This window comes from Mauremys mutica, chromosome 18 (assembly GCF_020497125.1).
Source record: "Mauremys mutica isolate MM-2020 ecotype Southern chromosome 18, ASM2049712v1, whole genome shotgun sequence".
NCBI lineage: Eukaryota > Metazoa > Chordata > Testudines > Geoemydidae > Mauremys > Mauremys mutica.
Genome location: NC_059089.1, coordinates 12,365,330 through 12,509,508, shown reverse-complemented (window position 1 = coordinate 12,509,508; position 144,179 = coordinate 12,365,330). Strand labels below are relative to the sequence as shown.

Below are 144,179 nucleotides of genomic sequence, written 5' to 3'. Positions count from 1 at the left end.
CTGTGAGAGCCTCAGGCCACGGATGATATTAAAGCACTTGTATTAAAGCACTTTCCACCTGTTAATTCTCTCTTAGCAATTCAAGTAGCTGCCCCCAACACATCCATCCTCTTCCACGCCCCTCTCTCTCCTAGGCCAGTTCTAACATTATCACTGTTTTACTGACGGGTGTTGGGTTTTTTTGTGTTTTTTATTTTTTTACTGACATTTATACTGGAAAAAGCCTTAGTGTGAACACAGTTATACAGTCAAAACGTGCCTTATACCCCTATAATTATTCCCCTTCTGATGTGAGAGTAGCTGTAGCAATATACCAATATCATTAATAGCATGACCATAATGCTTAGGAGCTGCAGTCATGGAAAAGCATCCCGCTGTGTTAGGTGCTGTACACAGACCAAAAGGACAGTCCCTGTGCCAAAGAGCTTACAATCTGAATTGAACTGTGCCCATATTAGGGGATTGTGCCCCTTACCTACCCGACTATAGTTAATGTGGCACAACTTTGTAACGTAGGCAAAGCCTAATATCACCTCTTCTCAAATGCATCCATCCTCTACTAGGTTTTCCAGACCTCTTAGAGGATCAGTCTGGGGGATGGAACGCTGCTTCAAAGCTGCAGATCTGGCTATTGGATCCTGCAAAACATGTCCTTGCAGCCAGCTGTATTAAGCTCTTCAGCTGTCCTCTGGCCCTCCAGTCTGACCCCTGGAGTGATACTCGAGAAAGAGTGAGTCCCTCTTCCTGCCCCCCAATATGTGCCGCCAGCATCTTCCTTAGCAACGTGTGATTCCTTGAAGTCGTCAGTTATGCCTGAAGGGAGCTGAACTAATCCTGGCCTGTGGAAGTCAGGGGTAAACATTCTCCGCGATGACTTACTGTCTGTCACAACATTGTGCAAATCTATTTGTAACTGGGATTCTTGCAGGGTGAGATCAGTCCCCCCCACATGGCAGTTAGATCCAAGAGGAAGTGAGAGTGTGCATTGGGTTACATGATGATATCACCTTGCTCACTGCAGCCATATGCCTGTGGGTCTGTTCCCATATGAGAACCTCTGGGAGATTTATGAGACTGATTCAGAAGGCTCAAAGGTCCTCCTTTCTCCCATCCCCAAGGAGCCATGTTTAAAGATGATTCAAAAGTGTCTGCAGCCCCCCGTCCAGCACATGCTGTTCAGACTGGGTGGATGGGGGCCAAACCGATGATTATTAAATACAGTTGAGATTGGCCGGCTTGTGAGAGGCTCATTAAAAAGACAGCCTTGGCCGCTCCGGCGTGATTGCAGTGTCCCCGTTATCACTTGTTCCAAGTCTGAAGAGCGAGTGCACTGAAAATAGCAGGGTGGCTTCGGCACCCTAGGGGGTGACTTGGCCAAACCACCCCAGGTATAAGCCTGCCCAGCCCCACGGGGCACATATTCAGGTGGCTGTCCCAAGCTGGGCCCATGCCATCGCATCCACACTGCTATTTTTAGCATGTCAAACGGAGCTAGTACATGTCTATTTACCTGGCATAGGCACCGACTCTGGGGGTGCTCCGGGGCTGGAGCACCCAGGGGGAAAAAATGGTGGGTGCTCAGCATCCACCAGCAGCCCTGTGGATCAGCTCCTCCCCCTCCCTCCCAGAGCCTCCTGTCAACCATGATTAGCTATTCACCGGCATGTAGGAGGTGCTGGGGGAGAGGGGGAGGAGCAGGGGCAGAAAGAGGTGGGGGGGATGGGGTAGAACGGGGTGGGCGAGGGTGGGTGGGGGAAGAAGAAGGGCAGGGGTGAGGGCTTGGGGGAAGAGGTGGAGGGGGGGTGGGGCTGGGGCAGAGCAGGGCTCGAGCACCCCCAGGGAACTGGGGAAGTCAGTGCCTCTGCTACCTGGGCTGGGAACCTTTTTCCTAGCTGCTGTGTAGACATACGCGTAGCCCTACTTTCCTCCCTAGATGGCGTCACAGACCAGAGTGCTCTTTTCTGTCCCCTAGCACTCGGCTCAATGAACAGTGTCATGTCCAAGCACAGGTCAAAGAACTTCATCAAGCTGGAGATAAGTTTGAAATACATATCAGTGTCTGCAGTGCCAGAGACCTTGAAAGAACTTTGTAGCTAACCAAGCGCAAAAATCCCAAATTCCAGCTCTATGGCGGCGTGCAACGGAGCTGCACTGGGACTTCTCCTCGTCCACTTGCAAGGGTCCAAGAACTGTACCCATATACCCAGCTTTTAAAATCTTGGCAGGCAGCCCCCCACTCCATGTAATGCTCCTTTCCTTTGCTTTTGGAATGTACTTGAATGTATATTCAGCAGCTCAGGGGAAATCACTGCAGCCAGTTAGGAATGATAATGTGGAACGGAAAAATCCCACTTTGCCCTATAGAGGAAACAGACAAGGCTGTGTAATCAGGGAAGTGCCGTGCTGGTCTGTATATGTAGGGAAAAATGCAACACTGTAATATCTGGCTCAGGTGCAGTCCAAAACCCAGCAAGCTGGGAAATCGCAGGCCAAAAGCCCCTCCATAAGACATTTAAAAAAAAATTAGTTTCTGGTACTTTCCAATATTCTTTTCCTTTTGTTTTCACTTTCCTAGGCAGGCCAGCTCTCTTTCCTGGACATCCTGTCCAAACAAATCCCCGCCAGCCTACCCCCACCAACCGCTGTGGAAAGCAACGAAATATTTTGTAAGCTCAATTTAGACTTTTTAGCAACTTGAAAAGAATTGTTTCCTGCCCACGCACCAGCATTATCATTGCTATCAAATATCCTGCTTTTTCATTTCATTAGTCAAAACTTTATTTTTTTTAAATTAATACAAAAATTTGCTCAGGCGGTAGGAAGAAGAGCTTAGCAGCTATAGCAGTGGACTGGGACTTTGGAGTTCAGTTCCTGGCTCAGCCCCTGCCGTCCTTTGTACTGATGACCGAGTTGTGGGTGTAGAGCCCTGCGCAGATACAAAATTGATATCCGCAGATATTCGCAGAGTTGCAGGGCTCTACCAGGAACCACAACGGCAAAATCAGCAGCATGTCAGGCCACTGCTCGCAGGAGCCAGCGCCCAGCCCAGGTTGCTCCTCCGGTGCGGCTGTACCACCCTGAGCCCAGCCCCTTGGTGCAGGTACCAGGCTCAACAGCAGCTGTCCGGGGTTATGCTATGGTGTGCAAGTGGCTCGCATGCTCCCAGACAGGGGACGCAGACAGCTGTGTGGAAGGAACTCCTGTCTGGGAACATGCGAGCTGCTTGCACACACTAGCACAGGGATCGGCAACCTTTCAAAAGTGCTGTGCCGAGTCTTCATTTATTCACTCTAATTTAAGGTTTCGCATGCCAGTAATGGATTTTAATGTTTTTAGAAGGTCTCTTTCTATAGGTCTATAATATATAACTAAACTATTGTTGTATGTAAAGTAAATAAGGCTTTTAAAATGTTTAAGGAGCTTCATTTAAGATTTAAATGAAAATACGGAGCCCCCCAGACCGGTGGCCAGGACCCGGGCAGTGTGAGTGCCACTGAAAATCAGCTTGCGTGCCATAGGTTGCCTACCCCTGCACTGTCATGATCAACATTTCAATTAAAAGCACCCTACAGTCTTTAAATTCCACGCAGAGCTGCCAGGACCTCATTTTTGAAAGTCTCAGCTGAAAAGCCAGAACAAACAGCAAACCACAGTTTCTCTCTCTCTTAAGGATGAAGGGTTACATCAGGTGAGATATTGCCTGTTGTTTCAGAGGAGACAATCTGAAGTGGCTGCAGCTGGGTGCAAGAGTCAGCTGTGGTCAATGGATAGTTTATGGAGCAAGAGGAAGCCTCTTCTCCAGCTGTGTTTCTGAGCCTTCAATCAGAGCTTGAATCCATTCTGAATGTGGGGCTAAATGGATAGCTGTCCAAGCACGGGTGGAAGCCCAGAAGATACAGGGAGTGACTTTCCTGCCTTGCATCACATGGGTATCTGCACTCCATGAGCATGAGGGTGGAAGGATGCTAGTGTTGCCAGCGATACTGCGTGACCCAGATGTGTCTGCAAGGATGGGACTTGGCCAGGATTCTACTGCCCTGCAACTTTCCCACACAACGGGCAGCATCTGGTGCCCAGATTGGGATGGGCGTGTGACTTGCAAAAGGGACTGTTGATGAATGCGCTCCCCCAGGACAAGTGGAAGCATCATTCCTCTTGGCCTCCAGCTGTATACTATCTTGTTATGTTGAGAGGTACTGGTGGCTGCATCAATCAGAAACCTCTAAGACTGGGTGGGGAAGCATCTTTTAATTAACATAACTGTCATGAGATGTTAATCAGAGGCCTCTCCCCTCCACCTAAGACTCTAGGGGATTGTGAAGCTGCCCAGGGGTTTGGACTGAGTGGGAGGAGGGCTTTTGCTAAATAGTGAGAGAGAGGGAGAGAGAGGTGGGGTGGGGGGCAGAACACACAGAACAGAGAAAGAAGCAGAGGCAAAAAGCAAGAAACCCAAGCAGTAGCTGATGAACACAGTGTGATCCTGGGGAAAGCTAGAGGGAGCATTTGGGTCGATTGGCTAAAGAGACTTGGGGCTGTAAGCTAAGAAACTGCTCTTGTTCTTGGTTCCTGCTGCATTTGGAGAAGCAGGACTTTTTACTTTCTTTATAAGTAAACAAAACTGCATCAGAGAAATATCCGACTCTCACCAATTTCTTCGTCCAACTGGAACATCCTAAGGGGCCCAGACTTTCACTAGCCACTCAGGTCAAAAAGGGGCAACACCTCTTTGGGCCATCATTCGAGGGTGTGTGCCTCCACGCCCGGCCTGCGCAAACTAGTGCAGAGGTTTGTGAGGGAGAAGCATCTTTGCTTCTCAAGGAAATGGCTTGTCCTGGGCTGTGTTTATTTCTGCCCTCCTCAAAGAGACCACTGATCGTTTCAAGAGATGGCATCGTGCGATTGGCCAGGACTAGAAACACGTGCTAAGCACCATATTTTTTCTAATTTGATGGTGCATGAGGTAAAAAAAAAATCTGACTCATTATTCAGATACTATTGCATGGCCACCGAGTCCTGTGTTTGAAGAATAGAATCCTGCCTGTATGACCCTGGTATCAGTATCAGAGGGGGGAGCCGTGTTAGTCTGGTTCTGTAGAAGCAGCAAAGAATCCTGTGGCACCTTATAGACTAACAGATGTTTTGCAGCATGAGCTTTCGTGGGTGAATACCCACTTCGTCGGATGCAAGTGGTGGAAATTTCCAGGGGCAGGTATATATAAGCAAGCAAGAAGCAAGCTAGAGATAACGAGGTTAGATCAATCAGGGTCGATGAGGCCCTGTTCTAGCAGTTGAGGTGTGAAAACCAAGGGAGGAGAAACTGGTTCTGTAGTTGGCAAGCCATTCACAGTCTTTGTTTAGTCCTGAGCTGATGGTGTCAAATTTGCAGATGAACTGGAGCTCAGCAGTTTCTCTTTGAAGTCTGGTCCTAAAGTTTTTTTGCTGTAGGATGGCCACCTTAAGATCTGCTATTGTGTGGCCAGGGAGGTTGAATGGCTTGCCAATTACAGAACCAGTTTCTCCTCCCTTGGTTTTCACAACGGGTAGTGATCAATGGTTCCATGTCTAGATGGCAGCCGGTATCAAGTGGAGTGCCCCAAGGGTCGGTGCTGGGGCCGGTTTTGTTCAATATCTTCATTAACGATCTGGAGGATGGTGTGGACTGCACCCTTAGCAAATTTGCAGATGACACTAAACTGGGAGGAGTGGTTGATACGCTGGAGGGTAGGGATAGGATACAGAGGGACCTAGACAAATTAGAGGATTGGGCCAAAAGAAATATGATGAGGTTCAACAAGGACAAGTGCAGAGTCCTGCACTTAGGACGGAAGAATCCCATGCACTGCTACAGACTAGGGACCAAATGGCTGGGTAGCAGTTCTGCAGAAAAGGACCTAGGGGTTACGGTGGACGAAAAGCTGAATATGAGTCAACAGTGTGCCCTTGTTGCCAAGAAGGCTAATGGCATTTTGGGTTGTATAAGTAGGGGCATTTCCAGCAGATCAAGGGATGTGATCATCCCCCTCTACTCAGCACTGGTGAGGCCTCATTTGGAGTACTGTGTCCAGTTTTGGGCCCCACACTACAAGAAGGATGTGGATAAATTGGAGAGAGTCCAGCGGAGGGCAACAAAAATGATTAGGGGGCTGGAGCACATGACTTATGAGGAGAGGCTGAGGGAACTGGGATTGTTTAGCCTGCAGAAGAGAAAAATGAGGGGGGATTTGATAGCTGCTTTCAACTACCTGAAAGGGGGTTCCAAAGAGGATGGATCTAGACTGTTCTCAGTGGTAGAAGATGACAGAACAAGGAGTAATGGTCTCAAGTTGCAGAGGGGGAGGTCTAGGTTGGATATTAGGAAAAACTTTTTCACTAGTAGGGTGGTGAAGAACTGGAATGGGTTACCTAGGGAGGTAGTGGAATCTCCTTCCTTAGAGGTTTTTAAGGTCAGGCTTGACAAAGCCCTGGCTGGGATGATTTAGTTGGGTTTGGTCCTGCTTTGAGCAGGGGGTTGGACTAGATGACCTCCTGAGGTCCCTTCCAACCCTGAGATTCTATGATTCTATGATTCTATGAATTTAGCCAGGAAAGGAAGCAACTCAAACTTGATGCAGGAAAGCTCTGGAAAGCTCTGAGCTCTGAGGTAAGCCAGATCTCATGCAATTTTTAGCTTGATTTCCACGATGATGAGGACTGGGGTAAATTTGGTAAAGCTTAGGAAAAGCATCCTGATTGTTCAGGTTTTCTCCTAGTAGACCTAGTCTCTTGCTGTCTTTTGCCCATTCGCAATTAGAGATACTCCCTAAACCCCAGTCTCTGAGCCAGTGATTCAATGATCAGGTTATTTGTGGTCTTAAGGAAAAAATAATATTCCATTGGCGTGTTACGTCTCGCCTCATATTTCCTAGTAATATGTCAGGAGACTGCACCTATACGTTTCTGATGTCAAACTCAGCCACATGTAGAATCCCTCTTCCCCCAGGTGGAATATAGTCTGTTGACACAGTTGGCTTTAATGTTAACCACTTCCTTTCGTAGGGTCTGGAATACCAACCTTTTGACCTGACAGCGGGCCAGGTCCTGATCCCATTTGCGGCAGTCTAAATCTGCACAACTCCATTGATGTCAATAAAGCTGTTCTGGATTTACATTGGCATAATCAAGATCGGACTCTGGCCCTCAGTCAGGGCCGGTGCAAGGATATTTTGCGCCCTAGGTGAAACTTTCACCTTGCGCCCCTCTTTCCTTCCCCCCAGAGCATCGCTTATTATAAACTTTAAAAAATGAATATTGCAGAATGTGATATTGTTCATTAGAATTAATACACCTTTGGCTTGAAAATGTATTAATTTCATTATTTAGTCTATATATTTCATGAAAATAAATGGCCTTGGGTCTCCTGCATGTGGCTAGAGTCCCTCCTGTCCCCGCCCCCTCTCCCCCCATGGATCTGGAAAGGGCTGTTTTGGGGATCAGAGCTGGGAGTCGGGATCTGGCTTCTATTCTCTACCCTGGCACCAACTCATTGGATGACTTCAGGCAACTTACTGCCCCGTTCTGGGCTTCAGCTCCCCCCAGAGCTAAGGTGTGAAATGCTTCCTTGCTCCTGGACTGGAGGGTGTCTGAAGGCCTGTCTTCCCCACAGCTGTGAGGCGAGGACAGAGTTCCAGCCTCCGTCATGACCGTCCTGGTTGCTTTACTCAGCTCCATGCCAATCACTGCTGAAGCCCCTTACTCAGAGAGCTCTGGCCCAGGGCAGAGGCGTCAGTGTCATTCTGGGCCTGATTTTCAGAGCTGCTGAGCACCTGCAGTTCCCCCAATGTCGGTGGGAACTCCAGAGTTCTCAATACTTCTGAAACTCCGGGCAGTTTATTTCGAATGCTGGGCCAGGACTGAGCCTGCAAAGGCAGGTCCATATGCACCCCTCAGTCCACAGCAGATCTCCCATCAGTAACAATACAAGCAATCAGGAGAATGCTGGGAGTGGGGCAGATATGGCCCTAATGTGGTCACTAAACTTCTACCTAGTAAAGTTACTGGTGCATCTGCTGTCATTCAGTGGAAGAACAAAAATCTCTTGGGTGCTGCAGCCTGCCCAGGGTTCAGCTGCACTTAACCTGAGTTGCTCGCACATTTGCAGTGCTTGTGCAGCAGGCAACTGGTCATCCATGTTACTTGAAAATCTGGCTCTGATGGTGTCGTAATTAGACTTAACAGTTAGTGCCACGTTTCCTAGAGCTGTTGTCCCAGGCTGGCTGCAGACTCAGGCAGAGAGAACTGTGTCAGCTAGACGCCCATCACCTTTGGAAGATTTTCCCTGTAGCCATAAGGTCTCGAGACAGCCGTGTTTCTTCGCTGAAAACTTGCAGTGTGCTGCCCCTGAATCCCAGATTAACACCTTGTGTGGGCAGGTGCAGTGCTCAGGGCTTGAAGGCCTCTGCTCTAATGGTCTGAGCCAGCACAGAACTAGGAGTCTTGATCTCCTGTGTTCAAAGCCGGACTCTGACAATGACTCCCCGGGTGACCTTGGGCAAGTCACATCCCTGTTCCCATGCCTCCGTTTCCCCAAAATGGGGCTCTATTTACCTGCTCCACAGGGCTGCACGGGTGGATGGGGATGAAGCCTTGGAAGGTGACACGTGCTAAGGACAGTTACACTTTTGCAGCTCGTTAACCCTGTGTCCTCTGGCAAGGCCATGATCCACCCCCGCAAGTGGACCAGTGGCCACGGTTGGTCTCCTCTTCCTTTCCCCCGCCCCCGCTCCCGCCGCTGCATTGCTGTCAATAGTAGGGTGACCAGACAGCAAGTGTGAAAAATCGGGACGGAGGGTGGGGGGGTAATAGGAGCCTATATAAGAAAAAGCCCCAAATATTGGATCTATCTCTATAAAATCGGGACATCTGGTCACCCTAGTCAATAGCCGGGCTGATGTCACCCGCTCCGATCTGCAGACGGCAGCCCTTGGGCAGCAGCTGCTGCTGCGGCAGGGGCCTGGGATTGCAAGAGCCGGAGGGAGCAGGCTAGGGAGCGATGCAGGGGCTTGAGGAGGAGGTGGCTCCGGGCTGGCAGGGAGGGTGCGGGTGGGCAGTGATGCAGGGTGCGGCAGAGGGAGGCGGTGGGGCCCGCGGTTGCAGAGGAAAGGAGGGTTTAATACATCGGGCTACATTCAGAAGTGGGTAATTCTACACCTGCTGCTGCTCTTAGCATGGATGTTATACCAGCTAGACTCCCTCTGATCACTCTTAGACTCACACCTGCTTGCCACTGTGTAACTTACCCCTTTGCCCTCTGGCTTACCTCTGAATTTGACCCACCAAGTGTAAGGGAGTCAAACCCAGACCACCTTACCCTACTCATTACCCCGTAGTTTTGTAACCTGACCCTGTCCCTTTAAACAAGCAATTCTGAACAGGAGCGACACCTTGCCGGAGTCCTCCTTGCTTCTTAGGTCAAGTGCCATCAGCTTTAACATGCTTCCCTAGCAGTCAGGAGCTTGTTACTCAGAAAACGACTTGCTGCTACAGGACTGTGTCTCCCCTCTTAAGCAAGACAGGGGGTCATTTAAACCAGCGCCTACTCCCAGAAATGCCCATTGGGTCACATAAAAGCTAGTAGTGAAATGAATTGTGCTGCAATCACATTATCAGTATAAGCAACTTGTCCCAATGAGAACACAATGTCAATATGGTAAGTGTTAAAATCCATCCCACGGTACCCAGCCTGAGTAGCTGGGATCTGGGGGAATGTGGCAGGAGCTGGAGCAGAGAGGGAGGAAGCCTGCTAGCTGAGGTGTCATCCTGAACGAAACCCCTGTGTCCACATCACCTAAAGGAACCCTGGTCATTTTGTTTTCCCAGGCACTCAATGTCATTCAATGGAATTCACCCCGCAGGGCAGGAGGGGGCCTATCGTTAGCATCCCACACTGTAGGCTGCACAGTGCCACTCACAAAGCATTGGGGTCCCCCCACCCTTCGTCACTACCCCATTTATGACTGAGGAGTCTCACTTCTCCAACTACTGAGCCGAGTCCTTTGAGCAAAGGAGGGATTATCCAGCAGAGCGTATCAACTGCTATTGCCAAACGCTTTCCCTCTGGGCTGCTAATTCCCAGCCTGGGGCAGGGAATCACGCACAGCTAATTAGAAACAGGTACCGTCTGCAGGTGACGTTGCCAGACAGAAGCCCATTCGCATCTGACACAATCTGCACAGTCTCCAGTGTCTGAACAAGCCCCCGGGGGAAGTGATGAATTTGTCACACCTGTTTCTCCAAATGTAATAATAATAAAATAATTCCAATCAAGCCCAGGGAAGGCAGCATTCCAGTAACAGTTTGCTTTTACTGACTGAAATTTCCCGTAAGACGGGCCTCTGGCTATCGAGTGGAAAATCTGTCCTCGCTCACTTCCCCCTGCAGCCCCGGAGCAGACGTACAGAGTCTGCCTGACTTTTTAGTCCTGCCAGGGCTGCAGCAGTAGCTGTGGAACGTGGTGTGCTTGCTTATCCCGGGTGTCGAGTCAGAGCCACGTCTAAGGAGGCGGAGGAGCTGGCAGCTGTGTTCCAGGGGGCGCTCCTAGGTCCTGGCTCACTTTGTTACGCAGCAAACTAGGAACAGATACTTGTAAAACGGACCCTAAAAGGGAAAAAAAACCGACGTGATTTCAATGATAACATCAAAGGAATGTGTGTAAAGGCCATAAATGTCCCGTGCCATATGGACGATCACCAAAGGTTGCTTGACGCATCGGACCATATGTTTTCCCCTAAGCAGCGATTTCCATTGTACTTTAATGATAGGACAATGAGAGGCGGAGCATTCCTGAGTGGTTAGTGCTGCATGCAGGTGATGTAATAACTGTGGCATGAGGCCAACAGCTGCATGCGTTCAACTCGCCAAGCAATACAATGGCCTTTCTCAAGGCAAAGCATGGGGGGTATCTTGATGGCATTACGAAATGGAATTGCTATAGACCTGATCAGTTATGGAGCATTGAGGATATACCTGTTACATCACTGAGAGCCAGTGAGGATGCTCCCAGGGCTAGACGCACAAGGGGGACTTGGGTGTTATAATACTTAGACGAGGAACACAGGAACATAAGAACAGTCATACTGGGTCAGACCAAAGGTCCATCTAGCCTCGTATCCTGGCTTCGGAGAGTGGCCAATACCAGGTGCCCCAAAGGGAAAGAACAGAGCAGGTAATCAAGTGATCCATCCCCTGTCGCCCATTCCAAGCTTCTGGCAAACAGAGGCTAGGGACACCATCCCTACTCATCCTGGCTAATAGCCATTCGTGGGCCTATCCTCCCTGAATTTATCTAGTTCTTTTTTGATTCCTGTTGTAGTCTTGGTCTTCACAACATCCTCTGGCAAAGAGTTCCACAGGTTGACAGGGTCGGCTCTACCATTTTTGCCTCCCGAAGGAAAAAATAAAACACACAAACTGCCGAAGCAAAGAAAAAGCCGCTCGGACTGTGCTGCCCCAAGAATGGATGGAATGCTGCCCCTTAGCATGTGCCGCTCCAGGCACGTGCTTCCTCCACTGGTGCCTGGAACCGACCCTGCAGGTTGACTGCGCGCTGTGTGAAGAAATACTTCCTTTTGGTTTGTTTTAAACCTGCTGCCTATTAATTTCATTTGGTGACCCCTAGTTCTTGTGAAAGAGGTGGTGACCCTCTCTCCTTTGTATCCAACAGCCTAGTAGTTAGGGAACTCCTATACAATGTAGGAGACCCTTGTTCAAATCCCACCCTGCCTGATGTGGAGCAGGGATGTGAACTTGGGTGTCTGCTATCCCGTTATGGGACTACGCGGGTGCTTTAAGTTAGGCCCCTGCTTAAGTATCTTGCAAAGCCTTAGATACTCCCATGCATATCTCACTTGAGACAATGAAATCTGACCCGGTGTAACCAAGAGGAGGAACTGGCCTTGGCCTTGCTGGTAAGCCTGCTCTAATGTATTCTATCCATTTTGGGGACGTCAAATCTTGTATTTCATATCGATGCTGAAGGCCAAGGAAAACAGGCTCATTTCAGTTACTATTGTTTGATATCAAGTGTTTTCCTGTGCAATGAAAGAGGTCCCCAGCTGAAGTTCTGTAAAGGAAGTTCAGGGCAAATGTTTGTACACAAATTGGTTGGAGGAGGGATGATTTTTATGTATAAAAAGTAGAAATAGGTGAGCGTGACTGATTCCCATTGTGCTATGATATACTTATTTTACCCTTACCCCATCCTCCACCACAACCTCAGTTATGTGGCCATTACTTCTCCTAGTCTAGTTCTGTTGATAGCTTTTGCGGGCAGGGACGGGTTTTTAACAGTGCCTAGGATAATGAGGCCATGAGCCCTGCACAGGGCCCTTCGGTGCTTCTGTAATGCAAATAGCATATACAATAGTAGCAATACTTGTAAATTGATATCCGTGAAAGCATCTTGGCCTTTGTGGAGACCTCCCATCTTACCAGGACCAGGAATGTGCGTAGTACAGCCGAAAGTTCTCCACACTATCCCATTTTATTAACCTGGTGTTAGTAAACCTAAATAAATAAATATTTAAAGGAGCCATCTTCTCCTGCACGAAAAGTGAGTTTCTATGTTCATTTGATGAGTGTCTGCTTCTGCCACAGTGTCCCATTTGTTGACACGCCACCCCAGCTCACCTCACAGGCCTTCTTGCCTTGAGAGGACAACCGTCCACTCGGCAATGGGGAAAACTCAGTTTCCATGTTCCCTGAAACCCAGGCTTCCCCTGCTCCACCACGCAAACAGATGTCAAACAACCTAACCTCAAGCTGGAGGGACACACGTTACCATGGCCTGGTCTACACCTAAAATGTAGGTTGACCTAGCTGTGTGACTTAAAGGTTTGCATTCATACCCCTGAGTGATGTAGTAAAGCTGACCTAAGCCCTGGTATAGACTCTAGGCTGAAAGAAGAATTCTTTCATCAACCTAGTCACCGCTTCTTGAAGGAGTGGATTACCTACAGTGATGGAAAAATCCCTTCTGCTGCTGTAGCAACTGTCTACACTATGGTGCTACTGCAGCACAGTTGCAGCACTGTAGTTGTGCCACTGTAGCATCTGTAGTGTAGACATAGCCCCTGGGGTAACGAGGATTCAATTCTCATCTGTAACAAGCTATCTGTGATTGCCTTCCCTATTAGTAGGTGGTGATCCTTCTGGGAAAGGGCTAAGAGGGTTATGCTGGACATAAAGGAGGGGAAAGTGGCTCTTGAGAGAGAGAAGATCTAGAATGTGGGCTGAGCAATCCTGAGGAAGGAACCGTATGATCAGATAAGCCAAGGAAGAAGGCTTACACTGAATGTGTTCTGTTGTTATTAATCTCTGTTAACCGAACCAAAACTCAGTAATGAGCGCAGGGCCGAGTTTGTAGTTGATATAACATGGGAAAGGCACCTGTTTGCACCATGTTTACTCGGTTCTCGGCTTCTGTACTCCTCTATCTACCTACCCACCTGCCTTGGTATTTATACCTGCTCATTACTATGCTTTATTATGGTCTCTAGCTTAAGCCTAGAGTGGACCGTACTTTTCTGAGCAAAGGGGAGAGAAGAGGTAGGTGGGAGCTGGCGGTCAGGACTTAATTACGGGCTGTTGCATTACAATCTATTGGATTTATGACTATGTTAGACACTGGTGACAGATGCCAAACTCCTTCTCTGTGTGGTTTAAGATTATTGCTGATATTAGGTCTCTAAGAACACAACGGCAAAACAAGAACAGAGCTAACCCATTCGAAGGAGTCTGGGATTACAGCTGTCTTTAATGAAATCCAAGTTAGCCACAGAGAACATACGTAAGTTAAATCTCATCTGCTTTGAGGTTTCCCTTTGGTCTCAGAAGAAGCCAAAGGCAGGATATGAGGAGAGGTGTATGGGCTTTTTCCGGAAGCACCGAGAGAAAGGCAAGGAAAAATGCCTCCCCGTGCTCCTTTTGTCTGCTTTTATGATGTGACCTCATCACGAACAACCTCATCTAGTGATGCAGGCTACAGTGCAACACATTGCATAGCAAAGCAATGAACGAAGAGAGAGCAGACTAGTGATTGTACCCTCTTCTCCACCCCCCGGCAAATTGGATTAAAACTTCTGGAAAGAGCCAGACTGGAGAAAGGCAGCAGGAAGAGAATCCCCTTCCTGCACATCCCCACTTTCATCCTCCCCATAACCTTACTGCACAGTCCATAGGCCTAGCAGGGAAAAGCAGTGGGAGCAAGGAGCATGGAGTGGTGCCTACACAACACATTCCCTCTGCTACGTGGCAGGATACAAATTGGGGATTAATTGGTCACAGCAATAAATATTCCCGAGAGCTGTCATGGAGAGCAGTCACACCGCACCAGGGGTTTCTTGCCAGCCCTTGGAAACGTGATTGTACTGACATGGCTGGCAGGAGAGGCAGCTCTGAAAGGAGAGCGCCCGTAAAGGACTTAGTGCTTCTGGCTGGAGATCCACACAGTTGGCGCCTGGGTGTCTGGTGGATTCTCCGCCACAACAGCTTTTCCTTGACCCCGCTTCCTGTTTCATTAGCAATAAGTAATGCAGCCAGGAGGCAAGCAAGTGGAGCCATGAGAAACAGCTTTACCAATAATGCTGAGAGGCCAGTGTTACATGCTGAGGATCGGTTTGTCTCCCTGTGCACAGGTTTATGTTTGTGAATTTCAGGTTCCTCACCTAACTAGATCCCTCTTTGAAAAGGGAGACTTTTTCCCCGGGTCTACTCAGACTACGCCACCAGTGTGCCCTGGAAGAGGCCAGAACAATGGCCATGCAGGTGAGCTGCAATGGCCATGCAGGTGAGCCGCTTCTGTTGCCCAACGTGTCTGTGTGTTTATAGCTACAGTGTACGGTTCACAGGTTGGGCTGGTACTAGGAGGGAGAATTATGAACTAAAATTATCTGTCCTCCATCAGATAAAATTATCTGCCCTTCAGTAATGGCCTTTCCTGCCACGTATCCCCCCAAAAACCCCAAACACTCTGCAGAGTTGCTAAAAAATCTGCAGCTCAGTGATTTATGATTAAACTGTGATTTATGATCAAAGCATGGCAACAGCTTAGCTTTAAAATGCAGCAGCCACGTGGGTGTCATGGACCAGCTAAGGCAGTGAATTGTGTGTCCTGGCCAGGATAGCAACAGGAAACGCTGAACTAGAGAAGGCAAGATTCTGCCAAAAAATGGAGATCTTCATAGCCCTTCCATACCTTGGTCCCTTCCTAGAGCTCAGCCCAAACCAACATTTTGGAATAGGTTTAAAATGCTCCATTGACTTTATTTTTCTCATTATTTGTTCATTTTCATGTACTCTGTACTTTCTCCAGTACTCAGATGATGATGACTGTGAGATAGATAGATAGAGAGAGGGGGTGTCTGGAGATAGATAGATAGATTAGATGGATGATAGAACAGACTTGATTTTTCTCTGACACCCAGGTAAATCAGGAATAGTTACACTCTGGTATAAATCAGAATAACTCCATCACCATCAAGGGAGTTACACCAATTTATGCCAGCTGAAGATCTGGCCCCATACTCTCCTATATACACAGCAGTATGAGCCCCAAACACCCCTGTTTTATTCATAGAATCATAGAATCTCAGGGTTGGAAGGGACCTCAGGAGGTCATCTAGTCCAACCCCCATGCTCAAAGCAGGATCAAACCCAACTAAATCATCCCAGCCAGGGCTTTGTCAAGCCTGACCTTAAAAACCTCTAAGGAAGGAGATTCCTCCCACCTCCCATTCCAGTGCTTCACCACCCGACTAGTGAAAAAGTTTTTCCTAATGTCCAACCTAAACCTCCCCCTCTGCAACTTGAGACCATTACTCCTTGTTCTGTCATCTTCTACCACTGAGAACAGTCTAGATCCATCCTCTTTGGAACCCCCTTTCAGGTAGTTGAAAGCAGCTATCAAATCCCCCTTCATTCTTCTCTTCTGCAAGCTAAACAATCCCTGTTCCCTCAGCCTCTCCTCGTAAGTCTTGTGCTCCAGCTCCCTAATCATTTTTGATGCCCTCCGCTGGACTCTCTCCAATTTATCCACATCCTTCTTGTAGTGTGGGGCCCAAAACTGGACACAGTACTCCAAATGAGGCCTCACCAGTGCTGAATAGAGGGGAATGATCACATCCCTCGATCTGCTGGAAATGCCCCTACTTATACAACCCAAAATGCCATTAGCCTTCTTGGCAACAAGGGCACACTGTTGACTCATATTACTGTGAGGAATAGAGTTTTGAACTGTTATTGCAAAACTTTTTTGAAAGGGGAAGTATTTATTCTCAGCTTCACCTGAGAGTGTGTGTCATTCTGGGGTTTGTAAAGTAGAGGGTTATTTTAAAATGTGAGAGTCAAATTATCAGATGGTGCAAATCCATTCACTTTGCTGGAACTATATTACTTTATACCAGCTGAGGATTTGGCTTTAAATGTACATCAGAGTTGTCAACAAACTTTGGTAAGGCCATAGCTCCTTACTGCATCAATGGTTTGTTCTAGCCCCGTGTGCTACCCTTCTCATGGCAATATTAGTCCCCAGTTAATAGTTCCCAGGTAATATTGCATGTCCGCGTAAGTATCTGTCTGTGGCAAGTATCTTAACTGCCACAAAGCACTTCCATCTGCAACTTGTGAAGGGAGCTGACTTTTTTTTTTAGGGTTGCTTTGTGTTTCACTACTGGGCTTATTATGTCCCCTGCTAATGAATCCATGAATGAGATCACAGAATAAAATGGAAACCAAGAGCTTGTTAATTGTTAACAGAGGCACAAAGGGGACAGGTAGTCTGGTATCTGTCTGCTTCTTGCAGACATTTACCTTTTAGTTACATTTTACAGTCTCTTTTCCACTGAAGTACGTGCAGAAGTCTGAGCTCTGTAAGATCCAGGCAGACGCAGTGAAATATTCCCATATTCCATAGGTATGAACCCAGGGAGATTCCAGTGAGACTTTTTCCATCACCGCCTGAGCTCTCATAAACTCAGCAGTGAGACTTTTTCCATCACCGCCTGAGATTTCTGACAGACATTGTTCTACCCCTTGAAAACTGTTCATGACTTTAAGGACAGATCCTCTTCTTGGAGTGTTTCCTATGAAGGGGAATCGCGTAGGGTCTGACTTTTCTTTAATACCAGTGTAAATCAAGACTAACGCCACGCAAGTCAATGCAGTTATGCCGGTCTGAGAGAAGAATCAAGACTATGGAGTGTAAGGGCTGGTCTACACTAGAAAGTTGGGTCAACTCAGCTACGTTGCTCCAAGGTGTGAAAAATTCACACTCCTGAATGACCTAGTTAAGGAGACCTAAGTCTCTGTGTAGTCAGCTGTAGGTCAATGGAGGAATTCTGCTGCTGCTGTAGTAAATGTCTACACTGAAGTGCGACAGTGCTGCAGCTGTGCTGCTGTAGCATTTCCAGTGTGCACATAGCTAAGTCAACAGCCTTCCACAAATGACTGCTGTGGTCTTTCCTGCATCCTGGGGCAAGATTCCCCTGATAGGAAGGATGCCCTTGTGGGTTAAGGTACTGGACTAGGATTCAGGAGATCTGCATTCAATACCCAGCCCCACCACTGACTCTCTGTGTTGCCTTGGGAAAGTGACTTAATTGCTCAGTGCCTCAGTTTTCCCACCTGTAAAATGGAGATAAAAGCACTTCCTTTCTTCTAACCTTTGTCTGTCTTGTATATTTAGATTGTATGTTCTTTGGAGCAGAGACTGTGGTGTCTTCACATTGCCAAGCACAATCGGAGCTTGAGCTGAGTCAATGCATCTTGGAGCTACTGTAATACATATAATTAATAACCATATAATTAATAACCTTGGTACCTGGTCTCTTCCATCACAATGGATGCTGTAAGATTCCCCTATCCCATTTCTCCTGTCCATTCTCCCCTTTGGCATTCGGACGGCCATCCTGACCATCCTTCCAGGTTGGATGTGGTTCTCTCTACAGTCGGTCAGTGTTGAGCCTTACATTAGCAAAAAGAAATAACTGGAGAGTAACGCTGTCCTATCCACTTCCCGCCACCCTAATTACAATGGGCCCACGGGGCCAGAATGCTTCCATACAACTGCTGTTTTATTTGGATCTTCCTATACCTGTAGGATTGGTGAATGCTACCTGCTAAACCCGTAACCTTTCTAACCAAGTCACTTGCAGCTTGAAGGTGAGTAGACACAGTTCCCTGGGGTACGAGTCATCCAACTGAGTTGTAATTACTGCTCGTTAGGCTGGAATTCCGCACTCACGTTTTCTTCAGGAAGAAGCCTTGTGTGACACGGAGGCCCATTGGTGGTTCACTACTCTGTGTCAGCAACTCCTATCAGGCCCGACAAACTCACTCCATCTAATACATTGCAGTCATAGTATTACTTTGTAAAGAATGTTGTGTATGGTGTCAAATGAAAGCTTATGTCGTACTGATCATCAAAAGCATTATGAGACGTATGTACAGGAGCTATTCAAGAAGTTGTCTGTATGTACTAAAAATAAGTTTATAAACCATGTAACCAGGGAGGGTTGATAAACAAATCTGTCCCAAACAAAGGCAGATTGATTTACCTGTTTACCTAGTCTCTGATGTGAAGGAAGCATTAAAAAAGCCAAAACACAGTGGGACCTGCATTTGCTGGTAATTCAATAGGAAATGCCAGTTTGATGAGGGGATGTCAGATCAGCCTAGGAAGACACTGGAGACTCAAACCACAGGGGGATTGTCTTATCTCTGGGATCAGAACAGTGAGTTTGGGGAAAATATAAGGTGAGGCAAAAAGACATCTGGTGATTCATCAAGGGTGCAAAAAGGACAGCACTTTTTGTATCCATGAAAGCTGGATTCTGGCCCTGGGAGCTGGTGATGCTGAGTGGTTGCTTTATGTGAGACGCTTACCTTTGACAATGATTGTAGCCTGCTAAAGTGATGGTTAGTCTCTTAGAAGCATTAATGCTTTTCTTTTCTTTGTAACCATATGTCTTCATTACACTTTCTTTATATCACTTAAATCTCTGTTTGTTAATAACCTTCTCCTTGTTTGTCATAAGTACATCACAGTGCTGTAAGATTAAGCAAAGTGTGAATTCTTAATTGAATCAAACAAGCTGGGGTGTGCACTGGAGCTAGCAAACTTGGTAATTTCTGTAAGGATCCAGTAACAGGGGTGGATACTCCAGCAGAATGCTCCTCCAGGGGGCTTGGGAAGTGGGGTGCACCAAGTGTTAGCTGCAAGGCAAATTAAAGGCAGGCAGAGCTTTGGGGGAGATTGTTTGGGTGGGTAACGATCAGGGACTCAGTAAGTCCCTCTTTTCCCTAAGGCAGAGGGGTAACAAGGTGATTCACAGTTCTGGGTGCCTAGAGAAAGTGTCACACCTTCACCTTAAAGTACGAGATGTGGCAGAGCCAGGAGGCTCAATGCACTGTACCTCAAGCAGGGTAGCTGGCAGGTGAGAAATCCAGCAGGCAGACCACTGCAGGACGAGAGAAGTGGGTCTAGTTGAAAGAGCAAAGTATCTGGGAGCCAGGACTGCTGGGTTCCATTTCTGGCTCACCGACTGGCTATCTTTTAAACTTTGGGCAAGTCACCTCCGTGTGGCCCAGTTTCCCCCCAGCAAAATGGGGATTATAATCCTTGGAGGGATATTTGGTTAATGATCATTTGCAAAGTGCTTTGAGAAGGTTGGGTAAAGGGTGCTTACTAAACACAGGATACCGTTGTGCTGTAAAAAATGAAAGGTTTCCTCTTTGCATTGCTTAACTGGGAAACCAATGTTTCCGTTCCCCTTTGATCAGACAATAAGGTAGCTAACCCAAATCAGAAGCATTAGTAGAAATAATAATAGTGAATTGTAATACTTAGCTGTAAGGCTCAGAAAGCTTCATTTTCCTCTGTCCTGGGAGATCAGTGTTTAGTGTCAGTAATGGCAAATGAGGTGGTAAGTCCCTGGGCAACAGGTATTATGTCTTTGCAGACTCATATTCTCAAACTGGCACTTCCTGGGAGGTCCATTTGTTGTAACCACTCGGCATCTTTCTCTATGAATGAATGTACTTTCTAAGCACAGCGTCTGTTAGCTCAGCAAGTACTTACTTCAGGCATATTTTAACACACAGCTCTGCCGGGGTGTTGCTTATCCCAGGGTACCAGGAGAAGCTATGCAGTGTCTATGCCATTTTTAGTTGGAAAAAAAAGATGTAGAGGGTTAATCCTATGCTGAATGACTAGCCCTGAGACTGCCTAAAGCAGTGTCAGTAGAAGCGCTTCAGACATGCCTCATCAAACTCAGACCTAGGAGAAGAGGGTTTCCTAGCTAGCCATCTGGACTAGACGCGTAGAGTAAACGTAGCACATTTTCACCGCACTCCATGGAGAGTTACGCAGTAATCAGTAAAGCATGGAGCTCTTCCCTTCCCATGGCGAAAGTGTCTCCTTTCCTCAGTGCCATCGACTCCGTTTTACGACTCCTCCTCTGCTAGATGGGATGCTCAGGATCAACAGCGCCAGCCACCTGTGGAACTTACATGACCTTCCTGGAATGGGTGACATATTGGATTGAAATCATGTCACATTCAGTTACAGAAGGCAAGTGTGTGTGTGTATATACACAAAGCAATGCTCATCCTAAGTTATACAAGAGCTTATTAATAATCTTGGGGTTTTATACTTAAGACCCACCCCCATAGTAGCTGAGCGAACTTCCACATAAAATAGGTAGCAATGGTGAAGTCCCTAGCAGATGTTAGTTTATTTATTATTATTTTTTATTATTACTTTATTTTATTATGTATTTGTTATTAACATCCCAATTTAAGAAACTACACATCTTCAGCACTCATGTAAGCACATGGTTAACATGCATAACTTTAACAGGACAGTCAATGGGACCGTGACAGGCTGGCTGGCCGGCCTTTTAAGACAAGCCAGGCTCAGCCTTGCCTGTGACCTAGCAGCTAGCGCTCGGCTGACAATGGTGATATGGCAACTTAATGATACCTAGTGACCCCAGCGGCAGGGAATCAGGAGGAACTACTTAAACAGACCTGGGAAGGTAGGTTAGTGGGAAAAGCTGCAGGGAAGACCCAGGAAATAGTTGAGTTCTTGGGAAGAGCTTGGTAAAAGCAGGAATCTCCTGCAGGTAGGCGAACCGGTGGGGAGCAGGTCCAGGCTCCTGTGAATAGGAATGCGGAGATAGGGCTTAAACAGGCAGGAGGACCCACAGGCAGCAGCTTGGCTGTAGGGCTGACAAAAAAAGCAGGGAGGTCCCTTTGGGGAAGCTGCCAGAGTCCCTGGGGAAGGGAGGCAGTGAGGGGAAAACCTGCTAAGAGAAGCAGCAGCCAAGGAAGAACTTTGCAGGAGCAGGTTAGGCTCTGTGTGGGAAGCCCTGAAGCAGGGTCAGTAACCACACTCCTGTGGCGCATCTGTGTAAGATTGATCAGTTCAGCAGAGAAGAGAGAAGCCCCAGGCCTGAGAGCCCAGGGGAGGCTGCTGTGTTAAGCCCAGGGAAGCAGCACAAGGAGGGGAGTATGGGAGGGGAGTATGTTATGTTACAGGGACTAAAACCCATAATTCAAGTTAAGCACTTGCTTATGTGCTTTCCGTAGTGGCTGCAAGGTGGTGGGGTGTGGTATAAACGCCTTGCTGGCATTCATTTGCCAAAAGCAATGCAACCGTGCTGACAAAAGCTTTCTGCCGCACCACGTCGTCATTTATACAACCACTTGGGATATGCTCTGTCGTCTCTCTAGCTAACTAGAGACCTCAAGCTGTATTTAGTCTCCTCAGCTTCCAGGGGAGCCTGCCACAAATATAAGAAATGATAAAAGTGGGTCTGAATCTTGCTCTTAACTCTGATACCGTCACTGGGATGGAAGGAAGTTGATGCGTTTTAATTGTCACCAGTTCTTGATTCTCACATTCCTCTTTGCACCAGAGCATTGGTTCAATGTGGTGAACATAAAGGGTGTTCCATGTTCTGTCCTTATAAGAGCTTGTTATTACTGTCTATAGATCTCAAAGTTCTCTACAAAGGTCACTATATGTATTCCTGTTTCTCACATGGGGAAAATGAGGAACAGAGGTGCAGTGACTTGCCCAAGGCCACCCAGCAGGTCAGTGACAGAGCCAGGGATAGACCCCCATTTATCCTGAGTCCCAGTCCACTGCTCTAGCCACTGCCTTTCCTGATATGTGGACTTGAAATTACTTTGATTTTAAAACTGCAGCTTCCTCGATGATCTTCTCCTGCTTTGGGGTTGAAGTCTTCCCATGTCAAGTGGAGGCTGTTCAGACAGCCTCCAAAGGAAGAGTTAAAGAAGGGGATACAGGAAGACATCCTTGCAACCTGCTTCCTGTGCAGACATATTGCACAAGCCCAATGGTTTTACTCTCAAACAGCTGCAGCCCACTTCTTCTCGGGGCATAAACACAACACTTGAGAAACATCCTGCCGATAGACACATTCTAAACAAGGAGGGACTTTCTGTTCTCCTGGGGAAGCACTTCACAGAAAAAAAGTGTGGGTCATTCAAGTGTATTTGTACTGGAATTACTGGCCAGCTATGTTTAATTAAAGATTATTGGGGTACACTTCTCCTCCTTATGGTGTGATCAATTCCTCTGAAATCCATAGGACTGTTCATCTGAGCAGAGATTGCAGGATCAGGTCCTTCTCTCCTGGGTTGGGAGACTGGCTGCTGCGGACTGTGTAGATATGCCACAAGCGTTATGGTTATAGCGCTCTGTCCTGAAGTCCTTGCTCACGTTGTGCTCCCATTGATACTAAAAATGGGCCTTTCAGTTCTCTGGCCTCTGATTAATGGATCATAACAGCCCCTTTGTGCTGCTGCTGTTAGGATGTAGCCAAATCTAACAGCAGGAACTTCATCAATAAGGTGGGAGCCCAGAACACAACAGTTGCCATCCATAAAAGTTAAGAATCCTTTGGGAAAGTGTCTCCCAAATCCCTATTTGCACTCCATTAACCACTAAAATAGGTATTCGTTCAAGCATTCATACTGGAACCATCCAGGCAGCTGTCCTGAGGGCTCTTGATTGGTTTGGGAGTAATCAAAGCAGGGAGGAAAATTAACTGCTAAACAGGCTACAGGAACAGCAAGTTTACAAATACCAAATACTCCAAGCAACGGAGCCAGGATACTTTATGGGTCACTGGTAAACTGTAAGTGGAACTATGTTCACATAAACCACTTGCTGGAAAACTTCAAATGAACAAATTCATAAAAATCAACTCTGTGTCAATCATTTGCCGACAGAAGAAAATACTGACTGCATTGAACAAACGGCTTCTTGCAAAAAGTGGAACTTTCAATATTCTCATTTGATTTCTTCCTCGAGAAAGAGAAGATGAGAGCGAGGTTACAAGAATAACACAGTCAGATTGAACATGAGCCAGCCACAGATTAGAGGCATGTGGACGTCAAGACTTTCATGTTTTAGAAGCCCAAGACTTTCAGGATACGGAGCGAGGGAAGACACAAAGAGCTAAACGCTAGCCTGATGAAATCATTTTATTCTGCTAAGCTTTTCTGAGCACTGGCTCAAAGATGAGAAAATATAACAAAAGGGGATTAAATGGGCTAAGATCACAAATGTCCCTGTGTGATTACTTGTCCTAAAATCATCAGTGAGGGGACTGGGCTCTGGCAGGGACCTTTCAGATCTAGTGTCCATTTAGTGAAGTAGAAAGAACCAACGCAATTATATACTAATTTTTCCATGAACCTTTCATAAACACAAAGACCTATTCCCCTGATTTATCCACCTTTAAAAAGCTTTCTCCCACCACGGTCCATGATCTAAATATTATTTTTAGCCCGTTATTCCTTGTTCTAACCTTTGTGCCCAATGTGAATAGTTCATTTTCCTCTTTACTGTATGGCTTTTGTAAAATCTCAATCTTTGATCTGGATTCACATCAGAACATTACAGCTGAGATACATTTCTAATTTGTCTGGAGTTCTAAAAAAAATATACTGCACCTTCCATCTGAGAATTTCACAGTATTGTCATCCCTATATTATGAGTGCAGAAAATGATTTGAAGTAGTAATACAGAAAGCAGGGCGGTCAGGATTCCTAATGTCCTTCTCTGACCAGTAGAAAACACTGTTACAGCCCGCCAAGCTGTCCGGCGGTGTCTCAAGGACAGACCGTTAAGAAGCAGGGCACAAATTGCAAATTGGTTATGAGTTCTATACTTAGATGTCATCAACGAATTATCAAGTGTCAACTCCTCAAGCCCTAAAACAGCCTAAACATGGAGTCACAGACAGTCCCCCTTGGGCACTTTCTATCTTGCCATCCAGGTAAACTTGTAGATAGATGATTCATTACAGCAATAGTCATTTTACTCCAGGTCCCAAAGAACCAGTCACTTGCCTCAGGTCAGTTGCACCTTAGATCTCATACTAGACAATACTCGTGGCCAATCCTGTAATAAACTATCTAAAGATTTTATTAACTAGGAAAAAGGAATCAGAATTATTTACCAGGTTCAAGCAGGTAAACATACAAGCACAAATAAGTTCCAATCTTAAGCTTAAGACAAATGGCCCATCTAGCCCAGTATCCTTTCTTCCAGCAGTGTCCCCAGTCAGGTGCTTCCGAGAGAATGAACAGAACAGGGCAACTATCTAGTGATCCATCGTCCACTCTCCGCTTCTGGCAGCCAGAGGCAAGGGACACCCAGAACAGTGGTTGCATCCCTGACCATAGCCATTGATGGGCCTATCTTCCATGAACTTATCTAATTCTTTTTTGAGTGCAGTTATAGTTTTGGCCTTCACAACATCCTTTGGCAACGAGTTCCACAGATCGACTGTGTGTTATGTGAAGCTACCTTTAGTTTGTTTTAAACCACCTGCCTATTAATTCCATTGGGTGACCCCAGGTTCTTGTTATGTAAAGGAGTAAATAACACTTTTTTGTTCACTTTTTCCACGCCAGTCATGATTTTATAGACCTCTATCATATCCCGCCTTAGTCATCTCTTTTCCAAACTGAAAACTCCTAGTCTTCTTAACCTCCTCTCGTATGGAAGTTGCTCCATACCCCTAATCCATCTGTACATATGATCTATAGTTCTGGTTTTGTTCTACCTCCCAACTTTGAATTACTTGCAACTGTTATCACTGTCTCATTTCTTCATTGGTCTCTAACTGGAAACACATTTCCTCCCAAATGCCTGTGCTTGAATATTTCCTGGGGCCTAAAACCATTCAATCCAGGTATCTATTCCACTGAATAAAAGCACGATCACCTGATCATTCATGTTTAATGAGGCAGATTCATTTGAGTTGCTGCTTTCCCATCTGTATGATGCTACCTGGGGTTGTGTACACTATCAGTGACACATCAGGATCCACCAAGAACACATGAATCCTCAATGCTACAGGCAAGCTGCATTCAAATCCTATTGTCAATATTGCTCTGTTCTAGGCTAAATTATTCTAGCATAGGATAGTGAAGTTTATGTCAGAAATCCTAACCACCACTGACTACCAGTAATCCAGTAATCAATTTTCGCAGAATATGATGTGATTCAATGTACATCTGGCCAGTGTTTTCCAGAATCCCAATCCCTAAAGATGAGAAGCTTGAGCTGTGGTGTCCTGCCATTAGAATCCAGTCATCCTATGGCCCATCTATCCATTATGTCCTTCTCTACATATGTCTTGATGGTCTATAAGTCTAGGGTGAGCAGATAGCAAGTATGAAAAATCAGGACGGGGGTAGGGGGTAACAGGAGCCTATATAAGTAAAAGACCCAACAATCGGGACTGTCTCTATAGAATCGGGACATCTGGTCACCCTATAGAAGTCTTATGAATGCTAAAAATCAGCCTTCTCTAGTCTAATGTTCTTTCACTTTCACATAGGATGAAATTCCATCCCTCCCTCCTCTCTCTCAAACAAATCTTGCCATCAAAGTTTATTTCTCAAGAGAGGATGCTGCAGGCAGTAAGACCTGGGCTCCTATCCTGCTTGGTATGGACCAGTGCTTAAAGGTGTATCTCGGATCCAGAATTCTTTAAAAGAGAATCCCCCCCCCCCACACACACACACCCATTGATTCAGTTTTTGTTTTGTTTCTGATTCAGGGAATCACTTCATGCTGATACATAAATTAAATTAGGGAGGGGTGAGTAGATAGGATGAAACAAGAACAGGCCTGGGGTGAGCCAGATAAGAAGAAACAAGAACAGGTCTGAACTTTTGCCTGAAATGTTAATCTCATAGGGAACCTGGTTTGAAATTTGCGTAGAGTAGTGGGTGGAGAAAACAAAGAGGAAAATTATGGTGAACAGGTTTTAACAAGTGAAGGCAAAAGGCTGGTGTTAACAGTTACTGAGACAAATACAGCAAAGGACTTTAAACAATCCAACATTTTTAGCTTTCTATGACACTCATGGATTTGGACAATGAAATAAAATGTTTTCCAAGCATATGCTAGAGTTAGAGACTGGAAGGGATAACTCTGAATGCATTGTAAATATAAGAACCATAGGATCAGAGGATTTCTTCTGTCAGATCAGAGCATTGGTACATCAAGTCCAGGACCTTGCTTTAAGCAGTAGTCAATAGCTGAAATTTACCTGAGCAATGGGAGGCTCTGTGGCCTAGGTTAGATAGGAGGTCAGACTAAATTATCATAATGGTCCCTTCTGGTCTTAATTTATGACCCTATGACATTGTGAATTTCCATAATACTCCTAGCCAACTAGGCAATGATTATATTTGGGGGGGAACCTTGCCTGAGCCCCCATCACACTTAACTGCCAAATAGATCCCATTGCACCCAGTATTTACGAGAGCCAGCAGTGGTGGGAGATCTTAGTAGAGTAGCTGTGCTCAGAACAGTGGGGATGTGGTATTTTTAGAAGACAGTGGACCACTCTCAGCTTCTCTCTCAGGTCCTATTGGTGATTCATTCATAGATTGCGAGGCCAGAAGGGACCACTGTGATCAGCTAGCCAGCCCTCCTGTATCACACAGGTCCCAGAACTTCTCCAAAATCTTTTAGCTCATCCTAGCAGACCTTTTAGAAGAGCATCCAATCGTGATTTTAAAAACTGTCAGTGATGGAAAATTCACCATGATCCTGGGAATTTTTTTTTCCAATGGTTAATTACTCTGACTGTTAAAAATGTGTGTCTTATTTCCAGTCTGAATTTGTCTAGCTTCAACTGCCAGGACGGGGGACACAACTTCTTGGAAACAGAACTGGCTGCAAACAATTAGAACATAGGATTTGTCACAAATTGCAATGTGGGGAGGGAGGGAGAAATCCTTCTCCCCATCCTCTTGACAAGCTCTATAGCTAATTGAAAACCAGGACAAACTTTTTGTTCCCCCCTTTCCTAAAAAAATTGTGAAAAAAATCATCCTGCTTTTTCACAGAAAATCAAAATTTGGATGCTTCACCAGTTTTATTTAATGTGGCTGCTGGTCCTAAGCTGTCTGGGGAAAATAGATGCTTCTGCTAATGTAGGATTAGCAACACCACTGTAAAAAATTGGGGGGAGATATTTGAAATGACCAGAATATAAAGAACAGATGAGTCAACTCATAACATGGAAATTCTTAAAGAGCAGTGACAGGCCCGCATTCAGGAAACGCTTTGTTTAAATATATCCTTATTCTGTGAAGCCTATAAATCGTGTTTAACTTTAAGCCTGTGCATCAATGCTTCCTGAATAGGGATTCTTTCCTGAATTAGAGTATGCAGAGATGCAAACACTAGATCTGGTCCAAAAAAATTCAAAATTTGAAATTTTGTTGAAAATTTTGAAATTGGGTGGGAGGCTAATCGAGGAAAATTTTCAACAGTCTTGTAATTTCTTCCCCTTTTTTTTTTTTGGACTGATTGTGGAGGTGGGTGGAATTATCTGAATTTTGACACTTCCATTTATTTTTAAACTGGGAGGAAAGTAGCCAATAAAATATTAAATTTTCTATCTCTTTCTGACCAGCTCTTGAGTCAGCCTCTCCAGTTTGTCCAGGAGAGGGTCAAACAATAGAGTGAAATATCATTTTTTGTATAAAAAGACTGGAGAATCTTCTGACCATTTATATCTGAAGTAATTATTATGAGAGTTGCGGGATTCAAGGTTCAAGATGACTGCCCCAGGTCAGAAATTCTTTCCCTTCTCCATGTGCAGCAGAGCACAGTTGACCATATCTATTTTCTCTCTCTTGGATATGTAAGGGTGGGCAGGATATTCCCTGTAATGTAATTCCCTTAACACGGCAAGGATTGGTTGCTGCTGGAGGCAGCGTACTGGATTTGATGGACAAGTGGTCTGATCCTGTGTGGCAAATCCTGAGTTCCTAGGAAAAGCCGGCTGACAGGAGATGCCGTCAGAGGGGTGAAGTAGCTGGAAGGAGCCAGTCAACCAATTTTAATTCCAACCAGGATCCAGGTGGTGCCCTCGGATTGTAGCTCAAAAGGATCCCACTGCTTTTTAGGAGGCTGGTTCATCGCTTGTTCAAGCCAACCCGTGTGTTTGCACTGACTCCGGTGGGCTTTGGATCAGGCCAAAGGGAGTGCATCAGATGGCAGTGCTTGCTTACTGGAAGAACATCAGAGATGTGTGGTCAGGACAGTAGCTAGGTGAAGGCAGAGCTGAAACGCTCAAGGTTTTTTAAAAGGTAAGTAAGTGGGGTGGGCTGAATGGGCTAGTTTATACTGCCCGTTAGGAAGAACATCCAGGTTACCCACCCACTGAAGCCAGGACACCTTTAACTCTCAGTCACAAACCTGAGGTTCCAGGGAAGAATAGAGATAACAAAAAGATGCCCTTGAAATATACTGAAGGGGGTGGTCTGTGAATTACTGATAGCTTTGGGTGAGGAAAGGGGATGAGGGTGAGGGGGCTTTGTCCTCAGTTGGATGAAACAGGAGCATCGCAAACGAGAACAGATTATCTCTCCAAACACACACGCACCCCAGACACATAATCCCCTTTTATCAGATCCCGAGAAGAAAGACGAGGCTTCTCTTTTCTCTCTCCTTTTCAAGGCATCAGGATGGAGCTCAGCTCAGACCTTGCTCCCCTTCTCCCTCCGCCCCCCCCCAGCTTCTGAGTTTGCAGCAGCTCAGAGACATTCCTTAATGAGAACGCAAGGTTGCAATTACATGGGCCTCCACCTCACCTGGTGTAAACTGGCATAAACCAAGCGAAGTTTGGCTGATTTACACCAGCTGAGGGGGCTGCGATGTGTGAGACGCATCTTTGGAACTGGAATCCTGCTTGCCACCCTCCTGTTCTTACTGGATTTTGTTTCACAGCATTAATAACAGGGGGAAAGACTCAAAACTCTGATAATATACTTTGCTGATGCTGTAAGGAAAATATTCTCCTCTGACTCACTTGCCTTGAGCTGACTTTTTTTTTTCTCTCGTGGAGCAGGGGGTTTCCTTCTTTAGCCATAAACTGCATGCAAATACCTTTGTGTGTGTGTGTGTGTGTGTTTTTCAGTTTCACAAGCTAACCCATGCTCCAAAGGGACTCGGGAGGCTGTTCCTTTAATAAGCCAACTGGAAAAAAAAAAGTGGAAAGCTTGCCTTGAGGCATCCCATTACAGTGGAATGAGACAAGGATCAGGGCTTCTAGCTCAGCTATAAAAACCAGGCAGAAGCTGGCTCCTCTGACCACAGTTTGCCTTACTGTCAAACATCTCTCGCTCTCTCTTTCTCAAACACACCCAGACTGTAAGACAAGACAACTTTTTTTCTCAGTTTTGACAGGACAGCCACAAAGTGGAAAGGCGGTTGCTGACTTTTGCATCCTATTTATTTCATGGAGGCTGCTCGTGGTGGGATCTAATTCATATCAGAGCTGGTAAGGTAAGTCTGCTTCAGCACAAATTGCTAAATCTAAAAAACCCCCAAAACTACAACAACAAAAACCCTCAGGAGCTTTTTCTTTTTTTTTAAGCTTGCAATAATAGAATGTGCCCTAGTGAACTTTACAATCATTGCTTTTATTCAGTCTGAACTGCCAGAGGATCTCATCTGGGAACATTTTTTCGTGAAGTGTGCATGCGTTCAGGCTGTTTTTATTTTCTGATGTCTGATATAATCAGATGAGTGTCTCAGTGGCATTGGCCTGAACAAATGAATGAACCAATGAATGAATGAATGAGCGCTGGGATTGCTGAGCTCTAGATCTGGGGAAATGCAGACAAAATTTGGATGACAAGGTGGGTACAAAATGAATGTCCAGTTGGAGTGGAATTCTTGAGGTTTGCTTTGCTATTCAAGTAACTAAAGAAGGTGTCCCCACTATCAGATCGAACCCACTTCTAATTCTTAGGCACTTCAAATAATTGTCATCACTAGACTGTTAGGGATGAATTGAAAAGAGTTGGAAGGTTTTCATTTTTAATTGGCCACTTCCCTGGCGCTAAAGTTTTTTTTTGTTCTCACCTTTCTCCCCTCCCCACCCCGCACTGGGCTCCAGTTTCTTCCACAAGTACAGTGACATCTGACTCTGTATTGGGGAACAAAAGACAAAGGCAGCCACAGCTGGTATTTTATTACTAAGTATTTAAAATGGGAGGACAAGGGGACTCCAGGGCAGAGGGCTGAAATTCTGCCATCATGATAGGTAAAAACGAACCACTCTCTGTACTAACCAGAGTTACTTTCTCATGCTTAACCAATTACTTCCCCGTGCATTACAATGTTTGGCATTGCCAGTGATCCCGTTGGCTTAAATTGCTTCAGCTGATAGAGAAGATTGTAATCCTTGGCTTTGTTTAAGTCCTACTTCAGAACTTTCTGTGGTTACATCATTTTTAAGTGTTCTCCCTTTGTGTTTTACAACTTAATATCTGGTTAATGGGAAGAACTGGGGTTTGGCTAGTATTTTCATTTTGACAAAACTTTCATTGCACCGGGCAGATAAAATGTTACCTTTATGCTGTCTGGCATAAATGGAAAACCATGACACGTCTCTAGTGTAGAGCAGACACACACATAGTGTAGAGGCACAAGAAGGGTATTCTTTACCAACTCTTCATTTATCCAGAAGCTGGAACAAAAGCCAGTATACTGCAGTTATTCAGTGAATAGGGCGGAAAGTCTGATGTAGTATCTCTTTTTCCACCAGTTCATTTCCACCAGTTCATTCCTTTAGTGAATGTTCATTTTCAAACTTCCCCTCCTTATGCTGGAGTAAAGTAGCAGAGAGGAAAACGTATAACTACACACATTAAATTAGAGCATGTTTTTTTTAACTATCTAACATGTATCAGAGTGCCTGTATGTGCCTTGAAATGGTTTAAAACCAGAGCCTGCAAATGGTATGTACAGTTTGATGACTTAGCAAGTATTAACTCTTTTATAACAGAGAACTGAAAAGAGAGCTAGATATGGAACGAGAGTTTTCTATTTTGTGTCTTTTCATTTCACATTTCTAAGCACTAAATCTTAAAAATCAGGGTTTTTTAATCAAATTAACATGCTCAGTTAAAATCAAGCTGAACCAGTCACCTCACTGGTTTTCACACCAGTTATCAGGGAGTTCACAGTCAGCCTCATGGTGCAGCTGGTCCCCCTCTCCAGTATCAGCCCAGCAAAGAGCTTGCATCTTGAACATGGGGATTAGCAGCTGTAAAACAGCAGAGTAAGAAGGGGCTAGTCAAAAGACTCCATCCTGCCCATACCCTCACTGGCCCCATTGCATTCATTGTCTGCAGCAAATTACTATTCATGTGCCAGATTTTCTCTTCCTTAATGTCATCCCATGTCTCCTTTCATCCCAGAGAAGAGGCTTTTCTAGTTACTGTATTGATGCTATCCATGCCATTGGAAGAGCCCTATGAGCCACAGAAAAGCATGTATCTTGCAGATTAGAGCACTCACTGAGTCTTGTCTGACAGCAAAGCTGGTGTCATATAGCAAGAGGTGTCAGACAGGACATATTGCTGAACCCGCCCCCCAAAACCTCCGCCTTTCCAGTGAATTAGTGCTGCTGGGTGCCCCATAAAATTTGACTCAGAAGCACTTCCCAAAGTTACTGTAACTCTGGCCAGAGTGCATAACTTTTATAGGGAAATCCCTTCTTCTGCTAGCCCTATCACACTCAGGAGTGACTGCCCTCTCCCTCTCCCCCCAAATAATTGCAGTTATGCTTAACTATCACGTTACCAGCCTGGAATTTCGAAAGGTGTTTGACGTTAGATAGGGGTGGCTTATTCATCCTAAACCTGACATTTATAAAATCCCTATAATAAACTAAAGGGCTCTTTCATAGGTGCAGATGTTCTGGGATGCTTTACCAAGACGGTCAAAGCTCTCTTGATTAAAGATATTCTGTCACTTAGGGATAAGCAAGACCAGAGTAGATAGCTGCAGTCTTTAGTTCTTTGGGTAGGTTCCATACGCTCCTTCCTTCTCTGCTGTCAAAATACAGAACTGAAAATGGATTTAAATTACTGCGGTGATTGCAAGTCTAAAGCTTAGCAGCTTCATAACCTCAAGGAATATCATCATGTGAAATAACGGCCACCCACTTACAGCTGTTTGCTAGTCTTCTGATATTACACATCTCATCTCATGTTTGCCTAGGCTTGTATGACTTTGACATGTAAGGCATTTTGGATGCAAAGGCACAATGGAAAATGCTAAGTATTAATCATTTGGTATGTTGGATTGCATGAATTGACAATGGCAAATGTGAATTTATACCAGTCATCTGGTGTACCTAACATTACGTTACCTCATCCTTGCAGAGCTGCTAAGTTGGCATAGTGAGTTAACTTTAATTAGAGTGTAATAAACCTCTTACTGCATAAGATCTGGGTTCAGATTTGAACTTGGACACAAATGAAAAATAATTGGGTGGTCTCTGTGTAGTTACCAACGAGCCATTTGTCTACCTTACAAGCTCAACACATAATTAAACGTAAGAGACGCAGGGAGGTTGAAAATTACTCCAGTCTGAGGTCTGGGACTTGATATATTCAGCCCTGGACACATGCCATAAAGGCACTGCTAAGTAAAGGGCCACTGACAGTTTTAAGGTCCAATATCTCATAAACCTCCAGGGTTAGAAATGTATGATTTATACTACTGGAAAGTTAGGAATGTCATCTTCCCAGTGGCAGAAAGCATTTGTTTTGAACTCTGGCAGGCTATAAGATTGGTTTGTAAAAATATGTTCTAATTTACCATTTGTTTCCCACCCACCTACCTAACTTAAATTCTTATATGGTCTTTTTTTGGTTTGTTTGATTTTTTTTTCCAAGCAGCACTGTGTCAGGAACTGAGACTTTTTCACAAAAAACAATAATTTATAAACTATATAAGCCTGAAAATATCGTAAAGCATTAATACCTAAGCCTAGCAGTTTTCTAGATAATAGCTGCAGTATGATCACAGAAAGCATGTTACAACTGAAGGCGGGAAACTAACAACGATGGGAATCAGAATGACATGATTTTATGGACCACATGACCTTCCAGGGTTAGAAATATTATGGCAGACAATACAAATCATTTTAGGACCAATAAAGTTTGGTCCTAGATTCCTGCCTGAAAATACACTTGAGCCCCCGGGCCAAGGAATGGAAGAACAGGGGACAGTTGCAGGTCAATATTGAGCTATGAGATTTACTCTCATTGGTGAAGTGCTTTGAGATCTATGAATGGAAAGGACTTCCAACGGCCTGATCCAAAGCCCATTGAAATCAGCTACCATGACCAGTGATGCTGGAACAATTTTTATAACGGGGCGTGCTGAAAGCAGAAACCATGTATTTGGGTTGTTATTACTACTTCAAGTCTGGGGGTGCTGCAGCACCCCTAGTTCCAGCACCTATGACCATTGCCTTCAGTGGATTTTGGATTGGACCTCTTAACAAGCTGCTGTTGTTATGACTACATTAGTTTGGGGTCTCTTTGTGCGCGGTGTTGTATACACATTTAGAGACAGTCCCCGTCCCCAGAACCTTACAAATAGACAAGACCAAAACATCGTTACTGATGGCTTTAAAAGCTCTTTGTGGGATTCAAAGGAAAGAAGCGAAACGACCATTCTTTGAAGAAGCAAAATGCCAGAAAGAAGCAAAATGAACAATTATCCGATACGTTGTCGAGCTCTTTCAGTTTCCACTGAGCCGTGGGGTTGTACAGCTTAACCATCCCTGTCGATGGCGCGCTACCTACTTGTGCATTCCCCGCTCCAGCCAATCCAAGTTGACGTTAAATGCCTTCCGCACATGGGGAAAGTTAACAACTGGGCATTCCTCCAGTAAATAAAATCCCCCAAAGTGTGATGGAATTAAGCTGCACAAAATGGCTGGGGTAGGAGTGGGAGGGGATTCTTTGAGACAAAGGGTATTCTATGGGCCTAGCAGGATGGTTGGATGCATAAGGAAGGAATATGATGAAGCCCATAGTGCTGTGCAGAAGAATCCTTTACCTATGGTCTTTTCCTAGTGTTAGTAGGAAAAGCTGTTACAAGGTAAATGTGGTTTGGATTATACATCTTTCATCATACTTGGATGAGAAAAAAAAATCTTTTTAGGATTCCTCTTTGTGTCATTCACACACCCCAAATCCCGTTGCTAATACACACAGCAATATAGGGCCATATCCTTGGCTGGTTTAAATCAATGTTGCTGCATTGATTTCAGAAGAACTAGGCCAACTTACACCAGCTGATGACATAGCTCACAAACTGTCCATAATAAAACACAAGTAAGATATTGCTCCTTGGGCTATGGAGCCAATGGAAATGATGTCCCATCTCCCTCCCTCCCCCATATATATAAAAGGGTTATTTGTAAGTTGAATTCAAAAGACAAATTCATTCCGAGTTGACTCAGACATTAGAAATATCCTCAAATTCACATCCTTGATGGTGTTGCCACTGTCGTTTCAATTAAACTAATCTCGGCTGTTGCCAAGTTTTAAGAATTTCTAACCAGAAAATCCCTGTCTGCAAATAGCCTGTGGCATTTTGTATTCTTCAGAAAATGGAGGGTAGCCTTGCCAAGTTTGCATTCAGTCATCTATCACATATAAGCCATTCTTCCTCAGCAATAAGGGAGCTCTGGTGCCTACTTATAAAGATTACTCACACAGAAAACCGTTCCTTTTAACCAGAGCTGCATGAGGAGCAGAAAGGAAGCTTTCTTCAATTCATATAGCTGTTTGGTTTCCAACCCCCTAACAAAAATGATATTGTTTCATGGCTAGAAAACCTATTCTTTTTTGCAACTGACTAAGAAGAACATGGTGACGGAGACGAATTAGTTTTAATACAGACGCAAACAAAAAATCAGATCTTAGAAATGAAAAAGGTCTGTTAGGGTTTAGTTTAGATATCTTGTCCCTCCCCCTGCTGAGCTGTAGCTCTAGCAAGAGATGAATTGGGTATAGTTTTAGACGGAGGTTTTCAAGGTGGCCCACGGAGGGGTGCTGAAATCATTTATTTTCCTTTGAAAATTGCTGGTGTAATGGCGCTAATTCAGCAAAACACATGTTCTAAACTGTCCTGATTCATCGGAACAATTGAAACACAGGCTTAAAGTGAAGCATGTAATTAAGATCCTTGCTGAACTGGGGAGTTAATCTTAAAGTTTAACTCTATGGACCTGCTTCTTATTTACCCTTATGCCTCCTGACACCACTGTGTAAAATAGTCTTAGAATGGGTGTAATGGTTTTCACTTTGTTGCTCAGGCCTCTCAATCCTTAGGCCTTTGGGGTTGCTTTGACTTACACACACACACACGTACACGTCATTATGGTTATTGGTATCTCTAAGGTGCCCAACGCATCACTACACCAGATTGCTTTCCAGGAAAGCGATCATCTTTTCATTCCCCCATGGGCTCACAATCACAGTGACGCAATGATAACCCAATTCCTGCACTGCCAAGTCTGGTATAAAGAGTACAAGATCCAAAGAGTGTGACATGCCAAAATGGGATAGAAATGGATTTCCACTTGCCTGGTCTCTCTCAAGCTGACTCTGGTCTGGTCACACTTCTGAAGCTATTTTGCTGTTCTACTAGTCTTATTTTACTGATTATATCAGCTTGGCTATGGTACTGCCATAGGCATTTTGGGAAAGTCAGTTTATACATGTGATTTATTGGTTTGGGATCCCTTAAGAGCAAATTATGAAGCCTTTACTCACATTGGTGATCAATTACTTACACCAATACACACCTTGGCACTACTCGGAGTAATGGCTCATCATTGGGAGTGAGGGGTTTACAATCTGGCTCCAAATTAATAGTGTTATTTTAAAGGGGCAGGGCCTGATTCTCAGTTACTCTAAGGCCACCTTACACTACTCTGAAAGTATAAAGGAGCCTTGCATTGGGTGTAAATATAACTTGCAATTGGTGTAAACTTTAAAGTCCCCATACACTGCCAGATGGGTGCAAAGGGCTTAGTGTAAATGAGAATCAGGCCTGAAGTGTCTAGTTTATCTTCAGTTGCTTTATATATGGACAGAGCTTATCCTATTAACTGTTAGTATTGCACTCAGAGTTGGAAAGGTGAGTGGGACCTAATGCATAACGCACCAAGCTAGTTGCATTGTGAAGAAACATCGGCTTGCTCAGGATGCAGCTACATGTGTTGACCTGATTCTGATCTGACTTGCATCCATGTAAGTCAGGAGTAACCTCTCGTGGAATTACACCAATGTAAAACAGGTACGAGTGAGAGGAGAGCTGGGTCTGTCGAATGCTTTCCAGTGGATAGAACTTATTACACCTGTGCTTCACCAACGTCATTGTTTGAAATTCATTTCATTTCCACATGCAATTAAAGGGATCGGTTTTCCTCTGTGCAATCAGATGAACTTAGACACTGCAGGCCAAATTCTCTCTTGATGTAAGTGTGTTGACTTCAGTGGAGATCTGTTAGCATAAAATTGGGCCCTGCTCCTCGGGTTCCACAGCTCAAGTTGCAGTCAGACATGGCTCTGGTGTGGATAGATCCCAAGTGAATATGCTCGAGAGAATGGGTCAGGATATTCTTGGAGGATTCTCAGATCTCCCTTCAGCTCAGCAGAGCCTCAGTTTGTTACATTCCGAACAATGTACAAGGTGTCTCGGTTTGTGCAGACTTCTTGCACAAGTGCAGTCATTGATTCAATGCACCACTTGCTCAGAGCTGCCCGTGTGTCTAGATTTTCTGTTCCCCTACACGATAAAAGCTTATGCTTTACAACAAAGTACCAAGGACCATTTCAGGCTGAGTTAAGGAGGAAAGATCTACTTCTTGTTTCAAGTGCTCTGCACGCATTTCCCTTGTGGCTTGTGGATTTGATCTGTTGGGGCGGGGTGGGGGGTTGCGCTCTCTGGAGTTGACTCCATCCCATCTCCGCCTCTCAACAATATTTTTTGTTCATAAAATAGAGGGTTTAAGGAAGGATCTACTACTCCACTGCTGGTTTCCGAAGAAGCAAGTTCTTGATCCATTATCTCTGACAGAATTAGGCCAAGCAGCTATCTAGCCTTGGGGGAGACAGACTTCTAGGAATTATTTCTGTGGTCTCATGTGTTGGTAAAATGTGCATATTCCTGCACATTTAAAATGTTAGTACCAAGGACAGAGGAGTTCTCAGCTGGGATGAAATGCATGCCAAGTAAATCATGAATTCTTTAAAAAATAAGGGGTTGTCTCAAAGGAAAGTTGCCAGCTCACTTCCCCAGCACCTATTAAGAGGAAGTCATAAGCCCCTGGGAGCTGGAAGGGAAGCAGTAATATTTCACACAGCTGAAAGCAGTGTATGTTTATGGTGAGGGCTGAGGGAAGCATCATCCCAATGTGTAATCTGCAGAGCTGGAATAATTATGTGGTTAAAGCAAAGCAAAATTACAAACTGCAGTGCAAATAACCACAACTGTTACTTAAAATATCCTCCTGCCTTCCAATCGATTGCCATCTCAGCCATTCATATCTTTTGAACGCGTTGTCATTTTCCAGTCCAATGAACAAGTGTGCCAATTGTGTTCTCTAGTTACAGCTAAGTCATAAAGAAAGAAGAACACCACTCCGTTTGCCTCTATATACAAAGATCCCTCTACAAAGTTAACTGAAAAGATGGGACAGTGGAATGTGTGGCTTATGGAATGGGACACTGGATAATTGCATGCTGGCTTTGTGACCCCAGTATAAATCCTTTCACTTGATAACATGGTGCTTTATTTTCATAAGAGCCCACGTTCTATGAAATAGACCAAATTACAAGACAAATTCTTTGATTGGGTAACTCCATGGAGGGATGAACTTGGCTTGTTATACCTATAGGCTGTGTGTGATCATAACCTCACCTTTGTGCAAAATGAACGTTCGTTTAAATATGAATGAATATTATGTGTTGATCACATCAGTGGCTTTACTCCCTAACTGCAAGCTTTAGCATAATTACAAAACTATTTTTAAAAAACATAACTGTTTAGTGTTTACTGTGATAAAAAGCAAAATCGAAAGTGAAGGGTTTCTATTAGTCAAATTATGCTCTCCTTTCCACCATTGTATTCTAGCGGATTGCATTTGGCTAGTGTGGAGTCACTCTGGATTTAAACCAGTGTCTCTGAGGAAAAAGATGCAATGAAAATCTTAGAATATGGAAAATGGAGTCAGACACCCAAAGTAAGCATAAGGGATCAAACGTGTGTGAAATGTGTTCACGGTTATTGATCAGATCTTGAAAGCTCCATTTTGTTTTTACACTTCCTCATCAGTATTGTTGACCCCGAGCATTCAAAAATCATGAACCTGGCCTGAAAATTATGACATTATGGGGGGAAGAGGAGGCTCATTTTATTTCTCTTATGGTTTCTAAGCCTTTAGGTCATACTGTCTTCCTGCTCATAAGCTTTTTCCTGCACCCAGAAGGCTAGAAACATATTTAAAACAAAGAAAACCTGTGGGTGTTTTCGATTTTTTTAGATAACATGATTCCAGGAGCTGGGTTTTTAAGAGAAATACCAAATATCACAAGCCTCATAATATCATGAGAGCTGGCAACAGTGCTCCTCTACTTTGTTGATATTAGTTAGCAAATGTATTGTAGGTGTCTCAATGGTGGATTTGAGGAGAGATTTGAACGCAGTAAAGGGGGTGGTCTTGTAGACAGCTCTGAAAGGGCTTCTCATGCATAGAGAGTAGAATGGAAGAAACTGCAAAGATTGTTTTGAAAGAAGCAGACAAACTGGCCATCTAGGGAAGCATCCTCTTCAGAGAGGTAGTGATGGGGAAACGGGGAGAAGCGCTGAGTCTGAAGGCCTTCCCATGAATGCTGCTTCTCTGTGTTTCTAGGTGCAGTGGTTTCTCAGCCTAAACATGTTTAGATGTTTGGTTACAGTAATTCTCGCTCACATTCGTGGGATAAATTAATCATCAAAATTGGGTGGGGAAGAAATCCAACCCCATAGCACATTGCTGGAGGTTTTATTACTTTCCTCTGGAACAATGATAGTCAATGTGTTCTTTATTGTGGACTACTTACAATAGATCAAGGAGACTCCCCTCCCAATCACACATGTTCTCTGTGGCCACCATAGTGCAACCGAACATGGAAAAGCAATGCTATGACAGAACTGGAGACACGAGGAAAATCAAATCACTTCAATACAATGAGTTGGGCTGTTTATGTCCCTTATTCTGTAGCTGTGCTTCTTTCCTTCTCTCTGTGTTCTCCACCATCTCTTCTGATCTGCAGCCCCTCTTTGCCAGTTAGTTCTGTTGGCTAACTCTCTCAAACTGCCTTTTTATCTGCAAAATTGACCACGATTGAATTTACACCAAAGAAACACCCACTAAAGAGACTTAATTGCTGTCCTTGATGTCTGCCTTGCAAACCCAAACAGGTATATAAGGGGGACACTGCCTCAGAATTGATTCACATGAAGTTCAAATGATGGCAGGCAGGACCACGATTGCATTTTGTGACCAATGCATCTCTATGGACTATTTGGAAGTAAGCTACTCAGATTCCATGAACTTGTTGAACAATGTCTGGTCAGCATTACTAAAGGAGAAACTTTCTTTGGATTGAGTGGACACCATACTGTGATTAGTGAGTGTGCACTGATGTACTTTTGCCCTTTTTTACTTCATTTATGTGTATTTTGGCTTAGTAATAACAACATACTGTATTGCACCTTCATCCAATGACCTCAAAGTGTGGCAGAAATGTGAGTAAGCTGAGTTTTGAGACACCCCTATGAGGCATTATGCACATTTTACAGATGGCACAGCTGAGGCAGAGTCCAGTGGCTAAACTGAGAGTAGATCTGTAAGGTAGTGTATGTTAAAGAAAACTGTCTCAGAAATACTTTATTCCACTTGCCAGTGTGTAAACCTGAATGAAAAGTCTAAATTTACGTAACTTATGCTTTTCCCCAACCCTTTAATTCACAGCTTCTTAAATATCAGAGTAAAGCACAGGGCATTTTAACTTACAGACTCCTGTTAGTTGCATTTCTTGCCACACTTCCATACGTGAGATACACCAATCTAGAGGAGAACGGATTCTTAGGGACATGTAAGTTACATGTTACTGGCAGAGAGCCTCGCTCATGTCTAAGTAAGTCAGTCACTGTAAGCTGGTGTAAATTACATATTGGAGGGTGCAGGGTCAGAAGAACAGCAACGTAGACTCCTTCTACATGGAATTAGTAGGCCAAATACGGCTCTCGTGTACCTCAGTATAAATTCAGAGTAACTCCCCGGACGTGTAAACGAGAACAAAAATGTGCAGTTAGCCTTAACTTCCCTGGGCCTAATTCAGAATTGATGCTCAGTGACTTGCCCAGCATCAGGCTGCAAGTCGGCAAAAGAGCCAGGAACAAAACCTAGAAGTTCTGGTTCCCAGCTTCCGACCATTGAGACCTGATGGAAACTAACCCTTCTGGGCTATGTGAAATGGGCTGTGGAAAGTCTATGGATGGTTACTGAAGGAACAGTGGGAGTTCTGGAAATGAAACAGAGCTTTGTATTTGAAATTAACATAAGTTGCTATGATTAATACAGAGAAGAATACAAACTTCAGAGTTTGAAACTGTGTCTGTGAAGGACTCGGAATAATTCAAAGTGAAGTCACTCATGTCTACCCAAAAAATAAGGAGCTCCGGAGAAAGTGTAACTTGGCAAAGAAACTTTCCAAAGACAAGTTTAGAAATCTGTAGATCTTTTCCAGCCCTGCGTACATCTTTGCTAAAGGCAGGAAGAGCAAGAGTAAGCAAATACTTTTACTATTAGGAACAGTTTTATTAAAAGGTACAGATTGTAGGACTGATTTTTTGCTGCATGGTTAAGCACAAATGTTGCTTTGGCTGTGGAAGGCTTTTTACTGGAAAAGGGCACTAATCAGGTTTTTAGCTTCCTTGAGTGCTGCTTATGGACCTGTTTCCATATTTAAGAGTCCAGCGGCCCCATATGGGTCTGCACAAACTAATGGGTACGACTGATTTCTGTGCTGCAAATGCAAGGCGAGGGGGGGAGGGAGAGAGTTTATAACAGGAGACAAAAGAAAAGGAAAGAGCAAACCCAGACCTTCTGTTTCCATGGAGTCATTTTGAGAAGGCATATTTCTATAGTTCCGCTTCCGTTTTTAGAACAGAGCCCTCTTTTCTTAACCCCCCCCCATTTCATCCCCTTGTTGCCATTCACATTGCTGATGTATACTGCTGTTTCCAATCTATATTCTTTGTCTGTGTTCTATCTGCCAGAGGCGGTTTCATTCCAGCCCTGGAAACTACTGTAAGAATGGAGATTGCTTTGCAGTTTCGGGAGGGGCGTGTGGGGAGGTGGTAGTTAGCAGATGCAAAGTCCCCTCTTTTTATTTGATTTCTCTCAAGTTTGTAGCAAATTGCTCTACTTGGCTGAGTGCTTTGCACCCCGCCGGGATTCTGAATGTAGCTCGAAAGCACCCCACTGACCTGCTTGTTTTGTTTCTCTTTTGTGAATTCCTGTTTCCAGAAAATTATGCTCAAATAACCAAGCTCTTGGCAAAAACCAGCTTTGTGCACCGACTGGATTTCCTGCTAGCCTGTGCCTCTTTTGAGGCAGTGAGAATTGGGTTGCAAGAGAAAGATGGGGTTAGCTTCCCCATTGCTCCCTCCCAATTGTCCATCTATCGGATCGGTAATGTTTACTCACTCTGATCATATTCTGTCCCCTAAAACATCCAGATTGGCTGTCATGGCTCGGATGAAAATCCCTCTGCAGTTTCAACTGAATGTTCTGTTCTTCATGTCTCTCCTAAAGCATGAAACATGTCAGCTGTTTAACAGTGTATGACATCACTACACAACAGTGATGCTGTTAAACAGCTGATGTGTTTCACCATAGAGTGAGGGTGAGTTTTGCGTGTGTGTGTGCACATGCATATGAAGTTATTCTTATGTTCAGCTCATAAAGACCTTGGGGATTTTTTGAGATCAAAGGCATTGGATAAATGTAAAATATTAGCTCCAAATGCAAAGTTTGGATTTTATTCCAGCTACAAATTGTCCCCAAAGACTGTAGGGTTTTGTTAGCATTATCGCTTATTTCCATACGTTCATCTTGTTCTGCTAGTCTGCTGACCACATGTTGGTCTTCAATCTTCAATCTAGTATTGTTCCACCAGAAATTCTAAATCCAGGCAGCTTCATGGTGCTCTGCCCATTCATTTTCTCATCGGGACTTTCTCCCTGATGCAAAAGATCACCCAGCCTATAGATAGCACGTGGGAATAAAAGCAGTTTCCCTATCAGGGAAATCAGACTCCAATTATTCTAATGTGTTTGTTTACTGGCATGGCTGTGACACTCCTGAATATTGTGTCAAACTGTGAGCTTGGGGATTTTTCAGTGCCGTTCATCTGAGGCCGTCAGTGCACTTTACAAACATTCATTCATTAAGCCACGTTTCCCCTTGGAGAATTTGTAAATGTGCAAACTGAGGCACAGTGGTTAAGTTACACAGTGCTAGGAGAACCAATAATATAGAAGCCAGGAATCCTGAATCCCAATCCCCTGTTCTAACCTCTAGAGCACACTGCTGTTAAACCAGGGCTTAGAAATGTTTCCTGCAGACCCTGCTGACACTAAATGGTTGTCTGGGGATTCCAGCCATCCAGCATATTGAGCCAGCTTTATTTCTCTGGTTATGGTTGAGCAGGCCTCTAGCTGAAAACAGGACTGCCCAGGGCGGGGGGCAGGCAAGTGGGACAATTTGCCCCAGGCCTCACAGGGCCCCCCATGAGAATATCGTATTCTATAGTATTGCAACTTTTTTTATGGAAGGAGCACCTGAAATTGCTTTGCCCCAGACCGCCTGAATCCTCTGGGCCGCCCTGGTTGGGAAGCTCTGATCTAGGCTGTTGACCAGTGGTAGCTTGTCTGAAACTGGAGAACTCAATCCACCTGTGAGTTCAGTTCATGTTTTAGCTTTACAATGACATAAGGGGTCTCTGCATCACCCCACAACCTACCTTTAACTCTAGTCTTACCATTTTGCTTCAGCTGCACTACTTGTCAGTTCAACTGCAGTTTCCCTTGCATTTTAATTTTCTAAACCGTTTGCAACAGATTGCCTAGCCTGATGAGTTGAAGTGTTTCATCCTCTAACCAGAGGCGGGTCTAGGAATTGCGCCGCCCCAAGCAGGGCGGCACGCCGCGGGGGGCGCTCTGGCGGTCGCCGGTCCCGTGGCTCCGGTGGACCTCCCGCAGACGTGCCTGCGGAGGGTCCGCTGGTCCCGCGGCTACGGTGGACCTCCCGCAGGCATGCCTGCGGATGCTCCAGCGGAGCCGCGGGACCAGCGGACCCTCCTCAGGCACGTCTGTGGGAGGTCCACCGGAGCCGCCTGCCGCCCTCCCGTGGGACTCCGCCCCAAGCACGCGCTTGGCACGCTGGGGTCTGGAGCCGGCCCTGCTCTAACCTTGGAAGAGGAGCTGGGAGACAGAACTGTCTCTAGTACATTGCAAAACCCAAAATCCATTGTAGAGCAGAAGTGAGCTGAATGCCTCTCCCTGCCCTGTCACAGCAGATATATGGACACCATATGGTCAAGCTTGGAGGATATTTTCTCCCCTACACACGTAGCCTGTTTAACAGAACACAAACCACTCTGGAATATAGACTGATGCTGTAAATTCAATTTAAGATATTTGGGGGGGGAAAAAACACCCCAAAAAGAACATTAATTCTGAATGCTCTGCTCAGAGTTCAAACAAAGATCCATGTCTCTGTGCTGTCAGTTTGGAAGTAATCCCCAATTTGCAAAATTTGTATTTTTTTTTATTGCAACTGCGTTTTTATGTCCTGATTTATAAAACTTAAGCCAGCAAGGAGCAGCAAGCACTTTAAGCAATCGGGGCCATCCCTGCATTGGGAATAAATCAGCATCGTCCCATTGACTTCAGTGGCGCTATGCCCAGTAACGCCAGTTGAGGATCTATTCCATATTTTGCCTCATATAGAAATCGTGGGGGGATTTTGTGTTGTATTTTTTGTTGTTTGTTTTTTTGGTTAAAAAAGGGACGGATGCTCAGCTGGGGTAAGTCACTGGCGCTCAGCTGAAATCAGTGGGACTGTGCTGATTTTCACCAGCTGGCCCAAAGCATTTGGTAAGAAAAGAGAGTGACATTTTTAACACTCCAAAACAATGCAATGAAATTAGAATCTAGAAATCTTGGTGCACAGGACCCCTCCTTCAAGCATTTCTTGCTTCATATCTAGTACCAAAACCCCTTCCTGCCAAACACACACACACACACACACACACACACACACACACACACACACACACACACACACAGTTTAAGCCATCATGATGACTGGTAAATATTGCCAAATGAGCAAACTTGCCTTCGTACCATAGGAACTGGTGCTCCAAAGAGTGATGAGAAACAGAATTGGGACTAGTCAATGAGCCAACTGGAGAGAGAGAGAAAGAAAACTCTTCAGATCTAGGGCCAGATTCTTAAAGGTCTTTAGTCACCTAGAGATGCAGATAGTTGCCTAGTGGAATTTTCTGAAGCGTCTAAATATAGATGTTCATTTCCCTGCCCCTTTGAAAAGCCTATTAAGCACCTATCTGCATCTCTTGGTGCCTAAATACCTTTGAAAATCTGGCCGTAGGTTGCCTTTGAAAATGACCTTAGGCTCTTAAGTCACTGCAGCACTTGAATGTTACCCCCTGCACTGCTCAAAGTGCATTAAACAGCACAAGTAATGTATCAAATGTGGTTAATCTCTCTTCTCCTTTCCCCTTAGGAAAATTCTGTGCAATGTAGTGTTGTGTTTTGGAAGGCGTGTGTGTGTGTGTGTTTGTTTTAATTGTCTACACTGCTCCGTGTTTGTCAGAGAACACAGGTTGAAGAAGTGTACCTTGCATTTGGAGAGGAAGGTGGTGAGGTTTGTGATGGCATTTCCTGGGCGAGTTCGTTCCATAGTCTCAAACTAGCCACCAAAACAGCTCAGTCTCCTGCACAGATGAACATAAGACCAGCCATACTTAGTCAGACCAATGGTCTATCTAACCCAGTATCCTGCCTTCTGCCGGTGGCTGGTGTCAGGGGCTTCAGATGGAATGAACGGAACAGGGCAATATCGAGTGATCCATCCCTTGTTGTGCAGTCCCAGCTTCTGGCAGTTGGAGGTTTAGGGGTTGCATCCCTGACCACCTTGGCTAATAGCTATTGACAGACCTATCCTCCATGAATGTATCTAATCTCTTTTGAACCCATCTATAATTTTGGCCTTCACAACATCCCCTGGCAATAAGTTCCACAGGTTGACTGTGTTGTGTGAAGAAGTACTTCCCTAAGTTTATTTTAAACATATTGCCTATTCATTTTTGGGTGGTGACCCCTGGTTCTTGTGTTATGTGAAGGAGTAAATAATTATTCCCTATTCGCTTTCTCCACACCATGAGCTTTACCCATATAGCAGAGAGTTCCACTGTGCCAGAGGAGCAGAGCTGTCAACCCTGGTCTTTATCTTGGCACATTAGATATACTGGACTCTGGCTACTGAGCATCTTGAAGATAAGGACTGATACCTTGAACTTCTCTGTGGTGGATGGGCCATCTCCTACCTGGGACCTCTTAGTGATTCCTTCATCCTCTCCCCTTACTGGATTACTTCATTTGAATTGATTTCAGGACTGTCAAACCCCTAGCATTCAAAAATCGCAAGTGGTCTGTCCCTCCTTCCCCTGGCTCCTCCACTCCCCCAATTGTGAGATTGGCTTAAATCAGGAGAATTTTTTGTATAGTGGTTCTTTTTTTGTCTTCTGGCTTTTGAGCCACTGGTATTCATGTTTTTAAGCTTTTCCTCTATAGCCATGAGGGTTGGAACTTCTTTTTCTGTTTCAATGAAAGCTGAGATGTCCACATAACCACATGGCTCCAGGAGCTGGGACTCTGAGAGAACTCCGGATGTTATGAGAGACGCAATAAAATTGTGGCTTGACAACACTGTTTTGAATCTGTCAGTGCTCCATCATGATTGAACTGGGCCTTTCCCTCGAATAAGACAAGTGGTAATGGCAAAGTACAGTAGCACAGTGTGGTGACAGCAAAGTGACACGGTGAGATCATGTGGTGTCTATAACTCTGTAGTAGATTGATCACTGCCAGGCACTAGTTTTACATGGAGCTCCTGGTAAGCTACTCACTTCCTAATGAGGTGCTCTGATACCACAGTGATGAGGACAGGAAAAAACCCATAAATTAATACAGCAGCTAGGCAAGCGAACTCTGTTTTTCCAATAAAGACCAAGAGTAACAGCAAATTACTGTTGGGAAGTGGTACAGATGTTTAACAGCAGATGTTTTACAACCTCCCTGTATCTTTGTCCTGAATCCTTTTAGGTAAAATTATAGTAAAATTACTACTTTCTGCACTGCTTGGGACTCTGATCCTGTTAGACCTCATTAGCAAAGCATGGCTGGACATGAGTAAAGACTTAGACATTACTCCTTGGAGGAAAAGCTAGATGTTAGGAAGTTCTGATAGCAATTCAGTATGGTTCTTTCTTAATGAGCCACGTTCCGAGCCTGGTGTTAAAGGGCAGTGGGCTGCTGAAAAAGCCATCTGACATGTAGTCATGGTGTTTCAATTACAGCCGGGTGCCGATTTTCATGTGAAACTTATTTTTGGTGAAAAATTCAATTTGGCAACACCAAAACATTTTGCAAATTTGTGCTGCTCTTGCCAAATTGCTTAGGGAAAACCAAACAATGCTGAAAATTTCAAAACATTCCGATTTTCTTGGTTTTAAATGACTTTTTATTTCAAAAGTTCCTTTGATTGTTGTTTTAAAAATTCCAAACCTATTTTAAAGGATTGGAACTGAATATTTCATTTGATCCAAACCTTTTTTATTTTTTTTTCCAATTTGCTGAAATGTTTGGAAGTTTTCATTTTCAAAAACACTCTTTTTTGACTTCAGAACTGAAAAATCCTTTATTCACCCAGTTCTCGTTCCAGTCCGAGAGGAGAGGCATGAACCTTAGTGTGCAGGTCAAAGTGCAAATTGCAATCGATCTACCTCAAAAAACCCCCAAATCCTTAGTTTGAATTCGGATTCCGCAAGTGCAGATGGAATGCTGTGTCCAACCCCGAGGTGACCTCATTTCAGTGGTGGTATGGAATGACTCCTCTAAAGTATGTACAATTTGGAAAGACCAGATCCTTCAGGCTGGAATGTGCTCTATAAAGGTGTATCATGATCTGCTACAGTGATGGGTGCAATAGAAATCCCTAAAATAGATTAGGATTTTGAGCATTGCTGATCGTCTGTGAACAATGCAACCCTTTCTTGTGTCCCCTTTCCCGTCTGATTGCTCTTTGCCTACGCTGAATAAAACAACGTCAAAGAAAAGCCAATGTATTTATTCGCTTCTTCCTGAGACTTTTTAAAAAGACCCTGCTTTTGTGTGTGGAATCAAATGCTTGATAACAGACAAAGCGTTGCTAACTAGCATGGAGGCACAAAGAAGCCCCTTCAGAGGAGCACATGACCTCATCGACAGGATTACTTGATTACATGAACTCAGACTTGGTTGCTCACCTAAAATTAATGGTAGGCTTGCTTTGCAAGGAAGCTCATTCATCCCCTCCTCACCCCCCATCCTCCCCAGCAGGGAAAAGGCTTTACCAATGTCTTCCCTGCGTGCTGAGATTAAACATGTATGGAAATGCAAACCACAAGGCAGATCTCCCTAGTTAGATTCCCTGCCAGGCATTCACAGGCTTCTCGCTGGACCTTTGCTTACAGCCACTGCCCTCGCTGGAGGGGCTGAGGACCAGCGGCAGTTCCTAGAGCATGTCAGGCCCTACTGACTTTGTTGGTTGTCCTGGGTGCTTGGAATATTGAAACCCCAGGCTCAGTGCCTCTGTGGATTCTTGGGGGCATGCACGCAGCAGCAGCTACCCTTTTACCAGGGTGCAGCATGTGTTCCTCCCACACACCCAGGGTCCCGCCTGATTGCCTACGTGGGCTGCTGTCAGCACTAGTGTCCCCTGGCTCTTGTACAAAGTGGCTGAGATTTTTTTTTGCAGGAGCAGCCTAGGGGTTTTAGCTGCCAGCAGAGTATTTGAATGGCCCAGGGGCTTTGCAAATCCCAGCCTCTGGGTATGAGGACCCAGAATTTGCTTGACACTTGAGCATGAGTGAGAGAGGTATGGAGCACCAAGCTCCTAGTCTCGGCTCCATAGATCCTTGACTGTACAAGTGTGTCATTAAGAATAGGGACAAAGGGCTTTTACAGTAATTGAACATACCTCAGTGCTTGGACAGAAACTGCACAATGAAGTGACGTGGCAACATCCCACTGTGTTGCGAGCTGGAGGCATATTTGGTGTAAGCCAGTCTCTGCATAGCAAGGAGCCCAGGAAAACACTGGAAAGCAATGGATCTGCCATCTCCTGTTAATGAAGTAAAACAGACTGAGACACATCATTTATTTCTCTCTAATTATAAACAGTTAACAGTGCATTCCATGAGAGCTCAAACACAAAGTCATGAGCTAATTCTGAATTATGGAGGCACGTCCGTTAAGGATTATCTCTATTTATCCAGAGCTTAATTAATTGTCTTTAATTCCAGTGGCATGAGAGAGACATTATTAGAAGCTTGTTCGTTTCTGTGTTTAGGAATGGGGCACAATGCCGATGGCTAAACATAACTGTTACATAATGCCACGTCGGATGCTTCTTAACATAAACATTAAATGCAACGCAACCTGCTGGGTCCGATGCAAATCAAGAGCAGGCTGGAGATTCAAGGATACATCTAGAGCTCTTCTTCTGGGCCTGATCAACTCAATGGAAGTCTTCGATGGATGTTGCATTGGGCGTCTAATGCATGTTCTTGCGATAAAGGACTCTGCAGGTCTGTGCTCTGTCTGTCAACTTTCCTATTGATTTCAGTGATAATGTGAGCCCTAAGAGTGTGAGTTGATAAGTTTACAACAAATCAAGACATGCCTGTGAATTCCTTTTAGGGGGAAAGTGAGTTCCAAAAACCTTAGGGGCTAAAGTGTAGCTTTAAACAACAGTCCTCCATAGGGGGCACTGCAGAGTCACACTACCCCGCTGCTGCTCCAGGAAGATAGGTGTGTGTCTGACTCCAGCAGAGCAGTAGTTGTGCAATTGCTGCTGCATCCTTTGGAAGGTGCAACATCCATTCCACTGCATCTGCTGGCTTGTGCAAAGTGGGGCTGGTGGCCATCGTTTCCACCCTCTCTCTCCTCTCCCCGGCTCTGAGGAAGCTAGGGCGGCTCCAGGCATGAGACATGAATGTTCCTTGTGCTCCCTGATCACAAGGATTGGGAGTGTGCCCAGCAAGTGTCTCCTCACACGTATCCTCTCTACTCTGTGCTCACCTGGGCAAGAGCAGGCAAGAAAGACCTGAGATTTCATTAGGAAATGTATCTCCCCAAATTCGGTCCTCTCAGGATCAGAGAAAATTCCTGACGGATGAATCCAGACGGGCCGGAATTCTGCAGTCTATGTCAAAGAGCAAAGGCCATCATAGTTCAGATGGTTTGAACTATGAAGGGGAGACAGTGCTGCTGCTTTTGGAGTTTTCATATATAGGCCATGGGTTATCAACATCCAGTCTGGATTCCCTCATGCTCTGGACGCCACATCACAGCTGCTATCCTTAAGGCTGCAAAGGACAGGCAAGGATTAATATCCTGCAAACTACAGACTCCGTATGGGCCTTTTTTGGTGTTCATGCTGGCAGAATGCTACTCCTCAGTCAGCCAGAGCAGTTGGAAAGGGGAAGGCAACCCCTCTCAGCATCCCCCTCCCTTTGTGGAGTGGATCGGTGCCCCTCCAATACTCTGGCACTGGGGGCGTTGTGGTGGATGCAGAATAGTATTCAACCCAAGATCTCCCACATGGCAGCATGAAGCCCTACCGCTACCCTAATCTCAATTTAATAATGTTAAACACAGATCTGTTGTTTAATTTCCTCCAAGAGTGTCCAGATTCTGGAAGGGCTCCAAAGGAAGCACTCCAGCCTATTCTATAAATAATTACGCAGGCAAGGCTTTAACAAGAGTATCTTATACCCAGCAATCCTAACCACCGTGGTACTCAATTTCAGCACTGAAAGAACTATCAGAGTCTGTATTTTCCAAAGACATCTCATCTGCCCTCTGCACCACTGTTCTTGTCTTCTGTATTAGCTACCTATTTAGATGGCATATCCTGAATGTTTTTAACCCTTTTGTCACTACCTGTAGTCACTCCAAGCCACATTGTTAGTTGTCTTTGTATTACATTAGCATCTAGTGGGCTCTCAATTAAGATCAAGGTCTGATTGTGCTAGGTGCTGTACATACATAAAAAGACAGACCCTGACCCAAACAGCTTCATATGTATTGTGCAGACCAGGAACTGAGCCATGGAGATATCAAAGATTGAACATTTCAAAGGGCCCTAGGGAGTTTGGCAACCGACTCTAATTCATTTTCAATGGGATTTGAGTGCCTAAATCCCTTAAGCTCCTTTGAAAAATCACAGCCTAACTGACTTGCCCAAGGTTATGCCAGAAATTGGAAAGTAACCCAAATTTCCTGAGTCCCAGTTTAGTGCCTTATCCCCAAAACCCAACCTTCCTCTGAATTCATTGAAATTGATGGACTGCTAAGATGTCAGATTGCATTTACCTGGAATGCACATCAGCAGTCATGGAGTCCCAAAGAAGCATGCACTCAAAGCCTTTATGAAATCTATTTATTGCACATTTTCTACTGTCATTTTTTCCCCAACTGTATCTTGGCCAGTTAGCTTTATTTTCTATTTAAGTTGCAAGCAATTGCTCATCAAATCTAATATTTTATAGGTTTGAATATGATTTCTGTGCTGTTGATGTTGGAAAAAAACCCATGTCTAATCCACAAACTGCCTCTATTGAAAAAATTCCAAACCGAATGTTTAATTTGGAAACATATGTTCTCTGTCTGGGATCTTGAACGACAAGGGTAAGCCTAGGATGAGTTTCTATAGTTGAGAGTACAAACCTCCTAAAAACAGTGGTTTGGAATGCAATAATAGATTCTAGTTTTAGAAATTGCTGTTGTACTACAGTAGATTTGGTCTCTCAGGGGTATCCAGGGGTGCTTTATCACTCAGAATTTACTACAGTTCCTTTCACATTGTTTACGGATACTGGCTTTAGTTTTTTCTTTCCCTTCATGGTAATGTCACGCTGCTGCCTTTGTAATACAAGACTCTTCTAAATTCAAAATTGTACACAAAGCAATTAATTTAAACGCCTTCCAAAACACCCTTGGCAAAATTTTCTCCGCATGCTGCTTCTCATCCAAGACGGGAGGGCTGGAGGCGAATATTAATCTTAATGGTTTAATTCCAGGATGATACACAGTAGGAACTGTAAAGCAGAAACTGTACAGCTATTCCCTTGTTGAAATCACAAGAAATTGCTCAAGGGAAAAGGAAAGGGCCGAGACCTATATGAAAAAAAGTGAGTGGTAGAACGAGAACAGGCATAAGTGAGAGGAATCATTTTGCAAAGCCAGTGGCTACCAAATGAGATCAAGTGTAAAAACCCCAGCTGATAAATAGTGGGGAGATTTTTAGCTGCAGAAATAGCAGTGAACTGCTCAACTCCCATAGGAAACCAGTGTTGTGTGCCTAAAGCCTTCTGTGCCTTTTGCCTTAGTAGAGGTGGATGAATAGAATCCAGTGGTGGAGGGCTGGGAGAGTAAATACATCCCAGTGCGAGGAAGGACAAATATTATCCACTGCTTGGAGTTGAGGAGCTTAATCCTCAGGTCCAGCTGAGCTGTGCTTAGTACAAGACCCCAGGCACTCAATGGGTCAAAAAAGAGTTTGTTTGCTCCTATGATATTGCTACTCTATGATATGGAGGCTGTTTGGGAGCAATCAACATAAACATCAGGGCCTATTTATAGCCTCCCCCAGCTTCCTTTGTTTATCTTAAGTGCGCTAGCACAGTGTTTCTCAACCTTTTTTATACCAAGGGCAGGGTTGTTGCCTTCCTAAATGGTGTCAGGGAGATCTCTCGGACCGGTGCCGGCCCAGGGAGTGGTTGTTGAGAAACTCTTCCCCCATCGGAGGTCCTCTAAGTCATTTTGGAAGGAACGGGGTTTCCATAATTTCACCACCACCATTTATGGTGCATGCATTTTGCACATATAACCCATCCTTTTCTGCACAAAAATTAATCCCAACTTGAGGGTGCAGATCATTTTCCATTCTGTCCATGGAAAATGGACAAGATCTGGGAGTCGTTAAGGGGGACCTTGGTAAATGTGACCATGTGGGTCAGTAACAGCTGTGCCAAAGCGAGATGAAACACAGATGACTGCAGGATATAGCCAAAGCCCTTCATTGTAGACATTTATCCACATCAAACAAAAGCCTCAATTTGTCCTTCAAATAAGAGCTATTTAAGCTGTAAAGGCAGGAACATGAAAATGAGGGTTTAGAACTTGGGCTTGATACTGAGAGGTTCTGAGTGCCGCCTGTAGGAGGCTGAGACCTAAGATGCAAGACAGAAAGGGTGATCTTGTGTTTTAATGTACTGGAGTAAGACTGAAGACACCTGGGTCTATTTCCAGCTTTGTCAGAAACTTGTATTGCCTTGGGTAATTCACTAAGGGTATTTCTTCACTGCCCCGCAGTTTGGAGTTACTACCGGGATGTGAACTGCAGCCTGCATCGAAGTGCTGCACTCTAACTCCTCCATGTGGATGCTGTGGGCACAAACTTAAAGGTCCCTAGTTCACACTAATAGTCCTGTTTGTAGAGGACTATGTCGGTGCAAACTCAGGACGTTTAAGTTTGTTCCTGCAGCATCCACACTGGGGAGTCACAGCACAGCTCTTTGGTGCATGCTGCAGTTCACATCCCCAGAGTCCAAACTGCAGGGCAGTGTAGACGTGCCCCAGGCCAGGCCTCTGTGTGCCTCAGTTTTCCATCTTTCAAATGGGAGTAATAACACTTCCCTTGTCCATTGTGACTGCAAGCTCTTTGGAACAGGGAAGTGTCTCTCCCATGTGGTCTCTGGGCATCATTGAAATATTCTAGTAATAACAGGAATTAAGGGCCCACAGAACCTTGCATTTCACCCTCCATCCCTTTAGTTACATGAATACATTTTCCATCCATTCTTTTTTTTTCCCCAACTGCTTTCCTCATGTTCCTGTGTCTTTGTCCCATGTTAGTGCCCGGGGCAAGCTGAGAGCTATGGTTCTTGGACTTAGCATGTCATACTTTTCTGCTTGTGTAATCATGAAGATGCAAGGCCGAGCTTTTCTTGCATCCTGTCTGATGCAGTTGTGGTCCGCTGTGTGCCACTTCATGAAAGTCACATCCTACGGCAATGCTTTTTGACTCCTTACCCCACAAATGGTTCACCACGTCTGAGAGAGTGTTGGCTGATTTGGGGCTTAATCCAAGATGACACTTGATAACATAATGGCACATGATGTGACTTGCCTAAACTGGGAACATATAATTTCCTTCCAACTGGCTGCTGCCTGCATTTCAATGTGACAGTGCCTGACTTGGTGTTCTGATAAGCAGGAAACTGGAGGGTGTTCTCTCCCTCTTTTTCATTCCTTATGGATTTCTCTTCAAAGTAAGAACATTTCAGCAAATGTATTTCTTACACTGAATTTCTAGGGATGGATTCAACCTATACATTTGGAGCTGAGTTTTGAGAGCTTCAGATCTGTCCTTTCGCTTCCTGTCCATTGAATCTGGATCAGCAATCTTGGATTCTTTGGATCTCGAATTTCTATTCAGGTTTCTCTCTCTTTTCTTTGCAAATAGTGGACCAAATACTTCTTTAGAGTATTTGGTGGGTGCTATAGAAAACCCCAAGAGAGTTACTTGATGATGATGTCCACAGAGATAGAACTCAAACTGTCTAGATTCAAAGCATGAGTCTATCTTGCTTGATCTAAAGAACTAGGCCCATTAGGTTGTAGGCAGTGGAAAACCGAACCTTTTTGTGTGGTCCAGTTGCTGTACGGAGAACAAAGAACTACCCTGGGTTAAATATAGGTGAAGAACATAAGAACAGCCATACTGGGTCAGACCAAAGGTTCATCTAGCCCAGTATCCTGTTTTCCAACAGTGATCAATGTCAGGTGCTTCAGAGGGAATAAACAGAACAGGTAATCATCAGGTGATCCATCCCCCGTCGCCCATTCCCAGCTTCTGGCAGACAGAGACTAGGGCCACCATCCCTGCCCATCCTGGCTAATAGCCATTGATGGGACCTTGTGATGAGTTGCCCACCTTTAAGGTGCTACCTGATGTACTGGGGTTTCACAGAGCCCCTCCTGCTCCACCAGACTGGATTCCCTCTCCCGGTTTTGCTGAATTAGGCTCTCCAGCCTCTTGCAGCGCGCACACACACACACACACAGGGCCACACCCAGCTGCAGACACAGACTGAAGTCAGCTCTGTGGGTGAGGACTCACCCAGCACTCACAGTCACACCCCTTTTGGGGAATAAACCCAAAATAATACTGTCTTGCACTGTATACAAAGCTCTGCACAGCGCAAGCTCATAAAAATTTGCCATCTCCCTCAATGTGAAGAGAGATATGCACAACTTCTTCCTCCCCCCCCCCCCATTGGAAATTGCACAAACTGAGTTTGATAATAAACAAAACAAATTTATTACCTATAAAAGGCAGATTTTAAGTAATTATAAGGGATAGCAAACAGAACAAAGCAGATTACGGAGTAAATAAAACAAAACACACATACTAAGCTTAAGATCTTAAAGAGACTGGTTTCAAGAAGTAATTTCTTACCCTAAATGTTATTTTAGGTAAGTTGCAGAGTTTCAGTAGCTTAGAGTTCCAGTTATTTTTTTTTTCTTACAGACTGGACCTCTGTCTCCGTCTGGATTCACCCCTGCCTTTCCCTTCAGGCTAGTTCCTTTGTCCAGTCAGGTTCTTTCAGCAGTCCTTATTCTTGGGTAGGCAATGGAGGAGAGTTCCTATTAACCCTCTCCCCTGCCCTTAAAAGGATTTACCTAAGGCGGGAATCCTTTGTTTGATCCCCATCCCCCTACAGAGGAAAAGTACGAGCAGTGTCCAAGATGGTATTTTGTATCAGGTGACAGGACCACCTGACCTGGTAGTGTCACAGCTGTGCCCCAGGATGGCTCTGATGAAGGAGAGAGATTAGTATCTTCACAATTGTATTCATAGAATCATAGAATATCAGGGTTGGAAGGGACCTCAGGAGGTATCTAGTCCAACCCCCTGCTCAAAGCAGGACCAATTCCCAACTAAATCATCCCAGCCAGGGCTTCCTCAGGCCTGACCTTAAAAACCTCTAAGGAAGGAGATTCCACCACCTCCCTAGGGAACCCATTCCAATGCTTCACCACCCTCCTAGTGAAAAAGTTTTTCCTAATATCCAACCTAAACCTCCCCCACTGCAACTTGAGACCATTACTCCTTGTTCTGTATTGTTCCCTCCTAATGGCTCATCAAGGCCGTGATGGCCCATTGTCTTGTGTGTCTCCCCCAAATACACACACAGTTGTAAAATGTATCTTAGTTAAGCCATATTCATATCATAACCATATTTCTATGAAGAATGTGGGGTGTAACATCACTGACCTATCAATATATAGACAGATAGAACTTTGTGAGTGAGGGAATCACTATTTCTCTCTCTCTCACACTGTTGCTTTCCCTGTTTCCTGTCTGGACTCTGGAGATTCAACCCAGTGTAAGGGTCTTCCATAAGGTAGAAGGACTAATTACTGGATATTCTAAATAACTCAGCAGCCAGGGATTCCCAGTGAGAACATTGGGAGCTGCTGAGGGCTGAGCTATGTGGAAAACATGACTGCGCACAATTTCACTACATCCTTACGGTCCATAACTCACTAAGACTTTCTGAAGTGGCTTGAGTCATCCTTCCTAAAACCCTTCCCCTTGAGAACAAATCAGATGGCAGCCAAAGGAAAAGATGCAATGATTTTGCATTGATGTGTCCCCCCCCCACACACACACACACACCGCGCTCTTGGGAGGCTGCAGCATAGAGGCAGACAAGGGCTGTTGTAACGAATGATCATTTCAGCTCCCTGGAGTGATTTCATTGAGTCTGTTTTGCACTGAGAGTGTCTCACTGGGTTCTTGGGCCCTTTGGCATCTCTGGTGGAAAGAGACAGCATTTTTCTAGGCTCGAACGTACAGCAGCAGTGAGGAGATGTGATTAGCTCAGAACCGTTCACTTGTTGCCCGGCTGCTTCAAAAGCCTCAATCCCCACAGCATCTTACTTTCTTTAAAACGTTTCAATGCCCTCTACTCCCTGGCCCAGCTGTGCTCGAGAAGATGATGCAAGGTCAAGGGCCCTGGCACAGTGGTGGTATTAGCAGATTTCCTTTAGATGGGTTGAGGCTTTTGAAGCTCTTCCTTGTGAAAATCCACCCTGGCAGGCACTTTTCAGTGCTAATCCTTGGGAATGAGGTCACTCGCCCCACATTAGAAAGTGCCTGAGCTTTACCGTTTCCTCAAGTCCCCAAAGGGAAAATATCCCAGAGCAGGGCAATTCCTCGTATGAGGCTTCTGTGCCTGTTTGGTGGAAAGAGACAGAGAGACAAGGACACCACAAAACATGGACAGCTGCCCTTTTCGGTGCACCCCAATCCTTGGGGTCACTGGGGGCCAAATTAGCCCCTGGTGCATGTTTGAGAAGCCCTGAGTCCTGATAACCCTCAGAGGGCTGCTGTGCAGTCAGTGGTTAGCAGAGTACAAAGTGCACCATTTTATGCTTCCTGTGCCAGTGGGTGCCACAGAATATGTGTAACCAGCTCTGTGCCAGCTGAGGATCTAGCCGTAGATTTTCACTCTAGATTTTAACAAAACGTGCAAAATATAAAATACGTTGACACTATTTGTTCCCATCCTCTCGGGATAGTGAAAGTGTCTGCCTGGGTCTAACTGTGTGTGTGCACATCTGTGAATTTAATTTCCATATTATGACATGTGGCAGGTGTCTAAAGAAATCATCTCAGGTTTTGCCTTCAGTGCAGGTGCTGCAGAGACATTTATTACCACCTGCAGTGCCTCACCACCGCAATCTGCCTTGATTAAAACCACACAATGTGGTTGTTTGCATACTTATATCACCACGTGTCCAGACATCATCTGATGGTCCTGCCACTCCTTCTGAATTTACAAAATGAACTGAAAGATATTCTAGAATTATAAGCTAGGACACCATACATTTCTCCTCACACCTGGTAGCTTCCAACAAATTTCTTTTTTGGAAAATATTAATAGATTGTCTTCCCTTAGCAACCACTGGGAGTCAGGACTCCTGGGTTCTGCAATCACTGTAAATATGGTTTTCCATTTTCACTTAAAAAAAATAGATTTTCTATGTTAAAAAAAGTGAAAAAACTTCAGCTTGAAACACCCCCAAAAATACGATGCTTTGAAATTCTCAGAGGTAAGGTACTGCTATGTAAAAGAAAAGTGCTATTTTTCTTGGTATTATGGAGAGTCCATCTCCTTTCCATCGTATATTATTATTATTATTATTTATTATTTATTATTCATTGATGGTGATCAATATTTGATGGAGTGTTTCTTTAGGAATTTTCCCCATTTCTTTTCTCATAATCATCAAATGTCAGCAAGTCATTCTTTCATGGGATGTGTACTTATTTCCTTCTGAACCCTATCAATAGAAATTCTGAGTCAGCCAGAAGGGTTAGTTTGAAACTGAGGCAGGCTTCTTCATCCTCCACCAGAGGTTAACTCTGCTGCCTTTGCAGTGCTTCATTGCCTCAGCTGGTCCAGTGGCATGTTAATAGTGGCTTTAGCGTTCCCTCTGCCTAAGTTAAAAACCAGGACTCTGGCCATGGCCTCTGCTCTGTTTTCTGAATGCCTGGCTGCAATTCACTTAATTCCTTAAGCATATGTCCAAGGTTCTAACAGTGTGATGTTGAGGCTACAGCTTAGGCTGTTGTAACTTTTGGGTCCGGTTACTGTAGCACTTAATCTTATGCCTTCCTTGAAAAACAAAACGGTCTGCAGTGACTCTCTACCGTCTTCTGTACAATGCTGCTGCCACGGCAACTCTATTGTTAAATCTTTATGCAATATCTTCAGCCTACCAGTAGAGAGCCTCTGAAATAGAGGATTGTGTTTTAACAACTCCTGCATCCTCAATCGTGGTGGCTTAGTTGCCGGTCATGGGCATTAGGAGTAACATTTTCCAAAGCTCCTTCAGCTTAGGAATTCAAGTCAATGAGAATTAGTCTCTAAGTCACTTAGGTGCTTTTGGAAATTTGACCCCAGGCCAGGAAAATCTGACTCAGTATGAAGTAAAGAGAATGGCTTTGATCAGTTAAGCAGTGTTGTCAGCTTCACAAGCAATGGGCTGGATTGAGCACTGAAGTCAGTGGAGTAACATAGTGTCAGAGGAGAATCAGGCCCAGTGTGTGTTTATCTGACATTAGTCTTTGACTCAGGCTGGGTGCTATAAGCTGGTGCCTGTTTGTCAAGCTATTCCAAGATCTCTAAACTGGTATATCCATCCTAACCAAAGGCTGAAATACTGGCTCAGGTTTATTCATACCTAACCCTAAAGAGCACGTCTCTAAGAAGATGGTCTGGTTATAAAATATTCTGCCTTTTATTTCCTATGCCATAATTTTTTCTTCCCTTTCTCCCTTCCCCACCAATTGCTTTAGGCCCAAATCCTGGTCCTTACACGTCACATTTGTTCCCTGCAGAAACCCTCAGTTGCATCAATGGGATTTCTGTATGCAGAACAAGTGTAGACTGGGCATTAGTCTGGCCCGCAGCGTAGACCACAAAAGAGAATTGTGCCTAGAATGCATTTTGTATCGTGGTGGCTATTTTTCATGATTCTACTATATGTTAGCTGGATGAAGTCTGCAGCAAAGTACACGGACTAGTGAAGAATGGAAAGAAGGGAAAAGAAAAATAACCCTGCAGTCCAGATGGGATTATTTTCCCAATCAGAAACAAAATGTTTGTCCTATTTCATTACATGTTAGCTAAGAAGCCTAATTATTGTCTTTAATAAAAAAACATGTAAAAATGCAAACTGCATTCCTGGTTGGTTTTGTTTTTTTTCCAGTTGTACTGTGTCTATAGCTAAGATAACTAGTGACAAAAATAATACACTTAGAATATTTCTGACAGGTGGTTCTGCTAGAGGTTATTGATCAAAGGCTTGATTGCCAACCTGTACTCATAAGATTCAAAGTATGGCTACACTGCAGTCACACCTTGTGTAGCTCGTGTAGACCTACCTAAGTGGAGACAGTAAGTGGAGACAGAAAGACAGATGAGGGAGCATAAAGAAACAGTGGGATCAACCCACCAGTTACCTAATCATTGTCGAGTTTGTTTGTTTTTTGTCGCCATTAGAGCAGGATTGAGCATTTAGTGAATAAGGGCTGTTGCATCTGGACCCTCTTTTGCCAACTCTTGCAAGCTTTATAACCTGCTGTACATTCAAATATCTCAATCCTTGAGGTCTGTGGGAGAATATTTAAGAGATATCTACATTGGATTATATGCCTGTAACCTTTGTTGCTATGCAAGTCAGCATCCAAGAAACATCACAGAGCGGGGATTGATGGAAGCAAACAAAGACCAAATGCTGCAGGTTGCCATGGCTTTACATCTCTCCCTTTTTAAACGTCTGCTCATGGGTGGTCACTAATGGCCCGTACTGTTGCGTAAACATGCTTGAAGGATGGGAGTTGCAGGGAGGAGTGTTGCCTTTGTTGTTTCAGCCAAAAAAATAGATAATTTATGAAGTAGTGTATGGAAGTTGTCTGGTAGATTAGGAAAGATCTCAGATCCAAGTGGGGAACTCAGCTCCCCGAGCCTGATCCTTGTCAGATCAGACAAGAAACACCTGATCTGAATCAGCCGGGATACACTGGAATCCTGCGCTCTGTTTCAAAGCACAGCAACCACAATTCAGGCAGAGTGAAGTGCTTCTTCCAGACCACCCCCGAAGAATGTAAAAAAGATGTCGGTAGGGATGAAGTCTTCCAGTGTCATCCTCCAGCAGGGAGGCTTAATTGATTGGGTCAGATACACCTCTAATAAATCTATATATGATCTTGTGACTCTTCAACGGTGGAGTGACAGTGGCCCACTAAGGAAACAGGTTTTACAGTTTCCAGCCACATTCCAAAGACACAATTAATACTGTCACAGAGCCATATCCCTTGGGCATTGGTCTGAATCCATATTCCTTTAGGCTGGGATTTTGCAAGAGGCCTAAGGGATTTAGGTGCTCAAACCTTTTGAAATCTGTTAGGAGCTGGATGTCTCACTTTCCTGATGTCTTCTGACTAATCTTAAGCTTGCTAGAATTAGGATGACATTATAGGAGTATAATATTGACTGGTGACTATTGTTTACTAGTTTGGAACATGCATGGGAGCAAGTAGAGGAACATAAGGAACTGGGTTATTTTCTGTGATTAGGGGCCTGTTATATTAGTTTGAGGCCTTGTGGGAGTAGTTATACTAAAGGCTGGATTTTAGCTCTAATCACTGCAAGCTTAATAACCCAGTTACTTATGTCCACCTACTTCCCCTATGCATGTTCCAAACTAATGACCAACACACACAGGTCAATATTGTATCCCTATAATGTCATCTTCATTCTAGTGAGCTGAAGGTTAGTCAGAAGACATCAGGAAAGGTTGTAGATCAACATGCCTAAGTCCACTTTCTATATCCCAGCCTTCACTCTGTTGTTGATCCTTTCACCAGCCAGTTCCTAAATGTAGCTAGGTTTTTGTCCGTCAGTATCTTGTTGTCAATGTGGACAGTAATTTTGCTTATACACTGTGCAGACATGGCTAACATCTGACATAGACTTCTCCCAAGAAGCACTAAACACCTACAGATAGCTTGGAGACAATCAAGGTCTTGAAGTAAAATACATAGCGTACCTGGGATCTCAGCTTCATCGTTTGTAAGACACTTTGAGATCCTCAAGTGTAAGTCAGGAAAGGGCTTAAGCACCTACTTAAATCCTGACTTCACTGGAATTCAAGTACGGGCATGAAGTAAGCCTGTTTTTAAGTACTAGGGATACTTGCATGACTAAGAGCCCCATTTATGGATGGGCCTAGGTCACAAATTGAGATGCAGATCTCATCTGAACTTCACCAACCATTGGGAGTGTCTGGCTCAGGACCACCTCTATTATTATTTACCTGGTGACTTTTTCCAGCACAGAAGCTGGGTTCAAACACTTTTGAATAAACAGGGAAAGTGCTGGAGAATGATAGACAGAGAATGAGATGTGGTTGCACCTCGTGTGGTTCTGATTTATTTCCTAATTAAAAAAGATATAAAACACACTCTTTGGGAGCTCTGCTTTGACTATGCAAAAAATGGACCTGGATAAAGGGGGCTGGGGTGTTCTTGTTCTCCTGTTATAAAAGTGGCTGGAATTGCATGGGGGAAACAAAATTGATATCTACACTTTATGGGAGGCAAAGGGCCATGAAAGCTGATTACCCAGCTGATCTCTATTGCCATCAGAACCTTGGGTATCAGAGTCTTTATTGCTGTTTGGGCAGTTACCAACACAAAGAAAAAGAGGCCACATCCAGTCACGGGCCAACCACTGATCTATCCATTTAACAAAACTTTTATTTTAACAATAGAAAGCAACACAAAAATTAAGGTATTTATTAGGGAGTGATTGTGTAGCCTGCTTTGCAGGCTCTTTGAATATGTTGGCCTGACAGAAGAAGGGCTAATTCTGAATGGAAGAAGATTGCAGGGCAGTTATTTTTTTATCTGCTCTCCAGTTCAGACCACTTGAAATTCGGGGGGCGTGGGGTGAGATGTGAATTAAAAAAGAATGACATGCAGGAAGGGCTGTTCTAGTCCAGCCAGGTGGCCGTGGCTAAAAGTAGGTACTTTATGGCTAGCTGATGAAAGATCAAACATTGGAAAATGGTGCCTGGTGAAAGGAGTCACCTGTTGCTGAAAAGACCTGTTCACACCTGTGTCAATGTGAAGCTTTCGCTTTCTCTTGAAGGGCTCAGGTGTATCAAAGGGGTTTTGTTTTCTTTCTTTCTTTCTTTCTTTTCTTCTTCCCATTACCATCCTTACTCCCCAGCACACCTGGCTGGTGTCCTACCCTTCTGAAAGATGGATGTAGCTCAACACAGTGCAATATACCTGCTACACTTGAACTAATATCTGTTTCTCCCAGTACATACGATGGGTTCGATCCTTAGCAAATGTAAACCAGTGTGGCTGTGAAGAAGATATCAAAGTCCATAAGCTTGACTCTTCTTCTGAGTACACATTTACTTCACTGCCGTAAGCAAATTCCTTTGGGGGGGGTCTATATAAGACGCACAATACGTCTTGACATTGATCCCCTTTCCACCCCCCGCTCCCCAAGTCAGTTATATATAAAGGGAAATGGTTGAAATTGGCTTAGTGGCTGTGACATGCTGGATGACACGTGATTTAGGTCTCCAGTGGCCTGATGCTTTTTAGGCTGAGACCACTTGGTGGCTGGGTGAGAGGAGGGAGGGATTGTTAGTTTCTTACTAGAATGACATCAAAATGTAGAATTTCCATTTGTTTTTTAAAGGAAATCATCTTGATTTTTGTGTTTTGACTAGTTCTGCTTCTTACCCTTTTAAAAACTGAGTATCCTTCAGTAATAGCCCCCAAACCTACTGCTCACAATACTCCTTTCAGGGGGCCAGATTCTTACCTCAGGTGCACATGCACAGTGCCCATTGTCAGCAATGGAATTTACACGTGTGCACCGGCGGCTAGAATTTTTGTCCAGTATGGGACTCAGCAGTTTTGGGTTCCATTCTTGGCCTGTGAATCACTTAAACTCTCTGTGTCTCAGCATGGTCACTTGTAAAATGGGGACTCATTCGCAAGTGCACCGGGGTCTTGGATGGAAGGGGATGGATTGTGGTGGTGTTTAAATGCAAGCTCAGTGACTTGAAGGTGACTGGCTCTCGATGTCAGCAGTGGTGCTCCTGAACTCTTTGAGGCCACCGCACTTTCGGTATCGTGGATCTTTAATTGGGAGGTCCAGCGGTAACTCATTCTGGGCAACTTTCATTGTTGTTATAGGGTGAAAGTACATCAGGAAGAGAAGAGAAATCCTTTTTCGTTTGAGCTGGCTCTCCAAATTCTTCTCCGGACTGTGAAAGCAAAACGGCATTGAGGAACCAACAGTGTCCCAAAAGAGCCGAATATCACCATGGGGCTTCCCATGCAGGTTTTGACCTGTGCCATCATAGCTTTGCTATACCAGCATGTCAACGGTGGGCTCATCAAGAGAATTATCCGGCAGAAGCGGGAGACTGGGTTAAACGTGACCTTGCCAGAGGATAACCAGTCTGTGGTCTTTAACCACGTCTACAACATTAACGTACCCATGGGCTCCCTCTGCTCCGTGGACTTGGACTCAGCTAATGAGGACACAGACTTGAAGTCCCAGGTTGAGCCAAGCAAGACCTACCAGGAGCACACGGTGAATGAGGGGAACCAGATTGTCTTCACACACCGCATCAACATCCCCCGCCGGGCTTGTGGCTGTGCGGCTGCTCCTGACATCAAGGATCTGCTGAGCAGACTGGAGGAGCTGGAGGGGCTGGTATCCTCTCTACGAGAGCAGTGCTCCAGCAGCGCTGGCTGCTGCCCCAGCAGCCTAACAGCAGAAGGTAAGACGGATGGGAGAAGCTGCTGCATAGCAGGGTCTGGGTCTTGGCTGCAAATACATATTAGTGCTTGTTGAAAAACAGGGGAAAATGAACCCCATCAATTCTGAAGTGCCATCAAAATTGGAAATATTTTTGACCAGCTTGTGAAATGTTAAGATACATTTGCAAGACTTGGATTATCCACAGGCCATAGCCAGACAACTGTTGTTCATTAGTCCCTTTGGGGCTTAGGCTGCAGATAGGCAGCCACGTGCCTAGAGGGAGGCGGCAGCATGTGAGGCCGGGGGCTGAAACGTGGCCACCTTGGGAGCTCTTATCCTGAAAACGTAGGTGTCTGGAATAAGGTTCGGTGGGAGTTTTGTGGATCACAGCGCAGCCAAAACTGGGGCTTAGGTGCCAAAGTACCTTTGTGCATCTGTGCTTTCAACACAGCTCTGCTTTATAACAGCAGCTGAAAATCAGGCCCTATATTATTATGATTTATCATTTTGCAATGATGGAAAGTATTATCCACTGGCCTGGCCGGAAATCCATCAACAGGTCATGCCTTGCAACTTCAAAGTGCTGCCCAGATTCAAATTCCTCTTCCCTGCCTCCCCACTCCACCTTATCCCCATGTTACAGATGGGGTAAATGAGGCACCGAGACTTTATATTCACAAGGCAGCACACCCAGGGGTCCCCATTCTTGGCTGGCCATTAGGGATGACCGTAATAAACATGATTAATAATAAATAATACATTGCCGGAGCCGAGATTGAAACTCAGGAATTCCTGGCTCCCAGTCCCATGCTTAGTCCACTAGAATAGGGTGTCGATGTAGCAATGAAAATGGAAGCTCTCTTCAGTCTTGCTTCCAACTGTTCTCTAGTAAAGGCCAATGAAAATACAGCTCACAATAGACTATAGGCCAGGGTCAAGGGGAACAAACGGATGTAAGAAAGTTTTTATTTTATTGATGTTAAGAGGATGGGTCACACAGAAGAGCAAAGACAGACAGTTAAAGTAGAACCTTGACCTCCAGCCCTTCTAAAGATTCTTATTTATGCACACTACATCATCATATACGGTGCCCTACTTTGGGGTCAGCGTATGGTGTATAATGGGAGTGTCAGGAAAATTCCATCAGACATTGCGTCTGGGTCTTTGGGAAGGGCAGACAAAACCAATGAAAGGGACAGACCTGCTAATCCACAAAATGTGGTAATTGGCAGCAGCTCTTCCCTGTTGTTAGTGTGAATTAAAGAGTTGTCAGTGAATTCAAATTTACAAGGGAAACAGGGATGTATTTTGGCTCTTGAAGAGACCTGATCTTCAGAAAATGCTGAGCAACCACACTGAAAAGCAAGCCCCATTCAGGTGTCTTCAGTTGGGGGCCCAAAACTGAAGCTCCTGTCATCACTGGTTATTATAGAAATTTTAGTCTTTTTAAAAATGTTCTTACCATTATCATATTTCTGCTCTTGTTGGGTTTGGTCGGGGCTGTCAGGGCAGCGGAATGAAGTGTGAGAAGCCATTTTCAGAGTATACGTGGCACAACCCAAACCTGAAGTGTGTAATCTTACAAAAAACTTGTGGATATTTATCCAAGCCAAATTTTTTGAGATTCACCCAACCCTTAATCACTAGGTGATATTTGTGTGAGCAGGCCACGAATCCAGGCTCACTAGCCACATTGGCACCATCCCACTTCAAACACCATTAACATTTTTTAAAGAGAAGAGGTAACAGTTGTCCCTGGGTTCAGTGGATGATGACCTCTGCCATTTTATACAAGATTATAAAAGTTCGTAACCCTGACCTATCCCGTATAAGTGGTACCAGCGTGCTCTTAGTAGCAATCTTGTGTGCCTAACTTCTGTCACACACAACTCCTTAGGTATAATGAGTTTTCTGATTCACTGATACAGGTCAAGTGGACACCACGCCGTATTGCAGCGGACGAGGGAACTACAGCGGTGAGCACTGTGGTTGCATTTGTGAACCTGGCTGGAAAGGCCCCAACTGCTCAGAACCAGAATGCCTGAACAATTGCAACAACAAAGGCCGTTGTGTCAATGGCAAATGTATCTGTGATGAGGGCTTCACTGGGGAGGACTGCAGCCAGCTCACCTGCCCCAATGACTGCAGTGACCAAGGCAAATGCATCAATGGTGTCTGTTTGTGCTTCGAGGAGTACACCGGGGAGGACTGCAGTGAAGAGCGTTGCCCGGTGGCATGCAGCGAGCATGGAAAGTGTGTGAACGGGCGGTGTGTGTGCGACGAAGGCTTCACTGGCGAGGACTGCAGTGAGCCGCTCTGCCTGAACAACTGCAATAACCGTGGGCGCTGCGTGGAGAAAGAGTGTGTGTGCAACGAAGGCTACACGGGTGAAGACTGTGGCGAGCTTATCTGCCCCAATGACTGCTACGACCGTGGCCGCTGTGTCAACGGGACCTGCTACTGTGAAGAGGGCTTCACCGGGGAAGACTGCGGGGAGCTGACCTGCCCCAACAACTGCAACAACAACGGCCGCTGCGCTAATGGGCTCTGCATCTGTAATGAGGGTTTTGTGGGCGACGACTGTAGCGAGCGGCGGTGCCCCAAGGACTGCAACAAGCGGGGGCGCTGCGTCAATGGGAAGTGCGTGTGCAACGAGGGCTTTGCTGGTGCCGTCTGTGGCCAAGTGAAGTGCCCCAAAGATTGTAACAAGCAGGGCCGCTGCGTCAACGGGCAGTGTGTGTGCCAGGAGGGCTTCATGGGCGAAGACTGCAGTGAGTTGCGGTGTCCTGGCGACTGTAGCAACCGGGGCCGCTGCGTCAATGGGCGGTGCGAGTGTGACGAGGGCTTCATGGGGGAGGACTGCAGCCAGCTGAAGTGCCCCAATGATTGTCACAACCGTGGGCGTTGCGTCAACAGGCAGTGCGTGTGCAACGAGGGCTTCATCGGTGAGGACTGTGGGGAGCTGAGGTGCCTCAATGACTGTAACAACCGGGGGCGCTGCGTCAACGGGCAGTGTGTGTGTGAAGAGGGCTTTGTGGGCGAGGACTGCGGAGAGCTGAGGTGCCCCAACAACTGTAATGCGCACGGGCGCTGCATCAATGGGCAGTGTGTGTGCGACGAGGGGTACATGGGGGAGGACTGTGCTGAGCTGAGGTGCCCCAATGACTGCAACAACCGGGGGCTCTGTGTCAACGGGCTGTGCGAGTGTGACAATGGGTTCACGGAGATGGACTGTAGCCAACAGCGGTGCCCCAGTGACTGCAACAACCGGGGTCGCTGCATCAACGGACAGTGCCTGTGCGAAGAGGGCTTTGGAGGAGTGGACTGCAGTGAGCGATCCTGCCCCAACAACTGCAACGACATGGGCCGCTGCGTTGATGGGCAATGCATTTGTGATGATGGATACGAAGGGGGTGACTGCTCCAATGGTAGGTTTTAATGTCAGTCTGAGCCAGCCAACCACCCTTAAATTACCCTCTGTTTATCCATCAGCCAATGGAGATTTAAGGTTTTGTTTTAATAAAGCTGGGGTCTGATTTGGATCTTGTTTATGATGGTGTAAATCAGGAACAACCCCAGTGAAGTCAGTGGGGTTAAGGCAGCGTTTGGTCAAGGTGAGTGCGACCAGAATTCTTGTCATCTCTACTGTTCTTGGGTCTAATAGTTACCACTCGATGGCCAAGAGGCTGGCAAGGCTAACACTATAGCTATGTGTCTCACCTGGTATAAATCTGTACAATTTCCATGGACTTCAGTGGATATGCAAAAAGAACAGGAGGACTTCTGGCACCTTAGAGATTAACAAATTTATCTGAGCATAAGCTCTCGTGGGCTACAGCCCACTTCATCGGATGCATAGAATGGAACATATAGTAAGAAATATACATACATACAGAGAACATGAAAAGGTGGAAGTAGCCATATCAACTGAGGCTAATTAATTAAGATGAGGTATTATCCGCAGGAGGAAAAAAAAACATTTGTAGTGATAATCAAGATGGCCCATAAGAAGGTGTAAGGATACTTAACATGGGGAAATAGATTCAATATGTGTAATGACCCAGCCACTCCCAGTCTCTATTCATTTCCCCATGTTAAATATCCTCACACCTTCTTGTCAACGGTCTAAAATGGGCCATCTTGATTATCACTACAATTTTTTTTTCTCCTGCAGATAATACCTCATCTTAATTCTTTAGCCTCTTAGAGTTGGTATGGCTACTTCCACCTTTTCGTGTTCTCTGTATATATATATATTTCTTACTATATGTTCCAGTCTATGCATCCGATGAAGTGGGCTGTAGCCCACGAAAGCTTATGCTCAAATAAATTTGTTAGTCTCTAAGGTGCCACAAGTCCTCCTGTTCTTTTTGCTACTCTGAAACCAGTGGCTATGCAGTGATTTACAAGTAGCTGACAATATGGCCTCCTGCACTTTTACTTTCCCATGACACTTCTTCTGTTGTGTTCTTCTGTACTGGTTGTATCTAAAATACATCTGCTCAGCCGTGGGGAAGGTAAAGAGTCCTAGAACTAGGGAGTCAGCTGGATTTGCCTAGGGAAGTAGCTTTTTAAAGTGTAGCGTGAGCTTTGACTTGAAAATAAGACTTACGGCCCTCCAGGCATACTGGAGTGTAGGCTAAAGACTTCACAGGATGACAGTCTGAATTCTGTATATTTCTGATGGCCAGGTTGCAGATTAAAGATGCGTTTTCTATGTATGACCCCTCCTGTTCATACTGAACTGGGAAGTGGGGGTTTGCATCTGCAGCATAGCAACTCTTTCAGGTGTACAGAACAGAGTGCATGCCTCGCTGTGGCACCATGCAAGGAGAGACCAAGGAGCTCAGCTGGTTGACTGCTCCTTGGGAGTAAATCAACCTGTGGAATGGGCAGTCTTGGCTCCCATCCCCCCTCTGACTTGCTGGTCAGCAAAGATGAGTCAGTACTGGGATTTTTGTCATTTGCTGTTAGCACAAGCCATAGCCCTTAAGACAATGTGCAGTCACTCCTATAGGAGTTGTAACTCTTGGGCTACAAAACCCTGCTGTGTTTCTTTTGCTGTCCCTATGGTGACATTTCCAATTCTTTATCTCCTCCAGTTTCCTCCCAGCAGAAAAATCCTGAGTCATATTTTGATCTCCCACCCATGAAAATCTGGAATAATCCCACTGAAATTGTTGGAGTCATTCCAGATAGCTGGCCTCTCCCAAGCTGACAGTAGGATTTGAACTCAGGATCTTCAGCAGTAAACTCATGGACTATTAGCACTTGAGATAAATCATTAAGGCCCCTAACAGGCACCTCTGGTGGCCTTATAAACCTCTGTGCATCAGCCATTAGATGAGGGCGTGTAGTACTATGAAGAGTGGTTGCATACAGGTGTAAGGGCAGAAATTGGCCCACTGTCTTAATGTCTCCATTGATTTATTTTCCCTCGACAGTGTCCCCTCCAAGTGACTTGACAGTGACAGACGTGACAGATAAGACTGTCAATCTGGAATGGAAGAATGAGAATCTAGTCAATGAGTATCTCATCACCTATGTCCCTACCAGTGTTGGTGGCCTAGAACTGCAGTTCAGGGTGCCTGGAAACGAGACATCTGCTACCATCCGTGAACTGGAGCCTGGCGTGGAATACTTTATCCGTGTGTTTGCCATCCTAAAGAACAAGAAGAGTATTCCAATCAGTGCCAGGGTGGCAACCTGTGAGTTTAAAATAAACATAAATCTCTATATTTGACCATCTCTCTGCTCCATAATACGCATTTACTTGTCTCTTTTCTTTCTTTGGGACTTTTCTTTTTTATTGTTCTTTCTCTGTTGTATTCCTCTTAAAGTCTGGACCAAGCCAGAGTCTCCTCAGTTTTCTTTTCCAATCTCTTCTTGCAATGGTATGCCTTCAAAACGATAGGATTACAGTACTGGAGCTTTCCTGCTCTGCATGAGGCCTTCCATTGAATATCACTGGGTTCCTGTAAACCAAAACGCTGTCTTCTGTCATGACAGGCTACAGTTTAAGGCTTTGGGACTCCGCCTGTAAAATTGTTTTCTTGCATTCATGTAAAAGCATTTGTGATCAGATTTTCAATGCTTCCAAGTACAAATCACTTTCATTGCACATCTATCTCACCTTTCATTATAAGATCTCAATGTCTTTCACTACTACAAGGTTCAGCCTCTTGTAAGGCATGCCATACCATACTATTCTAAACCAATGGCCCTTTAGCCCTATAACAACACTGTTATAAGCTGCTGCTGTAGAATATTATTCTTTATTTTTAAGAGTAACGTGCACGATCAAAGCCAGATTAAACAAGTGCGGTCACTCTTCGTTATCCTCATGTTTCAATCTTGTCACCAAAACATGCTCATCTATTTCCAGTTGGCCCTCTTGAGAAAGCAGAGGCATTGTGGGTATATATAATATATTTGATGATTTACTGCATGAACGTGCTAATTACTGTGCTTGGAAAGGTTCTAAGGAAGGGAACTACCACCTGTAAGCAGGGCCGCCCAGAGGATTCAGGGGGCCTGGGGTCTTCGGCGGCGGGGGGTCCTTCCGCTCCGGGACCCGCCGCCAAAGTGCCCCGAAGACCCGCTGCGGGGACCCCCAGCCGCCGAATTACCGCCGAAGACCCAGCACTTCGGCGGCGGGTCCTGTTTCGGTGGTAATTCGGTGATGGGGGGTCCTTCCAAAGAAGCTCCGGGGGCCCGGGCCCTGCAAGAGTTTTCCAGGGCCCCCAAAGCGAGTGAATGATCCTTCTCGTGGGGGACCCTGCAGGGCCCGGGGCCTGGGGCAAATTGCCCCACTTATCCCCCCCCCCGCCCTGGGCGGCCCTGCCTGTAAGTAGAAGGGGCTAAAGTCTGATCCTCTGCATTAACATGTATTGCTGCAGTGTACCACAGAACTGCTAAATTGGCAAGTACATGGCTATGCATGTCTCTTAAAAGGCATCAACATATGTGTGGCTGTGGCGGACATTTTCTTTTGGGGGGGGTCTGGAAATCAAGGATGATTAAAAAGTGCTAAAAAAGAAAAACGTAGGGACGTTGGAATATGAATCCCCCTTCTTTGCAAAAGGCAAGGAAGATTCTTGACAGCATTTTTAGTCTTGCTATAGCTTTACATAACGGCGGCTGGAGAGGTGGGAGAGAGGAGTCAGGATGGTGGATAGATTTTCCTGTAGTTTGGTGGGTACCAAATTAACTCTGGCATCTTTTGGGACAGAAAAAAAGTCGTCCATCTGTCTACAGAACCCACCTTTAATATCTGTCCACCATGTGTTTGTTCTTTGTACTAATTGCCTGCCTGCCTGCCTGCCTATCTATCTATCTATCTATCTAATCCAGTTTTTTCTATAGCACCCATCACTGTACTATTTAAGCATTTTGCAGTATCTCAAAACATCCCCAGTGATTTTCACCATGGTACTTGTTTGTGAATACCTAGTTCTCTGATCTGTGGGGACACTATGACCCATGCAGCTACCCTCTTGCTGTTTCTCCTCATAGATCTGCCTGCTCCTGAAGGCCTGAAATTCAAATCCATCAAGGAGACATCTGTGCAGGTGGAGTGGGATCCTCTGAACATTTCATTTGATGGCTGGGAGCTCGTCTTCCGAAATATGGTAAGGAAAAAGCTCATCCTGTGACACCGCCATGTACAAGTGCAGGGCGTTGGGCTCCTTTTATGCTGCATTCGAACTAGAGCTGGCCAGAGAATGCCCATTTTATTTCACAATAACTTCTGAGGGTTTTAAAATTTGTTTTTTGTTCCTCATTGGAATGAAAACCAAACTTTTCCCATGTTTTCACAAAATGGAATTGTTCCAAAAGGTTTGTTTTGGATTCGATGTGGTCTCTCTGGAAATGACCGGAGAGACCCTTTGTGGACCTCAGAAACCTTCCCATCAAAAACTTCATTAAAATCAATTTGTCTTCAGGAAATGTTAGAGTTTGGAGGAATAAAAAACAGTTAGTCCAACTTTAATTTTAACCAAGTGCCTTGTGCGTTACAGAAAAAGGAAGATAATGGGGACATAACCAACAGTTTGAAGAGACCAGACACATCATATATGCAGCCAGGTCTGGCCCCAGGACAACAGTATAACGTATCCCTGCATGTAGTGAAAAACAAAACCAGAGGACCTGGGCTGTTTAGAGTGTTTACCACAAGTAAGTACTAATCTGTTATTTGTTGCATTCTGTGGAGATGCTAAACAGGAGGCAAACCAAGCCACACTTTCAAAAGTTTCCCCTTTTGAAAACACATAGCCGGGAAGAGCTGAAGTAGCTGACACAAGGAATGCCTGGGTTACCTGTCTGGGGAGGAAAGGCATGATTCTTCTAGCTGGCAGTGGGCCAGCATACACTTTATTCCTGTTCAGAGAGTGCAACAAAGTGAAACAGACTCCACATCCTTAACACACCACATGGAAACTACTTGGCACCATCAGGATTCCCGGTGCAGCTGGAGAACCTGCTTGGACTTCTGCTTATACTTGCTGTGCCAGTGCAGGACTGGCTCAGTATACATCCTTTCCCTTCCTGCGTAACACAACACTTTCCATCTGCATCAGTAGAACATTACGGGCCATAAGTAAGTCAACATGAAAATGGGTTTCAGCTAATAGGAGCCACTCATTTTAATGTTGCTTTGATTCAACTACTAAGGGTCAATATCCAGACTGTGTTTGATCTCTCTATGATGGGATCAGAAAATTCATGTTTTTCCTCTTTCCATAACAGAGCTTGATGGCCCAAGCCAGATTGAGGCAAGAGATGTGACAGACACCACAGCTTTAATCACATGGTTCAAACCTTTGGCTGAAATCGATGACATGGAGCTCACCTATGGACCCAAGGATGTTCCTGGGGACAGGACGACCATCGACCTCTCTGAGGATGAAAGCCAGTACTCAATTGGGAATCTGAAGCCACACACAGAGTATGAGGTGACGCTGATCTCTCGGCGCGGGGACATGGCCAGCGACCCTGTGAAGGAAATCTTTGTCACAGGTAAAGAGCTTGTTCGGAGATGGTCATAGCTTCTTGTCTTCTGCTCCACTCCAGTCACCCTCAACACATCCATGCTAATTAGCTGTAGCATGTTGCTTCACTTCACCATTATTATGCCAGCACAGCACTATAGCAGTCACAGAGGTTTATGGAAGTTGAGTAAAATTTTCAAAAATTACTTAGGAACCTAGATCCCATTGCTTTTCCAAGAGACTTAGGCTCCTAAGTGCCTGTATCCCTTTTGAAAATTGAAATTAGGTTCCCAGATCGTTTAGGACCTTTTGATACTTTTACCCTGAATCTCCTGTTTTTTCCCCCAACAACAAACAGTGTTCCTCCTACCTTATCTGCCTGCTCGTCTGTTTATTGATCTAAAGTTTTCCTATAATTGCCATCACCACAGTGTCTAGTTCTGAACAGATCTATTATTCTGCTTACATCCATTGTGGATTAGAAGAGAACTCTTTTCTTTTTTTCATCCTGGGAATCCACTGCCTGCTTTTGTTTTTAATTCAGTTTCACCTTTGGTTATGCTGGGAATGCTTTGGTAAAAGGTTTCAGAGGGGTAGCCATGTTAGTCTGTCTCAGACTGTCTCAGGAGTCCTTGTGGCACCTTAGAGACTAACAACAGATTTGTTTATGTATTTATTTATTTATGCCAAATCAATTTGTTAGTCTCTAAAATGCCACAAGGACTCCTCATTGGGGTTTTTTGGTAAAAGGTGTGCATTTTAGCATGCAGTCATGGTTTGGATCTGTTAATGAAGCCATATGACAATGCTGGGTAATAAATGGAACAGAGAGAATTAAATCCTTGCTTGCTCCAGGGTGGAGTTGTTTTAACAAAGCAGGACTTGAGTCCATTACGGGAGTGAATTATGATAGCTCATGGAATTTTTAGATAAAATCCCTTTAGGCTAGGGTTGGAGTGTATCTTTTGAATACTGAATTCCAGGGCTGGTCAACGATTTTCCATCACAACTTTTATGTGATGGAAAATTGGGTTTTCAATTAAACAAAATTAAAAATTTTCACAGGCGGTGTCTGCTTTCCTTGAAGTGGTAACTTCTGTGGGAAAATTGATCTCATCTTGTAGATGGTACCATATCCCAGGCCTTTTGAATCATTCTTTCCTTGTGTCCTGAGAGAAAAAAACCTTTTTTCCCTCCTCAGACTTGGATGCACCAAAGAACCTGAAGCGCGTGTCTCAGACAGACAACAGTATCACCTTGGAGTGGAAGAACAGCCAAGCCAGCATTGATAACTACAGAATCAAGTTTGCTCCCATCTCAGGTGGAGACCATGCTGAGATAACTGTGCCAAGGAGTAACCAGGCCACAACCAAGGCTACGCTCACAGGTAGGATCAAAGTGAGATTGTTGTTAATGTAACAAGTATCAGAGGGGTAGCCGTGTTAGTCTGGATCTGTAAAAGCCTCAGAGAGTCCTGTGGCACCTTATAAACTAACCTTATAGACTATAAGGTGCCACAGGACTCTTTGCTGCTGTTAATGTAACAGGCACCAGTAACTATCCAGAGATCTGACCTCCTATCACCATGATGCCCTGTGGCAAGATGTAAAGGCATGTAAGGGGTTACAAATAGAACCAGGTACCCTGCCTGTAACATGGTTGATCTGGAGCAGGGCTCTGAAAACAAAGAGGAAGCTTCTTCAAGGAGAAGGCCTTGTCCTCTCCCCTCCCAGCTGTTGGCTGTTTTGAAATCTTAGGTTAATAAAACTAGCCATGAATAAAGGGCTCTTGAATTGAACCAGAGTTTGGGCTTTATTTTAAGTCCCTAGCTGGTGTCTCAGCCCACCATAATATTTATATAATCACAACATAATTGCATCAATATTGAATAACAGCATTGTTTTCAGTAGGGTCTCATAAGCTATCTAGAGAGATCCGCTCTTCCTTTGCTATGAACAGAACTTTCCCCGGCACTAAGAATTTTATATGCACAACAGAGGAACAGGAGACTCGCTGAGTGTAAAGTATTGTATCTTCTAACTGGATTACAAAGAATTTACAAAAATATAGAGCTATAAAGAGTCACATTGGAGAGATGTAAAGAGAAATGTGAATATATGAAAGAGACTTTAAAAACGCACCAAAATCCATGCAGATTGGGATAATAAGTGTATTTGAATCTTTTATGGTAGAGAAGATATTCAGGATGTAAAAGACTTTGAAGACGATTTAGACATTAGGAGGCTCATTTTTTACTAACTTGGGAACACAGTGTCTTTGTTCCTGTCAAAAGCCACATTTTCAGCCTGAGGGCCAGATTTTTAAAGGCATTTAAAGATGCAGATAGGTGCCTAGTGGAATTTTCAAATCAATTTTGAAATCAATGGCAGTTGATTTTAGGTCACTTTGACCTCTCTCTAGATGCCTCTCTGAATCTCCAGGCACCTAAATACCTTTACAAATCGGACACCGAGTCTCTGGTTCTCCATGCCACTTTTGCATGTGCTTGCAAAAGTGAGCATGCACCTTTTTGTGCTTGCAAGTTGACCTCTTGCCTGCCAGTTAGTCAGTTGGGATTTTCACATTGAACACGGATGTCTGCACACTCGTGCAGGTTCAGTTTATTTAAATCAGCATCTCTTTGAGGCAGGAACTGTCACTTTTTATGTGTTTGTACAGTGTCTAGCACACAGGGATCCTGATCTTGGTTGGAGTCTCTAAGTAATGCAATAATAAATAATCAAGTTGACTGTGCATGCAAAAGTTTTTTTCTTCCACGTTGGAGGCCAGCTAGAGACTGCCTGAAAATTTGGCTCTTAATGTTCAAAGCAAAGGAAAGCTCCCACACCACCACACACTACAGCTTTCTTATGCAAAACAAAACCAAGAAACATTTTATCTAGCCCCATCCCTAAACAGTGACTCATCTCTGCATATTCACCATAGGTCTGAGGCCTGGAACTGAATATGGCATTGGAGTGACAGCAGTGAAGCAGGACAGAGAAAGTACTCCGGCTACTATCAATGCTGCAACCGGTGAGATGATCCTTTCTCTTGGCCACACGGGGGGAAACGGGCAAAAAAGCCAGAGCCGTTCACGAGCCCCAGTTAGGGCCAAGGGTAGCTGTCTTGTAAACTGTGCAGTCCTCATGGCCTCTTCCACGAAACGTGAATTTTGTTGCTGGGGAAAAGAGGAAAATCCCACAAAATATGGTATAGTCCCGTTCCAAATGTATAAAATGTTAATAGTGGGTATAATTAACCATTGGGATGGCTTAGTGAGGGATGTGGCAAATTCTCCATCCCTGGAAGTCTTTTAACTAGGATTGAATGTCTTCCTAAAAACTTGCTCTAGTTCAATGGATCTCAACCTTTTTTGTATCCAGACCTCTGTTTCCATACTGGTATCACCCTTTCCGTTACCACTGTCGGAAGGGCAGTGTGATTGCAACCCCCTGATACCTGCCTGTGGCACCCACTCTCCCCATGACTGCCAGGCTGAAAACCTGTGCTCTAGATTCATCGCACAGTTCAATGCGGGAATTACCGGCTGAAACTGAGTGTCGTTAAAAAATGAATAAACCAGGGGGGCAGATTCTGCCTCTCCTCCATGCAGCCCTGTTGAAATGAATGTTCGTGAGGGAGATCTGGATTCAGTTTGGTTTGCATATAATTGGAACGTCACCTGCTACTACTTAGACCAAGGAATAGGGTCTGAAAGACATAGAAAGGGAAATCAGGCTAGGGTTATACAGTGAATCCATTAAGGCAGCAGGTATAATGATGGCTCTTTCTGCAGTTAGCTGACAGAATACCCACATGGCAGTACACAGCTCCTGCACCAAGGAACATAAAAAATTCTGACGTATAAATAACCTCTGTGGTTTAACGTGCAGATCTGGATAATCCCAAGGATTTAGCGGTCAGTGATAACACTGAAACGACCCTCTCCCTCCGCTGGAGAAGACCACTGGCCAAGTTTGACCGCTACCGCCTCACGTACATGATCCCCTCTGGGAGGAAGAATGAAATTGAGATACCAGCAGATAGCACCTCTTACATCTTGCGAGAGCTGGACGCTGGTACAGAATATACCATCACCCTAGTGGCAGAGAAAGGCAGGCACAAGAGCAAACCCGCAATGGTGAAGGAGTCTACTGGTAAGTAACAGGGTCTGAATGGGTGCACTGTGTCAGATCCTCTTAAAGAGCGGGTGAGATGGTCCAAGCAGAATGTCACCGCCTTTCCAAGCTGCTGGGGAGCAGCTTTGAACACGTCAGCTAGCTGCAAAAACCTGGTTACTCTCTGTCTAGTGTGAAAGCCTAACTGAGGTGTAGCCATGTCTTTTCCTTATACCGTTGTTTCTCTCCATCTCCTCTGTTGTGTGCTTGCTTATCCCTTAAGGAGACCCACATAATACACTTATTCCCCAGCAGGCAATGTACAACCTCGTTCTTTGCTTTAAATTGGACGATTTTGTGTGTGTGTGTCTAATGGTTTATTTTGTTTCCCTACACTCTAGCAATCAAAGAAGAAGGGGGACAAAGATATTAACAACACATCCCTTTAACATTCCCCTATGCACACCTTAATGAATTTTCATTGCAGCCTTTCTTGACACTGAAAGCATCAGAACATGGTTGGAGCCCTCACAATTCGTGTTTTGCCAGTTACCATTTTTCTCTTTCAATAGCATAGGAAAGCTGATGTCATAATGCTAGTCTCAGTCCCTTGAGTCCATTGGATAGCACGACTGCTACTCTTCTCTATAAAAGAGAGCCCATTCTTCCACCAGTATTCACCGAGAGCAGTACCCTATTCCTCAAGGAGTTTCTACTGAAGACAGTGGGGCTTCTTGTTGAGTTCAGTGTGTAAATGTGGCCCAGAGACAGGGCTCTGTCAGGCTACAGCCTTAGTGTAAAAGATAATCAGCTCCTACATGTTTTCAGGGTGTTTTATGTTTAAATATTGTGGGCTAGCACTCAGCCGGTATAAATCAGCATAGCTGCACTGAAAACAGTGGGGTTACATCAGTTGGCACCAGCTGAAGATCTGGGCCTGAGAGTTTCATCTTCTTTCCCTCAATTCCATCTAGAGGTCAAACCCATGCAAGAAATCCCAGATCGTACAAATTGGCAGCTGTAGACAAGAGAACATTGCCTGGTATTGTGAAGTCTGAAAATTAAAGTTGGCACCTTATTTTGCTGCCACACAGTCAATCCAATCCAACCCAACTTTATTTTCCATTGTAATTTTCATGCCAACTGTACCTATAAATGGTTTACAGAGCTGGATAATTCAAGACAGCTGAGAGTTCATATGCTGTAAACATCCACATTAAATAAATTGTATGATGAATAAATAAGGCCTGTAGCCAAGTGGGAGAAAACATAGGAGGCACTGACACACAGAACAAAGCCGAAGGTCTACACTGCGGGGATGAAGAAAGCTTTGATCTCTCCAGGGTTGTTTCTCCCCCTTCTCTTTGATGAATCTTCAGACCCTCACAGGAAATACACATAGAGGGTGAAAAGACTTAAACAAGTTACATCAGAAGGACCTTGCTGTGGAGTTTTACAAGCTAGTCATTTCCAGCATCAGAATCAAATTCCCCAAGTCTTATTCTTTATCTTCTTGGGAAATTTTAAAAAAAAATATGCACGAAACCAGTGTTGCTTTGGCTCATGAATAAACCGAGAAGCTCCTGAAGCATCACCTGAGATGCAGCAGCAGGAGCTGATGTAACGTTTCTCTGGGATCTGTCCCTTGATTGGGGACGGATGCATCCCAAATGCATAAGAATCAGGAGCTGTAAAACAAGATCTTGTGGGTGTGTGAACTGGGGCTTGCTTCTTTCTTTATTCCGTCCATGTCCCAGCATGTGTGAGATCCTCCAGTCCACAGGCCAAGCAAAGAAATCTTGTCAGCTCACACACTCTGCCCACAGCTATAGATGGCTTTCGGGCCGTTTCACCACGGGGCGGCAGGGAACAGAGCAGCAGGGAACAGAGAGTAACTGATTCAAGTGGAAGGCACCAGGAGCATGACTAGGACCGAACTAGCTCTTTGTATCCTAGGAAGGATGCAGGGGAGGAACCCAGGGACACGCAGCTTGGAAAAACTTGTTCATTAAAAGAGAGATCTGGCCTCACTTGGAAAAAAAGGAAACTGATTCATATGCAACTTATAGAATGCAATCTGCTTTAGGGCAGGGAGTGTTTGCTTTCAAAGTTCCCCTCCTTTACCCATGTTGTGTATTTTAGTCTTTCTCCTTAATCCTCCCTGACTTGTTCCGTCAGGCCTGCAGAGGTCAGGGAGCCTTTGGTTTTGTTTTGCAGGGTTTTTTTTGTTTGCATCAGTCAATTATTTCCTACTGAAATCTTGTAAGATAGGCATTGCTCCAGCCCTTGAGCTGAAGACTTTATTTTCTTATGCATTGTATGTCTGGCTGGTTCTCCCTCATACTTTCTTCAATCTCCCTCTGAGAATATAAACAACACCCACCCCCTTTGCAAATTGTGTAGCACGCTGGCAAAGGGTGTGTCACAATCTCCTTCAGTGGCCAGCCCGTTAGTGGATAACAGTCATCTACTGCTACCAAGTAATTGAATGGATCCTTTAGCTCATGTGGTAGAGGTTTGTGCTTTGGTGCTCAAGGTCCTGGTTTCAAAATCTGCTTAGATGGTTCTACTCACGGCCAGGTAATAAGTACGAAGTGCACAGTTCACTGACTTTTTTGTTCTTGGAAAAAAGGAAGGAATTAAGTATTTCATATTCTACCCTTTGCTTGTTTGTTTCTTTATAGCCACACATAGTCTAGATCTAAAGTGGGAGGCAACTCCCGGCCCAGATGAGTCCTCTGGATCTTGGAGCTCAGAGGCTTCTGGGATGGGGGAGGATACGCTGAGGGATGTTGTGGTCTCCAATGTGACAGCGCATGGCTTTAGTCTCTCGTGGAAGGCGGACTCAGGAGCCTACACTAGTTTTGTGGTGGAGTACAAGGAGGTGGCGTGGGCAGCTGGGCCCCTTGCAGAAGTCTTCATGCCCGGAGACTCCTTAGGCACTGTGATTGATGGCCTCCAGGCTAACACATCCTATAAAATCAAGGTGTACGGAATGATTGGAGGACAGCGCTCCCATCCTCTTGAAGCTGTGGCTACAACAGGTACATCCTTTCAGTTATTAACTAAGGGGTCCCTAATCATGGTCCACTTTGTTAATTGTTCCACCCAGGAGCATGGTAGACTTGCAGTTTAGAATGCTATGAGAAGCAAAGGGGAATAAGCCATGCGTTAGCTGGAAAGACCATTTCTCCAGCATAACTTTCCAAATACATTTATCGAGGCAGAGAGTCGATTTGTAGTGTAATCACATAGCCCAGCTTTGAGGAAACTGAGCAGTCAGATTGCATCTTTGTTTCTCCCTGCTCCAGTTCTGGAGCGGTGCCTGAGTAGCATAATGTGGATGCTGGAGAAGCAGGGGCAGTAATACGTTACGCATGAGTGGCATGTGGAAATAAATGAATGGACTTTATAATAGCTGAGTGCCCGCTTAACATTCCTCTGCAACGGTGCACAGATTGTTCAGTGACTATTGGCATGTCTTGGATGAGATGCTCTCTTGTCTCTGGAAGTGAGTTACAGGTCAAGAGCTGAATGGGAGCATGGCTTGGAGAAGATAGCTTCCGACTCTGTTGAATGACTAAAGAAGATTCATTCTATCTGCTGAGGACCCTCAATATTCAATATTCTGTGTCAGTCCTTCTTCCTCTTATGGCTTCTCCTTATCTGAAGTTGTGTCCCCGTTTTCCCACGCTCAAAGTAACATTATCAACAATAAGAATAGGAGTACTTGTGGTACCTTAGAGACTAACACATTTATTGTAGCATAAGCTTTATCAACAATGAATAGGTGAGTCAGCCTGACAGGAACCTACAGTAGTTACCACTGAAAAGTAATTTGCGAACAGATGCTACACAGTTACCACATCTGATTCCCGTTTGAAGCAGAGGCGTAAATGGGTATTGCAGATATCAGTATGCAGCGACTACTGGCAATACAGAATTTTTAATGGTCGCCATTGTGGTATATTAATCCACCACAGGCAAGACCTTAAATCAAATCCTGGCCACCAATTACTTCCTTTGTTGTTCTCCAATGGTACAAAGTAACCATCTAGCTGAGGCAGAAGAGAAGGATATTTAAATGGAGGGCCCAAAATAGGATGGAGGTTTCATGGTTGACCCTGATGCCGAAATCCTATCTTGGGAGGATGAGAGCCCCGAGGCATAGAACTTGGGTTGATGAGAGACCTGGCAAGGAATTGATTGTGGCCACCTCTTTCCAATAAATAAAGCAAAAGACCAAAAAACAAAAAATAGTAGAAAGGAACACTCCCGGCTCCATCCCAAGCACTCAGAGAAATCTGACGTCCAGGCAGGACATTAACGTTCTTCATCGTGAAAGTACCAGTGAGAAATTAAAATGGAATTCCCCTAGAAGGCCCAAGAACCTCCATACAGGAAAGGATAGACTATATGTATAAAAGGGACACCTCAGTTTGAAAGTTTCACCCTCAGGATAATAAATATAGGTATTTCACTTTGACAAGGAATTCTCATAGCAATTTATCTGTTGTCCATCCAAATGTCCTTCCTTGTGTTTAATTCCTGTGCATCTGCTATTCATTCATCATTCTACTAGGGAACATTCTGTCTGGCTTTCACCCATCCATCCAGGGCTTCCAGTTTGTCTCTCTTTTGTCCATTTATCTAAATGTTGTTACCTTCACATGTCTCTGCCACCCATACACTTTGTTATTCAACGATCAAACTGATACTTACATTTTCTGTTGTCCATTCTTCTAGTTGTTAACAATCTCTTATGCGTTGATAGCTATCACTAGCTACATTACCTGGATGTTTTCCACGTATCCAGCTATCTTGCATTTCTGTCTCAGTTCTACGTCTGTACACTAAGCCATACATTTTTCTATTATGGGTTACTCTGGAGCTAATTAGGGGTTTTCTCTCTACTTATCCAGTTGTTCCCCCTTTGTGGGTCTTGTTGTTAAACCCCCAAACAGTATCCCTAGCTAGTTTTGCAATAAAATGATTGTAAATGATAGGACAGTGTAGCTTTACCTGCCTGCCATGGGCCAATTTATGCCCTGCAACTCCAACTGAATAAGTGGAGTCCCATGGGCAAAACTAAGAGCAGCATTTGACCCAGTATGTATAATCTACTGGTAACATTAAGATCCAGAATTCAGTACTAGTTGCAAGCGTGTCCCCTTCGTGTGAGTTACTCACTGGAGTTCTCACATATTCCATCATCCTTCTTTCTATTAGTAACAGACTGCATGAAAAAATTAAGTCCTTGCCTGCAAATTATAGAGCGAATAATTAAAATGGAGTCATTTTCCATAGGGCTGGACAGAAAAAAAGGATGAAAATTATGCCTTTTTTTTCAAAAATTCCCCTTTTTATTTTGGAATTTCAAAATTTGATATTTTGGCAATTGAAAACCTTTGATCAACTTTGAATCTGCTCAAACCAATAGGGGGAGGGCTAGAATTTTGTGACACTATCACTGAAACCTTTTCCCTTTTCTTTTCTGAATTGTGACATTTTTGTCAAATTTCTGATTGTCAACTAGCTCTAATTGTCACCCTTTCCCCTCAGTTATGTGTTTATCTCTACAGCAAGTGCAAAGGGAATGTATAAAATCAGGCTGCCTTTTCCACTTGCATCTTTCCATGTTGTGTATTCTTTTCTGCATGTCTCCACAATTTCCATTTCTTTTTGCATAATGGATCCTGTATCTATGTGATAATTTTGCTGTTCTCCTAATTCTGCTGTTCTGTGTATGTATGCAATGCATGTCTATATAGTTGGATGTACTCTACAATATATGTTAGCTAGCAGCATGCATGTAGAGTGGTCAAAATTTAGGCAGCATTTGCCTTAAATTAACACACTCCTCAGATTCTGCTGCGGCCACATATACTTAGAAAAGAATGGGTGGCATCTCTTGGCAAAATGCACTGTGTAACAGCAGCCTACAGACTCGTAGTAGGTTAATATTTAGATGGTGCATGCTTTCTGCAATCCCCCGCCCCCAGGGGCGTCACATTAACATAATGACTCTGATAAAGCCAGTTAATAACTATAGACTAACTCAGTATCCTCACTGGCAAAATGGGAATTAGTGTAGTAGTGGTCATTGTAGGTAATGTACTATCATGATAATTAAGCTACTGCCTTTCAGTTATACACTATATAGGGCCTGGTTCTGGTCTCACACTGGAGTAAATCAGGTAGAACTCTATCTAAGTCAGTAATAGAGCTACACTGATCCATGACCACTATAAGTGAATTGTTCCCATAGGCTTTCAGATTTCTTGAAGGTCAGCAGAAAAGTACTATACATGAGTATTTGAGCTGGAAATGTATTTTCTAGATATCGCTTTGCTTTTTTTTCAAGATGTTTAAATTGTTCTTTCTCTTCTGCAAACATTTTTGTGCTATGCTAGTATCTTGTCAGTTTGGAGACAGATATTGAATCAAGGGCACGTACCTATGCTGATCTGCCTGATGGTGGAAGCTGCTCACTGTCTTTTAAATGAATGCCATTGAGACAAGAAAGCAGGGCAGTCATTTCAGTGTGGAATGATGTGGCTAGTTCACTAATGAAGAGATAATGCTGCATGGCTACTTGAAGACTCAGAAAAGTTATCTGCCTGTTGCCCTCCAACTGAGATGGGCATTCTCTCTATGTAACCCTCAGAACCCCAAAGGCTGATTGTGATCTAAGGCATGTTAATTTCTTGGGTAGCATGGACACCCCGTGCACAGAGCAAGTGCTGGCTCATCTCTTTGTCTCGTGAACTCTTTAAAGGAAGAAGGTTCACATTTTCTCTCCTTTTTTTTTTTTTTAAGAATGCGGCATGTGTACAGACAGACAACAGCTCCAAGTTTGTTTTTCTTAGGGTCGGAAGAAATTTTGCAATGCTACTGCTAGCGCTGAATTCTCAGTCTGTATTCGATATGTTTGCAGTCCTAGCATGCGTTCCATTTCTGGTTTCCATCAGCAGCATTAGCTGTCCTATTGTGTGGCTTGAAGGCATGTTTGAGAGATTGAGGGCCAAATTCTTAGCCAGCGTAAATCAGCATTGTTCCATGGAAGTCAGTGAAGCTCTGTTGATTTCTACTAGGTGAGGATCTGGTCCAGTATCTCTACTGAAAATGAGTGTCCTTAAATTGCTAGCTATCGTGATTGATGCTCTAGAGCTGCCATTGAGTATGGCAGGTATGAGACTGATATGATGCTTTGTAATGTTTCCTTTGCTTACGACCTGGATTCAGTCTCCAAACAATCAGTTATCCCATCTGCTTTCTCTGTATTTAGAGACCTTTAATGCAAACCGCAGAAACTAACCTTTCTCAGATGTTAGGCGTCATTTGGTTTCTTTGCCTTTTTTTTTATAAGGAAAACTTAACTTGTGATTTACCTCTGTTTAGCACATCTAGTCACAGCATCTGGAGAATCAGACAGTGAAACAACACTTAATCCTACCAGCCCAGCACCTACTGAGCTAAGTTACTTAACAAACCCAAGTACTGATTCTCACACTCTGCTTTCAGTGCCCACTGATTTTTCCATCCTGGAAGCCACTGCCCAACTTCATGACATTAAAATAACAGACAGGACTTTCAATAGTTTCACAGTGTCCTGGGCAGCACAAGATGCATTATTTGATCAGTTCTTTATCACTCTGAAAAGCCTGCCCAGCTTAAACAGGACCCAGGAAATCTTTGTGCCAGGAAACCTACGAGAAACAGAATTTACCAATCTCACAGCTGGCACACAATATCTGATCACTCTCCGCGGAAGCATTCAAGGTCAGCTCTCTCAGTCACTGGATGCTCTAACTGACACAGGTATTTTCTATGGATTTTGTTATCCATATGTTCTCATTTCTGCTTTGACATTCTGGGTTTCATCTCATATTGCAGTTCCATTGCAGAAATGCCAGGCTTCATGAAATTATTTTCTGCATGGGACAAAACCCCTGTTGCTTTGGAATGAGGGCATTGAGTTATGTAGCATGGACAGTTCCCCATCCAGCTTTTGAAGGGACATAGCATTGATTCTCCCTTTACAAATTGCATGCAAAGAGGGGATTTGATGCATCAGCTATTTACAAGACACATGGAAATAGCAGGATATGTGACTGGGTTTTGTTTGGATTGTGAACCAAACAAAAGGAAGATTGCAAGGAGGTAGTGTTGGGCAGGGTTTCCATGGAAGTGATGATGTTTGAAGGGGAAAAAAAAAGTTTGTAACACATTGTGAGTGGGGGTTTTCAGAGTTTTTAAACAGCCTCTTATTTTCCTTTAGCACATTCATTTCTCCCTGAACAATACAACAGTAAAAGGAAACAATCGTATAAACTGAGTGCAATTCACTAATGATCAAATACCAAGATGCAAATGTACAGTTGGAGAAATAGATAATAGACTAGCAATATTCCCAGTCCACGTACCAGTACAAAAATCACTGTTGGTGTGAGACACAGGATTTACCCAGGCCATCGAACACCCCGGGAATGGTTAGAACAGTCTCATCTTTTTCTATGATGTGTTACATCTTTTTTTTTTGTTTAATCTAAGAAACATCATCTCTTCCTCTCACTCCCCGTGTCGTCGTCATCTCTGTTGTCCAGGCTTTACGGGTGAGGCTGGCTGAGCGCCCCAGCAACCAGAATTGGTGCATTGCATGATTTGTGTCTGAGAACAGGAGAGCATGATGGGAGTTGGATGCATTTCCAGATGAAACATGCATGTCCCTGAACGGGAAACTGAAAGGAAAAGTGGTTTTGTGAGCCTGCATCTTGGAAGAGAATGGAAATTGAATGTTATGTTCAGGGTAATCTGAATGGCTTTTAAGTTGTTATGGCATTTGCAAAATAGAGAATGTTTTTCCTTGAAAGACTTTGCTGTGACTTGACTTCTTTTTTTGGGGGGGGGTGTATTTTGATTTTAAAGGAATGTCTTATTTATCTCTACTGCCATCAAATGATCACTGATTTCTTTTCCAGCCTGCATTCTCCCTTTCCAGCTGAACAGTGCTACCTAGACAGGATTTGCGTTGTATCATAATGCGTGTCTGAGCCCTATTTTCATTAAAACAGCTCGTGCAAAGTTCTTGAGCAGCATGGATGTGAAAAGTTGCTCTGTACAATGTCATCTCTCCAGGGTCACAGGGGGATGGGAGGCAGCTGGTTGGTGCTTCAGTAGACCTGAGTGATATCACTTTCCTATACAGAGATATAGGGCTTGCGTATTCATAAACCCGGTTAAGTCAATGGAAGCTCCTAATGGCTCGGCATTTCTGAAAATTAAGCCCATATGGTATTGCGTGCCCTAATGTATACACGCAAGCACACACACACTATGTTCAACCCTTACTTTACATGATGAGCAACTACACAAGTAATCTCATTGGGCCTGGTTCTCATTTACACTAAGGCCCCTATACACCAGCCTGCCATAAAATGGGTGCACACCTTTAAAGCACCTTACACCAATGTGGCTTAAAGGAGTATAACTGCAAACCAGGTCCTGGTGGAACCTCTCTCACAAGTAAGTGCTCAGCAACGTGTGTAAGGGTTGCACGATCAGGCCCTGTCATCATTATTACGGCTGTCTTACCTTGATTTCAGCCATTCAGATAAGAGAGACAAGAGCGATGGAATGGGTCCAGTCCAAAAGGTAGCCACAGATTAAAAGAGGAGATTCCCCATGCATAACCAACAGATTAGAAGATGCTATTTTCCAGCCTGACTTTGAAAAGCTTATGGTCTGTCAGTTGTCTTCCCTCACCACAGGAAGGCTTTCGACAGCATGTCCCTGAGATTCTTATTTTGAAATAATAAGCTTGTCTTTTCAAGGAAGTTATTGTTATCTGCCCTCATTAAACTTGTGTTAACCACAATTAGGGCAAATATCTAAAAATGGCCAGGTACAGGCAGAGAAACCACTATTCATTCTTTGTCATGTTGAATTAGGAATTGATTTTTTTTAAAAACAAACAAACAAAACCAACCTTTCTTCAAGCGGACACCATTAAAAACATAAAATTCACAGCCCTCAGTACTTACTTGAACATCTGTACCTGTCTAACCTTGAAATGGGACATACTGCAGTATCACAGTCACTTTAGAGTGGCAAGCATTGAATTGTTAATGGCAGCTGTAAAATGGTTATAGAAATACTGACTTGCCTCATAAGGAGCCTTAATTAATGTTTGTAAAATGCTCTAAGCTCCAAAGCTGCCTCCTACATGAAATATTATAGTATTAAAATGCTGATTATTTATTATTGTTGCTCTCTCCTTGTTGTACGGCTCTGCATTGCCAAGTCTCTGAAGGAAGCTTTCCACTGAGTTACCAAGGACAGACGTAAATCTATACGTTTATGTTATAGTGCATCTATAGGTACACTAATTCTAATCGAAATTCATTAGCATGGAAAGTCATCAGGTAGCACCCCATTTATTGGTTACCTTAATCTGTAATTTGAGTAACTAATTGACTCTCTGTCCTTTATTCAGAGGAGGAACCTGAGCTCGGGAAGTTAACAGTATCGAAGGTTAGCTGGGATGGTTTCCAACTCAACTGGACAGCAGCAGAAGGGGCCTATGAGACTTTTGTCATTCAGGTGCAGGAGCCTAACAATCCAGAAGACGCTCGGAATCTCACAGTCCCAGGCAGCCTGCGCTTTGTGAATGTTACTGGCCTCAAGGCTAACATGCCCTACACTGTCATCCTTTATGGTGTGATTCAGGGCTACAGGACCAAACCCCTTTCTGTTAACACCACAACAGGTACCCTTTCTAATTCATTCATCACTTTCCATGCTCCTTCCTTCTTTGCAGAGAGGCATATAGGCCAGAGCTATTGCAGCGTCCAGTGAGAGCTTGAATGTCTGCCCTCTTTTGCATGAGCACCCTTAATCCTAGAGGCTTATCAAAGCTTGGCTGAACATATCATGCCTGGAAATGTCTCATGATGATCAGATTTTCTAGTGAGAGTCTCAGGACCACCATGCTGTCATTTGCTTTCAGGAGCTCCCATGTGTCCTTAAAATGACTTATTTTTGCTTATTTTACTGACTTCTCTGGTTGGAACTAATTGCAAGACCCAAATGTTCATTGCACATGATCAGAAAGAGCAGACGTTGCCCTGTGAAAGCTATGAAAACCTGACTTTATAGCCCAGATACTCAAGGCCATGAGCACCTGTGTTTTTTGGATTCCAAAAGTTATTTCCAAAACAATGCACAAAAAAACAATATGGAATTACTGCTATGGGGTGATCTCCTGTATTGGGCTGTTAACCAGTCTGAATCTGTTACTGCTCTCACAATGTGTAAATCAGGAGTAACTCCACTAAAGTCAACAGAATTACAGCTGTGTAAAGCTGGTGTAGGTGAGAGGAGACTCAGGCTTTACACAACCAAAAATTGCATAATATTATCAATAATAATGAAAGTAATTTGTATGACTCATCTCTGCACCTTTCACTGATATGCATTTCCCTTTCACTGATGTAAATATGGTATCTGGGTTGGTGAAAAGCAGAGATGGGCACTAGTCCCCACATTCATATCCAGATCTTGCATCCCTCAAAGTTCAAAGATGTTCCATGGTTTTGGTTCAGGCCTGTCGCTCATCAATAAAAACCAACATTGTTTTAATGATCTACAAAACTCTAAATAATTAACCCTCAGATAAAGAGAACCTAGACCACGTGTTCCACCTGCCCAGTCAGATATTTGATTTTCTTTCCCTTCCAATTTGGATTTTGTCCTTCATCTTCACCTTGCAGGGTTTTGTTCATTTGCTCTACCTGCTCTGTACTTGCAGTGGTTTGCAACCACTCTCATTTACCTATGCAGTGGTTTGCAACCACTCTCATTTACCTAAGCACAGTGCACTTCTACTGTCACAAGTCAAACGTATCCTTCCTTGGATTGTTCCATGCCACTGCCACTTCTAGATACTTAGGCTATAATTAATGCGACTTTCTATATCTCATTTACTCAGTGACAATAGCTGAGACACAGTGGCTCTTCCGTCAGATGCACTAATGATCTGTTTCAGACAGTATTCACAGAATCCTTTCTTAAAGCCCTTTGCAACCTGCTGCGACTTCTCTCTAGCTTGGAGGATGGCTCAGACTTACTCGTTTGCTCTCTCTGGGCACATTTTATCCAGCAGCCAGAAGGAGCTAGGAAAATTTGTAACTGAATTACCAAAATGAGGATGCACTGTTTGCTTGTTGCGGTGATGCGCTTGGCTAGAGTGGTTTTTATGACATGAATTGCTCGCTTTGCGCCGTATACTGCCATTGACTTTTCACTGAAAGCATCCATCAGGAGTTCTGAGTATGGGTTGATATCAGATTATAGTCTAGACACAGTGGACATAAATGTCCTTTAGGTGGAGAAAGTAAACTTTAGGGGGTTAAAAAGAAAACAGACCCCAGCTCAAGCCTGGATATCTACACTGCTATTTTTAGCACTGTAGCGCAAATCCAAATCTCTAGATTTGGGGCTCTGAGACTCGCTGCCACGGGTTTCTGCTTGCCATGTAGACATACCCACAGTGTCCTGCCGAAGTATGGCTTATGCATTGCTCTGTCTCTCTTAGTTTAATGGAAACAGCAGAGGACACCCTACTGAAGTGTTCCGCCTATTCCAGTCACATTCACCACCTGGCTTTTCAGGACTTTTATTTCTGGGGGGATTTTCCATTGTCAGAATGTTCTGCGCCTTTTGGGGGCCTGTCAGGGATATCTGCAGAAGGGAAGGAAGCCCCAGGAAGCTACCACAGCTTTGTACTTTGGCTCAAGCTCCAGGACTAGATGCCAACTTTCGTGTGTTTTAAACAGGAAGGGAGAGAGGAAAAGCTCAAATGAAACTTGGCCCTTTCTCCTTGACCAAGCCATGGATCTAGTTTCAGCTTATCTTAAAGCCGTGAAATGTATTCTCCAAGTCTTTAAGGGCCTCGGTGTGTTCTTACACATCTGCTTTCATGCTTAGACCTCAAAGGGTACGTCGACACTGCAGCTGGGAATGTGCTTCCCAGTATTAGTAAACAGACATGTCTTAGCTCGGTGTGAGCTAGCACACTAAAAATAGCGGAGTAGCAGGAGGTAGCATAGGTGGAGGCTTGGGCTTGCCATCCAAGTAGATACCCAGAGGGTCCATGTGGGTTGGTATTAGGGTGACCAGACAGCAAATGTGAAAAATTGGGATGGGGTGAAGGGAAATAGGAGCCTATATAAGAAAAAGATCCAAAAATCGGGACTGTTCCTATAAAATCGGGACATCTGGTCACCCTAGTTGGTATTCAGGTGGCTAGCCTGAGCAGCTGCCGATGCTATCCCAGTTACACTGCTATTTTTAGCACATTAGTTTGAATACAGCTAGTGTGTGTCTGTCTACCTGTGCTGGGGAGCCTGGTCCCAGCTGCAGTGAAGACATACTCAAGGATGCTTGGCTGCGCTCAGAAGCCTGGGCAACCATTGCAGTCTGACAGCTTTCATTCGTGTGGCCTTGTTAGACACTTTCTCTTTGTGACTTTCTTCCCCTTAACTCATGTCCGCTTGCAGCAACCTGTTAATCGAACCCTCCATTCCCCTTTTCATGGTAGAACTATGGCAGTTGTAGATGCAAGCACAGCATTTCTGAACACAAGGCTTCAGAGGGGGCATCTAATTCTCACTCATTCTGTTTTCCTCTTTAGCAGCAGAACCTGAAGTTGGTGAGCTAATGGTTTCCAGCATTACCCCCAAAAGCTTCAACCTTTCCTGGACAGCCCCGGATGAGGCCTTCAAGACCTTTACCATTGAAATTATTGATTCTAGCAGGTTACTGGACCCCATGGAGTTCAACATTTCAGGCAACTTAAGGACTGCTCATATCTCAGGGCTTTCCCCCAAAACTGATTTTATTGTCTACCTCTCTGGGAGCACACGTGGTTTCCGCACAAAGACAATAAGTGCTGCAGCTACTACAGGTATATAAACCTACCTCACATACTAACATACTCGGCTTTCTCCTAACTCTTCTTTACAGGACGTGACCTTTCCCACACCCTGACCGTCCCCAGCCAAACACCCGACACCAAATCCTCTACCTCACCCTACAATGCCTTCTGATGAAGAGCTGCGGGCGTTATTTTAACCTGTAAAATTATGTTTAACCCGCCTGTCCAGTGCAGGGAAAAGTAACCACGGCGATGAGCGATGTTCTTATTCGCAACGGAAATAATCAGCTTTCTTTCCTCTCGGCTCCATCCGAGCAGGGGCAGTCCTGGTACAGAGGAGAACCTCAACAAGTTTGCTATGGGGCTGAGCATGGAGCCAATACTTCTCTAGGCACACCTCAGCGTTGCAACATGTGTTCGTATCTGCTACGTTGCATTTAGGGGGGTTATTTCTCTTGAATAGGCAGATGTATAGGCAAAGGTTTTTCTACTTTTTGAATGGGATTTGGATGAAATTGACCCCATGGCAGAGGAATTATATAAGGCCTATGCACTATTTTAATCCCATTTAAAACCTCAGATTAGGTTTTACACGGGACTGAAGTGGTTCACGGCCCTGGGCTGGCTGGCTGCACAGGTATGGATTTTGCTCTTAGCACCTAGAACAGCCTGAAGTTTCACATCTGGATCTCTCTGTAGCACAGCCGTTCAAAGGAAAGAAGGAATCCTATTGTTGTGTGTGTGCAAAATTAAACTGGAAGTAGAAAGCTAGCAAATTACAAACGTAGATGGATTACTCACGGGAGGGTACTATATCACATGCAGCAATCTTTTATTACCCCTATTGACGCCATTCATATGACCTCTGAAAACGGTTCCCTGCACAAAGTTATCTCAAAACAAGGTGCCTACATTAACCTTAAAAACAACAAGGAGTCTGGTGGCACCTTAAAGATCAACAGATTTATTTGAGCATAAGCTTTCTTGGGTGAAAAACCTCACTTCTTCAGATGCATGGAGTGAAAGTTACAGCTGCAGGCATTATATAATGACACATGAAGAGAAGGGAGTTACCTCACAAGTGGAGAACCAGTGTTGGCAGGGCCAGTTCAATCAGGGTGGATGTGGTCCACTCCCAATAATAGATGAGGAGGTGTCAATTCCAGGAGAGGCAAAGCTGCTTCTGTAGTGAGCCAGCCACTCCCAGTCCCTATTCAAGCCCAGATTAATGGTGTTAAATTTGCAAATGAATTTTAGTTCTGCTGTTTCTCTTTGACGTCTGTTTCTGAAGTTTTTTTGTTCAAGAATAGTTACTTTTAAATTTGTTATAGAATGTCCAGGGAGATTGAAGTGTTCACCTGCTGGCTTTTGTATGTTACTATTCCTGATGTCTGATTTGTGTCCATTTATTCTTTTACATAGGGACGGTCGGTTTGGCCAATGTACATGGCAGAGGGGCATTGCTGGCACATGATGGCATATATAACATTAGTAGACGTGCAGGTCAATGAGCCCTTGATGGTGTGACTGATGTGGTTGGGTCCTCTGATAGTGTTGCTAGAGTAGATATGGGGACAGAGTAGGCAACGAGGTTTGTTACAGGGTTTGGTTCCTGGGTTAGTGTTTCTGTGGTGTGATGTGTAGTTGCTGGTGAGTATTTGCTTCAGGTTGGGGGGCTGTCTGTAAGTGAGGACTGGCCTGTCTCCCAGAGTCTGTGAGAGTGAGGGATCGTTTTCCAAGTTAGGTTGTAGATAGTTGATAATGCGCTGGAGAGGTTTTAGCTGGGGGCTGTACATGATGGCCAGTGGTGTTCTGTTATTTTCCTTGTTGGGCCTGTCCTGTAGTAGGTGATTTCTGGGTACCCATCTCACTACCCATGAGAGCTTATGCCCAAATAAATCTGTTAGTCTTTAAGGTGCCAAGAGGATTGCAAACAGGTGTCAGTGGGTCAAAATCATGCTGCCGATGTCATACTGCTAAATGGGAGGGGGATTCTGATGAGATTTTGGCTAAGATGATGGGGTCATGGTGCAGAAAATGTGATTAAATAGGTCTTTTCCATCTCTGACTCCTCTGACATTGATTTTATTTTATTTTATTTTTGGTTCTAATAATTCCGACACATTTCCATTTGTTTTTCTTCCTCTAGTAGACGAACCTCTCCTTAGCAAACTAACTGTCTCAAACGCTACCTCAGACAGTGTGTCCCTCACATGGGAAGCTCAGGATGCTGCCTTTGATCGCTTTGTTTTAGAAGTTATAAACTCTGACTTGCCTTTGGATTCTCTGGTGCACACGGTGCCAGGGGCCTCACGAAGTTTTGTAATCACCAACCTAAGAGCCGCCACTAATTATACTGTCCAACTGCATGGTCTAATTGATGGCCAAGGTTCTCAGACTTTGACGGCACTGGTTACCACAGGTATTTCACCTTCCAGATTTATTTTTTCTATTCTTTCTTTTCCTGTCCACCAAACTGCTCTAGAACGTGGCTCCAAAGTGACATCACTTTTCCTCATCTAGATGGCCCTCGTTAGTAAATTAAAGAAAGGGTCACTATGGGGACAGGTTGGAATAAGCTGAATCCAAGACTGCTTTGAAAGAAGCGGATTTGGGACCCTGGAAATGGCTGAAAAGTGTCCCCAGAATTAAGGAAGCACAATGGTAAACCTTTGATTGGTTTATTTATATATACACTTATCTGCAAGCTCTCTGTATATATAACGGAATTGCTCCAGATGATTTTCTGAAACATCCTTGCATTTGACTTGGAATACTCTGTGTGTTCATTCCACACCCTCGCTCCTCATTTGCCTGTGATCTTTCTCATCACGGGAATGGACGCTATGTCTTTGTTATACCAGAAAGGCAACTGCATGCCATTTTGGTTCTTTGTTTGTAAAGGTCAAATGTCTCTCATGGCATTTGTATCTTTTACTGGTGCTTTGGGTAGCATGTTAAATGACCAACAGGAACTGCATGGAGTGGTCCAGTTATTCTGTGCTGATACCAAGAGTGTTTTTCTGCCTGGCATCTTTACACATCCCCCCCAGCAGTGAGCTGGGATTGAAAAGGAAATCCATCCCTTCTTGATGTTCGGCCCCGTACACTATCACTTGCACTGTTGCCAGTGAATCTTGTAGGGGAATGGGCACCACAGTGCCTTCCAGTGGATGCCAGAGCCTTTCCAGTGCTGATGGTGACTACAGGATGTTGAGAACTCATTAAGCCTTGCCTGGAGAGATTTTCAACTTGTGTTGCATGTAGTAACCTTTGAAATCTGGGTGCCATGACATGGGCCTGCCTGAGCTGGGGGCAAATGGCATGTGAAGGAATGTGCCCATTTCGGGTTCGGTGTGGAAAAGATTGTTCTCTTCAACCTGCATGCAAGACTGATAGCGTCGTGCCTGGTTTCACCACATTCTCCTTTACGTATGTTTGCATCTTGACTACTTTCTGATCTCCTCCGCCATCTCCCCAGGCACCGAGCTCTCGCCATGACAACTTCATTACCAACCATGCTGGCTCTGCATGATGACAGTCCCAGCATGCATCCTTAATTGGGGTCACTGAGATGTCCCTGCTCCTGGACTAGACCAAGGCAGCAGAGTGGATGGGGAACAAACGCTCCTGGCCCATTTAACCTAAGTCTTGGGTGGGTAAATTGCGGTAACTTGCGTCAGTTCATATGTCAGTTCATTATAGGTCTCTCTCTGTTCTTTAATTGTTCTGTTGTTGTCATGATTACGTCCCCCAGCGTGAGTCACTTACCCAATAACTCCCCCTGAATATCACTGACTCCATTTAACCAACACTTTCATGTCCCTAAAACATTTTAACAAATGGGGTTTTAATTAGGGTGACCAGACAGCAAATGTGAAGAATTGGGACGGGTGGGGGGTAATAGGAGCCTATATAAGAAAAAGACCCCAAAATCGGGACTGTCCCTATAAAATCAGGACATCTGGTCACCCTAGTTTCAATAGATTCCTCGTTGTTGAATTATATGAAAGCTGGATGGATTTGACTCCAATTTCCCAAGTTATTCCTTTGAGAATGAAATTTATGTCAAAAGAGAATATTTTTCCCTAAGAAGAATTATAAAGGCCTGAAAAAGGGGGTTGCAGTGATCTTGTGTCCTCCATTCAGCGGTCCACAGTGTGACCTTGTGGATAGGGTGTGCCACTGGCCTGCTGCATGAGCTTGGTCAAATCTCTTCACTCACTTGTGCCTCAGTTTCCCCATCTGGACAGTGAGGATAATGATCCTGACCTGCTTGGTAAAGCACTTTAACATGAAGTGTGCCATCATTTAGAGAGTTGGCCTCCTGCAAAAGTAAAGTCATGGTTCAGATTTATGCTGGCATCGAGAGCCTAATTTTCAGAGGTGCTAAGCATCTGCAGTTCCCTTGGACTTCACGGGGAGTTGTGCGTGCTTAGCACTTCTGCAAATCAGGCCCAAGTTTAGGCCAGACCATTGCATACATTTAACCCTAAACAAAAAAGAGCAAGAAAAAAAATTAAAACTAATAAACACCTGCAAGAGGTTAAATTTAAAGCCCTTGTCAATGGCTATTTGCAATGCCCAGCTCCTTGTTTCTTCACCCATTGCTCAGCAGATGGTAAAGGCTGGCTATGTTGCTCAACACCTTTCAGTAGCCATAACGCTCTTCTGCTACTAAGCACTGCCCTGCTCTCAGTAATGCTTTCTCTTCACCTGTGTTCCCTTTCCTTCAGAGGCCAAGCCACAGCTGGGCACGCTCACACTCACAAACGTTACCCCCGACAGCTTCAACCTCTCATGGACTGCGAGAGATGGGCCTTTTGCAAAGTTTGTTATAAATGTTAGAGATTCCTATGCAGCCCACGCGCCGCAGGAGCTTACGGTGGCAGGAGGGGCCCGCAGCGCTCGCATCTCAGGCTTGGCAGATTACACTGGCTATGATATTAACATTCAGGGCACCACCAATGCGGGGGTCCGCACAGAGCCCCTCACTGCTTTTGTCGTGACAGGTACCCATTTAAAGGCTGCTGCTTTGTGCGCGGGGGTTTTTTTGTGTAAAAAAAATAAATAAATTATTGATTAATGTGGAGGAAAGGAGAGAACTGTGCTGGCTGTTTCTCTGTGAAACTGAGTAATGTTGACACTTAAACTGATCGTCCAGTTTTAGGGCGAGGGAAGGGAGAACAGGTTCAGGTGAATTAAGAACCCATCCAAATCTTTATTCCTAACTTCAGCTGCAATTAACCTTCCCCTCCGAGCTTTCAAGAAATAAGGTTAACTTCGTGGGCCCATTTATCTAACCTGAATGCCTTCTAGGCCTCTTTTCAACTCTTGGCTATTTAGAGCAGCCCTGGCCTTTAAAATTCCGCCTGTCCTCCGGGGTCAGTCCCACGGAATAACACTAATCATCTGTGAGATGGGCGTCTCCTTTCTGCAGGACACGTGGCAATTGAAAGGGCCAGGACTTCGGGCACCCTCGTGCCTATTTGAACCCCTACATGTGGCAGTAAGAGAGGACGTCAAGATTCAGCCCATTTCTTGTTGCTATTTCACTCTTTACCCAGATCAGATCTAATATAATAACCTGGCAGCCATGCATGTATGATAGTGCTGCCTCCAATCCATTTATACTCCTTGAAGACTAAGCATTCCTTGCACATCGTATCACAATAACAGAGGCTGTCACTACAGCTTCTCTCCATTCTTTGTATGCTTTGCCTCGACCAGCCATCCTGCATGCGCATGCATCCAGAAGCTCATGTCTCATTATCTATCCTTTTCTTCCTCACTCCAGTAAAACACAGAAGTAACACCATCAGCAGAGGCATTATGCTCCATTAGCCTCCCTTGCATAAGGCAGTCTGCACAAGCACTTCACTGAAGCCCCAAGGATGCAGTTTGCACTGACTATGCCCTCCCTCCCTGATGGTAGAGTTTTACAAATGAACCAGTGTTTGCCTTCTCCTGTCCTGTTCTTTGCTGCTCCAAAGTACAGATGCTTCCCTGTAGCAAATGTGGCATTGCTAGATTTGAAGGCAAGTTTCCCTGATCTAGGTACCAATGTGGACACAAGAACAAATGGATATAAACTGGACATTAGGAAGTTTAGACTTGAAATTAGACGAAGGTTTCTAACCATTAGAGGAGTGAAGTTCTGGAACAGCCTTCCCAGGGGAGTAGTGGGGGCAAAAGACATATCTGGCTCCAAGACTAAGCTTGATAAGTTTATGGAGGGGATGGTATGATGGGATAGCCTAATTTTGGCAATTAATTGATCTTTGATTATTAGCGGGTAAATATGCCCAATGGCTTGTGATGGGATGATAGATGGGGTGGGATCTGAATTACTACAGAGAAGTCTTTCCTGGGTGCTGGCTGGTGAGTCTTGCCCACATGCTCAGGATTTAGCTGATTGCCATATTTGGGGTCAGGAAGGAATTTTCCTCCAGGGCAGATTGGCAGAGGCCCTGGAGGTTTTTCATCTTCCTCTGCAGCATGGGGCACGGGTCACTTGCTGAAGGAGTCTCTGCACCTAGAGGTCTTTAAACCACGATTTGAGGACTTCAGTAACTCAGACATAGGTTAGGGGTTTGTTACAGGAGTGGATGGGTGAGATTCTGTGGCCTGCGTTGTGCAGGAGGTCAGACTAGATGATCATAATGGTCCCTTTGACCTTAAAGTCTATGAGTCTATGCTATGCTTTGCTCCCTGCAAACCAATGAATTCTTTCTGCCTGTAGTGCATGTAAACCTGTTTCTAGAAAATAATTTCAATGTTTTAGATCCTTTATTTATTTATCAAGGCTCCAACAAACCAAACCTACGAGGAGTTGAATCTAGTATTTCTTGGGGATGCTCAGTAGGAGAGGAGTATAAATCCCTTAAACCACTCTGTCATGCTGTCTGGACCATGACCATAAGCACCAGAGTGTCAAGAAGCAGGGCAGAGACCCCGAACTGCTTGTATGTTCTATGCTTACATTTCACCGACCCAGTACAAGTATGAATTCCTAAAGCACTATAACAGTCTTACCATGGAGTCACAGACAGTCCCTTTGATCATTCCAGTCTATTTTGCCACCCAGGCAAGCTGGACTTAGTGACAGTTGGTTGCTATACACCTTAGATCACAAAATATTCAGGTTACTCCCATTCCCAAAGGACAAGTCACTTATCCTAGGTCAATTTGTACCTTAGATCTGACACCAAAGACAACGCTTGTAGCCAATCCATTAGTAAACTATCTAAGGATTTATTAACTAAGAAAAGAAATGAATGCGTTATTACAAGGTTAAAGCAGGCAAACATATGCACGCAAACCAGTCTATGGTTTCAGACGGTGACACAGTTGTAGAAATCTGTCAGCTCTGAATGTCTTTTAGGACTAAACCAGTTTGACCCTGGGGATCTCGGCTTCTCTTTTGTGTCCTGTGAGAGTCCAAACAGCAAAAGAGATGAACATTTTTTCTTGTCAGCTATTTTTAGTTCCTTCTTCCAGACTGGAATTAGCCCTTTGGCAGGTAGCCTCTTCCTGGGTGTTGGGGAACTATTAGCAAAGTCTTTATATTGTGATGTCCCACAGTGGCCCATTTAGTTTTGATAGGCCTTCTTGATGGACAGGAAACGAACCCTCCTGGCTGGGTTCACAGTTTCTGAGCAAACATTTTTACAGTTCCACAGCAAAAACTTCAATATTACCTTACAGCCCTGCCCGTTTGTAAGTGAGATTAGTGCATGCAGCAACTTGCAAGCATTTCATAGAGTCTAAACACGAAACCCGTTGTTATAATTCCAATACCCATCTAAACCATACTAATGCACAGGTAAAACAGACGGGTTTCCAGCACTGAATTTGTCAGTGCTCGGCTGCGGCCTAAATCCTTGCCCAGAGCTGGCACCTGGGTCTGCCCATGTCATGCGCTCCACATGCATCAAATTCTAACAAAGCCTTTGGCACATGACTGTGCAGCCATCAAAGCTCGAGGACTTATAGATTATTAAGTGGCTTAATACTGTGGATGGGAGAATGAGGGAAACAATGTCTCAGTTCCTACAAAGGCCACGGGGCGCCCCAAAGTTGCCTGAGTTTTGAAGAGCCATGTGGCTTTTAAGTAGAGATGGGCTCAAGCCTAGAAGTTCCTGATCAAAACCCAAACTTTCCCAAAGTTTGGATCTTAGAGGTCCAGATCTGAGCTCCTGGATCAGACTAAGGCTCTGTCTACTGTTGGAGCGAGGGGTGTGGTTCCCAGTTAACACAGACGTACTTGCTCTCGCTCTCATCGAATCAGCACACTAGAAATTGTAGCGTAGCCACGATAGCACGGGTAGCGGCGAGCGGCAGTATGGGCTGGCCACCTCTAGCTGTGGGCTACGGGTAGGTTTATACTCGGAGCAAAGCCTGTGCTGCCCCTTGCTGCTACTCGCACTACCACAGCCACGTTACCATCACCGCGCTACTGTGTTTAGTGTGCTAGCTCGATGCAAGTCGCACAAGTATGTCTGTGTGAGCTGAAAATCACACTCCGACCTCCAAGCGTAGACATGGCCTGTGCTGTAGAATTCAGCTTGGAAACTTTCTCAGGTGCCTGAGCTGCATGTTTCAGATCCATGCTTCTGGTTTGGGGCCCATCTCTATTGCTCAGTGCTCTTTCTGTCGTCACACATACTGAAATGCAGGCAGGGTTATTTTGAGGTGGGTGTGAAGTCAAGGACAAAATCCACTCAACTCTTACTAAGGATAAACTTCCACTGTAGTAAGTGATCATGTCGAGGAAGGATTGCAAGATACCATGATGAGTGGGCCATCTGAGACAGCAAAACCAGATTTTTTAAAAAGCTTATGGTCAGATTGCAAAGGGCTGAGCACCCACCATCAGGGCTAGATTCTCAAAAATGCTCAGCACCCAGTAACTCCCACTGTGATTCCTAGGACCAGATATTCAGATAAGCTCAACAGGCTGGGCTCTTTTGAAAGCCTGGCCACTTATTTCAGTGCCTCTTTTGAACCAATGGCCCTATGCCTCTGAACTTTAACTAGTGCCATTTTGGTCTAAAAACTACCAGAATAAGCATTGGAATCTCTTTAAGTTGTCAACATATCAGTTAAAGGGGAGAGAGAGGGGAGGAATGGTTGGCTCTTAAGATTTTTGGCCAGTCTGTTCTTCAGCCATTACCTGCTGTCATTAGCTGTTGCTAGCACAATCTCTCAAAGAAACAATCCTTCTGTTGTTTAGATCTTACGCTTGCAGTGACTCATGTTGGTTTAAGTGTTGGTTCTGATGGGTAAACCATTGGAAATAAAAGCAGGTGATACTGGTGTGATGTTGTGAGATATGTCAAACTTGAGGTTTGTCCCTAAAGCAATGGTGATGGAGAGGGGAGGACGGAAATAGATGTTATTCAAATCATTGTAAATCTATTATTCACAACTGATTCTGTGTGCATGTGAAATTGAAGAAACTTGTTTAAGTATCCGGGTTGGGGATTTTCAAAGGGACCTACAGGAAGTAGGCACCCAAATCCCATCAACATGCAGTGGGAACTGAACACCTAATTTCTTCAGGCTCCTTTGAATATCCCAGCCTTGTGATAGTGGCCACGCATTTCCATTAAATCTTGTGTTTTTCGGGGGAAACTTGTGATTGATGTTTGCTGGAAGCTGTGACATTGTCTAACTCCCAATTTTATTTTTTTTTTGCTTCTTTTCTTTTCTGTTTTTTTTGCACCTTCCCTTCTCTTAGAGTCCATGCCCCCACTGGAAAACCTAACTGTCTCTGACATTAATCCTTATGGGTTCATGGTGTCCTGGATGGCATCGGAGAATGCCTTTGACAACTTTCTAGTAAACGTGGTGGATTCTGGCAAGCTGCTGGACCCACAGCAGTTCCTCCTTACAGGAGCCCAGCGGCAACTGGAGCTTAAAGGCCTTATTACTGGCATTGGCTATGAGGTTATGCTTTATGGTTTTGCCAAGGGGCACCAAACAAAGCCCCTAAGCACTGTGGCTGTTACAGGTATATTATCGTGGGCAAATTGTTCTTTTCCGTCCTCTCTTTCATGCTTCTCTTCTCACCTGGAAGATGTGGTGTGCAATCCATTTGCAAAACAAACCATGGCTTTTGCATATCCTTTTCCATCATGGCTACACATACCTCATCATGATTGAAAGGTTCACTAATGTGATCCCATTTCTACGTTTCTTGGTATTCTCTTTATGTTCTGTCTCTTTGGGGTCGAGTGGAGAAGAGTGGAACAGGGTGGAGGGGTAAATTGCTCCATGCAAGAACCCTTAGCTGGAGAAAGGAGACCAGATGCAGGAGTTCACCATGTTATAAGCCATCAGGTACCTCGGTATTCTTCAATTGTCTATCCTTCAGGACCATTCAGGAGAGTCATACTGGGCTTCCTGCCCATGGACTCTTCCCCTTCATTCTCCATGCCAATCTCACACAGAAAATAAACAAGAGGATCATTACAACCAACAGCGTTGGGTATCTCTTAACAAAGCATTGCCCGTGTTCTCATTCTCATCGTAGCTGAGTTTTTCCAGCTGCGTTTTGGCCTTATTGAACAATTATTGCTAGCTGATTGGTTCTTTTCACCAAGTCCCAGCTACACGATTTGCTCATTCCATGCACCAGCAAAGCCAGAGTTATATGGCTGAACGTTGGTGAGAAAATAAATATGGACCTTTTATTGTGAAAAATACAACCGCATTGGAGATACTGTTAAACAGTTACTAGTCTGGTAGCATTTCTACAGCTAGTGATGTCTAGAGTACCCTATGAGGCAGATAACCACAATAATAGAGAGAAACCATCTTAGTTAACTGCTGGAATCCTCTTTGGTGGATTCCTCTACTAGAGATTTTACATAAACCTCTTTGGACTTGAGTGTGCAGCATTGCGGATATAGATTTTCTTGATTTCCCATTGCTGCTTCAGCACTGACTCCAAAGGAAAAGTGGACACCGTAGTCTAGATCAGAAGCATCAAGAAGCCCAGAACCACATGCAATAATTGTTAGGAATGAAGGAACTTTTTAGTGGCGCCTCTACAGTGCTCCTATCAAAGTGGGAGAAGCAAGTAACGGTGTAGGCACAGCTGCAGATTATTAACAATGCCTTGTTTTTATTTGTCATAAAGGTCTCACAAAGGATGGGTAACTCTAGTGGAAGCCAGAGAACAAACAAAACATCACTTTTCCTATTATTATCTTTAATATTGTATGACAGGGGCAAATGGCGTGTATCCAGATATTTGTTCTGCTTTGGGGTATTGTAAAAGTTGGGCACTTCTACATGCACACTCAAATATATCTTGTACAGTACTTGTATAACTCTGAATATCCAAAGGTTTTTTTTCTTTTTTATAGCTAGCAGATTATTCCAATTTCTTTGAACTGTGGCTGGATATTTGCAGCGTGCTCTGATCTGACCTAGAGCAGGTCATATGAACTGGTAGGGTGGAAAAAATCTAATTTCTTCTTCCTACTGATTTCTTCTCCTTTTTTTAGAAGCAGAACCCGAGGTTGACAACCTTCTGGTTTCAGATGCTACCCCAAGTGGCTTCCGCCTGTCCTGGACTGCAGATGATGGGGTCTTCGACAGCTTTGTTCTTAAAATCAGGGATACCGACAGGCTGTCTGACCCACGGGAACTGATTGTTCCAGGCCATGAACGCACCCAAGATATAACAGGGCTGAAAGAGGGTACTAAGTATGACATTGAACTCTATGGACTTATCAGTGGACAACGTTCCCAGCCCATAAGTGCAGTAGCTTCCACAGGTATTGTCTCTACAATGGAGGGAGAAAAGCATGATGTGCATGTCTGTCTCTTTAATTTCTGTCCCTCTCACATCCAGTTTGACGTCTCACAAAGTTTTTCAAAGTCCTTTGCCCCCACAACTCTCACCAAGATTTCTTTTCTTTGCAATCTGCTCCATCTGATGGAGCACGCTCTTCTGCTTGGTCTTGTTCACCATAGCTAATAAAACACAAGGAGGGCTATTTCATACCTGTTACCTGAAGACAAGCAGCATAGTCTAGTGGTTAGAGCACAAGGCTTGGGAGGCAGGCGATTTGCCTTCTATTGCAGGCATTGTCCATGATTTGCTATGCCACTTTGGACAGTCAGTTGTCTTCACTCTCCCTCAGTTTCCCATCTGTGAAAGATGGATGATAAAACTTACCTAACTCACAGGGCTATTGAGAGGCTACTCAATTAGGGCTTGATTCGCAAGGTTGCCAGGTGCTAAGCACCCTCAACTCTCTCTGGTTTTAACGGGCAATAAAGATGCTCAGCAGTTCACAGGAGTCTTCAGCATTTTGCAGAATCAAGCCGTTAGTGTCTGGGGAGTGCTCTGAAGTTCTCAAATAGAGGACACTATAGATTACCTCGACTGTGAGTCCAGTCCCCTGGTGTCAGTGCTTATTTAGCAGAGTCTTGCAGTTAATGGGATCCCCAAGGAAAGAGGCAGACACAAGAGTTTATTAGTGCCATTTTGCTTTAAAAAAAAAACAGGGCTGGATTCTACACTGTATCATGCCAGCTTTACGCAGGCAGAATTCCATTGACTTCAATGGAGCTAAGCTAGCACAGAACTGGAGTAATGCCAATGCCATGGTCCTGAAGCCTGATTCCTGGGTGCCTAACTCCTGTGTGTGCCTTTCAAATCTCCCCTGGAATACACTCTCACATCCAGGCTGTTTTAAACTGCCAGAGTGGTATAAAGGGATCTTGGCGAAAATGCGAATCAGGCCCTAAATCTGGCTTGTTAACCTTTAGCCGGTGTGTGGAGAAGAAAAGAGACAATGGTAGATCAGGGTTGGAAAGCATCCACTGAGACTGCATGGCACCATGATTCATCTAACTGGTCCCCCATGGTTGAGGGGGAATGCACACTTGTGACCAGCTTCCAACTGATCACAACCATGTTCCTCAAGCAAACATCAAGCAAATGTAATTACGGTCTGAGGCGTTTGCAATAAGCAGAACACCAATCCACCACAGACAGCCTTTTGTCAGACCACAGGTTTGACTCACAAGAGAGGGTGATGTTTAAAGTCAACTATACTTTTTAGCAGCATGTCCCCATTTTCACTGACTCACGGGCTATTTATTGTAAACCACAGGCAGTTATTAATTTCCTCATGCCTACATTCTGATTTGGCCCTGGCAGAAACATTTAGGAGCATGGCCAGCTATTGAAGCTAATAGTCCAGAAGACAGACACCCATCCATAGCCCCTGGATAATTGATAATAGAGCCGGGCCCATAAAATCCCAGTTAAATGATTTAGGCTGATGGTTATGCCACACCCAGCAACAGTAGCCAATGCCACCAAGAAATCTGATCAGCTTTTTGAGTTAGTAGCTTCTGTCTGTTAGACTTTCTGCGATGATGGTAAAGAAATATTTGGAGGAATTTTGACATTTCACCATTATTTTCCCTTCCAAATAGGAAGCAAAAGTCAAAATATCAAAAAATGTCATGAAATGAAAAATATCAAAAAGATTTAATGGAAAATGTAGCCACTTTTGATCAAAAAGAACTAATTGGATGTGCCAAAAAGATCTTTAGGTTTTGTTTGAAAAAAAAAATGGCTGGAAACAAAAACGTCATTTTGTTTTTGAAATATTCATTCAAAATTATTTTGATTCCCCTGATTGGAAAATAGACACATGTAGCCAAACTCAACAGTTTCCTGCAGAACATTTCCGTTTGACTGAAACTGCATTTTTGTGCAGGAATTTGCAAAATTTGTTTAACCAGCTTTATGGATGGTCATTGTCAGACGAACTAGCTGACTCGGGGGACTGGGCCACAGAGCCTTTCTCGTAGACCCATCAGAAAGACCAAAGATAAAGTATCCATTTGGCAACTGAATTTCTCCTTCACACCAAGTTGTGGCCCCTCTAGCACGGCGCAGAGTCACACTGGCAGCGGACGTGAACGTAAAATGCTTTGCGCTGTCACTGCCCATGCTGCACCTGTGCTGTGGCTCAAGGGTCTAGTCCGGTATTGACATCAATGGGACTCTTCAAACAGTGTGCAATTCGCCCCGTGCAGAGAGGCACCCTCCAGGCCATACATCACATAAATGCTGAGAATAGGGCATAAGTGGGGCTGAAGTGGTACTCAGGGGCGCTCCATGCAGGGATGAATTTCACCCATGCATAAGGACGTCACGATCTGGTCCCACCAGAGGTTTTCAAGTCTCCAGGGCTATCAATCGATCAGCTTTCAGCAGCTCCTAAATTCACTTGAATTACAAAACTAAATCAATATTATTTCCAGCTCTGTCTCATCCACGTTTTTTCTTCTTCACTGTTTCCCCCCAGATCGTGGATTTATGGCTAAATCGGCAGCCGATTTTGGTGCAGTGCACTTTTTTACCAAACCCAATTTCCTTTGTCTTTAAGCCCCGCCCCTCCGCCCCCCTCCCCCGCTCTTGTTTTTGAACAAACCCAGCAGGCCCAAGGTGGACAGCTGAGCTGTGGAGATGATTTACAGTTCTCAGGGGAGCACACATGGTTTTCTTTTCCTTTTCCTTCTATTGATTTAGTGCCCTGCTGCTGGAGCTCCCAGGAGCACCTGGAAGTCACAACCCTCTCTGACTCCTTTTCCTGCAAACTCTTTCTTTGCAAGCCATTTCACCCGCAGGCCCTTTCTTTTTTCCTTTCACCCTACACCCTGGCTTGTCTCCACTCATCCTCTTAATATAGCTTGTGTTTGGTATGTGTCACTCTTCTGCTAATGGACTTCTCTTGTGTGGGCTATTTATTTTTGTTAACCATTACCAGGATTGTTTTTGTTACAGTCAAAAAGGCAGCTTAGGACTGAAACGCTGCATGTGAACTTTCAAGCGCCAGGTATTGTCACCCCACAGTGCTGGGAGCCCTCATCACATGTGTGTGAGAGAGAGAGAAACCAAAGCCTCAAAAGGTTCACAGTTCCCCCATCCCTCGTAAGACCTATCTACCTCCAGTGGTTCCACCTATGCAAAAATGTATATGGGGCCATATTCACTGTTATGCTCTGGCTGCCTTGTGTTGCTCTGGCAATGCAAATTAGCCATAAAGCCAGCTTAACTGGTTGCATTTACACACCAGCCAGTGAATATACTTCTTCTTACTTATTGTTAAGTGCCAACAATGTGTTCAGCGCTGTACAGAACAAGACAGCTTCCAACCCAAATGAGTTTGCAGCCGAAACATCAGCTGCATTGCTCTCAATATGTACATACCTTGCCTTGGCCTCTTTAAATTCCGCTTAGTGATGTCCCCTGCTTTGCAAAGAGCGAGAGAAAATAAGCAGTGGTTTTATCCATAGGAATGAAAGCCAAAAGAATTCCTTCCCTGTCCTCCTCCCTCTAAACGATTTGTTCTCTGGCTCTAAATATCCAGTCACTTCCCAGCCAGGGAATGTGTTTTTCCCCTCCTGCTGCCTAGGTAAAATGCTGCTTTCATATGCAGAGCTCAAGTTCAAGCGGATTTCAGCCGAGGGCTCTACTCTGGGGTTGAGGGAATCGAATCCTCACCATTTTTGTAAGCAGGGTGCAGGGTAGCTGCACAGCCAGACCACAGGTGATATTGCAGCTTGTCCTAGTGGATCTATGTAATTGTGGTCCCCTGATTCCCTTCTGCATGCCATTACAGAGAGAGAAATACAGTCCAGAATAGTGCTCCACCACGGGGAGTGAACGGTTTCTTCTACATACTGCACAGCTGGGAGGCCCTCTGGTGCCATTGGGCTACTATGTTCACTCTTCATTCTGAACCTTCAGTGATTTTGACTTGGGCTAGGAGTTACTTGGAGTTTGTGATCTTATCTGGGGCTTGATCCTGCAAGTTTCTGAGCGTCTTCACTCCCTTTGGTATCAGTGGGAGTTGAGGGCACTCAGTCTCTCGCGGGATGGAGCCCTTGATGCACCAAGACCACAGATTCGAGACCTTTTGTGGGCTTCCTGCCTGCTTGGGACTTGGCACCATAAGTGACAGCTCTCTCCATTTCTGAAGACTGCTGTGCACAAATGCTTTTCAGGGTGTAAGGATGGGCTGCCTCTGATGTTCAATGAAAAACTAAAAATAGACCAAGCGAAATTGGATACAGAAAATAATGGCTAGAACAAATTCTGTCCACTATAAAGTGCAAACTAAAAAATGGATCTGTTCCATAGCCCCTGCAATTACCATTATTCCCTGCTATATACTACTAATAAAGTAATATATAATAATAATACATTTAATAGCTTTTTTATGAGGCTGGACATGGCTGTAACTTTATTGGAAAACAAAATCAGGACTGATTGTTCTGAGCAAGTAATAAAATCCTTAGCTGTGTGGAACTTTCTCTAGCGTGACGTTGAACTAGATATTTATAGCTTCAGCTCCTGGGACAGAAGGCTGAGGTCAATTGTTATTCCAGCAAAAAATGATTGATAAGCACATGTTTTTACTCTTTCTCTGTGTCTGTGTGGTGTGTTTTTCCTCTCCCTCTGACTCCACCGGCAGCTGTGGGATCGCCCAAGGCAATCAGTTTCTCTGACATTACTGAAAACTCAGCCACAGTCAGCTGGTCGCCACCAAGGACCCGAGTGGAGAGCTTCCGGATTTCATATGTCCCCATAACAGGAGGTGAGAAAGCGGTGGGGTAGTGAAAGGAATAAGGGTGCACTGGTTAAAGAGAGTAGAGAGCAAGTGGAAGAGACTAGGGTTATGCTGGTGTCAGTCACTTGGTACACAGCACAGCAGTCTAGCCTCCATATCAGAAGGACACAGAGGTTTAATTCTCTTGCTAGCCAGCAGCTGGTATGCACAATTAGTGTGCATTTAACCAGTTCCAGTGGGTGGACTTACTGTATGACTGGCATATCTAGTATGCCATGGACCTGATTTGCAAAAAAAAGCCAGATTTCCCAGTGCTCAGCAGCATCCATAATTGGAGCCAGATTTTCCAAAGAGTTCAGCTCCCGTTTAGGCTCCTAAGCACTTCAGCATGCGTGTGTCATGCTGAGAACCTTTGAAAAGCTGGCCCTTGAAGATTAAAAATAGTTTGTTTTTTAAAATGTCATCTGTGGCTTTAACTGTGTTTTCTAAGTCAACGCTTTTTTGAACATCCCTTAAGGATGTTTCATTCCATCCACCATGATATCTCTCTGTTTTAGTGCTTCATGACAAATGGGAACCTTGTCTTTTTCATGAGAATTCCCTGATGAGCAGCAGACTTTAGCACAACTCATGGGACCTCTGGGTGGAAAGATTAGCTAACAGCATGTGAAGAGCACCTACCAGGGATGAAAAGAAACACACTGGAAGTGCCACAGAACAGAACAGGAAGGAGATAGGGATGAAACTACAAAATGGGAAACCACCAACCTCAGATAACTGGGGTTGGTTTTTCAACTAAGATTTAGGCCTTGATCCAGCAAAGCACACGTGTAACTTTTAAGCAAATGAGTAGTCGCATTGAAATCATTGGGGTTTCTCAAAAGCATAAAGTTTTGCATGTGTTTAAATGCTTTGTTGGAATAGGACCAGAATTTGGAATAAATAAATATCCCGAGTCCCTGTCTATGCAGATAGAACCTCTCAGGCTAATATGTACTGTGCCTTGGTCTGAGATTGAGTGGGCCAAGGAGAGAGACTGAATAGATATCTGGCCTTTCTTCACCTACCACCAGAAACAAAACCAAAGAGGTCCAAATATACAACAAGACACTTTGATTTCTTTGTATTTAATTACATGTGCAAGTACCTACATTTGCACGTGACAGTTACCTATTTTCAAATGTTGGCACTTGGACCACTAGGGGGAAAAAAAACATGAATAAACCAGCCTTTTTGATTTATGTTTCAGGGAGACCATTTTTACTGATCCTCAACTGTCAAAATTTCTCCTTGTTTTCACCCATTCAATCTTCTTGACGTCAGTGGGTTTAACCAAGGGGGAAATTTGGCCCTGTGTGTACATAGCACGAGCATGGAGGGACAAACTCAGAAAGGGTAGGGCACAAAATGAATTACACATAGCAAGTGATATTGAAGGTAATAAGACAAGGTTATTTAAATATAGAGGAGCAAGAGAAAGATGAAGGAAAGTGTAGGCCCTTTACTTAGTGGAGAAGGAGAGCTAATAATTTATGACATCAAGTAAGCTGAAGTGGTTAATTCCTCTTTTCCTCCAGTCTTCAGTAAAAAGATTAGTGGTGACTAGATACTCTACACAATTAATATTAACAGCAAGGGGGAAGAAACACAAGTCAAAATAGGGGAAAAAGAGGTTCAAGAATATATAGCTTAGTTAGATGTATTCAAGTCAGCAGGGCCTAACAAAATTCATCCTAGGTTACTCAAAGAACTAGCTGAAGCAATCTTGCAACCATTAGCAATTATTTTTGAGAACTCATGGAGGATGGCAGAGGTCCCAGAAGGGAGAACATAGTACCTATCCTTAAAAAGGGAACAAAGAGGACCTGGGGAATTATAGGTCAGCCAAACTTCAATACCTGTGAAGACACTGGAACAAATTATTAACCAATAAATTTGTAAGCATGTGAGGATTACAGGGTGATAAGGAACAGCCCACATAGATTTGTCAAGAATGCAAAATCAACCTAATTTCCTTTTTTACCAGTCTAGTGGATGGGGGGAAGCAGTAGATGTGATATATCTTTATTTTAGTAAGGCTTTTGACACAGTCTCACATGACATTCGCATAAGCAAACTAAGGAAATGTGGCCTAGATTAAATTATTATAAGGTGGGCGCAAAACTGGTTGAAAGACAGTACTCAAAGAATAGTTATCAATGATTCACTGGAGTCCCACAGGGGTGGGTTCTGGGGCTGGTACTAGTCAATATTTTCATTAATGACTTGGAAAATGGAGAATATGCTTATACAACTTGCTGATGACACCATGCAGGGAGGGTTTGCAAGCACTTTGAAGGACAGAATTAGAATTCAAAACGTCCTTGACAAATTGGAGAATTGGTCTGAAATCAACAGCATGAAATTCAATAAAGAGAAGTGCAAAGTATTTCATTTAGGAAGGAAAAAAACCAAATGCACAGCTACAAAATGGGGAATAGCTGGCATGGGAGCAGTACTGTTGAAAGGTACTGTGGATCACAAATTGGATATAAGTCAACAACATGATGAAGTTGTAAAAAAGGGCTAGTATCATTGTGGGGTACATTAACAAAGAGTGTTGTATGTAAGACAGGAGAGGATACTATTGTGTTCTCACCACTGGTGAGGCCTCAGCTGGAGTACTGTGTCCAGTTCTGGGCACCACACTTTAAAAAAGCTCTGGACAAACTGGAGAGAGCAAAAAAAATGACAAAATGTTTAGAAAACCTGACCTGTGTGGAAAGAGTAATAAAAACACTCAGCATGTTTAGTCATAAAAAAAGAAGACTGAGGGGACATCTGATAATAGTCTTCAGTTAGGTTAAAAGCTGTTATAAAGAGAATGGGGATCAATTGTTCTTTGTACCACAGAAGGTAGGACAAGAAATGAGAGGCTTACTCTGCAGCAAAGGAGATTTTGGTTGGTTATTAGGAAAATCTAACTATATGGATAGTTATGCCCTGTAACAGGTTTCCTAGGGAGGCTGTGGAATCCTCTTCTCTAGAGGTCTTTAAGAGCAGGTTGGACAAACACCTGTCAGGGATGGTGTAGGTCTACTCAGTCCTGCCTCGGTGCAAGGGGCTGGACTTGAGATCCCTTCCAGCCCTACATTTCTATGATTCCACAAAACTTATTTCTGTACTGGAAATGAAGTCCTTTGTTTGGAGCACAGCACCACAGCCTAAACACTAGCAGGAACATCATTTCATCATTGCCTGGACATTTGGTTTGCTCCTAGGTACTCCCAATGTTGTGACGGTGGATGGAACCAAGACCAGGACCAAGCTGGTGAAACTGATCCCAGGTGTTGACTACACTGTCAGTATAATCTCCATCAAAGGATTTGAAGAGAGCGAACCTATCTCTGGAATTCTGACTACAGGTAATGCCCAAAAGAAATAAGGTCCTAGTAAGTTTGTTCAAGATCATGTGTCATACAGAAGACTCATAAAAATCAGAGATGAAAAAGACCGACCAAGTCACATTTTAGCTATCCCCTGATAGAGGATTTATTTCTTTTGCATTTTGCCTAGTGGTTTATTATTCTTTGTATTTGTATTGCAGATGAGTCTAGAGGCTTTAACTGCGCCATTCTGCTAAGCACGTCCCAACTTGCAGGGAGAAACAGACCCTGCCTCAGATATCTTATAGTCTAAACAGACAAAACAGGAGGAAAGCATTATTCGCCCAATTTTACAGATGGGGAACTGAGGCGCAGATGGATTAAGTGACTTGGCCTGAATCAGACAGGGAGTGTGGAGGCACAAGGAATTGTACTCTCATCTCCTGAGTCCCAGCCCAGTACCAGAAAACCATCCTCTCTCTCATCTCTCTTTTGTCTAGAATAGTTTTAAATAAATCAGGGATAGGGTTTCCCCCAGGTCCCTTTGGAAACCATCTGCAGTTTAATTGATTCATCATTCTCCTGGGCTCATAGGGGTACAGAGCACTGGGAGGAAAGGGCACTGCACTCAGCACTGGAGGCTGGGTCATACTCCACATCCCTCACCCTTGGGAGCAGCTAATGGTCCCAGTGCAAGGTCTCTGATGGGAGGCATGAAAAGGAGGGACGATGCAATCCCCACAAGAATAATGTAGAAAGGCAGATTATGTGATTCAAAACAATTGTGGCTAGAGGTCTGTAGACGGTTGTAATGGCCATGAGTTGCCATCAGTTCAGTCCTTTCCCCAGCCTCGGTAGTCTGAGTTTTCCCCAAGAACCTGTCTGGGACTGAGAGCATTGAGGAGGGAAGTGTATCAGGTCTGAAAGAGGCCCCAAGATGGATGATGACAAGAGTATTATCTGAGAGCCTGTGGAACTGAGACTCTGAATATAATTAGTTCTCGCTGCCAGCCCCTTGGTTTGAGTTTAATCCTCTCCCATGATGACCTCACTCTGCAGCAGTGCTGTTTTGTGAAGTACGACATCTTTCCAGTAAACCCCTCTCCCCCTCTCCCTCCCAAAGAGGACCACACAAGGGCAGCAGTGTGTGCAGTTTGCACTATGTGCCTGGTACAGCATATTATACGCAGCAGGGAAACCCTTAATACATATAATTCCCTCATTATGGTATTATCTGTCCCTTCAGCTTTGGACAGCCCATCAGGTCTGGTAGCGGTGAATATCACAGACTCTGAGGCCTTGGCGATCTGGCAGCCAGCGATTGCCACGGTGGACAATTACGTCATCTCCTACATTGCTGAGGATGGTAAGAAGGGTCAGTGGGGGCATCTTTGAGCTTGACCACAGGGCAGTCAGTGAGAATGGTGCTCAGGACTGGATTCAGCAACTGGGAGGGGGGTGAGGGAGGTTGAATTTGAGGGGTGAAGGCTGGTTAGGCACACATTACAGCATCTTCATTAAAGTAAGTTGTCAGCCCTAATCCAGGTGGTGAGCAGCAGCAGAGCTGTGTCTGTGTTATCCTTGAGGTGAAGAGAAAGCACTGTTATTTTCAACACATACAGCAGGGGGCGCTAGTACTTTTTGTACGGAATTGACTGTAGAGTTAACAGTTTACATTCAGCTTTGGGGTGGGTTGAGGCAGTGACTCCACTGAGCCACTGCTTCTGCTTATTTCATCCTCACCCTGAAACACCTCAGAAAAATGGGTTTCCTTCCAATGAATGATCAGCCCTTAGCTCAGGGTGTGATCATTCGAACGCAGTGCTGGTGTTAAGCCTCCCTCTGAGGCGTGCTCGGCACTTACAACCGACACCATGACTTCTAGTGGCCCGCAAACTAAAGTTCTCTGTTCCCATCTTTTGTGTGTTTGCTGTCTAGAGCCAGAAGTTACTCAGACGGTGTCTGGGAACACTGTGGAATATGACCTTAATGGCCTTCATCCTGCAACCGAATATATGCTGAGGATCTATGCAGTAAAGGGACCACAGAAGAGTGAGACGGTCTTCACCAAATTCACTACAGGTGCAGTGTCAAGCCTTTCCCCAACATTGCAGCCCCGTGCAGTGCGACAAGGTTCCATTGTCTGCTGCCATCAAGCCAGCACAGCACTCACTGTATCTTGTCTCCTTTAGGCATGGATGCGCCAAGAGATTTGAGTGCCATTGAGGTTCAGTCAGAAACAGCAGTGCTGTCGTGGAGGCCTCCTCGGGCTTTTGTCACCGGCTATCTCCTTATCTACGAGTCTATCGATGGCAAAGTCAAGGTACCGCACTTGGATCTAACTCACAAATTCTGAGTTGGGAGACATGCTGGTAGAGCTGCTCAGAAAATGCCAGTCATTGGGTCGGAAGCACACATCTATCATTAAGCACATGTCTCAGTGCTTTCCTGAATCAGAGCCTATAATGAAAACTTAGCCACAGCCTGGACAACAGATAGAGGATCTTCCCTCCCTCTGCAATAGGGAAAAAAATCAGACAGCAAGCAGCTGCCTTCTCCCATCCAAAGTCTATGGCATAAAGGCAATGGGCATATGTGGCTAAAAGTGGCTAGTGATTTTGGGTGCTCAACTTGAGCCACTTTTGAAGACCACATTGTCAGAGGGCGGGTGTTCAGCACTTTCTGAAAATCAAGCCTCTTCTAGCTATTCCAAGATGGTTGTCTAAAATCGTCATGTTTGGAAATTCAGTTCAGTGGCATCTACAGACGTATCACAAAGGACAATCCTGCTTAATTTTTGATGAATTGCGCCCCTCCGGCAGTATATAATGTGTATATATAAGCTATGTTAACTTCTACCGTGCTTTATTTTAAGCTACACTACTTAAACATTATAATATTAAACATTCATTTCCAGGCAGCCTTTCTCATGCTACTAATGGACGTTTGCCTGGTAAAAATCTCGTAGGAATAAAGTTTCATAATAAATCATTGAAACGGTTAAAAAGACCATCAATAATTTACGTAAAAAGGCATCTGAACATCTAAAATATGTAACCGTCCCAGTCCATGGGTTTGTTCATTTCAGAGTTTCTCTAGGATTTATTCTCCCAACAGGAAGTCATCCTGGGACCTGAGGCAACTTCCTACAGCCTGTCTGAGCTAAACCCGTCCACCCAGTACACAGTGAAACTGCAGGCACTCAACAGAGCCCTGAAGAGCAAGATAATCCAGACTATCTTCACCACAAGTAAGGCCTTTGCTTTGTATGAGGGGGTGGAATTATCTACACGTTTCCATTCTTAGAACCCAGTTGAGCTCTGGAGTAGGCAGCTGCAGCTCCCATTGAAGTCAAAGGGCCGTGGATACTTGCAGTACGCTTAGGGCTGTAAGTATGGTCTATGCTGCAGTCAGAGGTGTGACTATGGTTCATGTAGCTTGAGCTAGCTTTGGTCTAGCTAGCTTGAAAAACACTCACAGTGAAGCCCCAGCAGCATGCACCGTACAACCCCACCTGGGACCCTAAGCATCTATACGAGCCTCTGTGTAGAAGGCCAGCGTGAGGCTCCCTGCACTACTTAAACTCTGTACAAGGCAACAGCCCCATTCACTGCTCTCAGACTGGAAGGATGGAATTCAGCTATTCAACCCCTCCACACTCCACCCACCCCCAGCCTGATTCAGCCTGTGGGTGGAGTGGCTTGCATTCAGGTAGAATTTGGCCCTCGGAGCTTTAACTCCTGGACTAGCTTCTCCTCTCCCTTCTCGCTTTCCCACTGAGTTCACCCAGTTTTCATCCTGCTACCCTAGAGTGTTCGTTCCGATCCTACCTGGGAAGGCTCCCTAGTTTGCTGAATGCAATAGTAATGCAATGAATGCAATTCCGAAAGCCTCATCAAGATGACAGTCAAGCAGACACATTTTTGATGGCAGGGAAAATACAATGACGTTTTTAAGGATTAAATGGCTATAAAATTCCACCGACCATTCTCCTCACTTCTCACAATTCTCAACCTTCCAAACTCAACCGCGTCTTCAAATGTTTGCCTCTGACTTCTGCCATCTGTGCTGACATCAGGTCAAGTGCTTATAAAATGCTAGGTAAAGTCCCAGGGCCCTGAACCTGCTTGCAGTCACCTCTGGTGTAAATCAGAAGTAGCCTCACTGAAGTTAATGGAGCTACGCCAGTAAGCGGGAGCAGAATCAGATCCTGATGTGTTTAAGTGACATCTGCCTTCTTGGTCACGACCAGTAACTGGAGACCTCCAAAGCTAAAGCATGAATCTCTGCAGCTTCAGGCAAACAATTAAGTCCATGCTTATTTTTAAGTACATGCTTGAGTCCTGTTGACCTCAGGGGGGAGGCAAGCACATGAGTAAGTGTGTTTACCTCCCCACTGAGTAATTGCCCTGAGGAGGGATGTTTTCCTGAATTGGAGGCTTAAGTCCTGTAGTCGGAGCTGTAACGGACTCAAATCCTCTGCCACAGAGGACGTCACAGAATACACGATGGACCTTGAGTTACATTTACACAGCTGGCTTTGAGACTATCAAAGTGTTAATCATAGAAATATACCTAATATACCTTTCCAGAACATCCCTTAATTACACCTGTTGCAGTTATTTCCCCTGAATATGCTAAAATCAGTAGTTTTTTTCAGTCATTTCAAAGATGTCAAGAAAATGACAAAAACATTCACATTTTAATAGTTTGGGAGATTTTTTGTGTTTGAAATTTTATTGACTGCACCTATCATAGGATATCAGGGTTGGAAGGAACCTCAGGAGATCATCTAGTCCAACCCCCTGCTCAAAGCAGGGCCAATTCCCAGGCAGATGTTTTACCCTAGTTCCCTAAATGGCCCCCTCAAGGGTTGAACTCACAACCCTGGGTTTGGCAGGCCAATGCTCAAATCACTGAGCTATTCCTCCCCGCTATGTCTCTATTAAGTTGTAGTCAGAAAAAAAAAATGCGCCATTGTTGCTGGTTTTTCACATACCTTGTTTTATAACATACTTTGCATTACACTTGTTATTGAAGAAGTCCTGATTTTCATCTTGGCTTTAGCCATGCTTCCACTGTTATACTCTCACGGGTCGTACGTGCAAATCATTAAAGGTGTAGTTTTGTCCTGCAGGTAGTTGCAGACACAACTGATGTCACTTAAATATTTAACTACATGATTGTGCCCACATTGCAGGTAGGTAGGCATATAAATGCAGTTAATTGTGCCTTCAAAATTACAGGCATACACAGGAGGCCTAGATTTAGAAACCTGTCCCTAAATATTTCCTTATGGCATGTATTATCTGATTTTTATATATATATATAGTGAAGTTCTGGGTTGCAATCCAGACCGGGGTTGTGTCACCACCTGGTCCACAACTTTGGGTGCTTCACAATGCTTTGCTGTTGTAGCGCCCAATCTGGGATGCTCACAAACAACTTTCCAGGATGCAAATCACATCCTCAGTGTATGTGTGTAGCTCCAGCTCTGGTCCAGCACCTCTGACCCCAGCAGCCTGTCAGCAATGCTCCAGTCACACTCTGGCTTCCACCAGCCTTGGTTACTACTTGCAGAGTGACTCCAACAAATTCCCAGTCCCAAATTTTCCCAGAAATGTGTGTTCTGCACTGTCCAGCCCTCTCCTGGGCTGTTCAGATATTACAGGTCCATTACCTCTGTAAAGGGTCAATATTCAACAGTTTGCTACTTTAAATGGAGTTGCCAAACCGTTCTGTATAAACTCAACACTGGATTGGTTTAGCTTAAAAAACAAAACAAGTGCATTAACAAAAGAAAATATGATTTTATATGAATTCAAGTATTAGGTATGAAAGTCAGAAATGATTACAAGAGACAGAAAAATGAACACACTTTCTAGTAGCTAAAACTTAACAAGCTAGCCTTGGTTCAAGGTAAAATCCTTACCACATTTCCAGCAACATGGCTGACCAAATTCTCAGGTCAGGATCTCCCCTCAGAGTCAAAGAGCTGGTTCCTTTGTCTTCTTAGGTGAAAGATAGATGAATTGGGGTGTTTTGCCCTTCACTTTTATAGTCCAGTCACCCTTTGAAATGCATTTTCTTGAGAGTTACCCCTAGATAAAGTTTATTCCAGCTGTGAGGAAGGAGACATGGAGGTTTGGGGGGAGGGGAGGTTCCATGCTGTTGTTTGCTAAAATGCAGATTGATCTGTTCCTGCCCCACCCCGCTTCATTGCCAAAGATTGGCAACTTGACAGGTGGCTATCAATCAACTTTGATGACAGCTGGCTAGAAGTATCAATTTGTCCTTTGTCTTGGAAAAACCAGTTTACCTACTCCCCAAACTTGTCTGGTAAACAAACGGCAGTCATCATTACCGCGTGCGTTCATAACACTTGATAGGCATTATGTACACGTTACATCAGATTATTAATGATCAGTGTGGTGTTAGTTTTTAAATGACTCTTTACAAAGCATATTTTGCACAAAGATTGTTACAATAATGTCTAGAGTGTGAATACAGGATCAAGGATTTTCTAGAATTTACAGTCAGGTCTCCTGGGCTCTATTCCTGGCTGGGCTATTGACCAGCTGAGAAACCTTCTTGGCCATGTCACCTACGTTCTCTGATTTAATTTCTACAACTGTATACTAAGGACACTAATGTTTAATGCACTCAGTGTTCTGTAAGGATTCATTAGTTAATGAGCAAGTTGAAGAAGGAACGTGCTATATAACTGCAAAATATCAGTATTTTTTCATCCAGATTTGTGGACAATCAAATTGATTTTTCCATTGCACATTTTCAAGTTTGTGCACCTCTAGTGTATTACTCCATTCTTAGCAGTATTTCTTCTAAATCCAATAGATTCATTTGCCTTGTCACCAGAAAGAGCTCACAAATTAATTTCCTAAATGACAGGAAGATGCATCTCCTTTTCGTAAATGATTTCTCAAGCGCTGTTCTCTGCTTTTTTCTTTTGTGTGTAGTTGGACTTCTCTATCCTTACCCTAGAGACTGCTCCCAAGCTCTGTTGAATGGAGAAAGTGCCTCTGGACTTTACACCATTTATACGAATGGAAACAAGTCACAGCCTATGGAGGTGTATTGTGACATGATCTCCGATGGAGGTGGATGGATTGTGAGTATACCGTGGGAAGGGATCCAAAACCTCTGTGTCACTATTGCCTTGTGCCTGAGTCAAGAACATGAGACAGGATCCAGCCTCAATCAATTACTGCACTGTTAATGATGTTGCATTAACGTGCCAAAAGACTTGGGAAATTTAACTTTTAGTTCTAAATCCGACTGCAGTCAGGGGGGTCAGGGTGGGAGACTGAAGCAGAGGTGCAGCCACTTCCAAAACTTTGCAAGAGAAACAAGGACTGAGAAGAATGCATTAGTTCTACAGTCACACTGAAGGGTGGGTGAGCAGAGCATTAAAAACAGAGGCAAGAACAGCAAAGTACGGTGCTGAGAATCTGTGGAATTCAAAGAAGCCAGGTGGGGCTGAGAGTCTGAGAAGTGTCAAAGAGTGAAGGAAAGGAGCTTGAGAAATACTGAGGCTTCATGGACAACAGGTTGAAGGATACAGAAGGACCTGGCTGAGTGATATTGAGCTTTGAGGGAGTGCTAAGAAAGCAGAGGGCAGGGACTGACTACAAGGCTGCAAAATACAGAGGTGGCTTGGAGCCCAAGAAGAAACATGGGCCTTGTTTAAAAATAATGTTCAGTGAGCCTGCTAAAATTGTACAAGCTGGGCTGGAATACATCAGTGCCCATGTTGCTTTGGGATGGTTGGTGTATGGAAGCCTTTAGTGTGTAAAAGTCATAACTATTGTAAATATAAAGCTACTGGCATATTGGGGTTTTAGGTGTTTCTGAGGCGCCACAATGGAAAGGAGGATTTCTACAGGAACTGGAGGACTTACGCCGCTGGGTTTGGGGATCCCACGGATGAATTCTGGATAGGTAAGCAATTGCCAAGAACTTTCTGAAACAAAAGAGAATGCGTCACTTGTAGGCATGACAGCCATGTTGCTGACTACAATATTGGCTTCTCTAAAGAGGCTCATGGCAGGAAGATGTAATATGTGGTAATAAGACATTAGGACAGAAGATCGAGAGACAACAGAGTGGTTCTTTCCTCATTTATCCATTCATTACTACAGGTCTGGAGAACCTCCACAAAATCACTTCCCAGGGCCAGTATGAGCTGCGTGTGGATCTGCGAGACAAAGGCGAGACAGCTTACGCTCTCTATGACAGGTTTAGCGTGGGAGACTCCAAGACCCGTTATCGGCTAAAAGTGGATGGATACAGTGGAACGGCAGGTGAGTTAAAACTGATATTTTTTCAGACTGGAAATAGGCCAGGAAAGGACCCGGGGTGGGGGGAGAATGCATTTCTCCATATCTGGCTGGAGCTACAATTTCCTTCTACTTGGTTCAGAGCAACAACTTCTGTGCGCAAGCGATGGGGATTGTTGTCACTGCAGGCAAGTCTTTTTGGGGACAGACTGGAAAATGTGAAAGGATCACTTTCCTCTATGAGTCCATTCTAAATGCTCTGCTCCTTCAGATTGCCACTTTTTATAACATGCTTATGACAGAATGTAAACAGACATATGTCTCATTTTAGCAATACCTACCTGACATTAATAGGGCTCGCAATAGCTTCCCGCAGCGCCATTTGTTAAGAATGTGCCGCTGACCCCTGTGATAACATACTTGGTAATGTTACTGAAGAATACCTGTGCCTCCTTCAATCCCACTAAGCACAGGCCTGCAGACCATGTCCAGCCCCCTCTTTGGCTTCAGTGTTGACAGAGTAAGGACCAAGGGCTAAATCCTGTGCCACAGGAGCATAAGGGCTTAAACAAAAGAGAAATACTGTGATTCTGCCGTGCATGGCCACAGAAAGAACTCTCTGTGGACTATGCACCTTGCAGCTGTCCATGGTGGCTCTCTGAATAGCTGAGTAGTGGGGATTGACATTGCTTTGAGCAGGGGGTTGGACTAGATGACCTCCTGAGGTCCCTTCCAACCCTGATAGTCTATGATTCTATGACAGGAGAGTAGCCAATGGCTTAGCAATTATACAGCTCCATTAGTCAAACTCCCCCATTATCGGGCAAACAGACTGAGGTAGAGGCTGCTGCTTCAGCTCATGGGTTACAGTAGCAGCATCACTGCTGTGTCACCTGCTGAAGGGGAGATTCCGTTCCATTAGTGACTTACATGAAGATCCCCCTGCACTGTCTGTTCACTCTGGCTTTGGACAGAGGACCAGGATTGAGCCCCGAGTGCACGAACTGCGGAAATTGGCCCCAAAGCAATTTTACACAGAGCCGTAGAAGTGACCGTGGAGATCAAATTCACTTCAGACAATTGTTGAGTTGCCAGATCCAAAGACACATTGCATAGAATTAAATTTGATGAGTGCATTTTTGAGAGGTAAATGGAAAGGCAATTGAGCATCTGTCAAGGCTGAAGTTAAAGGTCTTAGGGGTTCTTTGTGTCTCCTGATAACATTATTGACACCTAAAGTAGCGTAAGAAATATAGTGCCCTGCTCTGCTGCAGTTGTTAAACAATACAACATTGATTCGAACAAGAGAAACGCTGCACCTTGAGGGCTTGAATCTTAGAATCAAGCAAGGGCTTGAATCTTGGATTCAGCAGTCTTGGATTCAGTGAGTGAACGGGGAATCCATTTAAATGACTTAGTTTTAAAATGTGTATATTTGTCATTTTTTGAAGTCTACACACTGATGATGTTTAGGTCAGATGTTCAGCTGATGTAGATCAGCATAGCTCCATGGACTGACCTTCGTTTACTTTTGGTAATTATTTTTAGCCGAGGTAGGCCTGAACCAAAACCCCAGATCTGAAGCCCAAGAAGTTTGTGGTGGGTTCAGAATCTGAATACAGAGGCAAAATTCACAGTGTGGGCACATCTCTCCTTTATTGATTGGCAAATAGCATTTCAAGTGAAATTCAAGACCACGGTTTCAAAGTGGTCTCTGCAAAACTTGTGATATGCACCGCCAGGTTTTTCAGCAGGAGCAACCAAGGTATTTTATGCCCAAAAAACTCAGAGTTGCCCCTGCCGATTGAATTATTTGCACATGCAGAATAGAAGCCAGGTGAAAACTGTGACACCAGTCTCTTTGTTTCTCCTACATAGGTGACTCCATGATCTATCACAATGGACGGTCCTTCTCCACCTTTGATAAGGACAATGACGCTGCTATCACAAACTGTGCTTTGTCCTACAAAGGTGCTTTCTGGTACAAGAATTGTCACCGAGTCAATCTGATGGGCAGATACGGTGACAACAGCCACAGTCAGGTGAGTTTTCCATTTGAAAGCAATGTTACATAAAGATCCACCAGGCATGGGAATGTAGGAGTGGCCCTACCAAATCAAGCCACTGGTTCATTCATTCTATTAGTCAGTCTCTTGTCGCGTATAGTGCTTCAGAGAGACAGGAGAAACCTCATCATTAAAACTGAATAAATCATGGGATGGTAGGTATATTAAATCACGTTCACCAAATGAGAATCGTGGTTCAATCCAAACATGTTCTCAACCTTCTTTGTTCATTCTCCCATGAGAGTTCATGGGAATGTTTGGGGCTGGAGCTTTTATCACTTCAAATACAGGTTCTCGTGTTTTTTAAAAAGAGCATTCTGTTGGAAATGAAGTAAACATAGGAGAGAACGGTGGAGGAGTGACACCGTTACTCTAGCCCAAGCTCCAGCAGGGCTCAGTAAAAGGAATGGCATAGAAATACTGGCTTTGATGGATCTCAAAGCTACTACAGCCTCACTAATCTCACACCAGGAGTTGCGCTTGAGGACAAAAGTTGTGGGGAACCCACTGCTGTTCTATTCACAGATTGTTGCAGCTGGAGTTGGAACAGGGGGTGTGGTAAATTCTTCACCAGCCTTTAAATTGAGGTTGGAGATCTCTTGCTAAGAAAGATGCCCTAATTCGACCACAACTTACTGGGATTGATGCAGGAATCACTGTGTGAAATTTTATAGTCTGGGTTGCATAGGTCAGATGAGATGATCCTAATGGTCCTTTCCAGCTTTACAATCTATGAGTTTATAATGCAGAAATACAGGAGCATAATAAATATTGCAACCTCTCGGTTATGAGGTTAAAGAATAGAATAACACATGTACCAGCAGCATTGCCTAGTTGATAGAGATCTGGACTGGCAGTCAGGAGAGCTGGCTTCCGTTCTTGGCTCTGTTGCTAGCCTACTGAGGTGACCTTGAACAAGTTATTTTACCACTCCTGTGCTTCTGTTTCCCCAGCTACAGAGTACTTTGAGATTTATGGCTGAAAAGCACTATATAAGAGCAAGGGATGCAGATTGTACTAATATGGGGTCATGTTGCCTGTGTGTTTTTGCAGGGCGTTAACTGGTTCCACTGGAAGGGCCATGAATACTCCATCCAGTTTGCAGAAATGAAGTTGAGACCCATCAGCTTCCGGAATCTAGAAGGGAGACGAAAGAGAGCATAAAACCCAGAGATGAAGGAACGTTTGGGAAGCCGGGTGGGAGTAGTGGGAGGGTTTTATGGAATAACACGGGGGAGGGGGATAAGGCAGCTGGTAATCTTACCAAAGCATCAATGACGCTTGGCCTAACTGGGGGTCCTCCTACAATCTGAGTGACCAGCCTGATGCAACCACAGCATCTTCTGCAGACCAGCTTTCGCTGCCCATGGTGAATGCCCTTCACACCAAAGACAACAATCTCAAGGGTTCTGTATTGATTTTAGATTTTGGGAGGGTTTTTTTTTTCTCAGAAAGGGTCCGTCACAAGATTCTTTCATGGTCTCATGGGCAGCTCAAGAGAGGGGTGGGGGGAAAGGTTGTACATTGGTAGTTTGAGAACCAGCCATATTTTACACACACAAATTTGTATGATTATCATCATTATTATTATTATTAGTTGAACTTCTGTTGGTCATTGGAAAGCTTTTTTAAAATATATATATTGCTATATCATGTATCGCAGAGAAAGATGGGAGAAGGGAAGCAGTACAATTTAAACCATAAGCAAAATCTTAATTTTATATTAATATAATGACAAAATAATGATAATAATAATAATAATGATAATAATAAGCAACATTTTTGTCATGCTTTCTGAAACACAGCAGGACAGTGTCTGATTGTATTTTTTTTTTTAAATAAAGCACAATTACTTTTAAATAAACCTCTACATTTTCTTCATGCATCAACTTTGTGCACGTCCAGGGTATATTTCCTTAAGTAAAGCAGGCTGAGAATGATCAGGATGCTAAATTTATTCAGAAAGCGCACTCCCTTTTGTCAGTGTTTGGGTGTAAGTATTCTGGTGGACTCACTGCAATGGAACACTCGGGAAGGTTTTTAGAGGGTGTTCCTTTTTTCCTATCCAGAAGCACATTCGCTGTGCCATTTAACTGACTGACTCTTGCTTTCAACTAGGTGGGAAACAAGCGAAATGCAAAGGTGGGATTAGCTACCAAATGGTGATGTGGAACACCTGTGTAAATAAAGGGCTCCTTTAAAAAAAAAAAGAAAGAACGAAGCCTCTGTGTAGTTCCTTTGTACCATACTCTTTGATTAAAGACAATAAAAGACCTTTTGTTTTAAGCCCTGGTCTCTCTTCCTTGCCTTGTCCTCACCATGCTCCTCGGTTGTGGGCTTCTACTCTTCCTCTGCCATCTCTGGATTGTGGCTTGGAAAGAAAATGCTCGCTCTGTGAGCGCAGACGTGAGCAGATCTGTTCTAACAAGGACTCACGCTGCTGGCCAAGGTGGTTGTGCCTTGTTGCAACAACTTCCTGCAAAACTCTGTCCAAGAGGGTTTTTTTTTTCTCCCCAAATACATGAAGTTTCTATATCACGCTGGAGCTAAAATATGGTTAGGTTAAAAATACACATGTGATTAGCTAATGGCATAAAATATATCTGTCTTCCACCACATTTCTTCCTAAAGGCCTCAACTATGCCACAACACCTCTTGCAAACATTTTTACCAGGCCCTGTTCTTTTCAAGGCCACCTTTAAACCTCTGTTTACAAGATTCTCCCCTCTCCCAGCCCCCAAGAGCGTTGCCCTAGTGTAATCCTTTGAAACTGATCAAACCCTGTTTTCATTACAACGTCCCCCGAATGTTATTGATCATTCTCTGGCCCAGAGCCTCTGGCTGAGGGTATGAGCACAGATGTGTAAAGCCGGTTCATCCAGTTGCGGAGCTGCATGTTCAGCTGATGTGGAGATTCTGCAGTACCAGGGGAGAGGTATGGCAGACTCCTTGCCAGCAAGCTGTGGCCACTCACAGCAGTGTTAGCATTGAAGGTACTTTCCCCTGCCTCCTCAGTCCTAATCTTTTACAGGAGAGACTAGAGATTGACAAGGAACAGGAGGGTCCCCTATTCAACAGAAAACTTCTCGCGAGATAACTCATCATGTCTACGAAACAGTTACTTCTGTGGGTGTGAGTCAAAGCCCATGTGTTCTGGACTGAGATTTTGGAAGAATCAAGGTAGAGACAGCCCACTGATGAAAGCATCCCAGACTTTATACAAGCCCCCATGCGTGGTTGGGCAGCTCACTTTCGGGGAGAATTTCAAAAGCACCTAAAGGATTGGCTTTTGATGGGACTTATGCTCCTAAATCCCCTGGACAATTTTAAAAATACCCCACTTTGGCAGAGCTGTGCTGACATCCATCCAACAGCTGGATGCATTCACAAAAGCTGAAGTGGAAGGATAGCCCAGTGGTTACCTTTGATAAAGTATATGAAATAGGAGTTTGGTGCCTAACAACCTTAGAGGTTCTGGGATTCAGTCTCTCTGCACCTCAGTTTGCCATCTGTACAATGGGGATAATGGCACTGCCCTACCTCACAGGGGGGTGTTGAAAAGATAAATACACGAAAGATCGGGAGGTGCTCAGATGCTATGGTAATGGGTGTGAGGAGGGGAGTCCTATAAGTGCCTCAAGGTACGTCTATACTACCCGCCGGATCAGTGGGTAGTAATCGATCTATCGGGGATCGATTTATCGCGTCTCGTCTGGATGCAATAAATCGATCCGCGAATCGATGCCAGTACTCCACCTCAGCAGGAGGAGTAAGCAGCGTCGACGGGGGAGCCGCAGCAGTCGACTCACCGCCGTGAGGATGGCCAGGTAAATCGAACTAAGATACTTCGACTTCAGCTACGCGAAAGATGTTAGTCGTTTGCCTTTAACCCTGACTCTTAGCATGTGAATGAAAGGTTGCCACTCACTTGGGACACAACAGAACCCAGCCCATATCTTCATACAATGTCTGATAAAGAAGGAAAAGACCTATCAGCAACGCCTTGTTTTCGACCCATATTTTCTTCTGTCCCATACAGAGATACAGTTAATCCATTGTTACTGCAGTTTGGTTAGGTCAGAAATTGCTGAATTGACGTGGTATAAAAAAAGTGAACAAAGATACTGGAAAAACTCACATCTCCTCTTTTGATCCCCTTCATCATCACTTGAATCTTTGCTGTTTTATTAAATTGCATCCTTCGGCTACCCCTCTGATCCTTCAACTGGTTTCTTACAGTTGAACTTTGGCTGCTTGACAGCTGTACGGTCTAGGGTGACCAGACAGCAAGTGTGAAAAATCAGGATGGGGGAGGTGGGTAATAGGAGCCTATATAAGAAAAAGACCTAAAAATTGGGACTGTCCCTATAAAATCGGGACATCTGGTCACCCTAGGTCCTGGGGGCATTCCCCTGCAGTTTCCTGGTCAGGACTTTGGAGCAACCGGAGAAGAGACTGCCTATTAGCAAATCCATCCAAGGTTTTATGCTGAGACTCGTGTATGCTGTGAATGAATGTACATGGAGATGCTATGTGGCTACCTAAGCAAACCAGACATGAGCAATAAATCTCACCACAATCTGCCTCACTATCGGGTTTCAGTGCCTAGGTTTCAGAATCATCCAACAACAGGACATGTTGCAAGAACCAAGACAATACAACACACTTTTTATGAGTCTCCCACATGACCATCTCACACAATGCACAAGTCACTCACCACAAAACAAATGTTAGACATGGAAAGTCAGAGAGTGAAATGCAGGGAGGCTGTTAAATGAGTTAAAGGTTGATAACAGCAAACCCCTTTATGGGGAAGTGGCCAAATGTATTGGCTAATACTAGCCAATGATTTTTTGAGGGATCTTTTTGTCCCCCATCCCAACATCTGGTGGGGATTCAAACTCTCTCTCCCACGCTAATTTGTTCAGACTTCAGCTAGCATTATTTCTATCATTTTTACCAGCAGATGGCACACTAGTTCCATCTTGCATTATAGTTGAGTGCTCTCTACTCATGATTAATGTACCAGGCCTTGTGTTTCCCTGCCGGTGTAAATCCTTCCTCTGTTAGCATCATCCCCACTATGCCCATGTTACAAGGAGGGACTTCAAAAGCTGTTTAGCCCCTCTTTGACATCTCTGAACCAGAGTTCCACTTGGCTAATCAATCTAGGCACCTTGCCAGTTCTAGAATACTGAAATGAAACTAAGGGATACTGGGGAAAGGTGCTGGATTATGCTCCTCATTGATATTTGTTAAAGCACAGAGTGAGCCCTTCAAATGACAGACACCAGAAAAGAACAGCAAAGCATCCATTGTTGGATCTCACCCCCCCCTCTCAAGTCACACAGAGATGGCTGAATACTACAGAGACCATTCTTCACATTAATGCGAAATGGCATTGAATAGTTTTGAACAACAAGCACATTTAAGAAACTCACAACCTGTTTGCAGACATTCAGCCAGCAAAGAATGAGGTGAAAAGCACAGAACTGATTTCTTCGTTACTAGAAGCATCTCAAAACAACCTCTATCTCATTGTTGTGCTATGCTAATGGCTTAGGTTTCATCTGGGAGATCCAAATACAGCTGGTATTGACCAGCTTAGGTTTCCACCTAGTCACAGAAGTATGCTAATAAGCTGAATGGGAAAGAGACATTTCCAGTAATTATTCGCTGACAGATACCTTGCCTGATATTTTTCAGGGCCACTGGCTAGCAAGAAATTGGCAAGACCTCGAAGTAAGGAATGCCAAAAGAAAACGACTGACCTAATACAATTTTGATTCAGGATCAAAAAACATATTACAGCATCTTTTATAGGCTATAGGACGTTCTATCTCGCTGTCCCTCCTCTGTCCCTATTTTTAACTTGACAAAGTCATTTTGCAAAAATTATGAGAGCGCTCTCAGCTTTAAGTGAATGTAAAACCTGCCAAGCTTGATCTAGAGACTCATCTAGGTTATTTTTTTCCCAAATAAGAAATTAGAAGCCACTTTCAAATTAAGTCATAGATAAAATCCTTGAAAGTTCCTAAGTGACTTAGGAGCATACAGGCCATATAGTTAAATGAATTTAGATGCTGGACTATGCAGCTAAGTGCCTAATGGGATTTTTAAAAACACCTATGTGCTTAACTTCCATTGGCAACAACAGAAATTAGGTGCTTAGGCACTTCTGAAAATTCTATTAGGCACCTATCTGTAGCTTTTGGGGCCTAAAAATCTGACCCTAATGCCTACTGACGGTCAGCTCCCATTGGGAGATAAGCGTCTAACCTGCTTACGTGCTTTTGAGAATCCCACTAGATGCCTTTCTCAGCTTAATCGCCTAGGCCCAGCTCATCAAAACTTTTTAGGTGCCTAATTCCTATTGAAGTCAATGGGAAGATCTGGGCCTTAAATACATTGGAACATCTGGCCCTAACTCCCTTTTGAAAATGGAACTTCAGCGGTCTACCCTTATGGCAGCGTGTAGAGGACATGCACTACACGTGTAGCTACATGCTGTGTGAAAGGCTCTGGCAACGGGGAAAGGCTATGGGGTGTGGGGAGTGCCAGAGGAGAAAGAGTCTGGCAGCAGGGAGCTGCCAGAACCTTTCCCTGCTGCCAGAGCATTTCACTGCAGCAGGGATATACCCTGGGGGTTCAGGCACGTAAGGCACCCTACCCGCCTAAACTGTGCCTCCTCTGCTATTTATACCTGTTCTCGCTGGACATGCGGTGTGTGCGCTCCGCACACCGTAAGTGTGGACATATCCTGAAGGTACTAAGGCATTTAGGCACTTTTTAAAATGTTACCCCTGTCTCTTTTTATTTGTTTTTAAATTTTTAACCCTTTTTAAGAGAAAATCTTGCTTAAGATACACCTTAGGCTGTTTAGAAGGAAATTTGACACAGAAGCCGGCTTGAACATTTGCATAACCACAGTGCCCAAGAAATGCTTGCAGTATTGCAGGAGCTGCCATGGGCGCCAACTTATATGGGCTCTTGGAGCTAAAGCCCCAGGAATATTCATAATCAGGGGCTCTGCTCCACCAATATTTGGAGCTAGATTTTTCCCCTGCCTGAATGTAAAGAGAGCGCACAGCGCGTCTCTCTCTCTCCTTTGCTGCTGCTGCTGTAGCCTAAGGCTGCAGCATTAGCATAAGAGGAATGCTAACTACTGCTGAAGCACTCAGGAGGGGGAGTGGAGTCGAGGGGGCCTCCCCTCTTCTGCCCCTACCTGGAGGAGACACAAACGGGCCAGGAGACAGACATCATTCACCTTAGCAGCTGCTGGGGCTTCCGTGAGTGTTTGACCCTATGATTTTTTATTATGTTTGAGTGTTTGACCCTATGATTCCCCCCCTGCCCCAGCCCCAGTCCCAGCCCCTACTCCTACCCCCAGTGAGGCACAGCAGGCTGCACAGGGGAGGCAGGAAGCCACATGTGAAGGCAATGCCCCCTCCCCCAGCACCCACCAACCCACCCGCCACAGGAGGGATGGGAGAGGGAGGCTTCCTAGACCTGAGCAGCTGGGGCTTGGGTGAATTTTATGACACCCTGCTCCCCCGTCCCATAGCCAGCCACCACCCTGCCTACCCCACTTCTGCCCCATGCTGGGCAAGGGGCAGCCCCATCCACAGTGAAGTTATGGTGAGGGGCAGCAACATGGAAGGCCACCTGTGCCCCCCCCAGTACCCATCATAGGGGAGGGGAGTGAGCTTTCTGGACCTGAGAGGGGCTCTAGGAGCATGTGCAGAGTGTGTGTGCCGTGGGGGGCAGGAGGGGTCCCTCCCCTGGAGCTTGCTGCTGCCAGTGGTGGTGATGGGGAGTCCTCTCTGGCCCTAACCCTGGGGCAGCCTGTCTGCACCCCAAGTTCCTCATCCTCAGCCCTGCCTCACCCCAAAGCCTGCACCCCCAGCACCGAGCACGCTTCTGCACTGTGAACCCCTCATCCCCAGCCCCACCCCAGAACCCTCACCTGAGGGGAAAAACATGCAACTTAAATTTGGTGGTCAGTTTGGAGTATCATTGTATTTAGCACAATATTTGATTATTGTACACCCTTCAAAGTATGTAACTGGTCGTATAGAGGTGTTTTCTCTGAATACTGTCTGTGTGCCTCAGTTTCCCCAATGCATTTCTTAAGGCTCTAGATGGTGGGATAAGGGGGTGTGATTGTTGTAAATCCCTAGAGGGCCAGTGTGATGCTGTCTGCACAGAGAATGGCCGACACCCTGTCTCCAGGCAACTGATGGCCTGGGCCACTCTCCTGCAAGGTGCCAACTGAAGGTGTTTGGAGTATCATTGTATTTAGCACAATATTTGATTATTTTACACCCTTCAAAGTATGTAACTGGTCATATACAGGTGTTTTCTCTGAATACTGTCTGTGTGCCTCAGTTTCCCTAATGCATTTCTTAAGGCTCTAGATGGTGGGATAAGGGGGTGTGACTGTTGTAAAGCCCTAGAGGGCCAGTGTGATGCCGTCTGCACAGAGAATGGCTGCAACCCTGCCTCCAGGCAACTGATGGCCTGGGCCACTCTCCTGCAAGGTGCCAACTGAAGATGTTGGAGAACAAAGAGATCAGGTGGCCTCCTAATGCTTGGAAAAGAGACAAAGGCCAGAGGAGGGAGTGTCAGTGCCTGTGCAGACTTCCGGGAAGCGCATGGTGTGGAAGGGGATGCTGGGATGCTTTGGAACAACTCCATACAAAGCCAGTCAGGACTCTGGGGGAGCCTCCTCTCTGAGCATACTGTCTCCAGGGCAAGAAGCTTACACCTTCCTGGGTCTGACCTCGGAGCATTCAGCATGCCCTTCCACACTGTGCACTTTCCACAGCGAGTCTGCCCAGGCAGGTCCTGGGGCAACCAGAGGTCCCTGCACCCCAACTCCGCAGTCAGATGTGACTCTCAGCCAGACAGTAAAACAGAAGGTTTATTAGATGACAGGGATACAGTCTAAAACAGAGCTTGTAAGTACAGAAAACAGGACCCCTCAGTCAGGTCCATCTTGGGGGGTTGGGAGCCCAGACCCAAGTTCTGGGCCTCTCCCGATTTCCCCAGCCAGCTCCAAACTGACACTCCCTCATCTGGCCTTTGTGTCTCTTCCGGACAAGGAGGCCACCTGATCTCTTTGTCCCCAACACCGTCAGTTGGCACTTTGCAGGGGAAACTGAGGCACCCACACAGTATTCAGAGAAAACATTAAGAACATTCCCACTTTGTCACAACAGGTGCAACAAATACCGTATATTAGGTATTAATAGGCAAGTGCTGCTTCTGACTTTCCACTTTTAATTGACCCTTGTAATCTTGTGGTGCTGACGCATTGTAGCTTCATTTTATATCAGCTTACAGGGTGAGAGCGGGGGGGGGGGGGGGAACCACCATTTTGGGCCCCACCAAAAATTATACGAACCTGCCGCCTATGGGAGCTGCTCATACTCTGGGGAACAGTATGATTGGTCCAATCCAGGAAATACGCACGTGAGTAATTTTATTTAGGGGAGTGGTTTCATGTTTCGAGAAACACAGAGAAACTCCTCCAGTGGAAATTCCACCGTCAGGAATGGTTTGGGAACTGGATTTACTGGTGGTGGTGGTAGATTTCTCGATGGGGACATTACTGAAAAGCCCCTGCAAGCGATAGCTCAGAGATTGGTGAGGGCATGCTGGGGGTATTGACAAGGCTTTTAAAATTACAAGATTGAACTTGTATGTTCAGATGGAAGATTGTTTTGTATTATCCTCATCAATCGTAGCAGAATTTATTTTTGCCTGCATTGTTGCCTAGTTAAATAGCAAAACAAACAAAGCAAAGAACCAGACCAAATGTTTAAACGTAAGAGTCTGAACTAGCTATAGTATATGTCTTCTCACAAGAGCCTTCTCCTCTCAGAGTTGCCCCACGCAAGTGCTCTTCAGAGGAAATGCATGGGATTGCATGCAGAGTTTACTTCCCAGCATGCCCTGAGACAAGGTAGCCCTACCTCTTGGACCCTTTCCTGGATAGAAAGGGTAGTCCAGACAGTTACTGATGTCTGTAACTGCAGGACCTTTCTATTAAGGCTTTTTATATATGTCCTGCGGTCACTCTGAGGCGGGAAGGTGATTATTATTGTCTGGTGGACAACGTCAACTTTCAGCTTGGGATGTCTTTCCTTAAGAAGCAACAGAGAGTCCTGTGGCACCTTTAAGACTAACAGATGCATTGGAGCATAAGCTTTCGTGCGTCTGACGAAGTGGGTATTCACCCACAAAAGCTTATGCTCCAATACATCTGTTAGTCTTAAAGGTGCCACAGGACTCTCTGTCGCTTTTTACAGATCCAGACTCACCTGGCGACCCCTCTGAAACTTTCCTTAAGAAGGTCTGAGTGGGCAGATGGGTGTAGTGGGAGATGTGGGAGTGCCTGAATGAAAATAGCTTTGTGCTTGTCTGTGTAACTGAGCGTCAGACACAGAGAGAGGAAGCAATTTGCCAGAGGAGACACACAGAATCTGTTGCAGAGACAGGAAATGAACCCAGATAATGAGTCCCAGTCAACTGCTTTAGCCATGTAACTATACTTCCTCGGTTCATGCTCCCTGCCACAGTAGCTGATTGTGTAACCCATGAGATTAAAGTTAGCAGGGTTGCTAATGATTCTATAAAGAAGGTTGGTGGGAAGATAAATGGAGAATGCAGGTGATGATTAAGAATGAAGCAAAACAAACAAAGCTCAGCTCTTTCCTCTCACACCAACCCACAGATCTCCCCCAGACTATAACTTTTGCTGCTAAACTAACTTAGGGAGACGTACATGAGCATTTTATGGTTTGGAGAATTTTGTGTGTGTAAAAAAGAAACTGGAGGAAAGACAAAAAGAAATTATTCATTTGTACTGATCCCAGTCTCTTCAGCCGCTCCAGTGGCTGATGGGGATAGCCCCATCAGCGTTCCATGCAACACATTTCTCATGCAACACATTTCTTTGAAAATGTCTGATCAGGAACTCTCATGACGCCTGTCTTTGTGCATACAGCCTCCCCTTGGGTACTTCCCCGCCTGCCTCCACAGGTAAAGAAATCTCAGCCTCCAGTACCAGAGAAGCTGTGTGCGGGTAAGACACATATGAGTCCTAATAAACAAGGTGTGATTGTCGCAGAGGAAGTGCAGACAGACGTCGTCCACACAACAATACAAATTATCTTAATTCCTGGAAAAGCGGGCAGCCGCACCATGAACGAATGACTACTTGTGTAGAATCTCATCAAGATAACAGGGCAATCTTTCTTGTGGTGAAGAAAAGGCTGGGTTAGATGACAGGTGTGGGGAGCCTCTCCAAAAAAAAAAAATGGAAAAGAGAGACTAACTTTGCTTTACTAGGCCATCCTCCTCATTTCAAACCACTCCTGGTTTTTTGGGAGCTCAAAAAGCAGCTTGGGAACCTCAACCCCATTGATTTCAACTAAAAGGTTCCCGGCACTTCCAGAGCTGAGGAATGTCCCACTGGGTTTGGAATGGTTCGCCATCAAGTTTACACCACCTCATTTTCCTCCTGCAAAGTAACACTTAATTCACATCACCTTTGACTGCCTCATTTACTCCACCATGATTTAATTTGGATTTAGACGCTTTATGGCATTCAGGGTGGAGAAAGGAACAACCAAAGTTAATCATCTTTTGCCATCATGATGCCTGTGTATTTTATAGAGTGTTGGGTATGAAAGAAAGAAAGAAAAGTTGTAACATTCTATTCTATTTGTGGACAAGCTGTTTTCCCTAACAAAATATAAAATCCCCATTTTTCCTAATCTGCCATCCCTCATGCCACGATACACACACCCCTACATGAACACAAAGATACACATAAATCCACTTACCATGCCGTCACTTTTGACGTGTAGAAGACTCCTGCTCCCATTGAGATCCACCCTTGTTCCTTTTGCAGCTGCCATTGTGGAGTTGCTTGGATGGGGAACTTGGCTCTTGAGTCAGGACAGCTTTCGAAATTTCAGAAAGTTTTTGGTTGAGATTTTTCAACGCTGACTAAGGGATTTGGATGCCTACATCACATTCATTTTTATGTGAGCCAAGTGCCCAAATCTCTCTGAAAACTTCAGCTGTCCGTTTTTAGGTATCTGGAAAAAAGATTTTTAAACTTCTGAAAGGGACTGTCTCCTCACAGGATGGGAGATCCAAAATGGCGGCCACACAGTGATGGTCCCACAGCCAAAGCTGGTGTGAGGATTCGCTCTTCACAGGAGTGGGGGGTGGGGATTCAAAATGGCAGCTGTGCAGTGTCACACCCACAGGACACTGCAGATTACCCAACTGTTTGTCTGACAGGCCCACCAGAGTTCCCAAGAGAAAGACGCTGCCACCATTTCTCACACTGAGTAGTGTCTTGGTCCATGACTAGTCCCACTGACATCAATGCACTAGTTGCAGAGTAAGGTGGGTGACTGTGGCAGATTCTGGTGTGGTATCGCATGTGACGTATCAAGTAAATGCTTTGTCACAAAAACAATGGAAAATTCAAAGCTGCTTGTACTTGGGCTGTCACTAAGAGCAGTTGAGGACTCGCATACCTTCTGAATGTCATGCACTTTCATGACCACATCAAAGCCCTCTCACTCTGGGATCAGGTCTTTTACTGAAACCTCGGAGGATGCAGCAGGTGGTGATGAAGCCAAATCATTTGACGACTTTACTCACAGATATTACTTCACTACTTGCACTATTACCTCTTTGTCAGGTGCTTTCCTAGGAGGAAATCATTCAGTTTCCTGTGCTTTTACTGTAAATTATATTCACCAAAGAGGAAAGAGAGAGTGTCACAGACAGGCAGACCGAGAGTGGAAACATGTAGATAGTTTCAGTACAGGTTGTGCTTTTCACCAATTCATTTGCAGCCCCCGTTACCAAAGAGGCCTCCCTTCTTATCAGGTTGTTGTTATTGAGGCAGGCGTTAAAACCAACAACAACTAATCTGGAACTTTGATCAACCCTTGAACTGAAACTAGTTTCAAAAACAAAAGTATTTGACTAACTTTCTCCCCACGCCTTTACTTTTCATTTTCTTGTCTCTCTTCGCTTCCTGGAGCTGAGTAGCGAAGAGCTGAAATACGGTGAGAGAGGCCGTTTTTAGTATATTTTTTTGCCCAAGTAGAAGGAAGATATACTGGCAATTTCACAAAAAGTGGCGCTGGTTGGAAAGTGCTTTATTTTATCACAAGAATTAAAACCGAAATGTGTTCGGCGGAAAATATTTTGATTTCTTTTAACCAGAAAGTTAACATTTGCCACAGCAAGCAGGCATTTTCCTGAAAAGAAAAAGAAAAAAAAGTGTTAAGTCAAACCCCAGGTTTCCACTGAAAAACAATGCTGAGGAAAAATTTTCAACCTAAGCAACAAGAAAACTTCCTTTTACACTTTCCCAGCCCAGTTTTGCAGACCCAAGAGACCTAGCTAGCTGGGATAAACTGTAGCTAAGCATTCATATTTTGATGACATATTTTGATGACAGCAGGTTATCAATATAATTGAAACCAAATCAAGCCCTCTAGGTATGAACACTCCTTCTTTTTGCCCAACAGCAGTTTCAGATATGAACCCTGGGTCCCAGGCCCAGCTCAAGTGATGATCAACATTTCCTGAGTTAAAACAACAAGGAGTCCCTGTGGCACCTTAGAGAATAACAAATATATTTGGGCATAAGCTTTCGTGGGCTAGAATCCACTTCACCAAATGCATGAAGTGAAAAATACAGGAGCAGGTATAAATACATGAAAGGATGGGGGTTGCTTTACCAAGTGTGAGGTTAGCCTAACGAGATAAATCAATTAACAGCAGGATGCCAAGGGACGGAAAAATAACTTTTGAAGTGGTAAGAGAGTGGCCCATTACAGACAGTTGACAAGAAGGTGTGAGTAACAGTTTGCAGAAATTAGTATTGGGGAAATTTAGTTTAGGTTTTGTAATGACCCAACCATACCCACTCTTTATTCAGGCCTAATCTGCTGGTATCCAGTTTGCAAATTAATTCCAGTTCTGCAGCTTCACATTGGAGTATGTTTTTGAAGTTTTTTTGTTGCAGAATTGCCACTTTTAGGTCTGTTATTGAGTGACCAGGGAGATTGAAGTGTTCTCCTACTGGTTTTTGAATGTTATGATTCCTGATGTCAGATTTGTGTCCATTTATTCTTTTGCATAGAGACTGTCCTGAGGTGACATTTCCCAGGAATGTTCACTGCTTAATTGCTTAATTAATGCATTTCTTTATTTCACAGACCTAGTCTTATACCCATGTAACAGGAAAGTCTGCTGAGGACAAACAGTCCCATTGTCTTCAGTGGGATTGGTAAAATTATTAAGGGTTTATAGGATTAGGTTCCAAGTTTGTAAATTGTTCTAGGTGAAACTGACAATGCCTCAGAAGGCGGGTCATTTGAATAAGGGTGGGCAGATGTGTGATAAGTCTTAGCTCCGTTGCTAAGATGAGGAACATATTTTCAGCAAAGTTCTTGGCAGATTCCTGAGGCAGCTGATTTAAGGTTGTCAGTGTCCGGCATTATAATCTTCACTTCTATTTCTCTCACCCACAAAGCTGGAAAATGAGGCATTTGCTTTCTTTGTTTTGTGGCTCCAGTTCCAGTTAGCAAAATGCATGTTTGACTAGTTTGGCTGCAAAGAAGAATTCTATGTACACTGGGGACAACACCTGATTCCTGTCAGGCTGCAGAACTGGGCTGACATCAGAATCCAAACACCCTCTGGTCAATGCAAGCACAGGCATTCCTCTAATGATTTGGACTTGATGTGATGCAATATGAATGTCATGGATAATTCAGACCAATGGGGGGAAACAGAATTTAAAAAACACTGCTTTAAACACCTTCTGTCCCTCCTCTTCCCCCCCACCCCACACCCCTTCCCTCTTGAGGACTCATGACCAATTTACCAGCACAATACATATTCTAGCCTTTGTTTAAGTTTGTTAGCATATGCATTGTGCTGTTAAAGCCCTATAAAGAATGAATGCCCTCCCTAGCTGTGTTCTGCTCCTTTAAGGAGAAGAGCGGAGCCCCCTGGAGGCAGAGGTTAGCCCCAAGTCTTTCTGCTTCCCTGTACCCCCTAAAAATCTCTTGCCGGTACTGCGTAGTGGAGAGTACCACCCTACTTGCACTACTGATGGTGGCAGTTATCAAACTAAACCAGGAGAGAATAATCTGAACCAAAGCCCAGACCAGAAATACCTTCAAACCCTGGGGAATTTCCTGACTCCACAATCTGTGTCTGAATCCAAACAGCTGGAGCCTAGCTATTCCAGAAGGGGGAGTTCCAGAAGTGTGTATGTCAGAGGATCACAAATTAATTGGACTGAATTCTCACCATAACAGATCACATTTCAGTGCCTTTGAATCCAAACCTGATTCTACCCTAAACCCAAACCCTAATCTAAACGTGAACACTATTTTCTTGTCCTAGTCATAGCCCAGTAAGAAAGCTGCTTCTTTAGTGGACTGGTTACAGAACTTTTTGCATACAAAGATCTTAATGTTCACATGCATGAACTAGCTGGTAGCGTCTCAGTATGTCTCCTGTAGCTGCATCACCTTGGGTTTGTGATTGCTTTGTCAGAAGGCATAGGGCAGGATCAGTTCTTGGATGTGAAACCTCTTGGTAAAAATCAAGTGTTGAGGGCAGTGGTGTTGGAGATTCACCAGGTAAAATTCTTTCTGTCATTTCTGAAACAATTCCCCAGCATGGTGCTAGAGGGCGCTGTGCTTCTGGAGGTGCTGTCAATTGAGAAGGAAACTACAGCACTGGAGTCTGTAGTTTTTACAGACTCCCTGGTAACTTCTGCAAGAGTTATGACGTTAACCTGATCAATTTCCAGCTCAGGTAAGTGCCTCCTGCTTTCTGCCTAACTCAAGTCCCCTTGCAGTTTAAATTATGCACAATGCTCCAAATTCGTGTGTTGTGTTGCTGTGAATTGTTAAGCAGTTCCACCCCAGAGGCAGCTGGACTTCAGTTGGTAGATATAGCAATGTCAGTTTTATAAATTTTGGGTGTATTCAGTGGAGTATGAAGAGCATGGCAGTAACAGCAAAAATGAAGGCCTCGGTGTTTGTGCAAGGCAATACTCATGGGACTGTGGTTACTATAATCTTCAGGGCTTCTTACTAATGTTCCTAGAGGGAGCAGAATGCAGTCCTCTCTGTTACCTGCTACCTTCTGTTCCATGCACAGTGGAGGAATGCTCCCCCTTCCCCCAGCCAGCTGATGACACCCACTGCATCTAGCAATCAAGGACGCACTAGTAACTATACTACCCTAGCTAGTGTGCTGAGGCAACTGATGTCTACACCTTCTTTAAACATTTGTGTAAGACAGGCCAGGATGTTTCCCAGGTGCAATAATGCAGTGACGTTACAAAAGGTTAAATGGCAGGGGGGCAGGCACAGGATTAAGAATGCATTAGTTCAAACGGAATAGCCAAATATTGGGGAAGGTGACACGTTCCCTCTTTTTACCCAGTGGTCGGACCTGTACCATAATGTGTAAAGCACTTTGCAGATAAGAGGTGTCCTCGGAATATAAATTCCTCAGTTGTTATTGCTACTGCTATTATGACTGCTTAAAATTACCAGTACAACTTACTCCAATTCGTATTTCTTAAAAAGCATTACAGAGACAGAAAATAAGAGGAGAACCAATGATTTCTCTCAGTCCTGAGACAAAATTGTCCTAAATTTCAGCTTTCCTGGTTTGCCTGCTGTCCTAGCCAGTACATGACCATGAACCAAAATAGAAGAGCAGGTAGGGTTTACTCATTATTGGAGCTCAGTGGGAAACAGTTTTCCGTGCATAGATTTTTTTTTTTGAGATATCCAACCATTTTCCTGTCAAGAATTGGGATACAAATTCAAAATCCCCAAAATATTCATCAACTGAAATTAAAATAAAATAATTTGGGGCCATTTCAATAATTTTAAAAACATTTCCTTTCAATGTTGACCTTTTTCATTTTTTGTTGGTTGGTTGGTTACTATACGTAGCTCAAAATTCAAAATGAAACATTGCTTCAAACCGGAAAACCAGATTTTTTTTTGGTTTGTTTCAAAATGTAAATATGAAACTTTTCAACAATTTCAAAACTTTTTCCCTCAAACAATTTTCAAGTTGAAAAAGTTCTCAAAGCCCAACCCTTTCTTGCTAGAAGTTTCAGTTTTGATGAATCAGCATTTTCTGACCAAAAAAATTGTTTCATTAAAAAATTCCCAACCAGCTCTGCTTACTATGTCTCTTTCGTTTCCCAGCTTGGAAAGTTCTTCTCCTAATCAAGGATCTAAGATACTCTGACCATGTACCTGATAGGTCTGGCTCTTTGTTACTTTGGAAATGCTTATATAACTTGTCGTGCCAATAAGTCTGACTGCATTGGCACACATTGCTGAAATGTCTCTTTTGGAGAATGCTGTGTAGCTGTAGCCATTTTGGTCCTGGGATATGAGAGAATCCAGGTGGGTGAGGTCATATCTTTTATTGAACCAACCTCTGATGGTTAAAGGGATATGCGTTCAGGTCTGGGAACTGAAGAAGAACTCTGTGTGGCTCGAAAGCTTGTCGGAAGTTGGTCCAGTAAAAGATATTACCTTACTCACCTTCTCTCTCTTTTGGAGCAGTCTGTTTCATTCATCTTTGCATACCAAGCAACTGTCACCAGTTAATACATAGTGCATGTGGGCGCTAGAGGGAGCATTTCTGCAAAGTAAATGCTGAGGGACAGATGATGCCTTTGGGAAAGGGTTCACATGTGTTTTTTCTTTTAAAAGCAAGGCAATGAAATTGAAAATGTCCAGCCTGACCTTTTCATCTCAAAGCAAGCAAAGTCGGGTGCAGACGATATTCTAGCTGGAGAAGAAATAATAGGAAGGATAAGCATGGCTGGAAAGCAGATTTCTTTCTTGATTTTTTTAATAGAAAAGCAGAGACTGAACAAATCATAGCAGCCGGAGTTACTGATCATATGACCACTGAGATCAAATTCATTCTGGCAAAAGTCAGGGCCGCCCGGGAGGGGGGAGCAAGTGGGGCAATTTGTCCTGGGCCCCACAGGGGCCCCCACAAGAGTTTTGCAGGGCCCCTGGAGCAGGGTCCTTCACTCACTCCGGGGGCCCTGGAAAACTCTCACGGGGCCCAGGCCCCCGGAGCGTCTTCCGCTCTGGGTCTTCAACGGCAATTCGGCGGCAGGGGGGTCCTTCCGCTCCGGCCCCCGCCGCCGAAGACCCCAGCCCCCCTGAATCCTCTGGGCAGCCCTGGCAAAAGTAGTCTCAGCTACATTATTCAGTGGTGTTGCATGCACCTGCTTGCTGTAGCACTGAACTTTGTTCTGAACCTTACAGATTACAGGACATAACCAACTCTGGCCAAGATTTACAAAAGTAGAAAGCGAAAGTTACGCTTCTAGGCCCAAAAACTCAAAGGTATTTAGACCCCTTACTTCCACTGGTTTCAAATGGGAGTTAGGTGCCTGAATACCTGTAAGGATCTGAGCTCTAGACCCATACTTAAGCACCTAAATCAATAACCTAATTTTCAAAAGTGCTAAACACCCAGTAGGTTCCTTTGGGCTGTTGTGTGCTCAGCACTTTTTAGCTGCCGAACAATGGATTTAGAAACCTAACTGTGACAGAAAGTAACTCTGTGTTCACCCCCTACACACGATTGTAATATTTTTTGGTACAAGGAATGTCTTGTAAAGTATCATTTGAAAACTCATAATTTGCTGGTCAGTATCATCCTAATAAAATAGGTGTGGCAACATTGGATGTAAAATTGTAAGAGTTCCATGTATGATGTTATTAACACGTTCCAAACTCCACAGTCTTGCCCAAACAGGGGTTGGCAAACTGCTCTGTTGTAGACAAAGGAATGTGTGCGCTGCTTAATTTGCATTTAACCAGTAAACAAAGTCATCGAGCAGGAAGGGGAACAAAGAAAACCCAAAGAGATGAGAAAAAGCCATCAGGGAACATCTGCAGAAAAGGACCTAGGGGTTACAGTGGACGAGAAGCTGGATATGAGTCTACAGTGTGCCCTTGTTGCTAAGAAGGCTAACAGCATTTTGGGCTGTATAAGTAGGGGCATTGCCAGCAGATGGAGGGACGTGATCATTCCCCTCTACTCAGCACTGGTGAGGCCTCATCTGCAGTACTGTGTCCAGTTTTGGGCCCCACACTACAAGAAGGATGTGGAAAAATTGGAAAGAGTCCAGAGGAGGGCAACAAAAATGATTAGGGAGCTGGAGCACATGACTTATGAGGAGAGGCTGAGGGAACTGGGATTGTTTAGTCTGCGGAAGAGAAGAATGAGGGGGGGATTTGATAGCTGCTTTCAACTACCTGAAAGGGGGTTCCAAAGAGGATGGAGCTAGACTGTTCTCAGTGGTACCCGATGACAGAACAAGGAGTAATGGTCTCAAGTTGCAGTGGCGGAGGTTTAGGTTGGATATTAGGAAAAACTGTTTTCACTCAGAGAGTGGTGAAGCACTGAAATGGGTTACCTAGAGAGGTGGTGGAATCTCCTTCCTTAGAGGTTTTTAAGGTCAGGCTTGACAAAGCCCTGGCTGGGATGATTTAGTTGGGGATTGGTCCTGCTTTGAGCAGGGGGTTGGACGAGATGACCTCCTGAGGTCCCTTCCAACCCTGAGATTCTATGATTCTATGATTCCTTTCATATAGACTCTTTGGCCTCTAGTGCTCTGCTGAAAATGTTTTTCAAGAGAGTGACTGAAACTATAAAAAGGAAGGACAAACACCCTGAGGCACCCCACTTTCTTTCCCTGACCATGGCATTCACTACACTGAAGACATAAAGGAAGCATTTGTTGGACCCTGGAGGAGGAGTCCTGACCTACAAAGGCTGGTCAATAAAACTGCTGAAAGCATGTGGCGAGAAACTTTGTTTGACTCTAACACAGTGGTAGGGAGAAACAGCTGCATTTCAGAGAAGGGAGCAGGTAGCAATTTTTGCTAAATCTTGTCTTTTTAATAGTGAGTGGTGTGTGTGTGTGTGTGTGTGTGTGTGTAAAAATTCCAGAAAGACATCATCTCCTTCCGACAGTGTGGCAAGAAAATGTCAGCCCTTTAACACAGATGTACTTCTGACAATCCTGGTGCCTAGTTCTGAGCTTGTAGTTTGAGGTTCTTAGAAAACATTTCCCACAAAACTATAATTATTAGTTTTTATTTGTATTGCAGCATTTTTTCAGCCAAGATCAGGGTTGTACAAACAGATAATGAGAGCCTGGAGTTTAACTCTGGTCTCCTGATTCCCAGGCCAATGCCTTATATAGATCTAATTGTGATGAATACCCTGTATCCCTAATACACCATCCTTAGGAATACTTGTGCCTATGTTGTTTATATACCTTTTCACTGGCAACTTTACTGGCCATTGAATCAGCTGTGTAGCTACTGTAGCTCTTAAAAACCATAAAATCAGCCAAGGGTTTATGAGGAGGAGGCAAGATTAATGTTGTAAGATACAACCACTAAACAAGCCAACATGGTAGGCACTAAGGCGTAAACATGGACATAGAAGCATTCTGAAGTATTACCACACTTGAAGCAAGAGAGGCTATCTTTTGCGGTCATCGCAATTTGCCCGCAAGACAAATAAGCTTAGAAAAACAGGCAGGCACAAGCTTACGTAATGGGTCAGGCAAGGAAATAATAAAGGAAGACAGGCAGTCAAAGAGGATTTTAACCACCAGTACTCACTAATCCTCTGACCTAGTTTCTGAAAGGCCTATATAAGGAAGAATATTCTCCACTCAGCAAGCTGCTAATAAGCAGTGCCAGCATTTGAGATTTGGAGCATATAGATTCTGAGATGAAGCTTGCTCTTCCTGGAAAATAAAGCTATGCAAGCGAACCCTCTTCAAAGAGAATTTCACCCTACATCTGTAACAAAGCAACATTGTCTCCCTCCATGGCAACCATGGTTAATGCAACAACCTCATGCGCTTTATTCTGTTCGCCCGTTTGTGGTTGAACCTTAAAATGGATTTCACTGGCAGGGCCGGCCTTAGGGCCGAGCAAACGGGGCCCACGCCCAGGGTGCTGTAGCCAGGGGGTGTGCCAGAAGGGGCTCGGGCTTCCCCAGGCTGGCTGTAGACTCCTCTCTTCTCCGGCCTATCCTCCGCACTGGGCCGGCAGGCTTCTCCCCGCCCCTGCCCCACTGGCCCCTCCCTCACTCGCTCCTCAGTACGCTCACTGTCCCTCAAACTTCCCTAAGACACAGTTTCACACTCCCCAACACACACTCTGTCACACAATCCCCGAACACACAGTCACACACACACTGTCTCTCTCACACACAGACTGGCTCTCACACCCACATATCCTCTGCCTCTCAGAGTCCCCCAACACTGACTGTCTCACACACACACACACACACAGTCTCACACTCCCCAACACACAGTCACACACGCACAGGCTCTCTCTCACACAGTCGCTCTCTCTCTAACAGTGGCGAGGGGCTGCAGGAGGGCCGTTGGCTCTGGCAAGATGCAGCCCCCATGTGACAGCACAAAGCCTGCCTTAAGCTGCAGGCCAAGCGCCAGGCACCACAAGCCAACCCAGCAACACAAAAGTAAATGTGGCAATACACCATATGCCATGCCACCCTTACTTCTGTGCTTCTGCTGACAGCGGCCTAGGAATTTGCTAGTTGTAGCAGTTATCATGGAATCATAGAATCATAGAATCTCAGGGTTGGAAGGGACCTCAGGAGGTCATCTAGTCCAACCCCCTGCTCAAAGCAGGACCAAACCCAACTAAATCATCCCAGCCAGGGCTTTGTCAAGCCTGATCTTAAAAACCTCTAAGGAAGGAGATTCCACTACCTCCCTAGGTAACCCATTCCAGTGCTTCACCACCCTCCTAGTGAAAAAGTTTTTCCTAATATCCAACCTAAACCTCCCCTCTGCAACTTGAGACCATTACTCCTTGTTCTGTCATCTGCTACCACTGAGAACAGTCTAGATCCATCCTCTTTGGAACCCCCTTTCAGGTAGTTGAAAGCAGCTATCAAATCCCCCCTCATTCTTCTCTTCTGCAGACTAAACAATCCCAGTTCCCTCAGCCTCTCCTCATAAGTCATGTGCTCTAGCCCCCTAATCATTTTTGTTGCCCTCCGCTGGACTCTCTCCAATTTATCCACATCCTTCTTGTAGTGTGGGGCCCAAAACTGGACACAGTTCTCCAAATGAGGCCTCACCAGTGCTGAGTAGAGGGGAATGATCACATCCCTTGATCTGCTGGAAATGCCCCTACTTATACAACCCAAAATGCCATTAGCCTTCTTGGCAACAAGGGCACACTGTTGACTCATATTCAGCTTTTCATCCACCGTAACCCCTAGGTCCTTTTCTGCAGAACTGCTGCCCAGCCATTCGGTCCCTAGTCTGTAGCAGTGCATGGGATTCTTCCGTCCTAAGTGCACGACTCTGCACTTGTCCTTGTTGAGCCTCATCATATTTCTTTTG

At 44.5% G+C, this 144,179-nt stretch overlaps 1 protein-coding gene and 1 long non-coding RNA gene across 7 annotated transcripts; one reads left to right on the top strand and one right to left on the bottom strand.

The window, feature by feature from the left end:
* Positions 1–10,378: 10,378 nt before the first annotated feature.
* On the bottom strand, positions 10,379–18,802 carry LOC123352605. The gene is made up of 3 exons (XR_006574242.1): positions 18,275–18,802; positions 17,694–17,805; positions 10,379–10,632 (listed from the first exon to the last, which is right to left on the bottom strand). It is a non-coding gene; the product is annotated as an uncharacterized LOC123352605 (long non-coding RNA).
* A 10,907-nt stretch (positions 18,803–29,709) lies between these two features.
* TNC (tenascin C) lies at positions 29,710–123,937 on the top strand. 6 transcript variants are annotated; one of them, XM_044992974.1, is made up of 28 exons: positions 29,710–29,887; positions 63,687–64,279; positions 66,189–67,688; positions 69,705–69,968; positions 71,776–71,891; positions 72,282–72,438; positions 73,012–73,281; positions 74,455–74,640; positions 76,200–76,289; positions 77,150–77,413; positions 80,059–80,418; positions 84,776–85,195; positions 87,870–88,142; positions 91,068–91,340; positions 93,460–93,732; positions 101,053–101,325; positions 102,827–103,099; positions 107,828–107,950; positions 111,184–111,327; positions 112,535–112,654; positions 113,227–113,370; positions 113,481–113,611; positions 114,406–114,538; positions 118,266–118,417; positions 119,151–119,247; positions 119,448–119,609; positions 121,464–121,627; positions 122,705–123,937. In XM_044992974.1, exons 2-28 carry the CDS (start codon positions 63,817–63,819, stop codon positions 122,813–122,815), a joined length of 6,936 nt encoding a protein of 2,311 aa, XP_044848909.1. In that variant the 5' UTR covers positions 29,710–29,887; positions 63,687–63,816; the 3' UTR covers positions 122,816–123,937. The 6 variants fall into 6 exon arrangements, with proteins under 6 accessions (XP_044848909.1, XP_044848910.1, XP_044848911.1 ...); XM_044992975.1 differs by lacking the exon at positions 101,053–101,325; XM_044992976.1 differs by lacking the exons at positions 93,460–93,732; positions 101,053–101,325.
* Positions 123,938–144,179: the final 20,242 nt, after the last annotated feature.

Bases quoted from the DNA above. Each gene is read 5' to 3' on its own strand.
- TNC (XM_044992974.1), top strand. From the start codon at position 63,817: ATGGGGCTTCCCATGCAGGTTTTGACCTGTGCCATCATAGCTTTGCTA. The intron at 64,280-66,188 runs GTAAGACGGATG...TCACTGATACAG, and splicing joins CAGCAGCCTAACAGCAGAAG to GTCAAGTGGACACCACGCCG. The intron at 71,892-72,281 runs GTAAGGAAAAAG...TGTGCGTTACAG, and splicing joins AGCTCGTCTTCCGAAATATG to AAAAAGGAAGATAATGGGGA.